General features: G+C 33.1%; 1 protein-coding gene across 3 annotated transcripts; it reads right to left on the reverse strand.

Moving 5' to 3' along the window:
• Nucleotides 1-9,161: 9,161 nt before the first annotated feature.
• LOC118195446 (uncharacterized) lies at nt 9,162-105,605 on the reverse strand. Of its 3 annotated transcripts, none has more exons than XM_085817879.1 (21): nt 105,370-105,605; nt 101,616-101,688; nt 99,774-99,866; nt 99,599-99,663; nt 90,660-90,797; nt 85,852-86,045; nt 82,649-82,873; nt 74,136-74,198; nt 73,960-74,051; nt 72,607-72,751; nt 70,474-71,619; nt 67,089-67,881; nt 63,177-63,367; nt 59,276-59,465; nt 55,889-56,280; nt 48,058-48,267; nt 44,157-44,293; nt 38,868-38,989; nt 36,738-36,797; nt 36,466-36,610; nt 9,162-12,474 (listed from the first exon to the last, which is right to left on the reverse strand). In XM_085817879.1, the coding sequence occupies exons 4-21, from the start codon at nt 99,612-99,614 to the stop codon at nt 11,244-11,246; spliced, it is 5,490 nt and encodes a 1,829-aa protein (XP_085674005.1). In that variant the 5' UTR covers nt 99,615-99,663; nt 99,774-99,866; nt 101,616-101,688; nt 105,370-105,605; the 3' UTR covers nt 9,162-11,243. The 3 variants fall into 3 exon arrangements, with proteins under 3 accessions (XP_085674005.1, XP_085674003.1, XP_085674004.1); XM_085817877.1 differs by having other exon boundaries at nt 9,162-12,477; XM_085817878.1 differs by lacking the exon at nt 105,370-105,605 and adding an exon at nt 104,977-105,321 and having other exon boundaries at nt 9,162-12,477.
• Nucleotides 105,606-144,179: the final 38,574 nt, after the last annotated feature.

The following is a 144,179-nucleotide window of genomic DNA, read 5'->3' on the forward strand; positions in this document are numbered from 1 at the left end:
CATCGCTACCCAAGCTCCAAATCTTTAAGCCCGCAGGATGAAAAATCAGACAATGGCCAAAAGACAAGAGTCGGATAGAATGGTGACTTTTTTATAAGAGGAGGATAATAACCCATCTACTTCAGACGACATTTTAAAGGCAGCAATAAGAAAAGAGATAGATAGCTTTGTGTAATTAATTGTTAAAGCTAATAAAAGTAATCAAGCACACTTATTTGAACTCGTACGTTCTCAAAGAAGCAGAATGTCAGATAATTAACCTTATCATTTCGGAATAACCGTAATGCATTCTTATGTAAACATCCAACGGATTTAGTACTTTTTGAAGTTGATAAGTATTTTCTTAATTTAGAAAAATGGAAAAGATTGCAGAAAATTTTTTCATGTAACAAAATGACATTAACAGAACATAAACTACAAACGGAATTGAGATTCGACGCAAAGTAATAAAATTCAACGATCAGTAGCTGCACGGTAATTACATTGCAGAAATAATGAGAACAAGGGGTCTGTTAGTCAAAGATATAGTACAATTATCACTTCCATATCTATGTGTATAGTCCTATAGTCCTTAGCCTACAGGTTAGGAAAATTAAAGAAACTGTAATTAATGCCTTTTACTTCGTCAGTGCAAGGTAAATGTGATTACTATTCACGCAGACTAACGTATCAATTCATCATGTTAAAGTAACTTACGAATCCCGTTTTTACGTACCTTGGGCAAAATATATTAAGCTAAAATAAAGTAAGGTAATCTCAAAGAAAAGCCATTTGCATTTATAATTATTGAAATATTTTATGTTTACTACAACCCATATCGAAATAAATACACTAAACAGAATAAACAACGAAACTTTTATTTCATTAAATTATAATTGCATTCAAAAATCATAAATTTGGATTATAATTGCATTCAAAAATAAAAGAAACACAAATTTCTCATAGAAATCAATGATTCCTAGTCATCTGAAGAAAATGTAAGAACTTTTATTTGTTATTAATTTTCAAATTAACATTATTTTAAAGTTATTTTATATAATAAATGTTGCAATTAATACAGAATGCATTATTTTACTGAACTGTAATAATATGTTTCATTTGTATGTCATTTAATTGCGACGCGCGTTCTCATGTTAGATAATACATCCTGCGTCCTTCCGGGTTAACTATACACCGCTAAATGTCATTATCAACCTATCCATTTTACTTCTATATGCTAAATATCTTATAACTTGACTTGTACACAGCTAAAATCATGGCTTCCATATGATAAATATCTTGCAACTTAACTATACCAAAGAATGTCTCTAACAATACATATTCTTTGACTATACACCGCTAAAATCATGGCCGATTAGCCGTTGGTGAGCTTGGCGAATAAATACGCATCGGCGCCAACGTATCCGCTGCGGAAGAAAACCCCCGGCTGGGTAAGGACCAACAATGGGCCCGTCAATAGCTCAGTAAAACTCATAATTAAATAAATCACTTTACACAACTCAAAAATGTACTGTATACTAAAATTTATTAATTACACAAAAAGCCGCACAGTTAATGCACATCTCTCGGTAACGTCTCAGAACACACTCAATACAAGTGGCCGCAAGGTGGCGCTATAAACAAACATTAGCGTCATCGTTTTAGAACACAATTATTACACATTTTTCGTCAACACCCTTCAATATACTGGTAACAAAGGAACTACTTTGGTTGACGGTTGCACGGATTTTTGGCGATTTACGTCAGCGCAATTATTGGCGCGATTTTTACAATCTTCAGCCATCTTGAAAAACGCTGTTTTTAGGTATTTTACGCATAGTAAAGTATTTAAAACTTAAAAAATAAATAAATAAATATCGTTAAAAGTAATGGATTAATTTTTTGTTGAAAATGTTTTATAAGATGGCAGGCAAGTGTAAATAAATACATTTACTATGAGTATAAAATACTAAAGTAAGGTTATTATTACTTTCATATAGCAAAGAAGAGAATAAAAACACCGCTATAATAACACTGTGCCAACGTTTAATTAGATTAAAATATTACTGAAACTGAATATCGAATTAAAAACCATCATACCAACATTTAAAAGAATTAGAATACTATTAAATTCAAATACTTTAAAATACGTTATATAGAATATAATTAACATTGAAACATATGTGACAATAATTATCTCAGCAATTTTTGAAAATAGTGTATTAATTATTTTAACAAAAATTAAAATATACAATTATAAAATAAAAGAAAAATATGTACTTACATTTTTTGAGTCATTTAACCTGTTGTTTATTGATAAAGTATCACAAAAAAATCGGAATCATAATTTAGATATCAATGAAAAAAATTTGAAAAATGTAATATCAAGGGCAGGAATAAAAAAAATTAAAAAAAAATTACAAATAGCTAAAGCAATTTAGAGCCAAATTAATGGATCATGAAGATTAAAAATAACAACAACAACAACAAAAAAAAAAAAAAAAAAAAAAAAAATTCCAATAATAGGTATTGTTTTTAAGATTTCGAAGATCTTTTAACCGACCCCTCCCTGAAGTACATGCCAATCATCCCAGTTTATGTCTCGAATAATTTCGAGAAATTTAACATATGGATGCTCATTCAATGCAGAGCAAATTTTCCTAAACAAATACCAGGCTATGTATCCTTCAAAATCTTTTACTCTCTTCTGAAATATGAAATTGGCCCCCTTTACTAGCGTCTACATCCCAAAACGGCAGCCTATGAGAGAGGCGATTCTATTATTTTCATCGGGGAGTAGGGAAGTTAGAATGGTTTTCTGAGGAATGCCAACGGCAGTGCACGATGTTTGCTTACATTAGTAAGTTCAGAAAATTGCAAAGGTGGATTGCCTTAGTTTCTGCAGTTACTTTCAGGGAAATATTAGGCAGATTTTTTGGTTTGCTGATAGAGGGCAAATAGATAATTTACCTTTATAAATCCGCGTTTATCTGTTTAAACTTCAGAAGATTTAAGATGAAGTGAATATATTTAACACAACGGAACGCAAGCTTAAGACTTTTAAATCTTTTAAAAAAACAATACATCGATAATTAAAAATATTATTTATAGTTCATTATTAAAAACATTTTATAAATGCATAGTTATCATGTAATTAACAATTCATCCATGCATTATCTCATTATTTATTATAATTAGAAGAGAAGATATTTTTTACAGTAATGTTTAAAAATTTGCTGTTGTCTTTTAAAAGATTTATAAGTCTTAAGATTGTGTTAAATATATTCGCTTCATCTTAAATCTTCTGAAGTTTAAATAGATAAACGCAGATTATAAAGGTAAATTGTCTATTTGCCCTCTGTCAAGAAACCGAAAAAAACTGCCTATTTCCCTGTAAGTAACCGTAGAAACTAAGGCAATCCACCTTAGAAATTTTTTGAACTTCCTAATGTAAGCAAACATATAGTCAACTGCCGTTGCATTGCTGCGTTTGCCCTCTGTCAAGAAACCGAAAAAAAAACTGCCTATTTCCCTGTAAGTAAGCGTAGAAGCTAAGGCAATCCACCTTAGAAATTTTTTGAACTTCCTAATGTAAGCAAACATATAGTCAACTGCCGTTGCATTCCTCAGGAAACCATTCTAACTCCCCGATGAAAATAATAGAATCGCCTCTCTCATAGGCTGCCGTTTTGGGATGTAGACGCTAGTGGCCCCCTTTCTATATACCTTTCCTTCGCACCTATGCTTGATTTTTCGTCCATCGGTGCAGAAAGACTTAGCGGGTGCAACAAAAGACATCTGTCTGTCTATGTGTTATGATCTAGTAGCCTATAGTGGTGTACCCGATGTAGCGCACTTCTGTTAACTTGGATGAGAATTAGGTCATTTTCGTAACAGGCGAAACTGTTTATTGATGAAATTGAATTATTATTTGATTAAGTGATCTGAATATTAAAAATTAATGGAGGTTTAAATTCATCCTATTACCGCTTTAGAAAAGCGACCGGAATACGATTGAATAACGTCAATGTGTTGAAAAATATGTTTTCTGGCTTAATTCAGTTTATTTAACTTTTTCAAAGTTCTTCATGTAGTTTAAGAAGATCTTTAATTCCAATGAAGAACATAATTGTTTCTACAAAGGATTCAATGTATCTGGCAAGGTAAAATAGAATAAACATCGCTACCCAAGCTCCAAATCTTTAAGCCCGCAGGATGAAAAATCAGACAATGGCCAAAAGACAAGAGTCGGATAGAATGGTGACTTTTTTATAAGAGGAGGATAATAACCCATCTACTTCAGACGACATTTTAAAGGCAGCAATAAGAAAAGAGATAGATAGCTTTGTGTAATTAATTGTTAAAGCTAATAAAAGTAATCAAGCACACTTATTTGAACTCGTACGTTCTCAAAGAAGCAGAATGTCAGATAATTAACCTTATCATTTCGGAATAACCGTAATGCATTCTTATGTAAACATCCAACGGATTTAGTACTTTTTGAAGTTGATAAGTATTTTCTTAATTTAGAAAAATGGAAAAGATTGCAGAAAATTTTTTCATGTAACAAAATGACATTAACAGAACATAAACTACAAACGGAATTGAGATTCGACGCAAAGTAATAAAATTCAACGATCAGTAGCTGCACGGTAATTACATTGCAGAAATAATGAGAACAAGGGGTCTGTTAGTCAAAGATATAGTACAATTATCACTTCCATATCTATGTGTATAGTCCTATAGTCCTTAGCCTACAGGTTAGGAAAATTAAAGAAACTGTAATTAATGCCTTTTACTTCGTCAGTGCAAGGTAAATGTGATTACTATTCACGCAGACTAACGTATCAATTCATCATGTTAAAGTAACTTACGAATCCCGTTTTTACGTACCTTGGGCAAAATATATTAAGCTAAAATAAAGTAAGGTAATCTCAAAGAAAAGCCATTTGCATTTATAATTATTGAAATATTTTATGTTTACTACAACCCATATCGAAATAAATACACTAAACAGAATAAACAACGAAACTTTTATTTCATTAAATTATAATTGCATTCAAAAATCATAAATTTGGATTATAATTGCATTCAAAAATAAAAGAAACACAAATTTCTCATAGAAATCAATGATTCCTAGTCATCTGAAGAAAATGTAAGAACTTTTATTTGTTATTAATTTTCAAATTAACATTATTTTAAAGTTATTTTATATAATAAATGTTGCAATTAATACAGAATGCATTATTTTACTGAACTGTAATAATATGTTTCATTTGTATGTCATTTAATTGCGACGCGCGTTCTCATGTTAGATAATACATCCTGCGTCCTTCCGGGTTAACTATACACCGCTAAATGTCATTATCAACCTATCCATTTTACTTCTATATGCTAAATATCTTATAACTTGACTTGTACACAGCTAAAATCATGGCTTCCATATGATAAATATCTTGCAACTTAACTATACCAAAGAATGTCTCTAACAATACATATTCTTTGACTATACACCGCTAAAATCATGGCCGATTAGCCGTTGGTGAGCTTGGCGAATAAATACGCATCGGCGCCAACGTATCCGCTGCGGAAGAAAACCCCCGGCTGGGTAAGGACCAACAATGGGCCCGTCAATAGCTCAGTAAAACTCATAATTAAATAAATCACTTTACACAACTCAAAAATGTACTGTATACTAAAATTTATTAATTACACAAAAAGCCGCACAGTTAATGCACATCTCTCGGTAACGTCTCAGAACACACTCAATACAAGTGGCCGCAAGGTGGCGCTATAAACAAACATTAGCGTCATCGTTTTAGAACACAATTATTACACATTTTTCGTCAACACCCTTCAATATACTGGTAACAAAGGAACTACTTTGGTTGACGGTTGCACGGATTTTTGGCGATTTACGTCAGCGCAATTATTGGCGCGATTTTTACAATCTTCAGCCATCTTGAAAAACGCTGTTTTTAGGTATTTTACGCATAGTAAAGTATTTAAAACTTAAAAAATAAATAAATAAATATCGTTAAAAGTAATGGATTAATTTTTTGTTGAAAATGTTTTATAAGATGGCAGGCAAGTGTAAATAAATACATTTACTATGAGTATAAAATACTAAAGTAAGGTTATTATTACTTTCATATAGCAAAGAAGAGAATAAAAACACCGCTATAATAACACTGTGCCAACGTTTAATTAGATTAAAATATTACTGAAACTGAATATCGAATTAAAAACCATCATACCAACATTTAAAAGAATTAGAATACTATTAAATTCAAATACTTTAAAATACGTTATATAGAATATAATTAACATTGAAACATATGTGACAATAATTATCTCAGCAATTTTTGAAAATAGTGTATTAATTATTTTAACAAAAATTAAAATATACAATTATAAAATAAAAGAAAAATATGTACTTACATTTTTTGAGTCATTTAACCTGTTGTTTATTGATAAAGTATCACAAAAAAATCGGAATCATAATTTAGATATCAATGAAAAAAATTTGAAAAATGTAATATCAAGGGCAGGAATAAAAAAAATTAAAAAAAAATTACAAATAGCTAAAGCAATTTAGAGCCAAATTAATGGATCATGAAGATTAAAAATAACAACAACAACAAAAAAAAAAAAAAAAAAAAAAAAAAAAAAAAAAAATTCCAATAATAGGTATTGTTTTTAAGATTTCGAAGATCTTTTAACCGACCCCTCCCTGAAGTACATGCCAATCATCCCAGTTTATGTCTCGAATAATTTCGAGAAATTTAACATATGGATGCTCATTCAATGCAGAGCAAATTTTCCTAAACAAATACCAGGCTATGTATCCTTCAAAATCTTTTACTCTCTTCTGAAATATGAAATTGGCCCCCTTTACTAGCGTCTACATCCCAAAACGGCAGCCTATGAGAGAGGCGATTCTATTATTTTCATCGGGGAGTAGGGAAGTTAGAATGGTTTTCTGAGGAATGCCAACGGCAGTGCACGATGTTTGCTTACATTAGTAAGTTCAGAAAATTGCAAAGGTGGATTGCCTTAGTTTCTGCAGTTACTTTCAGGGAAATATTAGGCAGATTTTTTGGTTTGCTGATAGAGGGCAAATAGATAATTTACCTTTATAAATCCGCGTTTATCTGTTTAAACTTCAGAAGATTTAAGATGAAGTGAATATATTTAACACAACGGAACGCAAGCTTAAGACTTTTAAATCTTTTAAAAAAACAATACATCGATAATTAAAAATATTATTTATAGTTCATTATTAAAAACATTTTATAAATGCATAGTTATCATGTAATTAACAATTCATCCATGCATTATCTCATTATTTATTATAATTAGAAGAGAAGATATTTTTTACAGTAATGTTTAAAAATTTGCTGTTGTCTTTTAAAAGATTTATAAGTCTTAAGATTGTGTTAAATATATTCGCTTCATCTTAAATCTTCTGAAGTTTAAATAGATAAACGCAGATTATAAAGGTAAATTGTCTATTTGCCCTCTGTCAAGAAACCGAAAAAAACTGCCTATTTCCCTGTAAGTAACCGTAGAAACTAAGGCAATCCACCTTAGAAATTTTTTGAACTTCCTAATGTAAGCAAACATATAGTCAACTGCCGTTGCATTGCTGCGTTTGCCCTCTGTCAAGAAACCGAAAAAAAACTGCCTATTTCCCTGTAAGTAAGCGTAGAAGCTAAGGCAATCCACCTTAGAAATTTTTTGAACTTCCTAATGTAAGCAAACATATAGTCAACTGCCGTTGCATTCCTCAGGAAACCATTCTAACTCCCCGATGAAAATAATAGAATCGCCTCTCTCATAGGCTGCCGTTTTGGGATGTAGACGCTAGTGGCCCCCTTTCTATATACCTTTCCTTCGCACCTATGCTTGATTTTTCGTCCATCGGTGCAGAAAGACTTAGCGGGTGCAACAAAAGACATCTGTCTGTCTATGTGTTATGATCTAGTAGCCTATAGTGGTGTACCCGATGTAGCGCACTTCTGTTAACTTGGATGAGAATTAGGTCATTTTCGTAACAGGCGAAACTGTTTATTGATGAAATTGAATTATTATTTGATTAAGTGATCTGAATATTAAAAATTAATGGAGGTTTAAATTCATCCTATTACCGCTTTAGAAAAGCGACCGGAATACGATTGAATAACGTCAATGTGTTGAAAAATATGTTTTCTGGCTTAATTCAGTTTATTTAACTTTTTCAAAGTTCTTCATGTAGTTTAAGAAGATCTTTAATTCCAATGAAGAACATAATTGTTTCTACAAAGGATTCAATGTATCTGGCAAGGTAAAATAGAATAAACATCGCTACCCAAGCTCCAAATCTTTAAGCCCGCAGGATGAAAAATCAGACAATGGCCAAAAGACAAGAGTCGGATAGAATGGTGACTTTTTTATAAGAGGAGGATAATAACCCATCTACTTCAGACGACATTTTAAAGGCAGCAATAAGAAAAGAGATAGATAGCTTTGTGTAATTAATTGTTAAAGCTAATAAAAGTAATCAAGCACACTTATTTGAACTCGTACGTTCTCAAAGAAGCAGAATGTCAGATAATTAACCTTATCATTTCGGAATAACCGTAATGCATTCTTATGTAAACATCCAACGGATTTAGTACTTTTTGAAGTTGATAAGTATTTTCTTAATTTAGAAAAATGGAAAAGATTGCAGAAAATTTTTTCATGTAACAAAATGACATTAACAGAACATAAACTACAAACGGAATTGAGATTCGACGCAAAGTAATAAAATTCAACGATCAGTAGCTGCACGGTAATTACATTGCAGAAATAATGAGAACAAGGGGTCTGTTAGTCAAAGATATAGTACAATTATCACTTCCATATCTATGTGTATAGTCCTATAGTCCTTAGCCTACAGGTTAGGAAAATTAAAGAAACTGTAATTAATGCCTTTTACTTCGTCAGTGCAAGGTAAATGTGATTACTATTCACGCAGACTAACGTATCAATTCATCATGTTAAAGTAACTTACGAATCCCGTTTTTACGTACCTTGGGCAAAATATATTAAGCTAAAATAAAGTAAGGTAATCTCAAAGAAAAGCCATTTGCATTTATAATTATTGAAATATTTTATGTTTACTACAACCCATATCGAAATAAATACACTAAACAGAATAAACAACGAAACTTTTATTTCATTATCATATTTTTCACACATCTTTTTAAATACTTTTGATACAATGTATAAAATTAATGACATGCAAATTCATTAACTGCTTTTACATGTAATTTATACAAACTTAACCTGCGTTTACCAATTTGAGAAGCCCATAAAGCATTTGGCAGAGAGTGTGCAGCAATTTTCTGTTTACTGAAGGTAAGCTATATAAATGTAACCACGTTACAATACCTCATGCACCCATGATAAAAATTTGAGTATTTTGGTCGTCATACATAAAAACTTTCGCTATCATAGTAGGTTTGTCCTGTTTCGGTATTGTATCATTTGAATTAATGCAGAGATCATCACGAAGAAAAACTATACATAAAAAATAGGTATTCGTTCGTAAGCATTTTTTGCCTTGTTTTAACCGTACCTTGACAAAGAACCCTAGTCTATTTTATTTTATAAAGAGCTAGATAACTGATCAAAGGTCTGAAAGAATAAAAATAAATAATAAAAAAACCCTATAATTTACTACTTCTAGAGTGCGTTTACGGTTCCAGAATCAAAACGGAAACTGGCGTTAACAACTTACTGAAAGCGACTAATCGATAATTTCCTTTCAAAGCAAAGATGAAATTAGGTATCATTCAAATATCACGCTGTAACCGCCTTTCAAAATGATGACGATTACAACGGGAAAATGGCGCTAGTTAATAGCCATCGTTTTGAAGGAAGTACGTGCTGGTGACTTACAACAGAACGCTCTTATAATTCAAATTGTAATTATTAAATGCATGAGAAATTATCGAAACGAAAATATATGATTTGGCAAATTACTTATCTAATATTTTGACAAACACAGATAACCGCTAACGGACACTAGGCAATAGTCGAACACAAGCACGTTTCTTCGGTCCTGATGATAAAAGTCGGTAAACATTCAACAGTTGTGATTTTACGCGCAAAGGGACGTTTAAAGAAAAAAATCTTTAAAGTGCAGTTAAATTTGAAACTGTATAAAGGCTAAGATACTCTTGTAGTGCCATAATAAAAAATTTATTAAGTTCATCAACACACTTTCAGCTTCAGAATTTATATTGATCAGTTTTCTTCTCTTCTCAGCCCTCTGACCAAAGTATCAGTGATACATTTAGAGCTTCTCTGAAATGGAAGTGTTCATACAGCTGGATCTGATACTCCTATAAAGTAAAATACAATTTTATACGAAACCGGAGTTACCTTAGAACAACAAGCCATTAAAACATTAAAATTTTATTTGCAGTTTTTCCTTATAATGTTACAAAATATTACAGCTAACTCAACACAGTAATGTTATGCAATTTTTTTCAAAGTTCATGTTACAAAATTCCATAATAGAAACAGAACAAAAGGAAAATTAATGATAGTTAAGAAACTGTGACTTTATTTTTCAAGATTTACATGATAAAATTGTATGTACGTTCTCTTATGTATATATACACTATTCACAAAGTACAAAATGTTCAAATTTATGGCAATCAAAAGGATTAGAGAAAATGGTGAACATTACCCTAAAACCTCCCGATTAAGATTAATTAAATGCTGCAAGGTGACAGAAAATTTTAATTTAAACCACATTTTATGTTTGATTAAAAAATAAATAAAAACTTACACTTCTATTACTTAAATTATAATCAGTTTAGATTATTTTGCAGGCAAATAAGAACTTACAATAATTTCAAGGAATCCAATACTACAGAAATATTAGATTTTTAAACAAATAATTAATAAAATGTGTTTATTGCCTTAGGTAATTTTTTTTCCCAAAATATTTTAGCAGGAGACTAGTCCATGAAATTTTTCATAATTCTATATAGCTATTTACATATTTTCTCTACCAAATGCAAATGACAAACTTTAATGAAATCATATATTGCTAAAACATAGATAAATGATACAATTTTATTTTTTCCACTTAATCAGTTTATGAATATATTTGATGGTCTTCCTTAATAAAATACCTGGAGATGAATGGTAGGCGAAATTTCCAGGCTTCAAAAATTCTGTAAGAAAAATCTGATTTTTTTTTTGTATAAAATCAGTTACTTTTACTAATCCTGATTACAGTGAAGAGAGATATCATTTTCAGAAACAATTGCGCCAGCACCCATTTTTTCCTGCACTTGAATGTCATCACCACCTTGTAATAATTCCCCCATAACTTCACCTTCCACAGGCACATGAAGATATCTCTGTTCATTGACCTCACTACTTTCATCAGCAGAAGATGCATCCTCTAAAGCAACTTGAATAGGCTGACCATGAGGACCATCTGATTCCAGAGTTAAACCTGCTGGTAATGACAAAACTGTTGTTCCTCCATCGGTTGAACTGAAAGGAATAAGAAGCACTTGCTTTCCATCCGATGTAGGGACCTTTAAAAGAGTTGCTCCAGCATAGGATGGGTCATCTGAAAGTTCAAGTTCCATACCTTGGCTGTCATCTTGTGGATCTGTAACCATCATCACTACTGTTTGCTCTGACTCTGTTTCATGGTTTCCTTGGTTATCCATTATACCTTCAGTATTCTCAGTTGCATCAGAAGAATGTTCCTTCTTTTCAGGCAAAGACTCAAGCACATTATCATCTGCCATGCTAGCTACAGAAATTATCTGCTGTTCAGGATCTTCAGACTCAGAAAATTCTTGAGAAACAGATTCTAACTCTGAAGACAATTTGCTTTCAGCTTCAGGTATACTTCCCTCCTCTTTGGTCTCTTCAGTTATATTTTCATTCTGTTTCTCACTTTCTAAAAAGTTCTCCTGCAAATCTGTCTGATTATCCATTGATTCTGAATCCTCAAGATTTATAACTTCATTCTTTTCTATTGCTAAGACCATTTCATTTGAAATGTCACCAAACTGAGCTGACGAATCATCATTGCTTTCTTGATTTGATATTGACAACACTCCATCAATGAAGTCTTTCCTTTCGCTATCCATATTAGAAACATCAGATTCTAAATTTAAGTTTTTGTCTGGTACATCGTCACAACTATTTTCAGTAGAAATAGCTACAGGAGATTTTATAGCTTTATCTTGCTCAATTTCTTCAGATTTTTCAAGGCTATCTATTTTGTCTTCACTTTCCTGTAATAGATGAAGATCTCCAGAATTTTCCAAAACATTGTCAAGGATATCACTTGCAGTAATTGGTTTTTCTGTAGCTTCAGTTTGCTTTATAGCTTCATCAATAACAACATGAGTTTCTTTTTCAGATACAGATTCAGATGCATGATGTTCAGGCTGAGAAGGAGTATCTGTTGGAAATTTTGATTCTTCACTTCTGAAAAGAGAGAAGCAATTGCAAATAAAAAAATTTTAAAAGCCAAACAATAAGGATAGAAGTGGACACTGCATAAAGGAGTTTTAACTCCATAAACAAAAAATCATATTATAAGAGGAAGATGAAAAAATTAATTACATTGCTAAATAATATTTAGCTATATAATGCAAAAAATCATCATTCCGATGTAAGCAAAATGAGAATGAATTATATTATTCACTTTTGGAGAAGAATGAAAGCAAAGCATATAAATTTATTATGAAATAATACATTTATGCTTTACTGAATGTATTTCATTATACAAGGTGCTTCCACAAAAGGTATTCAAAATCATCTTCATATAATTTAGTAGTTATTAGGTTTAATGACATTGTTTATGTATTGTTATATAGGGTGCAGCAGAAAAAACACCCTGATTTGGAAGCAACACAGCTACAGTGAGGGGGAATGTACCTTAGAATACTGATTAAAGTGCCATTTTAGAGTAGACTACAACTTGATCAGAACATTCAATGTGATGGTTTGTCGGTAGCAATGCAGTTACCTTTCATATTCTATTCTATTTGCACTCAGTTGACAGCACTCTGTTCTTGATGATTTAAAAAAAAGCTGGCCGTAGAACTTAGAAGGGATACAGCAAAATGAAGTTGCTGCCATTATACCCAAAATGACTCTTACGTTTTCAATAACTATCGAGAAAAGCTAAGACAATGTATAAACAATGAATGCCATCACTTGAGCCTTGTTTTGTTTAAAACAATTGATGTAAAATGGCATTATTTTACTTTAAGAACAAAATGTTTGCATCTGATTTAGTTTGGATTTTATTAGCTTTCTAAACTGGAAAGTTTTTTCTGCTGCACCTTACATTCCCCTCCTTTCTAATAAATCAGCATGATCTGTTTTATCTGGGTGATGCTTAAGACAATACTGCATTCATGTATCTCTTGTACAATACTTAGATAAATTAACTGACTTAATTATACGTAAGTCTATAACAAGCCCGAGATCCCCCCCCCCCATGTATTCTATTTGAACGTCATTTCACACCTAAAAAGCACTGTTCCCTGATCAATGTATTATATATTTTTTAAATTTAAATCATTTAAAAATTCTACTTCCACTGACATCAAAATTATTTGAATACAAAGAAAATAGTAAAATCCAAACATTGTAAAAGCTGCTGAACCTTGAGAACGTTTTATACGTTGAACTTATAACCAAAACATCATATTTTAAGAAATTTTGAGAACACACAGAATACAGACTTGAAATCAACACACCAGCGATAACAATACAAAAACAATAATAAAATTTATAGCTATTGGTATTAAGTACACTTTCAAATAAGACCAAAAATTAACCATCTGAATGGTACGACTGGGTTTAGGCGGTCAAAAAGACCTACGTCATAAGTGTTTTTAGGTAGTAAGTGGAGATGACTTTGAAAATGTTATGACCACCTTTTAAGTGGCCATACAGTTATCTCAATGCCCCACCCCTTACTCCTGGAACTCTGCATATCTCTAAATGACAACACTCAGTAAGCAGTCTAAGACGGTTGCTTTCCTTCATTAACAGATGTAGACATTCTCCAGTAAATGAGTAAAAGAATGTAAGATTTTCCTAATAATGTCTTTAAAGGAATAATATCGTCCTAAAATAGTCTTTAGTTTTTAAACTAAATGTTAAGAAATAAGCAAAATACTTGTGAATTAAATTTAACATATGAAAGTATTTCATTAATTTTATTTCTGATTATACAGATTTTTAATTAAAATCAGCAAGTTCAAAACTTTTAATTACTCATGCAAAACAAAAAATACTGCATTTAATTACATGTAAAAAAATAAAATTACTTAAGCAATTAGTCAGTTAAAAATTAACCATTGATGGTCTAAATAAGTTATAATAAGCATACAGTATTTTTAGGCTTTGATAGTACATACTATCATATACACAAACTACTTTGAAAGAAAATACAATAGTCAATTATTTATTCTTTTTAGAACTATACTCGTTGCTTATTTAGTAATGTAATTTAAGTAGCAAGGCAAAGTTGAGTTAAAATTTCTGCATTTTATTATATAAAATGTTAAAATACCTTACAGCATAACATCCGAGTTTCTGAAATATACAGTGGTGGCCAAAATTGTGGACACTTTTGGAAATTTTATGCTTATAGAAAACGTTACGTTTCACATAATGCAAACTTGTATATATCATTTTAAAGAGAATTTATTACTGAATTAAATACAAAACACAAAATTCAATTATTTGCAATACAAAAAAAGTTAAACAATAACAGTTATCGATATACATTAGATAGTGATGATTGCAGTGAATTATCAGTACTTAGTTGGATACCCTTCATTTTTTATTACAGCTTCACATCGACGTTTCACTGAGCTGACAAGAGTTTTAAGCTCTTCTTTTGTTATTACATGATGCCAGGAAGCAACTATATCTTCAATTAGTTCCCTTTTATTTGATGGGCGCCTCATTCGGACAAGAGTTTTCAAACGGTGCCACAAATTTTTGATAGGATTGAGGTCAGGACTGTTTCCTGGTCATGACAACAATTTAATCCTCTTTGTACGAAACCACTCTTTCGATATTTTGGCCGTGTGGCAAGGAGCACAATCCTGCTAAAAAATAAACGAAGCATTGTTGGGAAAGAGATCCCTGATGGAAGGTAGAAATTTTGGTTCTAGAATAGTGTCAATGTATTTTCTGGCATTCAGTGTCCCATCGATGACATGGAGGCGACCAATACCATCTGCTGACATGCATGACCAAATCATAACACTAACTGGGTTCTTCACAGTTGCTTGAATGCAGTCAGGATGTAGGTCTTCTCCTATTCTACGTCTTACATATTTTCGCCCATCACTACCGAATAACGACATCTTAGTTTCATCACTCCATATAACTTGTGACCACTGATCATCTGTCCAATTAATGTGTTCCTTTGGCCACTGTAGTCCTTTTCTTTCTCTTTTTTTTCGTTGACGAAAATTAAGATAAGGCGTTTTTCGTGGAATTCTACCTCTCAGTCCAACATCTGTTAATGTTCTGCTGATTATTCTTGAACTGACAGAAACACCAGCATCATTCAGATCACTTCTGATGGCTGCTGATGACATTTTTCTATCTTGGAGACATACTCTTTTTACTCTTCTGTCATCAATAGATGTGATGCACCTTTTTCGGCCTTTTCCTTCTTTGTTTTTTATTGAATTTGTCTCCTGATATCGTAAACCAAACTTTCGGATTCCAGATGTAGTCACTGAACCACCCACCTGTCTTGCAATTTCAGCATAGGAAAGACCACTTTCTGGTAACACAATAATATTACATCTCTTTCTAGGTGTCTAATCTACTTTTTTATTTGATGTCATTGCTTCTTGACTAAATATTAAAAATTTTTACAGAAATTCCTACTTGTAATTGCAGTATATAAGAAACAGGACCTCTTTCTACAGAACAAAGCAAAATAATGAATTGTTTCAAGTGTAAACATGATGTCAGCTTCTACTGGCAGTTACTAACATTTGATTGGTTCTCAGAACAAGAACAGTGATTGGCCAGAAAAGCTAGACATTACAAACCATTTCATAACTGTGTTTTTATACTGAAAATAATTGAATTTTGTGTTTTGTATTGAATTCAGTAATAAATTCTCTTTAAAATAATATATACAAGTTTGCATTTTGCGAAACGTAACATTTTCTATAAGCATACAAAGTTCAAAAACATAAAAATTTGCAAAAGTGTCCACAATTTTGGCCACCACTGTAACACATAACTTTCCTAAGAGTTACAGATTTCAGTTTTTAAAAATTAGCAGTAAATAAATAAAATGGGAAGCTATAAGAAAAAAAGTATGACAACTTGCTTTTATTTTTATTCATTTTGTTTGTTTTTGAATATATACTGTTCGGAGGTGACACAGTTGTCGTTGGCAAATCACACATAATGAAGCTGTCTTATTTTTCATTTGAAATGAATAGAATTTTCCTGTAAAACAGTATTAGTCTAAGGCTAAATTACTGCAATTATATTTTAACGTGATTACCACATCAAAGTTTTATTTTAACTTCTTCACCAGTCTGAAATACCTCTTCGAATTAGTAGATGATTTTAATAAAATTTAAATTAGTGCAATTTTTATAAATATTCAGAATAAATGAAAATAATATGAACAAAACAGTTTTATATACACAAATACATTTCTTTTACCACATTATTGTATCTTCAGGCTGCATTATTATATATCCAGTCTTTTATTATTTCTTTATACCACATTATTGTATCTTCAAGCTGCATTATTATATATCCAGTCTTTTACCATTTCTTTACTACATTATTATACCTTCAGTCACCATGCTCTGATTAACCTTTTGAGGCCGGGGCTTTGGTAGCAGTAAAAGCTACCAAAGGACGGGGAATCTTGAACCGAATGCTTTCCCCTCTTTAAGAAATCACTTCCTATTTGCGACAAAGATTCTTGTGTGTAGTTTAATGGATTCTCAGAAGGGTGCATCAATGTTTTCAAAAAGAAGACCCTTGAAAGAGATAAGTAGTTAAAACCCTAGAGATGTCAAATTTGACATTTCACCCCACTTTTCAGCCCGGAAACTGGGGGAAAAAGACATGGCCACTAAAGTGGACAACCTCGTCTTTTCAAAGAGAGGACTCTATGGCCACTATAATGGCCATCCCGTCTTCAAAAGGTTAATAAAGGGTCCTACACCCAAGATTCGTGGGTTTATGCACTAAAACGATTTTGAAAGAGATTAATATTTTTTGCCAAAGTAATAAATCTTTTTACTTAAAACTCTTACATTTGAGACGGCTTTCAAGTATTTTACTATAATTTTATTTTCACATATGTGGAATTTTTCTATTTTTAAATGCACTAATATAAATTAAAGGAATGTACAGTGAAATACGTTTAACGCAAAAACGAAATATCGATTAACACAAAATAATACAGCGGTCCCGAAAAACTGCTATATATTTTCACACATTTTGTTTCTCTTAACACAAAAAGATATACTCTCTGGGAATGAACAAAATACGTAAAACACCGGCCTCGCAGGCGAGATTTAAGAGGGGTGTGAAGTGAAAGAGAGATGGTTTCACATGTTTCATAGAAAGAAGGCTAACTTGGCTTTGAAATATCCTCAGAATAGCCCGTGACACAAGTCAGTTTTGTTTATCTAAGCTACTTTCACCTCCCACCCCTACAAATGCCACACAAACATCTTATCTCTCATCAGTTGGCTTTGGAATTTGGTGACGAGTACATTGCAGTGTGAGTTAAGATCTGTGAGTTTGGTTCATATGTTGTCTCCATTTCTTCATATGTTGCACTACATGTAATTCAGTGACTCCAAGGACGAATGAAAATTCTTTTCGTCATACACGATTTTCAAAAGCATCTGATTCTTTGGCACAAAGAGAAATGGAGAAGGAGGATATTGAAACTGAGCCAGCACTTAATGAAATTTTTTAGAAAGTTTCTGTATTATTGGAGTGTCCTACTGTATTACTGGAAGAACTCGTCGCAGAAGTTGATATTGTGTGTACAGCCCCAATTATGGCAGACAAAGGCATTTTGGAGTTTGTTCAAAGCTCAAAAAATATTGATGCAGATTCCGATGACGAAAATGACATGAATAATTCAGTTCCTGTTCCCACGTCATCCGAAATGAGGAACATCATGAAAAGTATGCGCAGTTATTTAGACGCACATTCCAGTGGAGAAATGAATAACAAAATGGATGACATTGAATAATTGGATGCTAAAAAAGACAATGCAAAGAAAAATATCAGATTATTTTCCAAAAACTCAAAAAATGTTTTGTTTTTCAAGAAACTTTAAAATTTTGTACTAATTTTCATCAAGTTCTTGAGATGTTTTTGTTACATTGATTTTTATTAAATGCATGCAAGATAAAATTATATGAATCAGAATAACTAAAAACATTAATTCTTCCTCTTTATTCTAAAATCGTAATAACTTCTCTGCATTGCGTCATTTCTAGATCACTCTATGGCCCGCGCAACTCCGATGACGTAATAATTAAGAACTGAAACTGTCAAAGGAAGGATATTAAGATAAGTTTTTATGTTTCTGAAATTTTGTTGAGAATTTTGAATACAAATTTTATAATTATTCTAAAAATGAAGTAGGTGTAAAAAAATGAGTGAAATTATTACAGATAAGTAATATGAAATTATGGTAAATGCATGTTAAAATTTATGGGTTATTGTATGTTAAGTATAGTATGATGAGGGTGTACTGGTTCCTTCAACAGAGGCCTGTAATTACCTCTGTACAGTTGTTCCTTTTATCCTCTTCATGCAAGATAATGTTGGAGGCTCTCATTTTATGAATGCATGTAAATTTTTTATATTATTATTATTATTATACTTTTTTATTATGGAATGTATTAATGCAGTTCTCAAAGGCCAGTTACCTTAATGCAAGGAACGGAGGCCTTTTCAAGTAACTGTGTAGGCACCCTGGGCCACCAGTGCAGAGAACACACTGGTTAGCTCAAGAGGACAGCCCTATTGATGGATGTGTTTGTTTAGAAGTATTGCGAGGCTTCCAGTTTGGTAAAATCAGGAATTGCAAATGAAAGATAATAACGGTGAAACCATATTTTCTGAAGCTTACTCGATAGTTTCCTGCAGCCTAAAACCTCAGTGGAAAATTTAATTCAGCTCTTCAAATCATCGTTTTGTGATAAATCCAAGATAATGTGAAAGAAGTGAATCATCAAATTTGTTTTTTCAGTGTGTAAAAAAAATAACAGATCATTCTTCTGCTGTGGTGTTTTGCAAGTGCTTCAAAAAAATAATCACGCGTAGTGTTTACAGATTGAAAGTAATCTCTAATCTCTCGATAAATTGAGAAGTTCGAATGCCTAGTGAAAAGGAAATCATCAGTGAATTACCGTTTAGGAATTAAGCATTACAGCGGGTTCAAGGTCGATCTGAGTTAGTGTTTGCAAGTATGTGCGACAGAAAATTATTTGCACTTCTGCTTTTTCAACAGCTCAAAAATTATTACATTCGTGTGAACCTAGCTCAGGAACTAAATTATTTAATGTGCTGCGAATTCTATAGTTTTTATTTCAATTTTGGTTAAAATTTCTGCAATTTGTTTTCAGAAAATCTGAAATTCTTGTTCATTAATTTTTCATAATTATGTGTAAGCAAATTAAGTAATTAATTTTAAGCTATTTAAATTATGCTGTTAAAATATAATTTATCAGTATAGAAATAAGTATCATAAATATTTATGTGCATTACATTTAATTATAAGTAATGATTGTGTAAAAGTTTATTTTGTGATATTCTGTAATAACAAGAACCTTCCCTGAAGAATTATGATTATGTGAATTCTCAAACAAAAAGACTTTTGGACTGAAATGCTGAAAAATTCAATAGGACTCTAAAAATTAAAAATTTATTAAAAAAAATTGATATTTATAAATTATACTTTACAGGACAAAAATTTTATGATTTATGTTTTTTTTTTTTTTACATTTGCTAGTGCTTTAACTCTTTCTCTTTCAAAAGGCTTCTCTGTCGCTACACCTTTTTCTTTTTGAAGGGGGGAATATGTAAGATAAAATTATATGAATCAGAATAACTAAAAACATTAATTCTTCCTCTTTATTCTAAAATCGTAATAACTTCTCCGCATTGTGTCATTTCTAGATCACTCTATGGCCCGCGCAACTCCGATGACGTAATAATTAAGAACCGAAACTGTCGTTGTAAACCAAAACTTTTCTCTTCGCGTGCTTCCATCTTTCATAACGACGCACTTCAGCTTTTGCCCTCTACTCTGCTAAGATGTAATTTCGCTGGCTTGCTTTCTATCTCAACAATATCAAAAATGTAAATCTTCTGTGGAAAGGCACGACTAGAGTGACTAGTGATTGTGGCCACAAATATCAATTGGAAATAAAAATGGAATTAAAACTGCCTCGACTGCCAAGTTCTTTAGATGTTACCAAGTTTGATTACTAACATACTACGCAATCAAAATCTTCTTCAATATGGGTCTAATCACGCATCTACAGTGTTCCGTCATTTCCTTTGCTTTTATTATTACATGCATATATACATATCTATGTAACCAAATGTACTTAATTTTGTTTTTGTCAAAATAATCTTAATTTTGTTGAATAGAGTACAAAGTCCGAAATAAAGACTCGTTGATTCCAGATAATACATCATCAGTTTAAATATAGTAAGATGGCATGTAGAAATATAAAATTAAAAATATGAAATCGCGCGATTTATGAAATAATGAAGCATTTATGATCTAAAGGGTATCACAAAAAAAAAAAAAAAAAAAAAAAAAAAAAAAAAAAAAAACTTAAAATTTGTTTACCTTATTAAACATTTCTTTCAATGTAAGTTGTTTTAAGTTACTTCGTTTTTTGTGCTAATATTTTCTCTTTAATTCTGTAGACAGACAAAATCTCTTGTTTAGTTACATTGTTGAATTCCTGTAAATGCTGTTTCAAGAATTCCGACTAACTTTTCAATCGAAATTTTCTCGTTTTTAGTAACTTCTTTGTCACTAACTATCGGTAGCAGTATTTTCTGGATCTAGAACCATACTACAGATTTCTCCATTCATTAATTGAATGATGATTGAGAAGCATTGTCATCACAATGAAACACTTCTTTTATATCATCTTCATTTATTACCGCTTCTCCACATTTCTTTACAAAATCTGTTAACTGAAAAATTTCACCCTTGTTTTGCGATATCCAAAAACCTTTAAAATTAGCGGCTGTCATCATCAAATTTAGCTATCCTTGCATAATGAGCTTGGCCAATAATGACAAGTTGTTCCGTTAAATTTTATCTTGCTTTTATAATGCTCTGAGACAATTAAGCCTGAATTGTATTAAGTTATTTATTATACTTAAGTCTATTTCTTGCACATGCTTAAGGCTTATCAGATAAATAAATTCCCACATATACTTAAGCTTTATTGAGGGCCGGCGCTAGATATCTTATCACCTGATGCAGTCTCTGTGGGTCCTGAATTCTGGGACTCAGCGTGGCCATACGAGCCCCGGCGCTGGTTCTGGGTTTATGTGAATTACAAATCAGTTATTCTTAATTCAAAGAGCCCTAAATGTAATTTTTGGGTCTATGAGTAACATCAACAAAATCTATTTTTTGCATATGGAAAGAAAGTTTTCGTAAATTTTTCCTCGTCAACATTTTTTAGCGCATTTAACTTAAATCTGTAATCATCGGCAAGCGTAATGTCAACATAAAAGGCTATCATAGTCCTTTATTATTAAATTACTAACATAAAAAAAATTGTTTAGGCGTCGCTGCATGAGTCATTACTCAAGTTGTCATGTTTTGATAAACATGCAATGATGAGAGGAAAGTATAATAAATAATGATTCCTGGCGTCAGATGAACGATGCATCTATGTGGAATGTTTCAGTTTGAGATGCGTGCCGAGCAAATACGCAGCAACAGTGCCAAATTACTGATCATACGAATTTATGTTAAAATGATTGTTTCCTCAATAACAAGGTATTTTATTTGGTGTTGAGTGAAATTAAGAATTGGGACTGTCCAGATGTTTTATTATGCGCAGATGGGAAAACAAACGCGTATGCATAAAGCCTACGAGAAAAATTTTGTTGGTGGTTTTGAGGTCCAGATTTTAGATCATTCCGGAATTCGGACTTTGTACTGTATATGTTTTCCCAATATCCTTTAACACGAAAAAGTATTTCAGTCCCCTCAGTTTCGTGTTAAACAATTTTCACTGTACTTAGCAACTTTAATCATGCAAAAATGATTTAGGAGTTATTTGTTTTGACATGTTACACAAAAGAAGAAATACTGATTAATTTTTATTAGTTCAAGGCAATTTATAAATTTATTAATAATTAGAAAATAACTAGCTGCAGATTTGTAAAAAAGAATCTGCATATGTAACCCTTCTGTATTTTTACAGTAAATATTTCTCAATAGCCAATGGAGTAGAGACATTCAGTAAAGTAATCACAGGTACATTCTATGTACGATTTGAAAGAACTGCAGCAGTTCAGATTTGTTGCAAAATAGTAATTATACCTATGGGGTGCTACTTTTGTATTTATATTTGATGTTTTGATATTTATTAAAAAATTGAAAAGATAAATAAACTTGCATATTAGATAAAATCATGTTATTAAACTTATTTTCAACTTGTAATATCTGTAGAGGTTTTATTCAAGAATTTTCATTTATATCACTTTTGCTTGAATATTAATTCTGGCTTTATTTAAATTTGCCAGCATTTTTCATCAAGGAATAACATGTTAGTTAATAGCTCACTGTACAGTCGTTCTTTCGTTCTTTCATAGAATTGCTTTTTGCAAACTGAATATAACAAAACACAAAAGAGTTACCTGTGTAAGTAGGAAAGCATCTCTGTGAAGGACTCTCTGAGGAAATCTGCCATTTATTTCAATTGCACTTACAGATATTTTCAAAAACACATACGAAGTTAGCATGGATATATTTAATTTAAAGTGAACAAATGATTTTTTTAAAGAATATAACTTAATTTACGATGTTACTGCTTGCTGTAGTCTTTGATTAATACTGCTTGCTGTAGATTATCCTATATGTAGCTTTCCTGGATTAGTCCACAGTTAATAAGAAAAAGGTTGCTTTCGCACCTAAGGAAAGTGATGCTTTTGTGGAGGACTTTCTAATGCAACTAGCACGTACAGAAGGGGAAAACCATGAAAATGCCCATGCAGCCAGCCTGTTTGCAGGATTCAAACCTCAGACTGAACTACCAGTGTTCAGTGACTTTACCGCTAGGCCACTGGTGGGGCCATCATCATTCTAAAAATGTTCTTCATACGTTAAATTTAATAAATTAGCATTCATGCATATGAAAAGTTTAAAAAAAAACTTACTTTGGATATAATTTACGGAACAAAAAGCAAAGCTAGAAAATATTCAGCATAACAACAGTATACTACATAATCAATGCTAATTATCATGTGTTTAACATTATGGAATTGTATTTTAACTAACAATTTCTCTGCTTATTTTAACAATATGATTAAGACAAACACTTCAAAGCTTTGAGTCTTTACATCTACAACAAGGTAACTTGCTTTCCATTTATAAAAAAAAAAAATTATTTACTTGTTAAACCAGAACAGATTATAAATTTTTGAATTGCTCTACAGCAAATATTATTTTAGTGTGAACAGCTACAATTATGCAAGGATAGAAGAAATGAGCAGATTTAGTAATTTATTAGTTTTGGTGATACCATTCTACAAGGCTAGTACGTAAATATATATTTTTGAGGAGAAAATACATGTTCTTTATAGGGGAACCATAACACATAATAGAAGTTTATTCTTTACTGTTTATGTTTCAGATAACTGATGATGAAGCCTATCTTGAATGAACTTACACCTGGCAAGTAAAGCTTATAACAATAAACATTATCCCTTAAATATATGTTTATTAGAACTTTAAATAAACTGAGAAATTGACATTAATTTCCACTTATATATAAGTCAACTGATTAAGAAATGAGATCTCTTACATCACATCAAGTAGTCTGTGAAGAAAATTGCTTCAACCTACTTTTGACAGCTGAAAGTACCAGAAGCAAATGAATTTAGCTCCAGTTTGTTATTAAACTTCTTCAAGTAATAACATTTATTATGTGTACATTCAATATACAACAGGGCAGGAAAGATTCCTGACAGCAGAAAAAAAACATCCATAATTTCTTTATAATTTACCTAGCTTTATTTGTTTGCTTGCAGCAATCAATCTTTACCCTCCCTTCCTTTGGAAATACAGATACATCTTCTTTACTCATGTTACAGTGCAAAAAAATACAGACAATAACATTCTAAAAGAATTACTCCTTACTCAAACAAAATTAAAGTTATGAAAAATTGACATCTACAAGAGTTGAAAAACGAAATTCGACATATTATTAGTCAGCTAATTATGCATCAAGGCATATACAGTGGCTCCCAAAAGTATTCGTACACTTATGATTTTCATTGAAATAGGGCTCTATCCATTAATTAAAAGTAAACTTTCTAAATGAGATTTTAATAATAAGATCTATAATCTATTCGTAACAAAATTACATGAAATATTTTAAAAATATAGCAAAACTTTATTTTTAAGAAATTAATAATAAAAAAAATGATAAACATTTTATCTCACAAAAGTCTTCATACACTGAAATATTTTGGATAAAATCAAAATTAGAATTATCCTTTGCCACTTTTTTTAATTTTTGCATTGTGGTGGCATTTAAAAAATCGTTTGCTTTAATTTTTTATTGTTTACTTCATAATATTCTATTTATTATTGAAAAATGTGTCGCAGTCGTAAAGAAATTACAAACAGCATTCGAAAATTGATAATTTTTCACCATAGTAGTGGTAAATCAATTCGAAAGTTAATTTATCCCATTCTACAGTGCAGTATGTGATAAAACGCTTTAAAGAAGAAAACTGAATTGAAAACAAGGTAAGAAAATGTAAACCGAGAAAGTTAACTAAACGTAATGAGAGATTTATTATCAGAAAATTTGTGAAAAACCCACGTTTGTTTGTAAAAGTTTCTGCTGAATTTAATGCTAAGTTTTCTACTTCAATTCCACCTGAAACTGTTCAAAACGAGTTCTCAGAGAAGCTGGATTACATAGGCATTCTGCCTGTAAAAAAAAAAAAAAAAAAAAAAAAAAAAAAAAAAAATTGTTAGTGAGAAAAACAGAAAGCTTAGTCTTTCATTCGCAAAATCAATGATAAATACACCCGAAACATACTGGAATAATGTCCTATTTGCTGACGAAAGCAAATTTAACATTTTGGTTCCGATGGTCGAATAACTGTATCTAGAAGAAGCATGACAGCATCAGGACTAGATAATTTGGTATTTATTGATGGCATAATTAATTATTCTCTTTATTTAAATATTTTAAGAGACAGTTTAAAATTATCAGCCCAAAATTTGGGTATTGGAAACAACTTTAATCATGATAACGATTCTAAGTATACGGCTCTCAACATCAGCCTGTAGTGTCTCTAAAAATATCCACAGGTTTTGAAAACACGACTTCAGTCGCCAGATTTAAACGCCATAGAACACATTTGAAAAGAGCTGGATGTTAAAGTACGAAAACACGACATCAAAACGAAAAGCAAACTCAATACAGCCATGATGGAATAATGGATGAACATTGATACAAAAATAATCAAAAATAAATAAACTAGTAAAATCTATTCCCAGATGTTCAAAAGCTGTTGTGGATGCTATACGATATCCTACTAATATTAATTTAACAAAAAATGAAAAATTTACTAACATGTCAAGAACTTTTTTTAAGTGTACGAAGACTTTTGTAAGATAAAATGTTTGTCATTTTTTGATTATTAATTTTTTAAAAATAATGTTTTGCTATATTTTAAAAATATTTCAAGTAATTTTGTTATGAATAGATTATAGATCTTATTAAAATCTCATTCAGAAAGTTTACTTTTAATTAATGGATAGAGTTCTATTTCAATGAAAATCATAAGTGTACGAACACTTTTGGGAGCCACTGTAAATGCAAGTTCATATGCAAAGAATAAGCTGTTACAAAACTGAGAAAAACCTTCTTTTGCTAGAAGCTACCTTAAAAAGAAAGACAAGAAGCTACAGACGAAAAACAAAATATTGTATAAAGTGTAGCACGGTTAAACCATCGGCATTGTTTCATTTCAATGAAATATCAAATGACGGTTAAGAATTTTCCCACATACTTCACTGGATTTATTTTATTACTTTGCATTTACTGCAGAAACATTCAAGCAAGTCAAATTGTCATCAGCGATTTTATCATCTTTACCAACCTCACAAGGGCATCATTGTTTATTTCTTATATTATCCTGAAAGAAACATGTTTTTCTAGAAGAAACTTTGCTTCTTTATAAGCAATTATATAAACATTCACATTAACACTGCTTAAAATCATGTTTTCTAGTTAAATCCACCCTTAATGGCAGGCATTTGCCTATAATGGCATTGGCCACTACTAAGGTCCGAAGTGGTGGACATTTTATTGTGTAGGCATCTAATAGGCAGATACCGCTACCTCCCATAAAGGGAGAGACAATTTTACATCCATACCTTCTTTGGGATTCGAACCTGGGCCCTTTGGTAGTGCAGTCAGGCTCCCCTAACCACTATACCATCTGGGTGGATAGTTAAACTTATCCATACTAGATATATACGCAGTAAACATTTTCTTTATTTGAATTTTTTTGCTGGTCATATGTCCTGCAGGCATGTAGCTTAAATCAATAACAGTTTATCAGAACAAAATAACAAGGCTGAAATCACCAGAACAATACCGGAATTCATTTAAATCATGTACCTGCATTTGGAGCAAAGTGAGAAAATTTCAACTTTGTTCAGTTAACAGAACATTTATGTAGCTGCACAAATTTCTGAAACTCAAAATGAAATTTCAGACAGTACAGTACAGCATACATTTTCATTCATTTTTAAGTACAGAAAGCTGCAAAGACATGTATAAACCATGTGCAAAAAGGGGCCAAGCATATACAAGTTACTTGAAAAAACTGGCTACAAGTTATATTTTACCCTAAGAAATGAATGAACAGTCCATTAGCAGAATATAGGTCTGCAAGTAATATCAAGCATAAAAATCCCCCCCCCAATATTAAATGCTCTAAAGTTTTCCACAGAAATTTAGTCTATGAGGACATACAAAAATATGTGGTTTGGTCCATATTAGAAATCTACACAGATTTTTAATAATTTCAGTTAAAATGATAATACAAAAAGGACACAGTATTATCTTAGTATTAACTAGGATTAATAATGAACATTTATTTATTCAAAATATTAATCAGCATTTGTAGCATGAAGCAAGTTTTATTTACTGATTTCATCTTTCCCCACCAAATGTTTCAGGCAATTTTCTTAAAAGTGCCATACATATCTTTAAACATCATCAAATGAACATCTTTTAGTTCATGAACAACATAAATATTGAGTTTGCTTGCTAATCTCAATTTCTTTAGATAATTATGAATGTCTGAATGATAAGTTTTCAATGTTTCTACAATTTTTCATGTTGTGTACTATAAAATTAGCACAATCAATGTCTCTGTTAATATTCAGTTCAACTATTCATCCTATCCCTAAATCCACAAGTAAGAAATAATGTAAAATATTGTTGATACTGATGTTTTATATAGCAATGCCACAGTAAATTTTATGCAACTTTTCTCAAGCATAGTACATATTCTTTTTATGGAAATAAAACAATAATATATGACAAAAATGCTCTGTTGCATCCTTAATCTTCTTATAAAGTCTCCAAAACTCGATCAAATCTTAATATGGAACGAACCTAGAAATGTCAGCTTGTCAATTGATATAACATATGCATATGCAAATGACAGTAATTTTATTTTACTTATTTTATTTCCAAAAATTAACAAATGCTCTCTGTTGCAAAAACGCATAATGACTTTTCTGAAAACCCCTCAGCTAATGCTTTAGTAATACTAAGATTTTCCATAAAAACAAAATAATTCTGACGGTAATTTTTGCCTACGTTGAAACATGCAACTAACTATATCAAAGAATTATTTTCTGAAGAATCACTTTATCCCATTTGTTCTGTTATAATCCCTATTGATATCTAAAAATGAAGTCTTGTAAAGTTTATTAGCTATTCAACAACAAATACAAGCTGACAGATTAATTAGAAATTCAATATGTATGCATAAAAGACGGAATAAGCATCAGACTAAGTTTCAGCCAAGTTCTCAAAGAAATTCCAATAAATTATACAGACTAAGCTACTTCAATAATGGATGCATGCATTTTTAATAATACAAGCAAATGCTATACCTGTTATCACAATAAATGCCATGATGAAATCATTTAATGTGATGTTTTCATGTAAAACAAAGCTTTTGCCTTTTTAAGTACAAAGAAAGTTTGTGTAGAGTATGGCAGAGAACAAGATAAATTTTATAAAATTGTATATTGCTAACATCAGTATTATACCGTATTTTACTAACTTGATATCGACCCTCAACACATATTTGTATCTGTTTTGCCCATGACAGCATTTATTAAAATATGCCTTATTTTGAAGGCCTTTATTTTTTGGTAAACATGCTATAAATACATTTAAAAAAATTTATGCCAGCAAATGTAACACTCAGCATGTACTCTGAGTGTACCTATAAATAAAAATATATCTGAAAACAAGATCATTTTCCATATGCCTAGTGTGCTGGAGTACATACCATCATAAGACACTGAATTCCATTTGATATACAATACTTACTCAAAACCAACACAACTTATATTTGTAAATAATTGCTTCATTAGCTTACCAGAAAAACCGATAAATTTGCTTATGCATACATATGTTTCATCAAGTTCCCTTAATCTTTGGAGGGGGGAATGCCTACAGAAAAAGAGGGGAAGAAACCGCTTTTCTTATACTAATAATTAGGATTCAGATTTTTTTATTAAGTTTTGTTCAATGCAAGAAAGATGACACTTCCTCTGGTCATACAAGATAGCAAGTTTCTCATTACACTCTACTTCTAGTGAATGCTGCAACTATAATTAATTGAGAAAAGCCAATTAATGTTTTTGAGTACTTTCTTACTTCAAAGTACTTAAACTACTTTTTGATTATGAGCAGATCACACTGATTTTTGCCCAAGGAGATGTATAGCTATATTATCGACAATATTTCACTTTGCAGGACTGCTGCATGCTTGTGATACTGTCTGTATTGCATTACATTTTCAAGCAATAGACTAATTTTTGCAGCTGAACTGTGGGAACCATTCAAAACTCATGAGAAAAATATACATTTCCCAAATATATACTAAAACTTCACCTACAGCACAATTATGTTAGCAAAGCATTACTTGAATAAATACCTCAATCAAAATCAGCATATCTGAACAGTCTGACAATGAAAAATCAACATGCACATTTTAACAGGGTTGCCACTCAAACAGGAGAATGAAATTCCCTGACTTTTCCAGGTATGTTTCGAGAAAATTCCAGTCTATCCGCGTAATGTACGTTGGCTGTGCTAAGAGGTAAATTAATTATGGTATTACTTGTACTGTGTAGCAAATTCACTTTGTTTGATAATTTTGTTTACTTTTCCGTTTAAAAAACTTAATAAAATTTAAGATATATACATTGGATAACAACTGTACGTTTTATTTAATTATTACTCATGATCATCCCCAGTTCAACACGAGGCCAATCCGGTTCTAATAAATCACAACGCAATGCTAAAAGTTAGGTTATATTTTAGGTAAATTTAATTTGTGTGAGGTGTATTCTTAAAAGGCACCTTAACACTTGAAAACACAAATATAATAGGAGTTGTTTTCTCCACTGAAGATTGAGATTAGAATTTGCCCAATCTGGAATAAAATAAGGCTTTTTTTGCAGACATTCTGCAGCTAAACGAAAGAAAGAAATCTATTTAATAATATTTTTTTACTACATTGAGGTATTTTATATTTATTTCGCAGCATACATAAGGAAAAAGTATGTGCATTAAATTTCGTGACGTCATCATACTGCTAGAATTAATTTCAGAATTATGCCAGAGAAAATTTCCTAAAATTTGGAAATATTATTTACTAATGATAAATAAATTTAGAGGGAAGAAGCAACATTAAATGATATGAATAACATAAAAATAAAGATAATTATTTAAAAATTTAATTAGAATAATCAAAGATATTTTAGCGAATATAGTTATATTACATGGTTATCCTAGATGATTGATTACTATTTTTTTATTTTACTCCAAAATGACAAGGTATTTATTAAAAAAAAAAAAAAAAAAAAAAAGATTTTGCGGTAAAATCCTAGTATACGATACGGCCTTCGCATGATTTTGAAAATTGTCGCCAAGAACAAAATGACCCGTTTACTGCTCATCATAATGTCGCCAAATCCCGCTGTACCATACATGGAGATTATTCTTACCAAAGAAAGAACGTCTATGTAAAAAGCGGAGGGAAAATTTGCCAAGGGATTTGATGACGGAACGGCCAGAATTTCCCTCTCCGCGATGTGTACAGGAAATTGAAAAACATATGTTAAGAAAAAACGTTCTTTGACAAAAAAGAAAACTATGAAAATCCGTTTTTAAATTATTGCGAAAAATCCAAGAAGAAACGTTTTATCAAAGAACGTTTTTTCTTGGATTTTTTGCAATAATTTTAAAAACGGATTTTCGTAGATTTTCTCCCCCCTCCCTCAAAATAACTAATCCATGAATTAATTTACTTGCACCAAAAAATATTTTCTTTTCCTTTAGAGTTTAAAGACATTTTAAACAATATTCATTTTATGAACTCTTGATTCTTGATAACTCTTGAAAACGTGACCTTCGAACATCGACACCGGTTTCGAGCTTTGGCGACAGATATATCGCGCATGCACAGCTGTTTCCTGCTATGATGGAATCGAGCCACGTCTGTTGCAGAGATGTTTTCCTTCTTTATAATACATATTTTTTTAACCTTTCTAACCTTCATGGTACCGTATACTAGGATTAAACCTATTTTGTCTTATACAAGAACAGGTACTTTCTTTAGTTCATGCACTGCACATGCGATTCTCGAGGTTACTGGAAACCAAAAGTTGCGGGAAACTTGCTTTGCCTTTCTAAAAAGGCAATCAAATTGGAGCTGCGAAAATTGGCTCTATGCCAGCTGCCCGAATGACACTCACGTGGTACATAATTCGCCAAAAAAGTGATCTCTTCCGACGTCGGCGCAAAACTCGCCTTTTTTGGCGGGATCGTTGTATGAAATTCCCTGACTTTTCCCTGAATTTTTTGGTCAGTTTCTGAATTCCCTGACTTTTTCCAGTTTTCCAGGTAGCGTGGCAACCCTGTTTTAACTTACATCAAACTTACACTTAAAGTTATGAAATAATATATAACTGTAATTTTATGACTTTGTGTTTACTTTAAAACATTAAATCACGTTAAATTGTCATTAGCAAATTAATCACTTTTACCACCCTCACAAAGACATCATTGTAAATTTCTTATATTATCCAGGAAGAAACATGTTTTTCTAGAAGGATCTTTACACTGCTTCTTTATAAACAATGGTATAAACATTCTTATTAACGCAGCTTAAAATTATGCTGTCTACTTAAACTTATCCACACCAGACATATATACAGTAAACATTTTCTTTATTTGAATTTTCTCGCTGGTCAAGAATATGTCCTGCAGGCATGTAACTTTAAGCAATAACAGTTAATCAGAATAAAATAACAATGAATGCTGAAATCACCAAAATAACACCGGAATTGGTCTAGGTCATATGATATCTTCCTGTCCCCCCTACCACTTTCATAAATTTCATAAGGGTCTACCAAGAAACTCTTCTTTCTTACAGCACTTTAATCCTGTGAAATTAAATCTTGCACAGTGCATCAATATGACTGTCCAAGCAAGAAGACATATGCTGGAAACTGTTACTTTGAAAGCAAATTCTTCTTCCTAGAGACTTGCAAAGATTTCAAAGTATTTACATTAGCAATATATGAGTTAAAATTAAATATATGTAGTCAAAGAAAATAAAAATATAGAGAGAAATCCCAAAGAAAAATTTTTCACTTTTTGACATTACTGATTGGTTCCAAAATTGATGCTATTGAAGAGTTTATACAAATCAAAGACGTTCTCAAACTTTTGACAAACGCGTATCATCTAAACAAAAATTTAAAAACTTTAGTACCACCATTACATTTTTCAATTTCTCAGTAGAAATATATATATATATATATATATATATATATTGCCATTTGCACAACCTATTGGCTATTTGTATTATATATGCAGACATAAAAAATATTAATTATAATTGGTTACCATTTTAATTATCAAAATTTAAGTTATAATACTTAAAATAAATAAATTCTAAAATTTAGTGTGAAATTTGGGTGTGTTTAAGAAAGATCAAATTTTTTATATCTGGTCTTATTTCACTTAGTTATAACTGTAAATTAGAATCCACTTTTAATTTTGTTTTGCATTTATTTTATAAATGTAACATGAAAGAAAATCCTTGTTCACCCAAATAAGTTGTGCAAAAAGGCAATATAAATTTAATATATTTATTTGAAATGCCTTTATTACACCCCTCCCGGGTTCAGCCAAAGTTTCTTTTGAAATCACCAAAATAAAACCGGAATTTCTCTAAATCATGTATCTGCATTTGGAGCAAAATGAGAAAAGCTCAACTTTGTTCAGTTAACAGAACATTTATATAGCTGCACAAATTTCTGAAACTCAAAATGAAATATCAGACAGTACAGTACAGCACAACATTTTCATTCATTTTTAAGTACAGAAAGCTGCAAAGACATGGACAAACCATGTGCAAAAAGGGGACAGTTAGAGCTTGATCACAGGAAATTTCTGTCAATTGTTTTCTTACTTTATGAGATAAAATTTCAGGTACATTTGAACAAAATGGATTTCTAATTCAATTTTATTTTTCATAATCTTCAGGAAAATACATATTGAAATTATTTAAATACTTGTATTATTATGCAATTTTCAAGGTTTTTTATCGTTCCATTTATTTTATCTCTAAAAGTAAACAAATTAATAATTTGTTCTTGAAATCCTAAATTTAACTCATTTCACTACTCAAAAATATCAGCTAAACATGCTAAATGCACCAACCATAATTCACTAAATAAATATATTAGCAATTCAAACTTTAAATCACAGAGAAAAATCTGAATTTCTGATTGAAGCTGAAAAAGACAATTTAAAATTTTGCCTCTGGATAACCACCTTACTTCGGGAATGTAATAAAAGCATTTCATGTTCACCGCCTGCCTCTTGGCATAAAATCATTATTATTCTTGAATTTAAAGCTTGGCTTTTAATAATTTTTTGCTGGTTACTAAAGCTTTCACTAATGAAAGATGAATGGAGCAATGAGTAAATTTAGTTTCAGGTGCGACAGGTGCGACTTTATTTCAGAAATCACTCCAGAATGTTTTCCTGTTAAAGCCCAAGCTCTGTCAGTGCATGCAGTAATGCACTTACTCCAAGGAATATCATTCTCAGACATAAAACCGTTAATTGCTTTAAAAATTTCATTTGCAGTTGCTCAATCATGAAGCAATTCACAAAATAAATACTCTTTGGCAATTTGTTTACCTTCTTCGAAATGCATGTAAACTAATAACTGATCAAAGTACTTTCATCCAATTATGATGCGGAATACTAGCTATGTTTTATTTTTTGAATAAATGTCTCTTTTATGGAATTAGGTATTTCATGAATTCGTCAACTTACTATATCATTTGATAATGGAATATTATTAAGTTCATTAGCAGCTTTTCCATTGAATAATATTAAAACAATACGTTTAGGTGCTAGAAATATAAGGTTCTCTCCAATAATGTGAGCCTGATCAGTCTTGGCATTTCTTAAGCTTATTAGGTAACTAGCTAAGCTTTTTTACTTGAAGTAACAAACTTTTTCATTACCTGTTTACTATTTTTTTAACTACAATAATTTCCTCTTAATACATTCTTCAGATTCAAGATGTCTTTTAAGAAACGATGGTTTTGCACTTTGATTGGATAATACTTCAGTGCAAACAACACACTGAGGTTGAGGGTTCATTTCACCTCTATTCCAAGTAAACTCAAATGATAAATAACTTTCGCTGTATTTTCTATAAGAAATCTTTCTTTTCTTTGCAGTATTCTCAGTTCCAGTAAATTGCACTGGATCCATCACCTATGAATCATCACTTTTCCATTTTGAAAATCTACTTTTGTTTTATTATTTTTCACAAATATTTTTAAATGCACAATATATTACGAGTTCTTAAATACAAATGACGATATTCTCAAATTGCGTTGATAAGTAAGGAATACAAAACAACAGCCCCGTTCACATGCAACACTCTTTCGCACAGCTACAGTTTGTATTGGGGAGAAACGAGGATATGAAGCAGTTTCGCCTTCAGGACCAGTTCAGATGCACATCGTCTTCCATCCCTTAAACCATAAGCCACTGTGAGCGATGAATGGTGTCACAAACGCGAATCAGATTGGCAGATTCTAATGTTTACTTACATCTGTCAGTGCATGCAGTTCTATAGCAATAGTAACATTATTTACTATTGCTATAGAACACCATCGGAGTTTGATCCTTTAATTAATTAAAATACACCGAAATTAATTTAAAATGCAATTTATGTACGAGACCAAATGATTAAAAGAAGAAAAGAAACCACATATGGTGCTGAGCGGTTTTAAATAAAATGTTTTGTGGCTGTTAAAATTTCAAACTTTGCTTTTTGAAAAAATGAACAAAACGACAAATTAATAGCATTAATATTATAATTAATTCAAATTGTTTTGACATGCTTTACCAAGATTTTAAATAAAAACTTGTAATTTATGTTTATATTAACTAATTAAATAGCACTAGGTTTTATTTTACATATATATGTAATGAAATTCAGTAATAAATTTTTTAAGAAATTTGAAATGATTTAATTACCATATAGAAAGCTTATATTCTTTAAACTGCATTTTCACAGTTTTTAACACAGTTTAAGGTCTTAAAACTTATATAGATATGGTCTAAATTATTTAATATTTTTACCGCTTAATTAAAATTATATATTTTAGAGAAACAAGAATGGTTTTTGCAAAATACTGAAAAGAAAAATTATTTGAAGTGGAAATGATTTGAATTGAGATCATATTTGTTTCAATGATTTTGCATAAAAATGTGTTTTTATTTTTTTTCTCAGAAACTAATTCATTAATTTCAAAATCAATCCCTAAAGTTATTAAGAACTTTCTAATAAATACAATAAGAAAATATGGGAGAAATCATTGAAAATTGTAACAGAAGAATGACATTTTAATTGTTAAACTTTTCTTCCCAAAATTTTAATTTTAAAAAAATTACTGGCATTTTTTTTTTCCCAGCTTAAAATTAGTTTGTCTCACTAAACAATTTAATAACATTCATAAAAGTAGATGAAAGTTCTTAAATAAAAAAATCATTCAAAAGGCACAGAGTCCCCTTGTTGAGTTGAAGTCGACATGCGCATCTTTAGTTAAATTTCCGTATTTCATACGGTTCTATATAATTTTTTTGGATGATATCGCATCCCCAGATATCAACCAACGTGATTGTTTCGCTGACAATACCGCGAGCTGTCAGTTGCCAGCCAGCCATGTTGTTTGTTAAAATTAAGTAAATCGTGCAGTGCAGTATGAGAAATGTCCCCATTTGCCCTGCTCTTAAGAAGCAGGAATGTTCTACCTCCAATTCGGAGAAGCAGTTAATGCTTGTCGCCGTGGGAATGGGACACGTTGGAAGAAACAGTTTTTGCTACCGGTCGAATCTGCTCTTGTGAACGGGCTAACAAGAAGACAAAATACCTGCTGACAGCAAATTGATGCAAAAAATGATTCTATTTGAAAATAAAGCAATATGAGCCCAGAAATGGTGGCGCATAAAGTGTAGACATGCTAATAAATCGATCAACTCCAAGAGCATTAACGAGATATTATTATCTTTTTAAAGGAACTTATTTTCATTTCCTATTAAATAAAAAACCATTTCTATTACTTCTTTTAAAAACAGCATTTACGACAAATTTTGTTATGTCTATTGCTGAAAGGATATTTGTGAAAACAAAAACGGATTATTATGCTTAAGTTTTTGTGCAGAATCTTTGTTAAAGGTTATATATTTTCCCTGCTACATAAAGATCAGTCTCGCAGTAGTAGATATGTTATGTTTTCTGTTAAGTGGTATGTTACTATTTTACACTAAACAAAATACTTACACAAGGGGTTTTGTGACACTGCAATCATGACCAGCAAATTGATCTTCATCATCAAACCCTTTGTCACAGCCAGCACATATAAGCTGAATCAATTCACCTTCACTGTGTGATTTATTATCAGCAGGCTTATCAATCTCTTTGGATGCTATAATACAAGAAAGGAATGCATGGAGAAAATTTACATTTCAGTATGCATAAAAAGTTATCAGACAATAACATAGTAATAAAGAACATGTATATACTGATAACAGCATAAATTTTTCAAAATTTACCAGCAGCATCAGCCTCATGAGTTCTCATATGAGCTTCTAATAACTTTTGCTTTATAAATCCTAAAAGGGAAAAATTAAATATTATTTTTTTTAAAGGGCGTTTTTATGCTACAAATATTTCACTGCAAAGAAACTTTCAAAACAAATTTTCTGATGAGGATTAGTTTAGAAATTTTTTATTTAATACACACACACATTCAAAAAACATCAATAAGCATAAAATATATTCATTATTTGCTCTTGGTCTACTTGTTCTTAAGCTAGAAAAGCATAGGCCAGAAAAATAAGATTTTCAGGGCATTCACAAACTCATTTTTATTTAGTGCTTTCGAAATTGTAAAGTTTCATTATTATTCTAAAATTAGAAATCTTTCAGGCATCCTCCATTTTACAAAGCACAGTGTTACTGTGAAATTTTTTAAAAGCCGAAGGTGTGAAGCAACTATGTTTACTTTAGATAAATTTTAAAAAACTTCGCTTTTTTATGCTAATACTTTCTTGTTAATTCTCTAGACAGACATAATTTCTTGTTCAGTTACATTGTTGAAGTCGTGTAACTGCTGTGTCGAGAATCTGGATTAACTTGTCGTTTTCAGTAAATTTTCACACTTTCTTTACTATCGGTAACAGTATTTTCTTGATCTAGAACCATACTACAAACTTTGCCATCCTAAATTGATTGATAATTGAGAAGCATTGTCATCATAATTAAAATCTCCTGTATGATCTTCATTTATTACCACTTCTCCACATTTCTTTACAAAATCCTTTAATTGGAAAATTTCACCATTGGTTTGCCATATCCGAAAACCTTTAAAATTCGCAACTATCATCATGAGATTGGCGATTAAAGGCAACTTGTTCCGCTAAATTTTATCTTGCTTCTGTTGTGCTCTAAGACAATTAAGTCTCAATTGTATTGGTTTAGTTATTTATTATACTTATGTCTATTTCTTGAACATGCTTAGGCTTATCTGAGTCCTCATACAAGCCCTGGCGCTGGATCTGGGTTAATGTGAATAACAAATCAGTTATTCTTAATTCAAATAGCACTAAATGTAATCTTTTGACCTATGAGTATCATTAAGAAAATCTATTTTTAGCATAATGGTAATACATTTTTGTTAAATTTTTCCTTGTCAACATTTCTTGGAGCATTTAACTTAAATCTTTAATCATCGCCAAGTGCAATGTCAATATAAAAGGTTACCATACTCTTTATTTTTCAATTACTAACACACACACACACACACAAAAAAAAAAAAAAAAAAAATTATGTTTAGGCATGGCTACATGACTCATTACTCAATTTATCATGTGCTGATAAACATGCAGTGATGAAAACAAAATATAATAAATAATGATTTGCCAGGTCAGCATCAGAAATAGAAAATATTAGTAGGTGTAAAATCAATGATGTATCCATGTAGAATATTTTGGTTTGACATGTAAACCAAGCAGATTCGAACTGGAGCCAAATTCTCGATCATGCAAAATTTGCACTAAAATGATTGTTTTTTCAATAACAAGGTAATTTATTTAGTGTCTTAGGGAAATTACAAATCCGGACTCTCCATGTGTTTTATTATGTGTGGGGGCAGTGAATCAAATGGGGATTGGAGGAATTTGTTAAGCATCCCCCCTCCAATAAAAATAAAATTGTTGGTGGCTTTGAGGTCCGGATTTTAGATCATTCAGGATACTGGACGTCCGGATCTCAGACTTTGTACTGTAATACTAAAGGAAAGAATGATGCATTAAATCTACAGCCCATATAAAGATAACTTTGCTACAAATCAGTTTCACCAAGGAACTGAGGAAATGACACTAAAACTTAATTTCAGACTCGCCTAAACAAATTCCCTTCATTCACACTGCTTGCAGTCTAAATACAGCAATTTGGATGAATCTGTTTTCAGCATTACTGCGATCTGCACTCACACATAAAACTTTGGATTATACAAATAATTCAAATAAAACTGCATAGCATTTAGTTTTCATGAAAGATTAATTTTATTACTTATTATTCAGAGTTTCAGCTTGTTAGGATGCTCTGAACTAAAAGACCTAACAGCTATAAAATAGAACCCAACCATAATACATTTTGAAATAAAAGCCAACAGAATTTACCTTTCTGACAATAAGGACATTTGTGATCATCATCTCCTCGATGTGTTTTAAGGTGATAATAAAGACTGATTTTTGTAACAAGTTGACGAGTGCAACCTTTCCAAGGGCATTGCATTGGTGGACTAAAATAAAAATTTCAAAGCTATTAATTTACATAATAAAAATAATTTGTTTGCATAAGTTAACAAGATTTTGCTTAATAATACATATTTAATACATTCAAATGCACTTGCGTGAATCTTGTATTACTTTTATAAATAACACTACATTTATGTTATGTTAATTTAAGCAGACACTTTCAACAAAAGAACTCATTTAATTATTTAGAAGAACACTGCTACATAACAAGTTATTTTTGCATCCATTCTTGTTTCTAGAATGAAAATGATGAAGTCGGTGTTTTTGCCAAATGTTTTTTAATTTATACATGTTTTGATTGATTTAAATTAATCACGTAATTTTTATACATAATAAAAGGAAGAGTCTTTCTGACTTTTGTTCGTGCTGCACATAAGCTAGACCAAGGGCTAAGTTTGGTACATAAAAGCATCTAGACAAGAACCAGTGCACCTCGAAGAGATTTTTTAAAATTTTATGTTTTTTGATGAAATCAAATCAAATTGATGCTGCTGATATCACTGTTGCCACTCCAAATACTGAGGGTGATAATTTTGTGCAGTCTTTAAATTTAATTTCTCTCTTGGATACTGGATGCTTGTAGAGAGAAGGCAACAATAAGTTGGTTAACTTACTTATTAGGATAACTAATATTTGAATTAAGGGATATTGCTTTTTCCAGTACATTTAAAATCCAGATGAAGTCTGGCCGCTCAATGACTAGTGATAAAATAAAGATAAAAAAAAAGCATACTCTAATTTTGCAAAAAAGCAAAACAGAAATGGTATACAGCATAGTTCATAGAAAAATAAGTTGCACTGCAACTAGAAATATCACATAAAATGTTATTTAAATATTAAGAACTCAGGACTGGGTAAAAAAAAAAAAAAAAAAAAAAAAAAAAAAAAAAAAAAAAAAAAAAAACTACCACCCAGAGTGGCCCTTTTGTCACCTAAGTTGTAACAGTAACCTTTTATTGTGTATAAATGACTAAAATATTATTACAAATTTTGTATAGGGCTCTAACGAAAGTTTCCCGCCACCACAAATATTGCCTGTGCAAACAGTTCACGTTACTATGTTTAATCATATTTTATCAAACGATTTTTTGGCAAGAGACTTGCTTCAGAACACTGTGTAGTGATATTTATAAAAAAATATCGGTATCTTTAAGTACAAGGTGTCTGAAATGAAACTATCAAGAGTACCAGATTAGAAAAATCATTTATTTCCAGTTCTGTTGCAAAAAGTCAGCTACAGAATGTCACCAAATCATGTGTATAGCTTTAGGTACTAATGCTGAATCATATGACATTGTGAAGGTTTGCTACAAGAAGTTCAAAAACAAGAACTATGACATTCAAGAAGCAGTGCGCTCTGGTCGGCCTACTGATGTTGATGAGGCCTGCCTGCAAAACCTCCTGGAAGATCAGTATGCAACTACTCAGAGTTTGCTAAGGAGTTAGATGTTAGTGACATGTCCATTAGCCGTGCTATGCATTGCATAAACTTGACATACAAGTTCAATCGCTAGAGGCCGCATGAGTTGCACAAATAAGGAGAGATGTGTTCAGGCCTGCACTAAATCTACTCAAATATCAATGCAAGGACAAAACTCTGAACTGGATCGTCCCTGTGATGAAAAGTGGATTTACTTCAACAACACAGGCGATAAGGGGGTTGGTCTGCAGCCAGTCAGCACATCAACAGCGTCGTAAAGTGCAATCTTAAAAAAAAAAATCATGCTTTGTATATGGTAGGATTGGCATAGTAGTATCCACAAAGAGTACCTGGAAAAAACCTTGACAGTAAGGTGCACCGCAAGTGAACTCAGTTCCGCACAAAAAGGTACTGACTGTTCCTTCAAGATATTGCAAGACCACATGTGTCTGCATTCACCAGTTAGACTCTGTACAGATTTAAATGGGATCTTTTGCCACACCCACCATACAGCCCTGACATCACTCCTTCGGACTCCACCCTTTTTTCACACCAGCAGCTACATCTTGCTGGTGCTATCTTCCATTCTGCACAGCACATCTGAAATGAGGTTAACTGTTTTTGGACTCACTGCCACTAAGTTTCTGGACTGACTGCTTTGAAAGAACTACTAAAATGTTGGCAGGGTGGATTTGGGTGGTGATTACTACCCGAACCAAAAGTATTGGTTTCATGTGTTTTTGCTAACTTTATTACGAATGCTTTTTTGGTGGTAAACTTTCTTTACAACCAGATATATATGCAAATCATTCGAGTGAGATTATATGTAAATTGTAGTATTTTCTGTATAATGTAACATTAAAGGTGTCAAGAATACAAAAGTGCCAAGCCGGCAATGCTTACGTGACTTATTTTTGTTGCCACACATGGCGAGAAATTGCAAAAATTGGGGAGAATTTTGATCTGATCCCTACATAACTGTACATGCCTTTCAGCGATTTTGAGAAATTGAAGGTATTGGAAATTTCTCAGCAATTAGGCAGAACTATATAGACAGAGCATTAGTTCTCAATTTAATTCAGAATTTAGCTGAGAGTACTGAGAAGTCAGTGAGCAACTTTATGCATTGGGGCTTTTTATTGAGTTCTATGTTTAACATTCTTAGTAGTTTGAAGTGGTAAGTGCTGATTGTGTGCTCTGTCATGCTGAAAACAGCAGTATGACAGAGAAAGTACTTTTGTGAAAAGTTCCAGAACTGTATAGTGTTTCTTTAGAGAAAATAAATTTTATCAAGCTATCATCAGTTCTGTGTGCATTCAAACCATTACTAACCCATTCACGGGGAGTAATATTAAAATAAGTAGAACACAATTATGAATTGTGTATTGACATTGAACATTGTATTGACCCTAAACATTGAAAATACATTTAAAAATATTTATATGAAGGAGGAAAATAAGGATTAGGATTATTCAATTATGGCAAAGCACACGAGGGCTATCTGCCTAAAGGGAGGGAGGAAACTTAAGACAACACATAAGATAGTATTGCAAAGAAATATACTTTGAAAGTAACGCTTGAGTATTATTAAAAAAAAAAAAAACCTGCTGATAACTTTAAATCAGTTTGAAATATATAATTTATAATCTCTTGATGCTGTCATCTCAAGAAAGAATATATACTTGTTAATTATACTGATACTCTCAAAAAGTATTCTTTCTGGTTTCAAGGACTTTTAATGCAATTTTTTCTGGCAGTCACATTGTCACAGTTAGCACCAACAGTTTTATTTGCTATGATTTTAGGAACTGTTGCTTCAGCAGGATCATTGTTAAGCATCATATAACAGCATCAATGTTAAGGTACGAGTTATTCATTCACACAATTTTTTCATGCTACTTTATTTTCTACAAATATTTGGTGAAAACAGAACAGCAGTCCTTAAACAGTTCATCCAGAGCTCTTGTAGGGAAGCATGCCAAAAATTTCATTCCTTTTAATGTAAACACTAGCATACTGTCCTTTATTATTTACCAGAAATGTCTCTGATCTAACTTTATATGTGTGCTTTTGGTTTGCTTGTGTTCCATCTAGTATTTAAAAAACAAAACATAAAAGAACCCTATGCATTTCAGTGAAACTGACCACCTTTGTTTGCAAATGGATAAAATATGTAGATTATAGAAACTAGTTCCTTGGATTCCCAGCTGTCAGCACTAGTCGCAGAATTGGTTTTTTCAGAGTTGTAATTATTCGCCCCTTTTGGCTTCTGCTCAAGCTGTGGATCTAACAGTTTTCATTATTCGCTCTTTTTATCACCCCTGCTCTAGCCGCAAATATTTATAAACATAAATTTATCTATCTAATGTATTTTTTCAAGTTGCAGAACAAAATGTGGACTAAATGAATGAGAGAACCTTGAGGAATATTTGGTATCATTTGGTGAAATTAGATAAAAAGATAATTTCCATTTGGGATCTGCCTCCAAAATTTATTTTTACACTGTGCTTTGTAGTAGCAACAAAATATCAATTATAATAATAAAATAATGTAATCTTTAACAAAAGTGAGTTTAGCTTTCATTATTTTTTTATTTTTAATATTTTTTATTCCAGAATTTTATTGCTGTTCTATGTAGAAAGTTTTTTTTTTATTTATTTATTTATTTTTATGGAAATCTCAAAAGTACAGTTGAAACAAACCAGTCCAGAGAGTGAGTGGTTTGGTTGAGTTGATTCCAGCAATCCCATTCCTTGTTGATTTTTTCTGCTCCCCCCCATCTCTGCACACCACTCTTGATCCATGCTTGTTTCAAGCACATTCATCAAGGTCAGTGCTAGTGAGCGGTGAATCATTAAAAAGAACTAATTCACTTCAGTGAGTAAACAGTTTGCCCATCTCTACTGAGAACTGAAGTTGGCATCTAAAAAGTGACTTAATATAGTATGCACTATGTAGACATGAAACAGAAATTGGTCAGAATCACAAAAATATGATTTAGTAAGAGGAGTGGCCTACTATCCAGGTAAAATGCTAATGAAATCTTTCTGTATAACATGCTAAGTCTAATGGTATGGAAATATACGTCATGTAAAGGAACATGAAGATACAATTCATTTAGAGAACCATGAATTAGAAATAGATAGCATATGGATGCCCTGAGTCTTCATACACAATGAATAACTTAGAATGTTTATGTTACGACAAAATAGCAAACCATATCATTTCAAAAGGAATAACTTGCTTAATTCTCCTTTATTGTTTATGTGTCTAGAATCTCTTCTTGTTGGGCTGCGTTAATGACACAACATTGAGAAATAATCTTAAAACAGTAAAAATGTGAACAGTTCAAAGAAAATTTGAAAATTAACTACACATTTGAAAAATTTATCCACGTAGTTTTTTATAAATCCACTCCCTCCAAAAAAAAAAAAAAAAAAAAAAAAAACTCTACGCTCTTGCATAGCTTTTGAGAATGAAGTTAAAAAATATATTTTTGCACCTATTCACAATTTGCCTTATTTCATGGATTTGTAATGGATTGAATGCCCACAGAACTGACAAAAACATAGACATAAGTATTTTATCGAGAATGATTAAACAGAACTTTCTTACATTTTATAAATGGAAGTGAGTATATAAAATAAATAGAAGGGATTTATATAAAACATAGATTCATGAAGATTTAAACAAGCTGATATTTTTAACGATAATAAAATTTTTGCACTTACTCATGAGCTTCCATGTGAGTTGTAACTTGTTCTTTGTGAAGGAATCGTCGATGACAAATTTCACACTCAAACACTATGCCATGTGTTTTTAAATGGCCCCAGACGCTTTGAGTTGCTTGGAATTTACGACCACAGAACTAATAAAACAAAAGCTATTTACTAAAGCAAACAAAAGCCCCCACACACACACAAAAAAAAGATTTAAATTTATCTGAAGGGGAATTTAAATTGCAAAAGAAACACATTTTATACGCAAACTGGTGAGAACTTTTGAAAATGTTTCTTAAGTAGTACTATGAATATTTTCCAAATGTGATAAATTAATAACATAGTAATTAATATCAAAACTGTGAAAGCATATGAAATCAAAATACTGATTTAAAATTGACCAAACATGTAATCACTAAAACACTTTGCAAAAGTACACATTTAATTAATCTAAAACTAAAATCTTGACTCAAACAAGTAGCAACATTATTTAAACTGACATTATTACAAAAGAAAATTAAAAAAATGGTTAATATTGTTGCGAACGACGCATGCTCCGCTCTTGGGAAACAGATCGAGCCTCCTGACCAACAAGCATAGAAAAAGAAAGTTTTTTTTTTTTTAAAACGGCAACGACGAGGAACAATTGACGTTAAGTAGATTAGAAGTTTTTTTTTTTTTTGTTGTTGTTGCAATGATTGAGATATTATTACTGTTTTGTGTGAAGTGTCAAAAACGTCAAGTAATTCACGCAAAATAGTGTCAATTTTAGATGAGTTTGAAATATAGTCTCCCTAAGCTGCAGACCAGAATCGAAGAACGAGGATCATAATGGCCCTATCACTTCTATGGACGCGCGCGCTTACCCGGGACAATTCCGAGAAACGAGATTCTAGTAGCACGGCTTTAAGCGGCAGGCTTCCGAGAAATGTTTCGTCTAGCTAGGAGGAACGTATCCCAGCTACGAGCAACATTTTAAAACTTTTCCGAAAATGTTCCGGGTGGAGACGTGTTCCTCGAACGTTCAACCAATCAGACGAAAGTTCTGCTTCTGAAGGATCACGGGTAACTTTCAATATGGCGGTGGCTCTCACTGTGATGTCATGGACGGTGGAAATAGAGGCTGATTTAATTATTGCTGTTTTGTTGTAATAATATAACTGCCTGTGTCATTTTTAAAATGTTTATATATTCATTAAATATATAATCGTGGAAATTTAAGAGTTGACAGTATTTTACGACGTTCTTGCAGTTTGGATTTGTTTACAAATTGTTCATCGCCAAAAGTTCGCCAACTTTGTCGTATTTCGTGCTGATCGTGTATTATCACTTATATAATAGAATTTTATTTCTTAAATTTAAGTTGAATAATTTTTTAAAATCCGTTTGTATATGTGCGGCTTTTCTCCTAATTACTTATCTTTTAAATTGTTAATTGCATAATCAGTCACACATTTTAAACAGCATAAAAGATGCATAAAAAAAAGAAAAGCATAGCTTATGTAATAATGAGAATACTCATTAAATGTGTCTATTATTTTCATGTTATTAATGAAATACTTTTTGGATTATAAATACATTAGAAACTATACTTTTATTGTAAATGCTACATATTGAAACATTGGATATTTATGGATTTATTATTATTCATGGTGAAAAACATTTGTATATACATTCATTAATATAAATCTTATTCATTACATTAATACTAATAAATATATATTAACAACTCCTAAACCATTGACCTCTCTACCTGTATGTAAATATGTGACTTATTAAATGTGTATATATATGTATGTATGAATAGAAAAATGATCATTGGGAAAAAGTTTACTTGAAGTTACTTTTAATTCATATAACGATCATGTAATTAGCAGCAACTGTAGTCATCAGTTCTTTGCAAATTATTATGGATATGTAATATTCAGTTGAAAACTAAATGAACAGCATTTGAGTACTAAAGAGTGTACACATTTTGTTATTGGTTTAATTCATAATTATATCATATTTATGATCTACGTAATATAAACATGACTAATAAATAATAAGAAATGTAACAGCTGTGCATTTATAAGATTTGATTACATAAAACAGTGCACAACTGATTATCACCTTCACATCTGTTTACATAATGAATTGTACTTTCCAATTAAGTACACGGGCCTATAAGTGACCGAAGCGTCGTTGAACACTGGTAGTTCTGTCTCAGGTTAGAATGCTGCGAACAAGCTGGCTACATGGGCGTTTTCTTGGTTTTCTAAATTTGTAACTGGTATTCAAGCCGGTTTAAAAAAAATCTTCTACAAAGGGATCCCTCTTGTTGTTATCCCTCGAGGCTTTGCGGTAATCACATAAAACAATCTGAGCCCACCAGCGACAGAGCGGTAAAGTCGCTGAACACTGGTAGTTTGGTCCGAGGTTTGAATCCCGCGAACGGGCTGGCTGCATGGGCGTTTTCGTGGTTTTCCCCAATGTGTAACGTGTGTACGAGCTAGTTCCCCTTAGAAAGTCCTCCACGAAGGCATTCTTTCCCTTAGGAAGATAGCCCTAGTGTGCTTTGCTGTAATCTCAATAAACCAAACCATAAAACAAACTCATGATGTGAACACCTAATTTCTAGAGTTGGTATAATTAATGTGTTTTAGGTATATTACCGAGTGTTCTATGGGACAGTAAACAACTCGCACATATTTGATTGCTCATGTATTCATATGCTTTATTTGATCTTCATTTTGCTGAATAGTATCTGCTGGCTGTGAGGAGGTAAATATCAGCCATATAGATTTTTTTTTTTTTTTTTTGTCTGTTTGTTTGAATGGACAGAACAGTAATTATGAGCCATAAAGTTAGTCAGAAAATGCTTTCACCAGTCACTAGGTGGTCACAAATTTTCCAGTGAGCCATCAAATTTTCATTGAAATGCAGACAACAGAAAATACACATAAGCGATGTGTGATAAATAGACTTATCCAGCACACGTTTTTAAACTATTCTTAGTGTATACAGAATTTGGCTATTACTGATGTAATTGATTGCTATAACCAGAAGTGTGTTTATCTGTTACGTGAAGTGCCAAAGTGGAGATCAAAGTGATTAACTTGATAGCAATCACCTTTCTATTATCTTCCATTACTAACAATAAAGTTTAAAACGAAAAGCATGTGAGCGATACAAAACAACACGAAGAAGAGAATGTCACTTGAAAGGAAACGTCACTTTCACCAATCTGAGCGATAATTGATTCTTGCTTGGCTTTCAGCCTATTTACCAAGTGAAGATGGTAACCCTATTTCGCCAAAGGGCGTTTCTCAGTACTGTTGCTGCAGACGTTTTGTTCTGGCAACAAATATCGTATGTGATAACGCTTTAAAGGTAAGCAACTTCACTATGCTAATCAAGAATTTTGAATTATCTGTTTCCTGAAACAAAAAATATGTTGTTCACATACTAACAGAATATAATTTTCATGCATAATTTTAATATTTAATAATAACTAGTTGGGGGAAGGAATGCCTTCATACTGGATTTTCTAAATTGGCTCATATTATGCATGAAGAATTTAAAATTCTCATATAATTAGCTCATTCAATTACCAAACCCAGAGCAAACTACCACCGTTTCTCAGCTTTAGCATATCAACTCTAGAAATATATAATTAAACCAGAATTTATTTATTTATAAATAATCCATTTTTAGGGAGGAAAGCACCACAGACCTTAAATTATTCATACAAAATAATAATTCATTTAAGAGATAAATAATAATAATAATAAAAATAATAATTCATTTAAGGATCAACAAATAGCCAATATATTGACATAATTTTAAGAAAAATGAGTTTGAAAGTGTAATAAAATAAGTCTATACTAAATAGCAAAAAGATACATTATATTAGATTAAATTTTTACCTTACCTCACATACTGTTGCAATTTCTGGATGCACTTTCTGAATGTGCATTCTTCTAGAATCAGGCTGTAAGAACTGCAAGCCACATTTTTGGCATTTGTAATCATGGTCATCATTTTCCATATGCTGAATAAAATATTGATGCATGCCAAACCAGGTTAGGCAAACTTTGCACTGATGATTTCTTGCTTCAATGCCAGCAGGTCTGCACTTTTCCTAAAATGAGATTTATTTTTTCAATTTCAATTAAATACTTTACAAGGATTCAAAACAGTAAAATTTTTATATTAGACATATAACAGGAACTATTTAATGAGATTCAGTACCATACAATATCAGTAATTATTCCATTGTAACTTAAATCCAATTCAAGAGTCCCCTCTATTTAAAAGTCTTTTTAATATGTATGTTGAAGGAGAAATGTCTAGGATAATTAACATATAAAATGATTTCTCAGAATCCATGCTTCAGATAAAAATCAGTACAATGGTATTTTTATAATTTCAGGTTACTGGTAGAAAATTTGTTTTTCCTATTATTCAATTATAAAATTGTACAATGTATTTTCTTAATCAGCAGACATTGAAAACTTTTTTGCTGCATTTCAAAACACTATCTTGATACTACCTCTCAGAATAAATCTACTAAAATACATACCAAAAAGATTATTATTAACCTTTAATCCCATAAACAACAGAATATCTTCAGCACTATTGCAACCTTCTAGCAATATTCCTTGTCATTTTTTAGGCAATTAAATTAATTAATATTGATAATATTTAAGGATTTGTGGAATGACACACAAAAAGAAACACTAGTGCTTCAGTGCATTATCCAGTGTGCTTTTGTTCTGCATAGGAAATGAATATACACATAAAAGCATTAGCTTTGATATTTATATTGTAAAAAACATACATTTCATATGACAATATATTATTTTGTTCATATAAAATAAACATATTTTATTGCAAACTACAATTGACCAGATTAATTGGAGTATTCATAATGCTCAGATACACAAACTAAATACACTTTTCTATGGAAGGATGAACCATAATTACAATATTCTGGATATTTCGATTATTCTTCAAGGTTATAAGAAGGAACATAAATCAACACATCTTTTAAGTATCAAATATTTTATCACAAATAACACATATTTAACCCTCTAAGCGGCAAGGCCGTATATATAACGCCTAGAATATTTTTTGTGATGTCTGTAAGAACGTATATATACATGCATATTAAAATATGTCAAAGAAATTAAGGCAATGCAGTCAAAAGTCGTTAACCCGGACCTCAAAGCCTTTCGCATGCGCATAGGCTTTTGCTCATGCGTATAATACGTTTACACATGCACGTTTAATGCATAACAGACGGTATAAGCTAAAATTATCTAATTATCTATTTCAGTTAATGTTGCAGTTTGCGTTGTTCCTTAATCTTCTAATTGGATCCAGCTTATTATTTTTTGCAGACTGTTAGAGCAATTTTATAAAAGTAAGCTTGAACTTTTGATTATATCAAATAGAATTTCTGATGCTGGAGCTGCTAAAGGATCTAGAAAGCGAAAGTACGTTTCGATGTCCATCAAACAAAAAGTGGAATTGCTGCAAAAAATGGATAAAGGCATATCTGTCTCGAAATTATGCGAGGAATATGGCATTGGATGACACAAGAAAAAAGAAAAAGGAACTTTTTGTGAAAGCATCTTAAACAACTTACATTGAAAGAAATGTTTAATAAAGTAAACAAATAAATATTAAGCTTTTTTTTTTTTTTTGTAAATTTTGATACCCTTTAGATCATAATTGTTCTTTATTTCATAAATTACAGTTTCATATTTTTAATTTTATAATTTCTGCATGCCATCTTACCACCAGATTTAAACTGATGACTATAATCCGAAATCGCCGAAATTCGCAACGACACGTCAAGCATTGAATTGGAAGTTCATCTGTCAGCATTATCCTTATCTTCAGGGCAGATGTTTTTATTTTATTTGGCTTATAATTCCTTACTAAATGTTGTATTTCATCTCGAAGTACTCCGTCTTTGATTTAAATCAAATTCCTCGTCATTATAATTCGCTTCCGATAGTGAAGAAAGTGTCACAGAGGTCATTGAAAACGAAAAAATTTCAATTGACAAATTAGTCGGTATTCTCGACACAGCAATTATAGGACTTGAACAGCAGAACTTTGTAACTGAACAAGAAATTATGTCTGTTTATAGAATTAAAGAGAAAATATTATCACATAAAACGAAGCAACTTAAACAAATTACATTGAAAGAAATGTTTAATAAAGTAAACAAATAAATATTAAGCTTTTTTTTTTGTAAATTTTAATACCCTTTAGATCATAATTGTTCTTTATTTAATAAATTATGGTTTCATATTTTTAATTTTATAATTTCTGCATGCCATCTTACCACCAGATTTAAACTGATGATCTATAATCCGGAATTGCCGAAGTCCCAACGAGTCCGGATTAAAGACTTTTGACTGTATATCAAAAGAAAACAAATTCAGAAATGAAAGTTTTTACATTAAAATCAAAAAAAAATAATAATAATAATAATAATAATTTGTTCTCATAGCAGTTGTGGGAAATTTGTGCTTTCTTAGTGAAAACCCTGGCCGCTCAGAGGGTTAAGACAACCTTGCAGAGTCTGCTTAGTTAAGAAAGCTCAATACATACTAGCCAACCTACGACACTAAAAAATCAGGAGATTTTTCAATGACAAAAAGATTTTTTAAATAATAGAAATATGTAGAAAGAAAAAATATTTTTTAATAATGAATTTAAATAGTAACTAATTAATATGAATTAATGTAATTCTACACTGTAGAACTGTGTTAAGAACATCAAATGATAGCACAAAGAAGCATACAAAAAAGGAAGAAGCCTAGTCAAGGTTCGAAGACAAAAACATAAATATTCATTCTTCACAAAATAAACTTAACAATAATCGAAAAATGCGTCTTGTATTTATTATTATTATTTTTATTTATTTTTTAAGGAGAGCTTTACACTTACTTATATTTCATAGTATTATTTTGAGAATTTCCAATTAAATTGCTCGCAGGTGCAAAGGTTACTTAATTTTCTCACATCTATTTTTAACAGTGGAAACAATAACTATATCTCCATTTATTACAAGGTATTTTATAACTTTGATCCTTAACCTTTTATCTTTTATCTTAACTTTAGAAGAATTTACTTCTACCTTAAAAAATGTACAAAGTGAGTTCCATTGGTCAAGGATTCTACAGGGTACATAACCACATTTTAGTTAAAAAAAGAAGCACCTTAAGCACTTTTCAAGCACATTTTAAGGAAAAAATAAGCACCTGTCTAATTATGATATACACAACTGCATAACCTTAAAAGAAAAATTAGACTTGTAATTTAAAATATAAGCAATGCAATATTTATTAAGAAAATGAGCATTACCTCAACCATGGAAAACAATTAACTTTTTTTTTTAATTTTAAATGACAGTTCAATTTACAGAATTAGTTTACAATGAGAAGAAAAAAAAACTACTAAACTGTATTACAAGATTTAATGATGAAATTTCAGTTCAAAATATAGAAAATAAATAATAATAAGCCATATCAACTGTATTCGTTTGGCACCTAATAAAAAATACAATTTATTTTTCCACTCATATTAATATTTAAATAATTTAACTTAAATCAAAATTCTGAACAATTTCTCAATCCAGATTGGACCGGGGGGGGGGGGAAATCAGCTGCTTCAATATTAGAGATTTTGCGGAGAAAGTGGAGAACCTCCCAACTGTAAATCCATACTGTATAATGTATTGGGGGGGAAAGAAATTATTTTGACTATTCGATTACCTTCCTTTTATTTAAGCCATTCCAAATATTATTCCCTAGAAAGCTAATCTGTGTAAAAACACACCCATTTTTGGAAGTTTATCTATACTTTAGCAATTACTGCAACTACATTATTATAAATATTCATGCATATACTCATAATATAAGCATAATGATCATAATAAACACGAATATGAACTGACCACGCGGAACAAGAATGCAAATTATTAAAATCTTAATAGAAATTCAAACGTGTGTAGTATTTGGGTGGGAGGAAAAGAATACCGAATGTATCGGAATTTTCTACCATTTTCGCAATTCTTTGACCAAAAGAACGACGTGCACCATAGGTTACAGTAATGCAGAGAAAGGGGGGAAAAGCAATTTCCGGGAGTATGATTCACTATCTGACATTGCATATAAGGAAGAAAAGTTGTTTATTTAGTTTCGGCTTCGGTACGGGAAAAAAATGCACGTTCATTAAAAAAAAGGTCTAAAAGCAAAAATAAGCATTAAAAACAAAAAAATAAGGGCTTTAAAGAAAAAGTAAGCACCTATAAGCACCTTTATATTTCATTTTCAAATATAAGGACTTATAAGCACTTGTTAGGACCGCTACGAACCCTGATTCTAGATAAACATTTCTCTAAAGATAGCAAGCATGCACACACATATTTCAGATTTTTGCTTATTTCAGTATTATGCAGCTGTTAGATTGTTTAAATTTTCCCATAAATCCATTTTGGCAATCTATCCAAGATAATACTAAATATCAACAATGTGTTCAACCACACTGACTACCAAGGAAGCTGACCTTTTTTCACTGCTAAATTTAACAGGTGACAGGTGGATTTTATAATCTGCAAATATGAATTTTTTTTTTCTTTCAGATGCAATATCAGTTTTCAAACCTACAATTCCTAGTGCACTGTCGGCACTAAGTGCTAAGCAATTATTCTGAAGAACTGCACTTTTTTTTTAAAGTTTTAATAATTAACTGTGTTATATATTAAAGCTTGTTGAATCTCATTCTAAAGTGATGAAACAGAAAGTAAACTAGACTCAATTTCTGAAGACTCTGGATTAAAAAAGAAAAAAAAACAACAATCAGCTACAGTTTTGTATCAGTATTATTGCTTCCATCTGTAGACAGGCAGAATGGAAATGTTTTAATGCAATCAATAACTGAAGATTTATTTTTCATACCAATTTCTTCTACATTTACAGCCTTTTTTGTCCTTGCACTTAAGTAATTCTTGCGATTTTACTGGAGAGAAACATTTTGCTAAAAAAGCTGCAGCATAATTTGATTCCTTCAGTGGCTCCAGTAAAAAGTCAGAGAACAGGCATTCTGTTTAAAAAACTTTTTTTTATATTTTGTTCAACAGATCCCCCCCCTACATCTCATGTTATCCTTATGCATATCTTTAAGAGCAACAGCTCTTCCACCCTGCAAAACTGAAAAATCGCAATGATAAACGATACACATAGCAATATTACATTTCCTTGGCAAAATAATATAATGAAAGTCATCTGTTTATGATTTTTTTTTTAAACGTACGATTATTATACATTTTTCACAGACATAACTAAGACAAAAGATTTCAGTTTCTTAAACTGTTTCTGGGAAGCAAGCAAAACCTGAGCTGCCCACTGGCGAAACAAATGAAATAAAGAATCTTGACCTTGTTTTGTGCTCATTGGCTAATATATTGCAGATGACCCGCAGCTGCACTTGATTCTTATTGGAGAACTAGATCATGACGATTTCTGATACGGGTTTAAGACTTTCATACACAAAGCAGAAATGCGTCATGTCTCACTGATGAAACAACACCAGTTTTTTATATGCACTTTAAATCACCAAAATTCGCTTTTTTTTTTTTTTTTTTTGTGAAAATAATGAAGTATTAAGACAAGCTACATAAAATAAGAATAAGAGAAAATTGGGAGAAATATGTTGAAAATTAGTTTTACGGGATTATGGTCGGAAATATGGAGTCTCTCGCCTAAATAAGGAGAGTTGGCAACTCTGTCAATATATGTGATTATCATCAAAACCAATACATGTAGGATCATGTCGAAATAAATATTCACACATGTCAAAAATATTTAAATTCCATTTCTGCTGTTGTTGTCTTGTCCATGTATTTCATGGGAAAATGATCGTCAGAGCCTCAAGGGGGGGTTGGAATTTTATTTCCACCCAAATTTTGAGTGAAAGCATGCCAGAGAGGGGCACAAGGGTCTTTCGGCTTGCCATATATTTAGAATGCCCCTATGCTTCAAAGATGCTATACATTTACAAACACCCATGCCTTCTCCAGGATTAGAACCCAGATCCTTCGGTACCGCATTAGGCTTCTCTAACCACTATACCGTCTTGGCGGCAATACCGTCTTGGCAAATACTATACCGTCTTGGCGGCAGTTCCATTTCTAGTTGAATCATATCAATAGAATGTGCAATAATATAGAGAGAGAATAAACATTAAACGTTTAATGCAAACTTTACCAAAGTACATAGAAAGACATTGCAGATGCTTAGATTATATAACTAAATTAATTTTAATGATATAATCAGAATCCCATCCCCCCAAAAATGAAGATTTTTAATGGTCATTCAACTAAACTAAATCTTCCTAACACAATCAACGAGAGCAGCACACACTATCTTTTGCTGCCAAAATGGTCACCTTAGAAAATTCAGTTGATGTCCGTAGCTAATGTTTTTGTAATATAAACATATATCACATGATGTATGGTATCACTAATGAAGTTAGTTTATGTTCTTAGAAATAATAGTCATTTTCAGAAGTCGGATTTGCAAAATAGGCTAGTCTTTTCTATTAATGTCTGCCCACGTGATAAGATTTGATATTTTACATACTTGTGTCTAGTGATAAGTAGAAAAAATAAAGGGAAGATAAATATGTTAAGAAAAAGATTCTAGTATCAGAAGTAAAACATTCAAATATTATGTTTCCATTGTTCTTTCAGATGTTCTCCAAAAAGTAAGAAATTCATCATAAAATTTCCATAAAATACATCCATTACATGTCAATACCATGGAGAAATTTTTCATTTTGTCACATATTTCTCTAATCTTCCAGAATTGTGGGTCTATAAATCTTGTCTTCAAATCCTTCTAAACTTTCCAAGCTGCAATGTCTAAAATCCTGAAGAAAAATTAGCCCTACCAATTCTGTAACAGCAAAAAGCCAGAAATATTTTTTTGGGGGGAAAGGAGGGGGAAAAGTATAAAATTAATTTTATAGAGAAAACTGATGCATATTCTGAGACAATTACATGGAAAAAACTCTTACTACAAAAAAAGAATAAATTTTTAATTAATTACATAGCTAATTTTGCTTTTGGTAAGAGCTGTTTGGTAAATTGTACTTTATAGCATTATACCTTGTTTATTTTTCAGATTCAAAATAATGTATAATAAGTTGCCAAAATGAAACTTTATGATATGAAAGCGAAAAATAAAAAATGATTTATTTTAATGCTATTTTTTAAATATAATTTCAATATATTACCATTATTTTAATGAAATTCATCAATGTCACGATGATGTTTTAAAAAAATCGTTGAAAAATTCCCAGATCTTGGAATTAAAATTTTTCTACAGAAACTGATCTTAAAATCGCCAAAGTGTTGATTTAGAACGGTTTAATAAAAGAATTCACATCCCCAAAAGCGAAAAGTTGTTTAAGAGCTCATTATAAGAAAAAAAATGAATTTCGAAATGCTTATGTCTCACTTTTTGCTTAAAAACTCGAGTATCCCATCATTTATTATTAGAAATAGAAACAAATTATAACCCATGTACCCATTTTAAGGACTCTTATTAAGGACCGTATGAACCCTGGGGTAATGCAAAATCTGAAGGCTTTCAGATTTTTTTTAAACATTATATGATGCTTATAGAATGATAAAAGTAAACTTGTTTTATACAAACTGTTTGCATCCAATTATTACTTACGTGCATTTTCATATAGTGACTTGCATGTTCAATAGACACATTGTGCTCTTTCAATTCATCTTCAGTATTGAAAGTTTCATCACATATACTACAGTTGTGGGCATGGTCTTGATTATGAACTTTCACATGGTTCTGAAACTCTTTATAATTAGTGTATGTGCTTTCGCAGGATGTTATAGCACAACGGAAGCGTTTCTCAGAAGAGTGCAGATCTTGCATGTGTAAATAATACAAAGGATAACTTTTTATGACACTGTCACAAAGATGACAGTAATGGCCAACTTTTGTTTCCAAACCAAGATCTGCTAATTCTTCTTTACCGGGAATATCCTTCATAACAAGGGTGCTTAAAATTTCTCCATTTTCATCTGAATTTTTAAGAGCATCTGTTTCTGAAATGGAGAAAAAAAATCATATAGCATGATACCTCCTTAATCTGCTCAACTATATGACATGTTTAAAGTAATAAATAATCATGCTCAATCAAATGTCAGACTTACAGACTCAAATCACACACATGCAATATTTACCCATTTAGACAATTAATTCTTCACAAAATTTACATTACAATATACTTACAAAACATTATAACATAATGCAAGACGTCCCATAAATTTATTGAGTTACAGCCCAGCTACTGAACTACTATCACTATTTTTCGTTAACAGGGTGCTAGTTTCATTGCATGAAAGCACCTAAAGTGAAAGCTTACTCAAGTATTATAATTAGCTTAAATCATGAATAGCTAGCTATTAATGAAGTCACAGTGAATAAGTAGAAAGAACGAACATGCCAATAAGTACAGCAGAACTCCAATTATCCAAATCAATCTGGGCCAGACTCCATTCAGATAACTGGATTTTTTAGCAAAGAAAGGGTCTACGTACACTTTGATTATTGCATGCATAGTACGTTCAAAATGGGAGGGACTCTTTTTAAAGAAAAAGAGGTTTTAATTAATTAAAATGAAAAGGCAACACTCTTACATACATGTTATATAGCATACTGTACAGTACTTACAAGTGCTGAAAGTCATCGCTTGCTGAACATCTCAATCAAAGTAAGCTGTTTGATGGACACATTGCCTGCCCTTAAAAATCAGCCATCAAGTGCTTTAAATGATGGACAACCAAGCTTCAAAGCTAGGATCTTAGCTTTTTCATAAAGAATGAAACCCGAAATTAGGTTCCTCGTAGAACGCTGCTGCAAAAACAGCTTGAAAATGACAACTTCTAAATTTTTCTTTGTTGCTACCTTCATTGATTTTCTTGAACTTTCAACTTCGTTTTTAAACAGTGACACGAAGTTTCAAGGTTCGCTCCTTTTAATGTCTGAAGTAGTTGATTATTCAACACTACGTTTCCATGTTAACTTTTTTTTTTTTTTTTTAATTCTGAATTCGGATAATTGGAGTTGTACTGTATCCCACACCTAGATCTTCTCTCTCTTTTTTTAAAGGAAAATATCAAATTTTTGAAAGGCTGCGAGGCAGAGCAAAATGTCGAGATAAACAATAGTGCAGCATTCCAGCCGCCACTAGTTAAGATTTCTACTTAATTGAGTTTGTGTGACACTGTTTTCATTGCAAAATAATGTTTTTGGCAACATTAATTGAAGCATAAAATTTTCAGAAATGACAGCTTTACACCTGCTGCATAACCCGAAATTAATATCATAAAATCATTTTAATTTTTTCTACGTTTTGTATTTAATAAAATAATCATTCCTTTCATGAAACTATACATAGAGTCAGGCTTCACTCAGATGAGAGTTTTATGGCTTAAGATATAGAATTGATTAAGTCTGTTAACACCTGTGTAACAGAGTTTAAACCAAGCAATCAGAGATTTTAAAATTGTGCTTGTGTACATGTGCAGTTTTCTTGAACTTTCAACTTCGTTTTTAAGCAGGGACATGAAGTTTTAAGGTTCGCTCTGAATTAGTATGTGCAGTTTACCCAGCAAAATCATCAACCAAATCACAGTTCACGTTTGCTTTAATGTGACTGGCCAATTCTCATATCAAGTTGATATTAAATCAAAAAGTTAGAACATTTAAGCAAAATTTTTAAAACAGTTTTTATGACACAGCAAGGTCTTGTTGCTATCAACAAAACTCAACTTATACTTAAAAAAAAAAAAAAAAAAAAAAAAAAAAGAAGAGTTCAAAGTATTATGATGTCATTAAGTGTTAGATCTCATGCAAACATCTTTATTTGGCACTACATGTGCCCCATTACTAGAAAAGATCCTCAGTTTCAAATTTTTAGTTTTCCTACCAGTTTTTATGCAGAGCTATTTCCTTGCTATTGCTCAGTTATTACCCTGAGTATAACCATCGTGCACACAGGAAGACAGAAAATTCAACAAAGCTTTATTTGTTCACTACCAGTGGATTACAGCTAAAATTAAAATGTACAAGTTAAGAAATTCAATTAACTAATTGACAATAATATTAAAAAAGTAAGCAACTTGCTAAGTAGTATTATAACTGCCAAAATAAATTTCTCTCAAATAACTTAATATTCAAATAAAATCATTAAACACACTGGAATAGAAAAAAAAGATATCTCCTACAATTACAGACTCAAACTAACTTCCCCAAGGCAACACAGAACCTCTACTAGCCATTATTTCGTTCACCTATTCAGCTCTTAAAACTCTCTTACAACTCTTTCTTACTTTCTGTTTTGACAGAATACACATGATTTCTACTAAAGAAAAAACAGAGCATTGATTAAATTAAGCTTAATTGTGAGTAAAACCCGAAAAATATTTGTCTCATGTGAACAGAATGGATAAGAAAGGTAGGAGGAGGTATTGGTCATTACAGCATTTCACCACCAGCACTTTATGTGGGCTGTTTTACAAAAACAGTTACGCTAAAGCTGTCATATCATCATTGGCATGACAGAAATGGAATCTCATGTGCTTACTTAATTAAAAATTAGTTGTGGAAGTTATAAGAAATGGATTTGATAGGAAATATGCCTTTAACAGGGTGACCACGGTCACCAACTGATGCAAATGTATAGCATGCTATTAATATTTGCTGCAATATAATACAGCTATTAATATTTGTTGTTAATATTATAAAACTGAACTGATTTATGGAATACCTAGTGTGATGATAAAATTACAGATAATTTAAAAAAGACATACACACAAACAAAAGAAGATAATAAGCAGTCAAAATAAGAAACATCAAATGAGAAGAGTTACTGTCGCTTTTGATAAAATCCCATCAAATAAATCTGCAACTTTAGACAGAGCAAATTTTAAATGACAAAAGGAAATTACACAAAATACTTTATCAAAAATGTTGTTAAACAAATATTACTGTATTTTTTATCAAAACTATATTATAAAAAAATTAGTATAATTTTACCTTTGTCTTCAGAGCTTTTAGGAGAATTTTTATCAATCCAGACCATGTGTACATGAAGAAAATGCTTCACCAATGTTTCAGAACATGTAGCTTTCTTATCGCACAAGAAACATTCAAGAAGTTTTATGCTCCCTTCATTGTTTCTAATGATTTCAAAATTTTGAGTATGTTTAGTGTCAACCAAATGTTTCTGTAAATAAAATTCAATCCATAATCAATATGAGAACAGAAAACACTAAGAGTAATTAAAAAGTGGGAAAAGAAAAAAAACATGCAAAGATTTAAAATTAACCATGCAATTTTACACCATACGGCCAGAAAATGGCAAAACTTCCATTTGTAATGAAAAAAATATGTCAAATTGGGGTTGTGGCAATGCCAAAAATATCCAGATGATCATTAATTGATCTAATCTGAAACGATATATGTAAATTTTCTTAAAAAAGTCTGTAGCAGAAGTATATAATACATGAGCTTGGATTTTTTTTTAAAATTATACTAAAGGCATGAGTGTATTATTAAGCATGTATTACTTGTATTGTGCTTTGAAATCACTTAGTTTTCTGTATGTTATATCTCGTTAAAATTAAAAAAATAAGTATTATGTGTGAATAGAATGGCAACATCTCTTAGAACTGGCAATTTTATAGGTAACAAAGAAGATCTGTGCAACATGTTTACATAATGTAATGCAGCAGAACAAGAAAAAAATTAATAGATTAAAATATAAACATTTCTAGTGGCAGTAGGAAATTAATTTAATGCACAAGATCAGCCAAACAGCTGCATTTTTTTTAAAACAAAGAACATTGCCATAAAATACATTTTGATTTGTCAGGTGGTGTTTGATGTGTTAATTCACAAATAGTAGTTAATGGAGTGTTTTATAACAAAAAAGGGGGGAGGAGGACAGTTTTATATCTCCCGTTCTACTCGGCCGATTGACGAAATTCAAACTGCGTTTTTGATGGCGTGCAACTTAGGATATACATTTATAGGTAGCATTATTATAATATAGGTATTCTGACACAAAACCGGACTTTTTTTTCTGAAATGACATGCCAATTTTTTTCCATATTTCGATTCCCCGACTCAAATTATACCTAAATATTAAATTTTGTACAATTTGGTACGAAATTCAAACATTTATTTTGCCACAATTTTTTCGGTTTGTGCCAACAATAATTCACTTGGCAAACTTCTTAATTTATAGCAACCTATTTTCCTTTCCATTTTTCCATTGTACACGAGCAGAAAAAGGTCATCACCCATACTTTCAAATAATTTTAACAAAGTGCATAGACTATATTTGGCGTTATTACCGCTTATAACAACTTCTAAAATGCGCCATTATGCAAATTCATGTATATCTTAGAAGCTTTTTTTGAAAAATTTATAAAAATTACTTAAAAATACAAAATGTAAAAATAAATCATAAAAAAAGAGTGAATTTTATTTAGAATAAACCTAAATTTTAAATAGTGAAAGGAGGAATCAAGTAAGATTAATAATAATAAAAAAAAAAAAAAAATAATAAAAAAAAAGAGAGATATTAACAAATGTATATCAAATTTAATTAACATCGAGAAGCCTAAAGTTTGAGAGCTAATTTTTTTAAAAACTACTCATGTGATTTTTACAAAACTTGGCAGTTTGGCATAATTTAAGTGGCAGAATTTAAATACGAAAAAAAATATATATATGCCATTTCAGAAAAGTCCAATTATGTGTCAAAATACCTATATTAAAACAATACTATATATAAATCCTATATACCTTAAGTCGCACTTTTGAGACATGAAAAACACAAGTTGAATTTCGTCAAACGGTCTAGTAGAACGGGAGATATAGAACTGTCCCCTCTTTTTTGGCACAGTGCATGTGGTGTATACATATCTTTTTTTAATATCGTTATTGCCACTGGTAAAATTCATAAATAATAACTAGCTTTTTAAAGCAATCATTATACAAATAGCAACAATATATGTGTGAAAATAAGAATAAAAGCACATGCTACCAAGACAAAGAAAAAAATAAACTAACAAAAAAAGGTATACAGTCAAAAGTTGTTAATTTGGACACCCATAATCCGTACCTCAAAGCTACAAACTTTCTGCGCATGCATCACATCGACGTGCATAATTTACGGCTTACGGCTGCGCATAACACGTTTATGCAAGCGCGTTTAATGTATAACAAACGGTATACGCTAAAGTTATCTAATTATCTATTTCAGTTAATGTTGCAGATTGCGTTGTTCCTTAATCTTCAAATTGGATCCAGCTTATTTTTTGCAGATTGTTAGAGCAATTTTATAAAAGTAAGCTTGAACTTTCGATTATGTCAAATAGAATTTCCGATGCTGTAGCTCCCAAAGGATCTAAATCTAAAAAGCGAAAGTATGTTTCGCTGTCCATCAAACAAAAAGTGGATAAAGGCATGAAGAAAGTGACAGAGAGGTTAGTGAAAACGAAAATATTTCGATTGACAAGTTAGTCAGTATTCTCGGCACAGCAATTACCGGGACTTGAACAGTGGAACTTTGTAACTGAACAAGAAATTATGTCTGCTTATATAGAATTAAAGGGAAAGTATTAGCACATAAAACAAAGCAACTTAAACAACTTACATTGAAAGAAATGTTTAATAAAGTAAACAAATAAATATTAAGCTTTTTTTTTGTAAATTTTAATACCCTTTAGATCATAATTGTTCTTTATTTCATAAATTACAGTTTCATATTTTTAATTTTATAATTTTTGCATGCCATCTTACCACCAGATTTAAACTGATGATCTATAATCTGGAATCGCCGAAGTTCCGACGAGTCCGGATTAACGACTTTTGACTGTATAAATAAAACAGCTTATTTTTGAACTATTCTCAAAATCTGCATATAATTCTGTTACTTAGAACTCTGGATTTAAAAATTGCATATGGTTTTATTATCACGTATCAGATTATTATTTTTGGAAGTTTTGTTTTGGGGCTGGATCTACTCAAAATATTTTTAAAAAATTTCTTTTATTTCACACTAAAATTGTCTATATTGTTTAAGTCAGAATTTTGCATTTTTGGCACTGCTTACATTGGCCTGTAGAAGCTGAATTGATTAAAAAAAAAATAAATAAAATGTAGTCAAAAGTAATCTGATAAAGACATAGATTACTTTTGACTGCTTTTTAATTTTAAACTTTAATTGGAATCTTTGTAAGTTCATAGAAAGGAAGTTTGAATTTATTTCTTTCGTTACACCAATTACTTAATGACGATGCAGCAAAAGACACAAAAGTTCAGTTTCATTTTTGGCATATCCTGCCTTCATATTTCTTGCAGTTTTTCACTGTGCTTCTGTTTTTTGGTTTTCGCCTGTGGTTTCTTCCAAGTTGATTATAGGATGAATTTTAAATGTACTTTTAATTTAATTTATTTAATAATATATTACTTTATATGAGTCAGCTATTTATTTTTAGCCATAATTTTAATTGTGATGATAAAGTTCTTTTACGGAACAGCAACTTTCACTTCATTTGAAAACTGATCCTTGAAATAGTGTCTGAGAAAACAGCTTTTTTTCTCCTTTACTCTATACAATCAAATTCACGGTCTTATAAGAATTATAATAATAAATATTCAAATAAAAATATAAAATTGGTAACATTTTTGGAATAAGATTCTCCAAGACAGTTTAGACTGCCTTGGGTATTTTGACACATATTAGACTGACTGAATTAAATGTTAATATTCATAAAAAAGTTTGATAGCTGATGATTTCTTTTTAAAAATTTATTTACTTTATTTTAACAGCTTCTTTGAATACTTTCTGGAAGATTGAAAAGTAAACACTGTATAAAATGTACAATTCAAAACCTCAGATACAGGATTTTATCTGAGAGATTACCTTAATTTCTTTTTCCGACAAAAATGTAGCAGCACACTGAGTACATTTATATACACATAATGTCTTTCTCAAAAATGCTGGTTTCATATGTTCTACAGATTTTTTAGATGCACATGCAAACACATGAACAGTGAATTCTTTTGCAGTTCCAATTGGTTGAAGACATTTTGCACAGGACCACATTTCTGGACCTAGACATTACAATAAAGGAAAATGATTAAAGCAATAGAGGATCAGCCCATTCACTATGAAAATTTTCAGCACTTCATACAATAAAAAAGATACAAGTATTTTCCTTTTACGATTTGCACTTACATAAAATTGAATAAATATCAAACTTTCTGCGGTACTACTTTGGTAGACGGTTGCACGGATTTTTGGCGATTTACGTTGGCGCAATTTTTACAATCGTCAGCCATCTTGAAAAACGCTGTTTTTACGCATAGTAAAGTATTCGAAACTTTAAAAAAGTAAATATCGTTAAAAGTAAAGGATTAATTTTTTGTTGAAAATGTCGTTTTTTAAGATGGTAGGCAGGTGTAAATAAATACATTTACGAGGGATATCCCCCAAAAAAGGTCTCCTATATATTTAGATATACAAAGAACCGTTTATTTTCTAATATTACTACATCACTTTAAAGATTGAAGAATGCTTCAACATAATCGCCATTTCGGTCAATGCATTTTTGTAGATGCTGTGGCAGTTTTACAATGCCCATGTCATACCAGCTTGCCACCATGCCCTTCAGGAAGCGTTGAACCTCATCTTTCACCTCATCATCGAAGCAGAACCGCCGTCCAGACAAATGTTCCTTCAACTTAAGGAACAGGTGGAAATCGCTGAGTGCCAAGTCTGGACTGTAGGGTGGGTGTGTGATGATGTTCCAACCAAAATTTTCTCCACACCACTTGCAAACGTTTTTGACATCCATGCACAACTACTTCCGTCAATAGGCGGTGAATTTCAACCGGTTTAACGCCTTTTGCGTTCAAAAATCGAATAACTGCGCGCACATCGCACTTGGCGGTAATGTTTATCGGGAGCTCCATTTCGAATGGCTGCCAAGCCAAGACTGAGCATACGAGCATAGCGTCTGCATACTTATGTGATAGCGGAGAAGGCACCACTCACAACAGTGTTGCCAACAACCATATTAAAACTTTCTCTATGTCCCCAAAAAATAGGAGACCTTTTTTTTGGGGGATTGCCCTCATACTATGAGTATAAACTACTAAAGTAAGGTCATTATTACTTTCATATAACAAATAAAGAGAATAAAAACACTGCTATAAAAACATTATGCCAACGTTTAATTAGATTAAAATATTACTTAAATTGAATATCGAATTAAAAACATTATACCATTATTTAAAAGATTTAAAATATTACTAACTTCAAATACTTTAAAATATGTTATATAGAATATAATTAACATTAAAACATATGTGACAATAATTATCTCAGCAATTTTTTAAAATAGAGTATTAATTTTTTTAACGAAAATTGAAGTATACAATTATAAAATAAAAGAAAAATATGTACTTACATTTTTTTTAGTCATTCAACCTGTCGTTTATTGACAAGTACCACAAAAAAAAATCGGAATCATAATTTAAATATCAATGAAAAAAAATTGAAAAATGTAATATCAAGGGTAGGAATAAAAAAATTTTTTAAAAAATTCATAAATAGATAAAGCAATTTAGAGCCAAATTAATGGATCATAAAGATTAAAAATAATAATAATAAAAAAACTCCAATAATAGGTATTGTTTTTAAGATTTCGAAGATCCTTTAACCGCCCCTCCCTGAAGTACAAAGGACAATTTTTTTATTCGGATACCAATAACAACATTCATCTTTGAAGGAATTCGACGATATGAATTAAATTTTAAAATGGCACGGTAATGCACAAATTTTCAGTAACCAATCAGAGAGCTAATTACAGCTTGTTAATGCACAAATATTCTATAACTAATCAGAGAGCTGATTACATCACTCCTAGAATTAAAATTATTTAGACAACCATACATAATAAAATCATTTTTCAAAAAAAAAAAATGCAAAATTAAATTGTATTTTAATATTTAACAGCCATAAATAATATTTAAAACATTAGATTAAATTTATAGATATTAAAACTAATAACTTATCCAGCAATGGGTTTACCATAAGTCGTATTACTCGCCAAAATCCGTGCAACCGTCTACCAAAGTAGCACCCTTTCTGGAAAGTAATAACTGCAGTTTGCAGCATGCATATTAATTTTATACAGGAGATCTAAAAAATAATTAAATGCAGGATTTTTCATTGTGACAGTATAAAATTTTATACGTCATTGCAACTTTTTTTTTTTTTTCCCATATACAAAGGTAGAATTTTAACTGATAACTGAAAAATAACTAAAAAAATTTCTACCTTACATAATTAAAGAGTTATGTTACACTTTCATTCATTCAAACCTTCTTTTCAAAAATTCAAACAGAATATTCAAATATAATATTTTAAATAATGAGATATCTTTTCTCCCCCTTTTGTAATGCATCTTACTCAGATTAAAAGTTTTCAATAATCAGATCGATGCCAAAATTGCTTTAGACACCTACTGAAGCTGTGAATCTAGGATAGGATAAAAGCATCTCATTCTTTATTTCCAACTACTTTTACTTCTGAAGCATATACTATGCAATAAAACTTTTTACCAATTTGCTGCACTTCCCATTGCGGTACTCATAATACGTAAAATTTTATACATAAAAGATTCAATGTTATTTTCACCTTTGAAAGATTAATTTTTATACAATGATAAAATTTTCAAATAAATACGGATTTTTCACTGAGACACTTTTCATGAGTTAATGTTTTGATTTTATTCATATTTCTAAATAACTAGTCTAATGCAATAAAATTAACCGTGTAAACATTAATAAAACAATCACGTATAATACTAAAAAAGAGATAAAAGCAACCAAGGGGAAAAATACACTTGGCTATTTATGATAAGCTGATACAGTAGGAAATTCTGCTCACACCACAGTAATTCCAGCAGCAATTATAACATAGATATTTCATACCTGAAGATTCAAGCTATTTCCTTATTTTGATAATACAAACTTCTTGAGAGTGTTTATTCTACTCTGTTAGTTTTACTGGCCTCAGGCAGAATTTTGCTGTTGTTGTTATGTTTAATCTCACTTATCTGATCTAATCAGAACAAGTCCATGAATTTTATAATGGCAAAGAGCACAATATTGCATTTTTTGTTGGCATGGGCCTTGAGCACCATAGCGGTGACAGTACAACTCACCTATTTTGCTTTATGAGTCTCCCATCCACTATCAAACTATCAGAGATGACTTTTAGCTTGCCTGTATTTTGAGTGGCCCATGGTGCGAAGAACTATACATTTATACATATACATGCCTTAAATGGGATTCAAACATGGGCCTACTGATAAATCAGTTAGCATCACTACTATATCGTCTTCTTCCTGGTAAAACTGAATTTATGTTAACTCCTTGTATCCATAGTAAACATTATTGCTGCAACTGCTCAATATCCATTAATGATGTTTAATTTCATCGTACAGGAATTGGAATACTTTTGAAAATCTGACAATGTCTCAAGCACGATTTGGGGAGGAGGGATCCAATCATTTAGCAAATCTCACAGACCACAAGTTAACACATACTCTCAGGAAGAAGATACAACATAGTCCTTTACTGGCAAGTTATCACCATTTGACCAAAACTTAAAGAATTCTTTGTGTTAATCAATAAATAATTCTCACTATTACTCCAAATTACACAACAGGATAAAAATGGAAGTAAACAATAAATAATGAAAGAAGTAAATTTTTTTTTAGAATTTTAATAAATTTAAAATTTAAATAATTAAAAAAAGTATTACCTGTTTGAACTGAATGGGCCAATAAAATATGTTGATCTAAATTGTCTTTTCCATTCAAAAATAGTTGGCAAACAGGGCATTTCAGCTTTATTTTACTTCCTTTAATGGCAGCAGCAGTTGGAACAGCTGAAACCTGATTATGCTTCTGTTTCACATGAGCTTTTAAGCGATTTGCTCGCGATGTAATGAAAGTACAATATTTACACACATAAGTTTGCATACGATGCACATTTTTCATGTGAGTATGATGATCTGTAAAATTTTTGGACATCTCTGCACAGATGCTGCAAAAAAGTGATGTGCTTAATTCAGTCACCTGCTGTTCTTGCACAAGCCGGACAGTTTTATTATGTGAAGTTGGATAATGAGAACGAACTTCAGCCAAGTTTTTCAAGGTTATGTCACAAAATCTACAAACTGAATTAAGAGTAGTCTGTTCAGTAACATCAGGCGGCACACACACAAAAACAATATTTTCGCTGAATTCAGCTTTAAATGTCTGTGAAGCTAGTTCATGAACTGTACTATAATGTTTCTCCAGTTCCAAAAGAAAACGAAAAGTATTTTTGGTTGGACAAAGAAGACACTTATGACTTGAATCATTTGGTGAAATAACTTGACGGAATAAAAACATACCAATTAGTTTACTACTGTTCTCAGCTTCAGTCAATGGTAATTCACTTTGAACCAACTGTAATGTGTTTGGAAGTTTTAAAGTTCTGCTATCATCAACTGCATCCACAGTGCAATCCTCTAACGATACTTGAGGCACAGTTTTCTTTGGAGTTGTGGACTAAAATTAGATTTAAAACAACAGCATAAAAAACATCTTCTTGTTATTTTATGAAATTGTACAAAAAATGTAAAAAAAAAAGTTGACAGATGAAAGTAATATTAAAAAATAAAATTTTAAGACCAATATTACTTAGTTGCATTTCATTAATTTAAGATACAAGTGAAAAAGGAATGCACTGTGAATTGTAATACAAAAACAAACAAAACACACACACAGGGAAAAAAGAGAGAGAGAGTGATCTCAATAAAATTTCAAATTATCTTCAATTTATATAAAGGGTATGTAATCCTAATTTTACACATAAAATTAAAGTATAAAATGTAATCTTAAACACAAAACATTCAATATAGAAATTTTTTATCATAAATGCTCAGTAACAAAACATGTTAATATTAAACACATTGGTTGAAATTTCTATATTTTTAGTCAAATGCATTAAGTACTGTAAAAATACACTGCCTAAATACAGTTTATGAACTCTCCACTAAATAAACACTGGATAGGGAGGGAACTTTTACACACATTTGTAATCTTTTGCATAGTAAAACTTTAGACACTTTTTAGAATAAATTAATTATTTAAAATTTAGTGCATTATTTAATATTAAAAACAGTAAGCAATTAACACTATAAATCACTTTTATTTTCATCTCTGACATTTATGATAAACACCTGTAAAGGATATCCACAAACTCCAAATTTATAAAAAATTTTCAAATAAATAAACTTTAAGAAAATGGGGACTACCTATTTTATTTTTTAATCAATGTTGAAAAGATTCCCTTAAATTCTCTGATAACAGCTTCTCAAAGATAAAATATTAATTAATAATAATATCTATTTTACGAGTTCTCACTTTATGCATGAACCTTAAAAATAAATTAATTTGTAAAAGTAAAATATTCTTATACACACAAAACTATACCAATTAGAGTGAATTTCAATTAGATCAATATGTAGTTATTACTATGGCTTCCATTATTTAAATGGTGGCAGGATTATCGATACATCACCAATTCTTGTTGCAAATCAAATGCCTGATATTTCTAACCATGATCATTTGTAGTCTGCTCACCATGAGAAGAGCGAATTAGCTATGTGTTACTGTATTTCTTCCCCCCTCATAAATATTAACAATTCTCTATCACTTCTAATTCAAGGGCAGGAGGAAACTGTGTTCTCTACATCTAATCCAACAACTAAATAAGTAAAAAGGTAGAGAACCTAAGAACGTTATGGAATACATGAAAATCTCTTCATATGGCAAAACAAAGCCAGTAGAATTCTTCTAAAACACAGGATATTTGGGAGATAAATTTGTGAACTTTCTCATTCAGGTTCTGAACAGAAAGCTGAATCATAGCAAAAACAAGAGGGATCAAAAATTTATTCAGACAGTTTGTGTGGGTATAAAACAGATGAATTAAAAAAGCAGGCTAGAGTAATTTTACTGGGAACTATAAATTTCATTTTGTTGATCCAACAACTGCTCATGCATAAAATATTGAGATTTTGGGGTTCACTAAATGGTTGTATAAAAAAAAAGAGGGAGTTACTGCTTACCATCAACAACAATCTTAGCTCGTGGAGTTTGTGTGGCAGAAGTCTTTGAGATGAGAAAATACTTTTCATGCTATATTACAAGCAAATTCAGAAATATGGCAGCAAAAATACACATGAACCTGGTTATAATCTCCACATTTAAAAAATAGAGGTCATGATAAAAAGAAGCAATGATCAATCAAATAAAATAATTTAACACTTGCTGACTGATCACCTATTAATTGGCTTTTTATTGGCAACATCTACCAACCGATAGCCTAGTAATCAGTTTTTTATCGCCAACACCTACCGATTATTATTGCCTATTAACCATTTTTTTTCTCGCCAATGGCTATTGACCAATGGCCTACTAATTGGCTTTTTTAAGCCACCGCCTACCGACCGATAGCCTATTCATCGCTTATTCCTTGAGGCTAGCTAAAAATAGCCTATCAATCGGTAGCCAATTGCCATCTGCTATATCATGTGTATTTTATTAGTAGTATTGAGGTACATTGGCTCACTTGCGTTAAGTGCACTGCTTCGAAAACTCCCACATTTTCACACCTTTTTAAAAAATTTACCTTTCACAATGAGCGAAAAAAATGGTACTGGAGAGTTTTATTAAGACGATTTATCAGATTGTCCTGACAGTTATTCAGAACAGGAAGAATCTGTGGCTGAGCGGCCGGTCGGACGTGTGTATGCTGTTGAACTGCTAGCGGTCGATAAAGTGTTAAAATTAATATTAAAAATCTCAAATAGTTTCATATTAACCTTCAATATAATAATTTCACTTACCGCAGCAGAATACTGGTTTGGATATCGCCATCAATTACCTCAATCATTTTCAATAATGCTTTTTTACATATTGCATTCATATAAATAATATATTTAATATATAACATATTTAAACAATAATTAAATTCACTTATTATTTATTATATATTTTAACGTATTTTGTTATAATGCATATTTTGCATAAGATACACAGATACTAAAATATTTTTTTTTAAAGTTGAAAAGTCAGCAAACACTGCAAACTTACCATAGTTTTAGCAGCTGGTTTTGGTTTCTCCTTTGGAGATTTCTTTGGAACTGCTTCAGGAGTAGTTTTAGACTGATTAGTATCATTTTTTGCAGTGCTGACTTCAACCATACTGCCATCAGGCATGACAACAAATACTCTCTCATTTGTGGCTTCTGAATCTTTACCACCAGTTGCTAAGGGTTTATTAGCAGCTGTGCCATTTGAAATGCCTGAAGCAACTTCATCAATAGTATTGATCTGATTAACAGGTACCTGGTTAGGTACTTTTGGTTTTAAGGGACGCACGAAATTCTTTCTGGCTCCCACTTTTGGAACAGAATCTGGAAGTTTTGGCTGCGCCGGTTTCTTTTCATTTTCACTCTTTTTCATACTCTGACGCAAACTTTCCCGTAATTCTGCCAATGTTTTCGAATCACCTCCACTAAACGAGTCATCAAGATCATCAAAAGATATATAATCTTCTTGATTTTTTTCCTGATTTATCAAATTTTCAATCTTTTCTTGATATGTCACTCTTTTCTTTTTGTCATATGCAATCTCAACCGGTTTTGCTACTTTTTGATTTACTTGTTTACTAGCCAATAAACTTTTCCCAGGTGTCAGAGTTTTTGGAGAATGCTTTTCTGTATCACTGATCTTGGCTTGTTTTTGCAATGAAATATTTTTAGATTTTGTTTCTACTGTCTTCATTTTCTTGTCTTTTTCCTTCAATTTAGAGACACGTCGTTTGACAATATCATCAAAAACAAGAGACTGAATACTTTCTTCATCTTCAGGTACAGGTACACCGAGATCAACAACAGGATTAAGATCACAATCTTTCAAAAATTTTATATCCTTTGCTTCGCCTTTCACTCTTATGAATTTTCCTTTCTCTTTAGGATCAGGAATTTCAATGATAACCTTCTTCTTTACTGGTTCAGGAGATGGTGATTTCGACCTAGATTCAGATTCTGATGCCACAATGCTAACGGGTAAATGAACAACTTCTGGACTCGGACGTCTTCCTTTTAGACACACAGTCTTAATGAAGTCCATAGCAGCCTTTTTACTCGATCGTCCTCGTTTTGCATCTAATGCAGTGGCTGGAGAAAACATCCTAGATGCACGACTTTCATCTTGACTTGAATCATCACTTGATTCCTACAATAGACAAGGACAAAAATCATAACTATTATGTAATTATAATGATATATAATATTCCTGTAAAGCTATAAAATTTAAAAAATTCAAATTCAATAACACATTTATAACAGTTTAATGCGCTTCACTTCATTCCTCTTGGGTGGGGGAATTGCAATATTAAAATTACTTTTCCTTTTATTAAAAACACGTACACATCATTTATAAGCATAATCACATATTCAAGAAATTATAATAACTTTTTATGTGGGTTCTAAGAAGCTTAAAAATTTTTATGAAATGAAAATGCTATACCATTTAATCATAATCCTACAACCATTCTTTAAATTTTAGTTATTTTTTGTAGCAAAAATTATTTAATAACAATATTGATAATAAAATTATTATTGTTATGGGATGATGGTAGTGGGGATTCTTATGATTACTGGGATGGTGAGTCATATTTTTATGAAAGTTTTAAGTTTTTAGAATTTACTACTTTCAGTTGAAGATATGAAAGCAGATCCTATTGATATTATGTATTTAAAGCCTTATCCTCAAATTTTGTCCATCTCTCCATCATTTTGTTCATGATGGCATGTTCATTCTTGTGATTTTTGATTTATTTTATTTTAAAGAGATAAAATTTAGTAAAATAGCACATCTTCTTTTTTGTTTTTGAAATATAAAGAAATGATCTGCTATGTCCTTCCAAAATATGTAACAATTCTCTAAAATGAATGCAAGTTTGCCAAACCTTAGGTATATTGAGTTCTTTTCTACACAACATTATATAATAAAATATACAATATCTAGAACTCTGAACATTTCACTGTTTTCCTTACAAAACTAGTTTAATGTCATCAGGCAAGTTCAGAAAATAGATAAACAATTTTTTTAAATGCACAATTTTTGCACATAAGTGAAGTATTTTAAAATCCAAAGGGAAAATTACACAAAGCATAGAGCATTTGCCATTAAACGAAATTTAAGGAAAATGCTACTTACAGTGTAATAAAACTTTTTTCTCTTTCTTACAGTTGGAACTATTTGCTGTGGTCGCTTAGATACAAGCTGATTATGACGCTTTTCAAATTCTGCAAGCAAAGCTGGACTTAAAATATTTTCTTTTGGCTCCCATGTGTTTTCAGAGCTATTGTAAATTATCAGAAATTCATTTATTAAATTAATATAAACTGTAATTATACATTTAATATAAACTATAACTTAAAACATTTAATTACAACATTATCTTTCTTAAATGCTTTTAACAAAAGATAATCTATTCAGAATTTAAATACTTCGACCATATATGGAATAAAATGCAAATAATTTGTCACAACAAATAAATGGGCTGAATATATTGTATTTTCAAAGATTTCCCATGAAAACTTAAAATCAAGATAAAGATGACAAAATATATGCCAGCCAGAATCATGGTATACAAAAATTAAATGTAATCATATATTCAGATATATTGGGTCAATCCATAATTTCGTGCACATTTTTTGGTAAATTTTTAAATAATATAAAAAAACACAATTTAACATTTTAATCAATTATAGATTTTCCTCCATTATCTACAATGTCTCGCCATCTTACAGGCAGCTTTTTTATGCCATTGCTGTAGAAAGACTCTGGTTTTGATGCAAAAAAACTTGAAAGTTCACTGTGTACATCCTGTTTAGAATTTAATTTTTTCACCAGTAAAAAAAATTGTAAGGCACAAAATAAGTGAAAATCACTTCGGGCAATATCTGGGGAGTAAGCAGTTAAATTCATTAATTTTTTGCAGCTTTTTTCAAGCCGTATGCGGTCTAGCATTATCATGATGAAAAAACACTTTCTTGATATTCACCAATCGTGAGCGTTTTTTGATCAATTCTGAGTTAAGACAGCAAAGTTTTCACTATAAACTTCTGAATTAATCGTTTGATTTGTTTCTAACAGTTCAAAATATTACACCATAACACATCCCACCAAACACTTAAAAATCACACCACACTAACTTTAAATTATTTAAACCATTTCTGTGCAGTCCTTACACTAATAGTGTATTCACCATGTACACTATTAATTTTTATCGCTGCAAACCTGGCAGATTCACCACACGAAAATAAAAAATGTAGCACAGCATGTTTGTACTGATTATCCATATTCATTTTCTATGTATACTAAAATGCATTTGATATTTACAAAAGTTGGTGATGAACTGAATAATAAGTCAAACAATGACAAGTTTCAACAGGTTCAAATTTGTATTGCTTTAGTAAATGCATCATAGTGAATTCAACACATACTCTTAATGCACACGAACTTATGGACTAACCTAATATAATGAGCATTTTTAACATACTTTACCTAGGATAACCTTTCCACTTGATCAAGTACTCAAAACGACCATGTCGAAAACGTTTAGCAAGAATTTTTTCCACTTTAAAAATTTCTTCATCCTAATCATAAAGAAAATATGATTGTGATATCAGCAATTTGCATTTCATTTTAAGAATAAGAGTAATAATTTATAAATAGCTTACCGCTTCAGCTGTACATTCTCTTAACATACATACATCATCAATATCAGGATCTTCCAATTTCCTCTTTTTTGAAAAGATGAGAGTGGAAATCAAATTAAAAATTACAAAATAATGTAATAATAATAAAATACACAATCTTACAATATTAATCATCTATTTAAAACAAAGCATTTTTCTTGAATTCTGAATAACTTTTTGGGGAGAGGAATAGATTTGTGAAAAGCATTTTAAATTCAACTCAATTTTTAACTACTCTTGATATTTATGCATAAAACAAACATGTTACTTGAACCAAAAATAATAATAATAAACTCACCCACTAATTTAAAAAATGGACAGCAAAATCAGGCAAATGAAAAATTTTGATGAGAATATTTTACATCACATGCACAGAATACATCACAGCATAAGTAAAATAATATAGACTACTAAATACAGTATAAAGCCTGAGATCCTGACTCGCCAGGATTTTGGCGACTATGGATATTAGATCATTAGTTAATATCTAGTATGATGACATCTAGAAATTATATGATTAAAAATATAAAATACAGTACAAAGTCCGTAATCTGGACGTCCATTATCCGGAATTATCTATAATCCGGACCTCAAAGACACAAACTTACGCATGCGTATAAAGCGTTTATATATGCGCTCTTCCGATAGTGAAGAAAGTGACAGGGAGGTTATTGAAAACGAAAAAATTTTGATTGACAACTTAGTCGATATTCTCGACACATCAATTACAGGATTTGAACAGTGGAATTTGTAACAGAACAAGAAATTACGTCTGTTTATAGAAGAAAGAATTAAAGAGAAAGTATTAGCATAAAAAACAAAGCAACTTAAACAACTTACATTGAAAGAAATGCTTAATAAAGTAGACAAATTTTTTTTTTTTTTTAAATTTTGATACTCTTTAGATCATAACTGCTCTTTATTTCATAAATTACGGTTTCATATTTTTATAATTTCTGCATGCCATCTTACCAGATTTAAATTGATGATCCATAATCCGGAAAAACCCCTAATCCAGAAACCCCCAAGTCCCGACGAGTTCGGATTACGGCTTTGTACTGTAGTGGTTTATAAAATAATGAAGCATTTATGACACACAAGTTACTTAATTTGCTTTGTTTTTGTGCTAATATGTTCTCTTTTACTAATTCCTTATAAAATAATGCTCTGTTCAGTTCCGCTGTTCAAGTGTTGCAACTGCCGCATCAAGAATTTCTGCTAAATAATTAAACGAAAATTTTTCATGCTCAACAACTTCTCTGTCACTTTCTTCACTAAAGGGATTGTTATTTTCTGGAGTTAGAACAAACAATACTACAGATTTCAATGTTAATTAATTGGTGACTGGAGCATTGTGATTGCAAACAACTTTTGTTATAGCATCTTTATTTATTACCACTCCTCCACATTTCTTCAATTAGGAAATTTCGCTTTTTGTTTGTAATATTTGAACACTTCCAACTTCATGGCAATTATCATAAAGCTTAGCTAGCATTCGCTATACACTATTGGATATGTATCATGCGACTGGCAACTTCACCTAAATTTTATCTTCTTTCTATCATACATACACTAATGAAGTCTGAACTATATTAGATATTATATTTATGCCTATTTTCCACATATGCTTAAGGCTTAGTTCAATTCCAAATAAATAAATTCCAACACTAATTAAGACTTATCCGGGCTGCAGCTAGACATTTCATGGCTAGTGTACTTCTACAGGTCCAAAATTCTGCTGCCAAGTGCCTCCCTAAATTCTAAATATTATGCCACTCCCACATTTTGCATCCCAGTGCCTTCCATAAATCCTCAAGATTTGGCCACCTCTTAATTTTTTTGCTGCTTAGTGCTTCTGTAAATTCTAAAAGTTTTGTTTCTTCTAAATTCTGGTGCCCAGTGTAGTCACATCAGCTCAGACACTGGTTCTGGACTTATTTGAATAATAAATCAATTATTCTCAGCGTAAAGTACACTAAATGTAATATTTTGGCCTAAGAATATCAGCTATTAAATCTATGCTGAGCATATGTCAGTGCTAAACTGAAATTAAGAATCGGGATCCCTCCACAAATTTTAGCATGAAAAATTCACAAGCATAAAGGATTTTTTTTTTTTTTTTAAAGGAAGTTTTTGGTGATCTACAGGTCAATTTTAGATCTTTCCAGATATGGGTATTGGTGTGTGGATTTCGGACTTTGTACAGTATAATAATTATAAAATTAGTTAGATCTATGCAAATTTCAGTCTTTCATACATAGTCAATTGTATCTACATTGCATATTCTAACTATGTTCCTTTCTTTATAATTTTGAACAGAAATAGTAAAAGCAGGAAACTAAAATGAATTTATGATGAAATACACCCACATAAATTATTATTATTTTTAAATAGGAATAGCAAAAGCGTTCTAAAAACTTGCTTCTTTAAATACAACATACCATCACACAACACTTTTTTGTAACTGCATTCACTGGAAGATTTAAAATAAAACTTTTCAAGTTCCTTACTTTTAAAAAGGCAACATTTAGTTGGCATTCATAATACACTATCCGGTAACAAAAAATAAGATAAATAATTTTTATACTTGCTGTTAAGTTAGACACCTATTGAATAGGGAGAAAACCTCTCACTTGAGCATCTGGATTCGGCTAAGCAACATGCCAGAGCATGTATTAGATCTGAATTTAGTTAATTACTGTCAATAAATAAGTTAGTTCTTTTGCTATACAGTCCACTCATTAGTTTAGAACAAAGTACATGGTCAGCAAAGCCGGAGAAAAGAACAAAATGCTGGCATTATATAGAAATAAAACTTTGTTAAAAGCGAAACTAACTAGATTAAAAAATGTAGTGGAGGAATATGATGATAGTTCGAATAAGAATGAAATTCAGTATATATCCCTTCAAACTATTCAAATGGATATTAGAAACTTAAGGAATAGATATTTCGAAAGCGTTGATGAAAAAGATGTCACAGCGATTGATGAAGAAATCGCCGAAATGTAAGAAAGAACTGAAGTTCTAGAGGTAAGAATTATGGAAATTCTATCATCTATTGCTCATTCTGAACATGAAAATGACTGTAAGAAATTTGACCCTAAAGTATGTTTGCCAGAATTACCAATTCCTAAATTTTCTGGTAAATATACCGAATGGAATAATTTTAAGCTTTAATTCGAAAACATCATAGCAAATAACATTCAATTGACAGAAGTTCAGAAACTCTACTATTTAAAGGCTGCATTAACTGATGAAGCAAAAAATCTTGAAACTGTTGATGATACTTTCAATTCTCTATTTAAAGCTCTTCAAGATAGGTATGAAAATAAAAGAATATTAATTGAGACGCATATACGTACTTTAACATTCGAATCGTCTAAACGAATAAGGTATGTAATAGATAATGTTACTAAAAACGTTACGGCTTTGAATGTTTTAAAGTATGAAAAAAAATAATTTATCAGATATCCTGTTATTAAATATCGTAGTTCAGAAACTACATTTTGAAACGCGCACACAATTTGAACTAAGCATTAATGCTAGGGAAGTTCCTACGTTTGATGAATTAATTTCGTTTTTAGAGAAAAGATGTCAAATATTGGATAACATTAACAGTAATGCTAATAAAGTGAAATATCCGTTAGAAAAAAAGTTTGAAATCAAAGGCTCTGATGGTAAAAACCAATAGTGTTTCGATTTGTGTTATATGTAAAAATAATAATCATCCACTGCATAAATGTGATTCATTTTTGAAATTAAATCCAAATCAAAGATATGAAATAGTTAAAACCCATAAACTGTATCTAAATTGTTTCAGTAATGAACATTTAATCGCAAAATGCAATTCTAAGTTCAGATGTTCGGAATGCCATAAAAAACACCATTCATTAATACATCGCCTGCTCAGAAATGGGTTATCGAACATAAGTTAGACAAAACAAAAACGGAAGCAGCAAGTGACGAAATCATAAACAAGAACGCAGATGTCTCTAATAAAAATCAATCAAGTTATCTTTTGACACGCAGAAAAAAGGTCTTATTGGCGACTGCAATAATATATGTTTGCAATTCAGGAGGAAAAAGAATCCCAGTTCGCGCTTTGAGTGAAGAAGAAAAATACTGTGAAGAACATTTCAAGCGTACACACTATAGATAAAATAATGGAAGATACGCAGTTGAGTTACCCATAAGGGAAGGTGAAGAATTAGGAGAATCGAAACCCACGCTGACAATTTTGGCTGCAGTCTCCACTTCATTGCTGAACGTGGCCAACCAACAGGATACCGTATGCCTTGAGGGTGCTTTGTTCATGTACACCAACACCACGCGGTGATGGATCTTACTACCCTGTATCCCTTCGTTCCATACGAACCACGCGGTTCAACACTGACCGTGATAATCACCTTCCATCATTGCTGTCCACAATCTTAATGACGATGGCGGAAGGGACAGGCACTGACTTACACCGTTTGCTTGCGGCCAGATCCATCTATGCATTCTGAGTAGCTCATGCCCCCTTGTGTCTATTTTCCTTTTGCACAGAGTAATAGCTTTGCTGTGAGAACCGTTGTGTCAATTATTTCTATACAAACCACGCAATTTTGTTTCTAGAGAAAAGATGTCAATTATTGGATAACATTGACTGTAATACTAATAAAGTGAAATATCCATTAGAAAAAAGTTCAAAATCAAAGGCTCTGACGGTTAAAACCGATAGTGTTTTGACTTGTATGATATGTAAAAATAATAATCATTCACTTCATAACATGATTCATTTTTAAAATTAAATCCAATTCAAAGATATGAAATAGTTAAAAACTATAAATTTTGTTTAAACTGTCTCAGTTGGGAACATTTAATAGCAAAATGTAATTCTAAGTTCAGATGTTCTGAATGTCAAAAAAACACCATTCATCAATCTATCGCCTGCTCAGAAATGACCTTATTGATCAACAGTTAGATAAAACAAAAACGGAAGCAATCAATGACAAAATTATAAAAAAGAATGCAGATGGCTCTAATAAAAATCAATCAAGTTGTCTTTTGACAGGAGAAAAAATGTGCTATTAGCGACTGCAATAGCATATGTTTGTAATTCAAAGGGAAAAAGAATTCCAGTTCCCGCAATACTTAATAATGGCAGTATGAGTTGTTTGCTATGTGAAGGAGTTGCCAATTTGCTAAATATAAAGAAAGAATTTATGCATCTGTATCCGGAATAAATGAGAACGTTATAAATATTAATTACGAACTAGATGTACAGATTTTGAATAAGGATTTAACGTACTTACCTACTTAAGTTAACTACTTGGTTATTTCTAAAATAGCCAATGTAATACCATCAATGACTTTACATGTGCAGTCATTAAATATTCCCATTGATACTGAATTTGAGTATCTGTAATTTGGAACAACTAACAAAATAGATACTAGGGGCCAAATTGTTCTTTGAGATTTTAAAACAAAGAAAATTTCAAGTAGAAAAACAACCATTGATATTCTAAGAAACAGTTTTTGGGTATATCACATCTGGTACATGCAAGAGTAACTCAGAAGTAAATTATTGTGGCTTAGTTCTGAATAGTGAAGAAAGGGTTGACGAAATTTTGCAAAGATTTTGGGAAGTTGAATCCATTGAAAATATAAAGGATGTTTTGAGAGAAAAAGAAATATACTGTGAAGAACATTTCAAGCATATTCACGATAGACAATTGATGGAAGATATGTAGTTCAGTTACCCCTTAAGAAGATGTAGAATTAGGAGAATCAAAAACGCTGGCTGAGAAAAGATTGCATCAAGTGTGGAATTGACTAGAAAGCGATTCGAATATGAAAACATTATATAAGAATTTTATCAAGGAATATAAGGATCTAAATCACATGGAAGAAGTTCAAGAAATTGAAACATTGACTTGCAATTATCTTAGTCATCATGGAGTTTATCGACCAGAGAAAACCTCCACCAAGCTTCGCGTTGCGTTTAATGCATCAGCGGCTACTAGCAATGGAAAATCACTTAATCGAATATTAATGAAAAAGCGAATACCTCAAGAAGATTTATTTTCTGTTATTATTAGATTTCGAAAGTACAACTATGCATTAGGAGCTGATGTTCAGAAGATGTACAGACAAATACTTCTTGAACCATCTCAACGAAACCTGCAGTTGATCTTGTGGAAAGAATCAGTTGGTAGTCCTGTGCAGACTTATCGTCTAAGGACTGTAACATATGGAACAGCAAGTGCACCATTCCTCGCAACAAGGGTGTTGAAGCAGTTAGCAATGGATGAAGCAACTGACTTTGCTTATGCCTCAAGAGCCATATTGAAGGACTGTTACGTGGGCGACATTATCACTGGAGCTAATATGCTGCAAGCCAAGGAGTTGCAGACACAGTTAACCTGGCTTCTAGAATGTGGTGGAATGCAGTTACACAAATGGTGTTCAAATAATCCAGAATTATTGAAGAATAAAGAAAGTGCTACTCAGGATTACTCCTTTCAAGTTACGGATAAGCCTCAGATTACAAAGGCCTTTGGAATGTCATGGAATATGTCTACAGACTGTTTTTCTTACGATTTAAAGATACCAGACTTTGAAGAAACAGGAACGAAAAGAGATGTCTTATCAACAATAGGTCGCCTCTTTGAACCGTTAGGTTTAATTGGACATGTTACGACAAAAGGTAAAATATTTCTACAAAAACTTTGGCTTCTAAAATTAAATTAGAATACACCTCTTCCTAAAAATTACTTTGAAGAATGGAAGGCATTTCTGCATAGTCTCAAAATAGTCAACGAGTATCGCATCCCTACATTTGTTCTATCCAACGGATTATAACAAATAGAAATTATAGGATTCTGTAATGCTAGTCAGAAAGCCTATTGTGATACTTTGTGGTGCAGTTCTGTTGGTAAAACTAATGAAAAGAATATTAGAGGCCAACTGCCTATAGTGAAGGTGTATTATTTCGCTGATTCGTCAATAGTGTTAGCATGGATTAAGAAGGAACCTTATCAACTAAAGACATTTGTTGCTAATAGAGTATCTGTTATTCGCAGCATGACTGCTGTTCATGAGTGGTACCATGTCAGCACTCACAATAATCCAACTGATTTGATATCACGTGGAGCTGAACCTAAAGATCTTCTTCATAATGATTTATGGTGGTACGGACCAACTTTCTTGACTACGGAGAGGTTTTTTACTAATCCTTGTGAAGTAATTTCATCTGATATGGATGATGTGGAATATGTTAAAGATCTCAAACTTAAGGATAATGACTTAGTTAATTTAAATGTGAACTCTAATTCCCTTATTTTAGATCATATTCTTAACATTAGTAATAACTATATTCATATTATTCTTGTGTTAAGTTTTGTTTGTAGATTTATAACCAATTGTAAGGGAAAAAAATTAATAGGTTCTCTAACAGTTAAAGAATTGGATGACGCTAAGAAAATCAAGATCAGGTATGTACAGTTACAGCAATTTAGCAAGGATATTCTATCCTTAAAAAATAAGAATTGTGTTTCTTCCAAAAGTAAGTTAAAATTTTTATGTCCATTTTTAGATAATGGTTCTCTTCTGAGAATAGGAGGCAGACTTGCCAATAGTAATCTTAATTACAACCAAAAGTTTCCTTATGTAATACCAAAAGATCATGTATTTACTAGACTAATTTTTCAGTATTACCATGTTAAATATTTACATCTTGGCGCTCAAGCACTATTGCATCAGGTTCGTAGAAAATTTTGAGTTATTAATGGTCGAGATATAGCTCGAAAGGTTGTACATAAATGTGTAACATGTTTTAAGGTTAAACCAATTGTATGTGAACAACTTATGGGAAATTTACCTGGTGAAAGAGTTAACCCAGGGTTTGTATTTAATACGTGTGGACTCGATTTTTCTGGTCCATTCCTCATTAAGTATAAAAATCAGAGAAAGGATAATTATGCAAAAGTGTACGTTGCTATATTCATATGTTTAGCTACTAAAGCCGTACACTTAGAGGTAGTAACTGATTTAATCACAGATTCATTACTTGCTACTATTAAAAGATTTGTTGCTAGACGTGGAAAATGTAATACCATAATGTCAGATAACGGTACTAATATAACCACATTAGTGCAAAATCAGAACTGAAAAAATTGCATAGTTTAGTCCTTAAATCTAATTCTGACATAGTAGATTTCTTAACATCTGAAGGTATAAATAAATTGGAAACTAATTCCACCTAGAGCACCAAATTTCGATGGTTTATGGGAAGCAGGTATTAAGTTATTTAAATATCATCTTCAGCGTACAATCGGCAGTTATAAATTAACTTTAGAAGAATTTTGAACTGTTGTCACACAGATTGAAGGTATCCTTAGTTTAAAATAAGATCTTTCTAATGGTATTTTTATTAAGTTTCAATCCACTGATAAAGAGGAAGAGGGGAAAGTCTTTAAAATCACATTACTCAAATAAAATAATCTATTACTTACAAGACACACTTCACATTCCATGCAATCTTCCACACGTGAACAACCAGCACATCTTCCACATTGTGTTTCTGCTCTCATGTGTACAGAATCCTCACTGTCTGAGGATTCTTCTACATGTTCAAAAGAACCTTCATCATCAGACTGATATTGCGCAACAGGTTTTCTCTTGGCATGCATGAGCTGTCGTCGCTTCTGCTCTTTTAACTGTTCCTGCATGATACGTTTCTGTAATAAAGAAAATTAAACATGTGAATTCAAAGCAAAATAACTACAAAATAGAAATAAAAAAATAGCATTCCCTACTCTTCTCATTCTGTTTCACTGCCTAGAAGCAATTCCTATACCAATATATTTCCCTAGTTCCTACTTCAAGAACTTTCTATACTATTTACAGCATTATTTAAGACCTGCAGCACTAAACTAAATGTCATAAAAATAATCAAGAACCAAAAAAATATTGTTAGTATCATGTTTACAAACATCATTACATGGTTCTTGAAGCAGATGCTTAAAACAGTTCAATTCATTATAACATTAAAATAGTACAGCTTGCACAAGATTTAATTTTATGCTGATATTACCTCTATGCTTTTTCTCCCATTACAAGCAGTGCAATATACTATCTGTAGATATTTATATTACAATATTCTAGCTAAATTTATCTCTTCATAAATAATTCAGGTTTATTTTACGATAGTAGGGAACCATATACTCTACTTCAGTGATTCTCAAACGGTGGTATGTGTACTACTGGTGGTACAGAAGAAAAAATAAGTGGTACACAAAGAAACAAAGAATTTTTAACAATTAAATTTTAAAAAAATCTCCTGAAGAAAAAGAACAACTGATAAATATTTCCTATCATTGAACTGTAACTGAAGATTTTAAAAATTGCATACTTGATAACTTTTGGTTGAACCGAAAAAAATCATTTGAAAGCACTACAAATAAAGCTATCAAATTTTATAGCCCTTTTGCAGAACCTATTTGTGTGAACAAGGCTTTTCTTACATGTTATATTTGAAAAATACAGAACAAAATTAAAAGTGGATCCTAATTTAAAGTTAAGTGAAATTAGGACCAGCCATAAAGAAATTGATCTTTCTTAAACAGGCCCAAATTTCACACTAAAGTTTAAAACTAAAGTATTATAACTTAATCTTGGTAATTTAAATGGTAACCAATTTTAATCTAATATTCTTAATGTGTGCATATTTAATACAAATAGCCAATAGTTTGTGCAAATGGCAATATATATATATATATATATATTACTATTTATATTGAGAAATTGAAAATTGGTGGTATTTAAGTTTTTCAATTTTTGTTTAGATGGTACGTGTTAGTCAAAAAGTTGAGAACTACTGCTCTACTTATATATTTTATACACCAAAAACATACCAGAGTGTTATGTTCACCTCTTTGTGGAATAGGTTGGAAATCGAAACTTTACAAATAAATATCATAAATATTTTACTTTTGCTCACCCGTACAAACTGGAAACACAACTCACTTTTATCTTCAGACCACAATTACAATAAAAATTATCGCATGTTGCCACATCTCTGAAACACAATCACAGAAAACTTCATTCATTTAAAAGTAGAAATAAATTATTTTTAGCTTTATACGAATAGCAGGAGCGTGCTCTTTTGGCGAGCAATGGTTGGCATAAGACCGAGTTTTTATACTTCTACATCACATGGTTCTACTAACTGGATAAATCTCAAAAAGATTTTGCGGTATGGTCCATAAAAATCATATAAATATTATTGGAACCCACATGCTTAAATTTATTTTCTATCAAAATATAAAAAATATCACAAACCTCAAGAATGGTACTAGTTACTCATAGCAATTGCTCTTTTATGCTTTAATATGCATTATTTATTAACTGCTTGAAATGCTATCAGCAATTAATTATTGCCTGTTAGTTTTAAAACATTTATTTTCTTTGATCACTTATATCCATTACTGTCATTATGGAAATATTTATTTTTTATTCAAATAAAATTCCCAATTATTTCGATAATTTACCTCAATTTCATGACCTAATTGAAAGGTGCTATACCCTACTTTTCTCATGGAACAGACGCAAATAAGACAAAACTTTTGAATAATCATCACAAAAGAAAAATTCTTTAAAATGGCCAAAAATCATAAGAAAAATTAGCGACCCTACAAATATTTTACAAAAATACTGTAGTGATGAACATCTCAAGTTATAACTAGAAATTTTTTTGTTGCAATAGAATGCAATGCACCATGAGATATAAAAGCTGACTGGAAATTAGTTCCCCCTCTAAATAAATAATAATAAAAACCTCCATAATATGCCAGATCTATTTAATCAAATAGGCAGTCTCCTGGACACGGATGTGTGAACTTCTCTTAATTTCCTAAAAGAATGATTCTGAGATTTAAAAATACAAAAGAAATAAGATACTACTTATAACTCCTCCCCCCCCAAAAAAAAACTAGTAGCATGTTTATTCCCAGCATGCCTATACTCAAGTTCACTGAGGTTAAGATCGATTCCAAGACTTTCTAATTAGATTTTTGCCTGTTATTATTATTGGTCATACTTCATTTTGGAAATCAAGTACATAAAGGTACATAGTAGCCAAATCTGAAGTTAAAAAAAGGGGGAAGGGGGAGACAAAAGTCCCGAGAAACCGGGAGGTGACCACACTGCATGGCAATGTGATTTCAAGAGATTGCCAAAAGGATTTAATTCCCACCATAATGCATTATTTCAGTTACTGAACTATTTATTAAATGAGTCCAATGCAAAATATGCTAGTATTTAAGTGTTGTTCTTTAACAAATGCCTCAAGAGAAATTGGCTATTCAGATTCATTTTATAGTTTGATAGGTGAAAAGACACAATGTTGACAACAGCAAAGTCAGAACATAAAAATTAAAACCTGGCAGATATTAAATTATTACATAACAGCAATCTTCATATAGAAGAAAAATAACATAAATGTGATTTGAGCATTTTTGATTTTACTTGTAATATTTTGTGATTTGATCTAAGATGTCTTTAAATGCTTTCTAGCAACAAAAAATAAATAACTCTAGCCTCATACAGAAAATTTACATTTTAAATGCACGGACAGAACTATGTTGAGTTGTTAAACAAAATGAGATCCTCATTTGTATACAACAGTATATATATAATAATTTAAAAACTGTAATACCTTCCATAGATATCCTGTTACACCTTTTAATTTTGGTGTATCTCTCTCCATTAAAAGAACTTTAGATTTCTTTGAAGGTGGTGGTTTAGAGGTAGGAGTTTTCCTTTTAAGAGACTGAGGTGGCTTCTTTTTCATTTTTTCTGTTTCTTTACTAAATTTATTTGTACCCTTTATTTCAACAGATGCCTTCTTAGCTAAAATAAAGATATTCTGAATAATTTTTCTGGCATATAAAAAATATCACAAAATACTATTTCTTTAATAACTGCAGTCCCTTCCGACTCAAAATATAAAGCTGAACATTTTTAATGCTACATAATTTCTGCTTCACTAACAACAACATTCAAAGGATAATGTTGAATTAATATTTTAATACTTCATGAAGGATGACAATATTAACACTTTATTTCAATTTTGTACAATTCATTATTTTCATATCAACTGCTTGCAATAGTGCCCAACAGTTTTTTAATAAAGTAAAATTTCAATGTAATTTTCCGAGTTTTAATTTTTGAAGAATTTTCCTAATTTATGTTTTTCTTTAGGACACAAACATTCATATATACTTTATGTAATTGTTTTAATTCTCAGTGGCATGGTGTGCTCTATCTAGGCTCACCTAAAAATTTCCCTCTCACACAGCACAAACCAGCCTATATATTTTAGTCATGCTTAGTTTTTTAGAAAATCTTTTTTTTTTAAATATATATATATATATAAAAGGAATTGTTTGAAAAGAAATTTCTATGTTATTTTCTTGGCTATATGGTAATTTAGTTTTAAATTTTTACTTTGAAATCTTGCCTAAAATCAAACTGCGAACATCACGTGTGCACCTGTTCGCAGTTTGATCTCAGTGATTCGCAGATCACTGAGACACTAGGACCAGCCCAACATCTGTATTTTTGCTTCACTGCAGCCCTCTGGTGGGCTCATTCATAATAGAAAGGTGCGGCTCCACATCTGTGTTTCATTTCCCGTTTCTCTTTCTTTCTTTTTTTTGGAAGGGACGTCTGGTTATCAGCTAAGAAATTGTGAGGGTGATTTTTCTGAAGGTCAAACCTGTTTGGTTTTTCACTAGAGCAGTTATATTTTTCTCTTTCACTTTCATTCAAAGAAGTTTCATTAGCACTACGTTCTTAGTTTTGAGTTGTAGACGTTTATGTAATTTTACTTTAGTTTAAATTTTCTAATTGTAGATATAACATTAGTAAACTTTTTCTGATTTTGATTTATTTTGCAAATGGATCGAAGAGGGCTGACCATTTCTGAATCACTGAAAGTGCTATATGAGTTGCCTTCAGATAGTGAATGTACGGATCCTGGTACATGTGCAAAACATGCAATGTTGGGTTATGTTTTTTCAAAGGTGGTGTCATTTTCTTCAAAAGGTACCACAATGACAGGGGGGAAGATGAAAGTGTAGATATGAAATATAAATAGCATATACCCAAGTTACTTTCCCTCCCTTATATGCATGTGATCATTATATTACTAAGAAGAGTTTCTTTTTGGAGGGTAAAGTAGCAGGCCAGAGTGATCCGATAGCACACCCTGAGTAATGCTAAATCTGCTACTGTATTCAGAATCTAATATTGTTTAATTGTATGCAAAATCTTTTACTCTATTATGCGCTTCCCAGAAATACTCACATCAGCACTCTTTTCGAAGCTCTATTAATTCAGTGGGCAAACTCCGAGCACACCCCGGTTAAGTGCTATCTTTACAAAATTTTACCTGCGTACTCCTATAGGCCTGATTAGCCTGCCTACCATTTTCTTTTGTCGAAATTCCAACTTCCAACTTCCAAAGGTAGTGTGCTGGAAAGGGTTAAGGGAATATTTTTAAAAAGAATGTAATATAACAAATGTGGAAAACATTTTCCAAAACAAATTTAAAAGCGAAAGATAACCACAGCTCTAAAATGGGCCAAATAACTGATACATTTAGAAAAGCAGATTTGCAGCTTGGTCGTTCATGAAAATTAACAGAGACAGCCTTTCGTTATCACCTAAGAAAAAGCTGAAGAAACAAAGTTTTCTGAAAATATTTTGAAAAGTGAATTACCAGTTTTTGATTTAAAGAGAAAGTATTTACAAGGTAATTACAAAAGCAGTATACATTTTATATATAAAATTATTAGTAACACATAAATTTCAGCTCATAACAGTCAAAAACTAAACAAAATGGGTAAGGATAGAATAAATGTTAGCTAAATAGCTTCATAAACAAAGCGAAGAAATTTTTGCAGAAACTACAGTTTTAACACAACAGCAATAAATTTGAGATGTTTCCAGAAAATATACACATACATTAATTAGATGCTTTGAAATACAGTGGATGGACAAAAATATGGAAACACCTTGTGAAATGCATGTTTGAAAAGAAAGATTGATTTTAATGAAATATGTAGGTGGCGCTAGCGTTTTTGACTACTGACGCCACCTATACAACTTCGTAAATGTGCTAAACAGTTCAGTTGTTGTCGGAGTACTGTTATGTGAGGTTGTCATTGCATTATGTCAGAGTTAACAGACTTCGAACATGGGCAAATTGTTGGAGCACGTATGGTAGGTGCTTCTGTAAGCAAGGTAGCCGAGGTGTTTAGTGTTTCAAGAGGTATTGTATCGAAGATTTATTCCACATATTTGAAAAGCGGAAAAACATCATCTGCTAAATCACAGCGCGGACGAAAGTGTGTCCTGAGTGATTGTGACAGACGATTATTAAGGGCAATTGTGACGAAAAATAAGACCACAGTTGCAAAAGTTACTGCTGAAATGAATGTTGTGTTACCGAACCCTGTGAGCACCAAAACAATTAGAAGGGAGCTTCATAAACAGGGAATTGCTGGCCGTGCTGCAACTGAGAAGCCACTCATCAGTGATGCTAATGCCCGTAACAGGAAAAGGTGGTGTTTAAGTCATAAAGCCTGGACTATAGAGCAGTGGAAGCGAGTAATATGGTCTGACGAGTCTTCTTTCACATTGTTTCCCACTTCTGGCCGTAAGCAAGGTAGCCGAGGTGTTTAGTGTTTCAAGAGGTACTGTATCGAAGATTTATTCCGCATATTTGAAAAGCGGAAAAACATCATCTGCTAAATCACAGCGCGGACGAAAGTGTGTCCTGAGTGATCGTGACAGACGATTATTAAGGGCAATTGTGACGAAAAATAAGACCACAGTTGCAAAAGTTACTGCTGAAATGAATGTTGTGTTACCGAACCCTGTGAGCACCAAAACAATTAGAAGGGAGCTTCATAAACAGGGAATTGCTGGCCGTGCTGCAACTGAGAAGCCACTCATCAGTGATGCTAATGCCCGTAACAGGAAAAGGTGGTGTTTAAGTCATAAAGCCTGGACTATAGAGCAGTGGAAGCGAGTAATATGGTCTGACGAGTCTTCTTTCACATTGTTTCCCACTTCTGGCCGTAAGCAAGGTAGCCGAGGTGTTTAGTGTTTCAAGAGGTACTGTATCGAAGATTTATTCCGCATATTTGAAAAGCGGAAAAACATCATCTGCTAAATCACAGCGCGGACGAAAGTGTGTCCTGAGTGATCGTGACAGACGATTATTAAGGGCAATTGTGACGAAAAATAAGACCACAGCTGCAAAAGTTACTGCTGAAATGAATGTTGTGTTACCGAACTCTGTGAGCACCAAAACAATTAGAAGGGAGCTTCATAAATAGGGAATTGCTGGCCATGCTGCAACTGAGAAGCCACTCATCAGTGATGCTAATGCCCGTAACAGGAAAAGGTGGTGTTTAAGTCATAAAGCCTGGACTATAGAGCAGTGGAAGCGAGTAATATGGTCTGACGAGTCTTCTTTCACATAGTTTCCCACTTCTGGCCGAGTTTACGTCTGGAGAACGCCATCTCAAGCCTTAATACAGACTGCTTGTTGCCAAGAGTGAAACATGGCGGGGGTTCTGTTATGGTTTGGGCAGCCATATCGTGGTTCTCTGCTAGCCCCATGATAACTGTGTCAGGGCACATGACTTCCAAGACTTATGTGAACATTTTGGTCGATCAAGTTCATCCCATGGTACAAACTTTGTTCTCCGATGGTGATGGTATCTTCCAAGACGACAAAGCCCCTGTTCACACAGCTCTCATTGTCCAGGACTGGTTTTCTGAGCACGAGGATGAGTTGTCCCATCTCCCCTGGCCACCACAGTCACCAGACCTGAATATTATCGAACCTTTGTGGTCTACATTGGAACGGAAAGTGCATTCTCGTTATCCACCGCCAACATCGTTATCTGAACTTGCCACCGTTTTGCAGGAAGAATGGTATAATATTCCCTTGGCAAACATACAGGAACTGTATTTATCCATTCCCAGAAGACTGCAAGCTGTTTTGGATGCCAACGGGTTTCCTATACCATATTAAGCAAAGAAACATGTTTTTTTAAAGGTGTTTCCATATTTTTGTCCATCCCCTGTAAGTCATAATGAAATGGAATCACGTCTAGTGAAATTGTTAAAGGAACAAATTTTAAACGAAATGAAATTAATGATGAAAAACTGAGGACAGCTATCACTAGAATGGAAGACAGACCATCTGAACAAATCTACTCATAAATTCCCATTAATAAAAATTTTTAAATCATATTAATTTTTTGGAGCAGCAGATGGCCTAAAATTAATAAAATTAAACTTAATTTCTACCATTTCTTGGTTTTCACATACACACACAGATCACACACACAAATTATGGGGTGGGGGAACCTTTTAATAATAATAATAAAAAAGAGCATTATTTATTGCCAATGTAAACAAATTACCACATAAATTTCAATATACCTATTTTTTTGTTCTTTTTGTTATCTTTCAGTCCACTGTCATCAAGTTCGTCTTTAGGTGCACAATTTGACATTTTATGCTTGATGAATACTTCTAACTGGTGAAAAACTTCTCCACATTTTCCACACTCTAAGCTATCTGTAGCACAAATATATTTAAGGTTTTAATCCAAGTCAAGCATTTAAACTAAGAATAAATTACAAGTTGCATATGAAATCCATGAACATGTAACTAAAATCTCTAGCAATGCACTAAGAAATATAGTCTATAAATGATGATTACGATTTCATGACAAAACTAGACAACCTTTTAAACCAGAATGATGTAATCACAAACCAGCAAATCAATCTATTACAAAGATTTAAATAAAGTACTTTAATTTTTTTATGCAGAACATGTAACTTATTTGTTAATTTTCTCCCCTTTACTACTGCCATGGCTTTAAACACTTCTTAGAACTTAAAATTCTTGGCTGCACCTCCTATTTAGAACTGCTGAATGAAAAATTTACATATGCCACTGGCAATTGTTTTGATTAAGCTATATTGAAGGGTGCCTCTTGGATTATAGCGGAGTTGTTGTTTTATTTATCAGCAAGTTGTTGTTTCATTAAATGGTAACCTGAGTAGATGAATGTTATGGAACCCCTTTTATGACGCAACTGGTTGTGTGATTGTGGTGAATTTGACTGATGGAAGAATATTTGTAAGGGCCTGAATTACCTCAAGTATCATGAAATGGTTGCTGCTGGTAAAATGGGTGTTTGGTGGTATAGAACGAGAGGTGTTTTTTTTCTGAAGTGGTTGAGCACAGAAGAAAGGAAACTTTGCTGGATGTAATTCAACAGAATTATAAGTGTCCTGTTTGTATGAAGGAAATGCATATGATCGAACATATAGATTGTTCAGATGGCTTTGAATGGGTTTGTTGCAAGAAAGAATCAAATGCTCATCATATACATCGTTCCATTAGAAAGGAAACATGGTTAGAGGAAAGGTTTTGAATGCTGTTAAGGAATTTTGTATGCTACGGACTAAAGACATAGAAATTTCTAAATACAGTAAGTGGATATTTCATTTGTGTAGTGCTTAGATGGTATAAGATGAATTTCCTTTTTTGTTACTTTTTTGTTTGATTTAAAATATAGTTTATTGAGATTACATGTTTTTTGTTTGGTTCTAGTATAGAATTGGGTGCTCCTTTGGGACTTTTTAAGTGAAAATAGATCCATGTGTGCATGGACAAAGGTAATGTGCAATGCCCAGTTTGTGCAATTCTCTGATTTTTTTTTAAGTGTTGATCTGTACAGAGTTTGTGCAATTCTCTGACTTGTTAGTTTGGCTTTGCATAGCGGCAATTTTTGGTGCGTAAATCGGCACTACACAAAGCCAAAATAACAAGTCAAAGTACTGCACAATCTTGGTGTCCAAGTACCGCCAATCAAAACCTGTAAATGTATTTTTACCGTTGTTTTTAGGTTAAATCTGATTGTAATTTGGATTTCTAATGAAAAATACACAAACTACTAAATGAACAATTACGATGGTAACAATAATTATAATAAAATAAAGGCTTTAACTGGTGGTAATATTTGGTAATAACGAAAGTTTTCCGCCAAAAAAGGTCTCAGTAAAATTAAGGGAGGGGAACCGAAAACAGTATCTTTAGTGGGAAGTAGAATTCACCACCTAAATCCATGATTTTTTTTGTGAACATTTTGGTAGTTTTTTAAAGCCTTCACAGAAAACTGGTGGCAGTGGAAGCAAACACATATCAACCTCATTTCAGATATCCTGCATAGAATGGAAGATAGCACCAGTAAGATGTAGCTGCAGGGGAGAAAAAAGTAGAAGTCTAAAAGAGTATGCCGGGGCTATATGGGGCAAAAGATCACAATCGAGTCCAGCCAGTGAATGCAAACACATGTGGCCTTGCATTATTATCTTGATAGAATATTACCTTTTTGCAGCGGAACTCAGTTCGACGTTTTTCCTTGATAGCATCTTTATCTTGTTGTATACCTTACTGTCGAAGGTTTGTCCAGGTACTCTTTTGTGGATAATATGACAGCAATCTCACCAGATACAAAGTATGATCTTTTTGTTAGTCAAACTGCACTTTGTGATGCTGCCAATGGGCTCAAAAGGCCCAGAACAAACACCTTTTTGGCTTGTGTTGTTGAGGCTTGTTGCCTTCGAAGAGAATTATTTGTATCAATCAAGAAATTCACATTTTATCTTATTCATACAATCGAGGAGATTTCTAGAATGCAATTTTGGCATCAATTTTTACTGAAAGGAAACTGCATTAATTCTGTCAGGATGAGCCACTAGACTGAAAAGTCATATTAATGCAAGTTCACCATAATAATGTCCCTACAATAGTAAGTAAAAAATTATGTGTTCATTTAATTCAAACTACAATATAATATAAAAATAAATTTAAACAAGAGATAATAGAAATTTTTAAAAATTAATATTAATGCTAATGTTATGTAAAACCTCTAAATTATTATTGAAAGAGGCATTTTTGAAGCAAGATACCATGTTAACATTAATTGGAAGACGATGATGATTGTAATGGTGCGGCAGAATGAAAATTCCTTTGGAGACTCAAATACAAGGAAAATACACAAAATCTAACAGATAAATGGCAGTGTGTATACGCAACCATATAAACAACGAGAACAAATGTGCTATGCAACTGTGTCAGAATCCAAATTTGTTTATATCCATTCAGTCATTATTTTTCAGATTATTAAATTTTATTATAAATTATCTTTAGAGCCTTATGAACTTGATCATGAGTGCAAAATGGCGTAAGCATGCTTCAGCTTTGCTGCACATTTATTACATATTTCAGGTCACTATTGTATTTAAGGACAGTAAAAAATTTTTTTATTCAAAATTAAAAGTTGAGCAAAATCAAATTTATCAGAATGCAACTAGAAATAAGTACTTTTCCGTTATGCACCTGTCACACTTTTGCGCGCTGTGAAAGAGAAGTCAACGCATATCACCATCAAGAAGCACGTGTGCATATGTGTAACTGAGAATAATTAAACACACATATTATAAAAGTACTGTTAAAATGTGTGCAGGTACATAATGGTTACATACCAAACAAAATTTTAAATTATAAATTGTGGAACTAATAGCACTTATGTCATTTTGTTTTTAAAAGTATACATTCCCTGCTAGTCTATAATAAATAACAACTTTTAGGATAATTGACTAGGAAAGGGGGCGGGACTTTTCATTCAATAGTAATACAGACATTTAAAAAAAAGCATAGCATAATTACAAGTTGTTTAACCTCAAGAATTCACTGAAATTGCAAAACTTAAGCACAGTATAAAAGGAGGGAAGATGGCCTCCAAAGAAGACTAATTTGTAATAATACAGGGTTCATAGCCACATTTTAGTTAAAAAAATAAGCATCTATAAGCACTTTTCAAGCAAATTTTAAGAAAAAAAAAATAATAATAAAAAATAATAAGCACCTGTCTAATTACATTATACACAACTGCATAACCTTAAAAATTAGACTTGTAATTTAAAATATGATAAATGCAGTATTTATTAAGAGAGAATAAGCATTACTTCAACCATGAAAAATATTTTTTTTTTTTTTTTTTAAATTTCAAATAACAGTTCAATTTACAGAACTAGTTTAGAATGCTAGGAAAAAAAAAAAAAAAAACTATGCAGAACTATATTACAAGATTTAATGATGAAATTTCAGTTCAAAATAGAGAAAATAAATAATAATAAGGCATATTTGTTGTACTCACTTGGAACCTAATAATAAATACAATTTATTTTTCCACACATATTGATATTTAAATAATTTAAATCTAAATTCTGAATATTTTCTAAATTTTCATTGTATATCAGTTTTCCCTTAACAGATACTGCAAGCAAAGTAATTTAAGTAAAAAAGAGGAACATTTCTGAAATCAGAAGACAGAAATTTGCTTCATGCAGTCATCCAAATGCTTAACTAACCCGCATAGTTGGAAATTGGCCAATATTCGGACAGTCGAGCGTAACTTGAAAAAGAGGAGGGGGGTAGACTGTAGCCGCTCTGTAAATTTTTCCGCTAAATAAATGCTTTTGACATTTCGATACGAGCATCATATAAAAATAAACCAATGGAATTGAAAAATATTCTGTTTAGCAAGCAGAGTAAAACTCTTTTAAGTGTTCATAAACAAATCTCGGACAAAACATCAAAATTAATTATCTCTGCAAAATATCACGTTATTGCGCAATACATGCGCCATAAGCATATTTCACAAGTGGACATCAGTGTAGCCACAGAGGGGTTTCGAAAATGGACCAATGAGCTGCTATTGCTCTTGTGAGGCTAAATCTTCGTGCAAATGATCGTATGGTGTTTACGTTTTAATTTGTATTTGTCTCGCAATTATAAATATATGGTGTAATAGTAGAAAATCTCGCAGTGCTTTCGTCTTCTGAGTTTGATTAATCGTTGACATTTCACTTTCGAGATTTTTATCACGCATTAATATTAGGATTGATGTTCACAGCATATTATGTGGATTAAGAGAATTCAAGTGTATATTTTTTTTAATTGAACTGAGAATGACTGAAAGTGTTGCTATGAATCTAGTGTTTTCTTATTTCAGTGCTTGTATTCTTTTGATTTTTAAAGTGTAAGATTCAGAATACATATGATTTGATTATATCCATTGTTAACATTAAAAATTATATGTGAATAAATTGAATATACTCGTTGTGAATACAATAAATTCACTCTGTTTGATGAGTATTTCTTGTGTAGGCAGTATATTTAAGACTGAGCATTTATTAAATGTGAAATTTAATGCACTAAATGTATACGAAAGTAAATTAGTAAAGTTCACTTTAAATAAAATTCTGCATTGGTTATTATTATAGAACATCTTTATCATATAGACTGCAATAAAAAGTGCTAACTTCTATCTACATATATATTTGGTGTAAATATTTTTCTCATATGCATAGTTTATGTAAAGATTGCATTTTTATGTTTATTACATATTTCTTTCATCATCTTATTTACCACTCATTAAGTAATATTTCACCAGCGGTGTTTGTGGGACCCCAAAAAATCCCCTGAAACTTTTACGGACTTACTACCAACATTTTGGAGTTTCGAGAAGGGGGAAGAGAAATGAAAAATTACAATTATGAAATATTGAATAACCTAATTATAAAAGTTCAATGAATTACTTTTTTTTGCAAAATTAATAACCAAAAATTTTCAAACATATAAACTACTACATTTTATGTACATATTTTTAATTACCTGAATTAATTCTTTAAAAAAGAATTATCTAATTTCTGCTGCTTTTTTTAATTTTCTGATGTTTGTGGGCTTGTCTTTCTTTTGTGGTGAACTTCATAATTGCAGGAAGGTTGACTTTTATTTTCCTCATTTACAGTTGAAGAAATTTCCTCGAGAACTGCACATGCAGAGGTAGAAGCAGTTTGCTTTTCTGCTAATGTAGAAAGTTTTTCAGAGACTTTTATACGTGACTCATCTGAAATACATGTTTTTAAGTCTTCTTGATGTGTTTTCCAACTTCTGTTCATATTCAGTAAGAGATCTTTGTGAATTGGATCAGTCACTGGATTTTTTGAACCATATTTTTCACATGAGGTTTCTTTAGAAGCCATTAAATCATATTTAATAGTCTGCACTGCATCTAGGGATCAATCTCAAGAGAGGTTCTATAGTCAGTGACAAGTGTATCCATTAAGTTGAATGCACTTTCCACTAATGGGCCATGGAAGCAGCTAAGGCAGGCTTTGACCAATTTAGCCAATGTAGGATACTTATAATCATTTGTGAAATCATCTTTTAAATTAAAAACTTTAGACCAATATTTATCAATTGTACACTTGACTTGATTTCCACTTTCATCAGATGTGTAGAGCATTTCTTTGGTGATATCAATATCACTCTGGTATAACCTTATTTCAGCTTCTACTTTTGACTTTTCATTATCACTAAAAATATGGGACATAAAAGATGATAATTTTTCAAAAGTTAATATTGTACTGGTTTTACCTCTTAGCTCTGGATCTAATGCTGTAAAACTAATTAGATATGAATTTTTAAGGGGTAATTTCTGTTTCATATGCTGTGCTGTATTAGTATAAGCTTTCATCAGAGAAATTTGGAATTTTTTTGCTATTGGATGATTTTTTGATAATTTCTTCAGGAGAGTGGAAGCTTCTGCACCAGTAAATATTACTTTGCTAGGTAGATGGAATTCTGGATTTGTGACATCAACCTTTAATAAATCATTATAAGATGTGCACTCTATATTTTCTGGCTTCATAAAAAAAAAAAGAGAAAATTTTTGCCATCAATTTATAAATACTGGAATGTATTAAATGAAGCATTGGTTTTTTTTTTTTTTTTTTTTTTTGTTTTGTTTCAAATAATTTAATATATGTGTTGAACTCTGGTAATACTGCTGAATATAATGCCATATGCAATAAAGTTTTCTTTTGCATAACAAATAACCCATTTAGTAGTTGTTGGGAATGCAAGCAAGAATACACCCCTTCAACAATTTTTTTCTGAGCTGCAGAAATATTTCTTTTATTGTATACAGTTTCAACATAAGAAAAATAATCCCCTTTATCAGTTTTATCCAAGTAGTGAAAATAAAATGCAATAAGAACATCCCACAGATCTTTGATTCTTTCTAAAATACATAAAATGTACACCCACCTATGGTCTGGTCTCTTCAAGGGCTTAAGTTTTTTAATGGCAAGGGATTCACAGATTTTGAAAAAATTTTCTCTTTTACTGCAGCTTTTCATATCAAAATAGATGTCATCAAACAAATCTTCTGAGTATCTATCAAAACATGAAGGATTTTTTTTTTTTTTTTTTTTTTTTTGCACAGTTATTAGCTGTGTGACATGTGTCACCATCAATATCTAATAAGTGGGGTGCTTTGTTTCATGGTAGTCTGGTTTCAACATCCTTTTTTTTTTCCACGCATGGTGTTACATGAGTCCATTAATACACTAATTAAGTTTGCCCATGGAATATTATTATCTTCAATAGTATTAACAACTGCTTTAAAAACAGCTTCTGAATTGCAAGATTCCATCTTTAGAGATGCAAAATGATGAACTACAACTTCATTTTGATTGTTGTCATAAAACTGCACCAATATTGCCAGTATACTTTTTTGAGCATTGCTAGTACTTTCATCCAAATTTAGAGAAAATGGAGTCTCCTTTAAAGTTTTAATGATATTTTCCTTAATAGTTTTTGCGAGCCCATATTTCATCTTATAACATGCAGTAGTCCTGGACATTTCCAACGAGTTTAGTGCCGTCTGATCGCGGCTCAACTGTTAGCAGAGTTTAATTAAATTGGGAGCTACATTGAAAGTATTTGGGGAGGAAAAGAATGCGTAATGTACTGGAATTTTCTACTGCTTTCGCATTTCTTTGACCAATAGAACGACGGGCACCTGTCTGTACTATTCGTGCACACCAGAGGTTATGTTAATGCAGAGAAAGGGGAAAAGCTATTTCCGGGAGTATGATTCACCATCTGACATTCCATATTAGAAAGAGTTGTTTATTTAGTTTCGGCTTTGGTAACAGGAAAAATAGCACGTTCATTACAAAAAAAAAAAAAAAAAGCACTAAAAGCAAAAAAAATAAGCACTAAAAACAAAAAAATAAGGGCTTTAAAGAAAAAGTAAGCACCTATAAGGGCCTTATATTTTATTTTCAAATATAAGCACTTATAAGGACCTCTACGAACCCTGTAATAAGCATTTACTCAAAGAACTTGATCTGCAATGAAATATAACAATTAATTCTATTTCATGTTATGTTTTACTAATATAGAGATATTAATAATAATTTCAATAACATTTTAACTTTCAGCAATAAAAGTTTGCTACATAAATATTAACACAAACAACTTGACAGATGTCAGCAATATGTGAGAATATACCACTGACAGCCATGTGTATAAAATTCTTCAAACTTTAACGAGCATTTTGGTTCAAACTGTCACAGTATAACACTAACAACTATTAACATACCAATTCATTAAACTTTTATGTGCCCATACTGTCAGAATATACTATTTACAGCTACATGAATAATAATTCTTCAAGCTTTAACAAGCAGTTTTGCCATTTTTTTTTTTTTTACACATTTCTTTTTGTTTGTTCATTTGTTCCAAATTCCAACAAATTTTATACACAAATAGTCCTAGTTTTTTTTTTTTTTTTTTCTTTTTAATTATAAAATATGAACTTGTGGATCTGCCAGCAATGGAAGAAATTCCGGAAAAACGTATGCAAGAATATGGTATTCAGCTGCAAAGTTACTAGATGGAACAATTCCTTGAATATATTCTGAAGATGAAGATGATTGTAATGAAACAAAATAAATAAAATCTATTCATAAATAGATTTACTGTTTGATCATTGGAGATAAATTAATAAATAAAGTGTCAAACATGTGTATGGAAAAGATAGTTTTAAGTTATATTTCCTTCTTTTATTAAAAAAATACCCAAAATGAATTAAGTCAACTGCACAAATATGTAAATAAAAAATTTCAATTACTAAAATTATTTTTAATATGGATTAACAAGTTTAATTTCTAAATTTAAAGCAGCAAACATTTTAACAGAATTTGATAAAAGTTTTATAATTATTATTTAAATTGAAAATGAATGCACACACACACAAACACACAGAACAGATAAAATTTTGGTACATTAAAATAAAAAACTATTAGTGATTTGCTTTCTAAGTATGGCATAAAATTATGAGAGTGTTAAAAGACTATGTAGGAAATACCACCTTTCCCTCTTTAAATAAACAACAACAACCCAAAAAATTGCATGTAATAATACATTATAGTACATAATAAACATACCTATAATCTTCGCCATGTTGAAAAAATAGATGAACTTCACAACTGCACTTAGAAACAATACAAACCTATTTAATACATACATAAAGCTTAGAATTAAACAACAGGGACAAATTTTTTTTAATGTTGTTTAGAAAGTTATATTACCTTAAGAAAATTTAAATAACATGATACTTACGCAACAATTAAAGCAGGTTATTGTCTACCATCATAAGGAAGAAGTGTGCATTTTCTGAATTGTGTGCTGAATAACAAAAATTCTCTGCATAACCTTAAATAAATAGCCATTAATTGTATTTTTTTAATAATAATAAAAAATCTACAGTGATCATACACTATTATTCATATCAATCACAGATAATTACAAAGATAAGATAGTATAACATAATTAAATTTCAAATTTCATTCACCAGGATACTCTAAAACACTTTCTTTTCTTAAACAACTTAAACTTTTTCCATTCATGATCCCTTTTTATCATCCAAGTTTAAATATAATTCATTTACATAATTTTTGATTATTTTCTTGATCACAGATATTAAATACAAAATAAAGAAACAAAAATTTATTTTCCCATCAGTAATTTATCTCTTTGATAAGCAATATATACATAAAAAGATGTAATTCTACGTTTTTCTCAGGTACACAAAAATTAATGAAAGAAAAACACATTTTAATGAGACAACTCCAGTTCAATGCATAAAAAATTAAATCTTGTTGCAATCTTTGACAGCAGCAGGGCAAAAAGCATCTTCAGTGTTTTCAATACTGAGCAAAATTTGAACTTAATAAGCATTAAAAATGAAAATGTCATTTCACATAAGTATGTGACGCTTGAATAGAAGAACCTTTCATGCTATTTAAAAAATTACAGGAAATGACACTTCCTTACTACAGCAACCCACAAAATTGAATCGATAATTAACTGCGATGTAACATGCAGCAAGGTAAAAGAACATGTGGCAAAATGTATGTGAGATATCTCAGTCAATTAGCGATTCAATCTTGGGGTCACTATAATAAAGATATACCTGGGAAATTTAGTTCTAACTCCGATTTACAATTCAGTCAAGAAAACTGGATATTATGGTCCAATTTGGCGCATTTTCAAAAACTTGCCAAGTTGGTTGCTTTCGCACATTTTAGAAAATTGCTAACTCATCATATTGCCATATTAGATGTTTGCAAATTTGAATTAATTCTATAAATATGCAAAAGAAATAGATCATTTAAACATGCAAAAATATCTAAACAACCTGTAAACATGCAAAAATACCTAAAACAGGACTTCAAGTAAAACAACAAAAAAGGGAGAAGTGCAAAATCACCCACTGTTTGGCGCGTTTTTAAGAATTGCACATATACTTGGTATCCATGTGCACATTGACCTATTTTCTCTTTAAAAAAAATCCCAGAATTGCACAAAAATAGTAATGTGCACTCCCCATATACACATCGACTTATTTTCACTTAAAAAGTCAAAGAAAATTAACAAAAATCCAATTGTTCTTACTCTTGTAAAAAGCGCCCAACAAAAAAGCGGGCAATTCTGCACTTTAATTACAGTATTTGAACTACATATTTTACAGGATCAACAATATTTAAAGTTTTCATAATATCATATACCATTTTTAAGACAGTAGCAAAATGGAGTAAATCGTTTTATCATGAAATTTAAGAAATTGTGATAAGCAGTAAATGAGCAATAAATGATCGGAAAGCATCGATTCGTATTTAAGCCAAGAGGTTATCAGATTTGGCGCAATTTTGCTTCACTTGCTGACTGGACTATAATCTTCTAATAAAATTAGTAAAAAACAGGGGAAATATGCGAGTAAAGATAGCAACTATGTTTTATGCCTAACTAAATTATTTAACATTAAAGAAAATAACTTTATACAGTAATTAATTTATATAAGGTTAATCTGACTTTTTTGCCCTCATTTTTCAAATTTCATGTATATTATTGTTGGCAAATAATAAAACTTACACATATAATAAAAATTCTGAGACAGCTTACATTTTAATCCAGTGGTTACTTGCACAAATTTCTTATCTTGAAAGACAAATTTTCAAACTGCCAGATGGATTACCTAAATTGATTAAAACAGAATTAATATATCAGCATTTAAATCACATTTTAATACAAATATATGAGATACTACGTGAAAACAGAGGATAAGTACTTAATGCCTTATTTTTAATATTTAACAGTATCATAATGACTGATGACTATTAAACTTCTTTGATAAACTGCAGTAATTTTTCTTGACAAAAAATGCTCCTTATTTTATAGCATGACAAGGAACATGTCACTTTTTAACACATTATTTACAATGATGCCCATTGTACTCGATTATTATCTATATTTGGTACAGCTTGTGTATAGGACCCCATTGGCGACTTTTGGCTTTGCGCACTTTTTGGACGGTTATTTTTCTGGTAACCCAGCAAATTCTAGAATATTCCACTTCAGCAATTCTGTCACATTCCCGCGTGTTTTAAACTGGAAAGTGACATTTTCTTTGAAGGAGCAAAATATTGTTGCATTGAACAAATTTCTCGAAATTGTAAGGGACATAAACTGGGCAGAGTATAGGATTTCTTTGTAAATTTATCATGATTTTGTAAACTTTACTAACTTTCCAGCATTTCTTTTATTTTTAATTTAAACATGTATTCTGAACTCCTGGTTTCAGTTTTATAACTTGCTTCAGTTTTATCACTTGCACTTTCAATATTGCTGCTTACAATATGCCTCCATGTACTTGTGTATTTTCAAACTTTTCTTTACTTTTAATTTAAAGATGCATTCTTAACTCCTATTTTTAATTTAAACATGTATTTTGAGCTCCTATTTTCAATTTTACAGCTTGTAATTTGTATTTTCAGTATGACTGCTAAAAATATGCCGTTATTTATTTATTTTCAGTTTCACTGTTTAAATATATATTCTAAATTTGTATTTAAAATTTTTCTTGTTAAAATGTGCATTCTAACATCTATTTTCAATATTACTACTTAAAATGTGCCCCTACTTACTTATGTACCTTCAAATTTGCTGTTTAAACATATATTCTAAAAATTTTTCTGGTTAAAACGTGCTTTCTAACTTGTGTTTTCAATTTTAACGGCTTTTCCATGGCTTGACGACATTTTGGGTCTCCAAGCCAAAAAATCGCCAATGGGGTCCTATACTCAAGCTGTTCCCTATATTTATTCCATATGCTGTATAAATACCGAACTGAATACTAATTTTTTCCTTTTTATAAAAGGCTAATCTTTGGAAAATCTAACAGGTAGTTTTGGCGACATTTTGGTAAGTCGATAAAGGTTACTACTAGCTAGGTCTTTAGCAGTGTACATGGATAAAGTCAAGAGTGTGCGCAATGACATTTTTGTGCAATTCTGGGATGTTATTTTAAGTGAAAATAGGTCGACATGCACATGGATACCGTGTATGTGCAATTCTTAAAAACACGGCAAGCAGTTTGCAATTCTGCACTTTCTCCCAATTTCGCACCTAATCTTCGTCATGATTAAGCACTTCTGTTCCATAAGCGTAATTCAGCTCTAGCAGATTGTTGGAAAAAAATGTTGAGATGAAAAAAAAAAAAAAAATGCCTTTACTTTGTGAAAACAAAATGGCATCCAAATAAAAACTAGCAGGTTGCTGCAGCAGGGTTGGTCGCCAAAAAATCGCCAAGTTACCATAATCCAAAGATTAACCCTATAAAGAATTATATATATTGGCTCACAGTCACATAGGAAAATCTATTAAATTAATCAGCCAATTTCTTTGTATTTAAATCCACACTGAATTGCAAGCAGCTTTAGCTACTCGGCCACTGGTGGCCGTTAATAACAGAAGTTTGGTATGTTTTCTATCCCACTTCGTCGATCATTACTTATATAATTTTACATCACAAAATAAAAATTATGGAATTTATGACTATCCATATATCCCACGAAAAGTTGCCAACTCATATTAACTTTGTGATTTGGCAAAAAAACATTTGTTTGACTATCACTGCTACTTATAGATATTGTTCTGTTCATAAATAATAATAAAATGCATTTTTGAAGAAACTAAGAAATTTTAGAAAAATACAAAATTCTGTGGCCCATACTTGCATTTTTACAGGCACTGAATACTGTTCAGCAAATTGACCCACACAAGTTTGTATATGTGTATACTAGAAAATATGTCATTTCACCACATGTTGAAATGGGGGAGGTAAAGATGGCAACTTAAAAAAAATTTACAGTTTAATGACTGCAATTTAATAAGCAGATAATGTGAAATGAATGAAATTTAAGAACACAAAGTTGACTTACAGTACACTCCATTCATAACAGTTTACTTTCTGCTCAGCAAGCACTGATTCATAAACTTTTTTTTCTCTACATCCTTATCACAATATGTCATCCTCTCAACAAAAAATTTGAATATGACAAATTACGATTGGAGTTTTTAATAAAATGATTAAACACCAAACAGCCTCTGATTAAACGACAAAATAGCATGTTCCCACTAAAGCAGGATACACAGTGAGCACAAAAATGGGTTAAAAAACCTTAATATTACAACATTCAATTAGTACAATCAATAGAAAGTAAACTATAATAGACGTCTTCCAGGTTCGAATCATAAATAAGGCATGGAAATTTCTTAGTGTATAACATTTTTAAAGCAGGATATCACTGTCTCCCCTTGCAAAAATTTTAGAAAAGAATGAAGGGTGGGAGACTCTTGAATTCATAATGTTATCTATAAGGTGCCAAGGCCTAAGGCAACCTCAATCATAATACTTGCACTTTTCGCTGCAAAAAAATTCATGGACTTGATCTGGTTACTGTTAGACATGTAGACAAGTTCTAACTTCAATGACACAAACAATTCAACAAATCAGCATACTAGCTATATTATCATTAGTCAGCAGATCTTTAGTGAATTTATTACCACATTTTCGGTGACTCCTCGTTACAGCAGCCATATGATTGAGCTTTGTTGATATTTGAAATCTGCGTATCACAGTTTCAGTGACAAAACATGGTGGCTGCTCATAAAAAGTACTGCACATTTTAATACGTAACTTTATTGAATAAATGAGCACATTATATAAAAAAATTTTAATTAAAAAAATCCAAGAAAATGAAGGTTATTTTTAAATATGGCATCCACATTTATTACATAATATGCCCGATAATGAAGCCAACATATAAGAATATTTTTCACAAGAAATGCATTCCTCGTCACATTTTACACAAATTTCGTATTTTTTGTTAAAAATTTGAAATACATGAGGCTTAGCTGTTAAACAATATTCAACTATACACAAAATTTCAGGCATGTACTTTACATAACGCTAAAAACTTACAAACTAATACAGATCAAGGAAGTAAAACGGCACACGACCAATGTTTACGAGTTGATGCCGGCTTCTTCAAAAAATATTTGCTCCCCTTCTTTTAATGAATATACATGAGGTACGGAAAGAAAATTTGGAAGCTATAAATTATTTCAAACTACAATCTGATTTCTTTCAGCGATGTTCATTCGCTTAAATACAACTTCATATACGATAAATTAATATAAATAAAAGACAAGTTAAAAGTTGACAACATAAGTGACAATCAGGCATACACGCTAGAAATTTCACTCAACAGAATATATTACATAGACTAAAGTAACATGTTAACAAGTTTAAAGATACATGTGCACAAAATAGAAATCAAATAACTACACATAACTATGTACAAATGTAAACCACCTTTAGGCTTAAACAAAGCATCATGGGTAGTACCATATACCATAACTTCAGAAGGAATCGGAGGCTTTTCTGTGCCACACTAACAAATTAAAAACTGAATCTGTTGATAAAACTGATGCCCTATAAACCGATGTAGAGTTAGCGTAAATTATTGTTTAAATTTCACCAAAATGTCGACGACATTAAGTTCAACTTTCCAGTAACGCAAATCCCGCTTTTACATCGATTAAAATCCATTCCTCATCGTAAATTATCGATATTATTCAAAATCAGGAACTTTTAGAAAGACCTGTTGCCAAATTACAAAATTAAAAGATGAAAGAGTAACTCTGAACTTTTTCAAAAAATGGAATTCTAATCTTGGCCTCACCTACAAAAAAGAAAAAAAAAAAAAAAAAAAAAAAATTACCGTCATATTTTATAAAGCTTTGCATAAAAACTTAAGCAAGGCTTAACTTATTATTTCTAGTTTCACAAGCATTTTTATATGTAAAAATGGCCGATACTATTTGCAGCGGTACAAACCGCTGGTGCGAATACCATCATTATATAACTGAGCGACCGAGCTCGGTCCTATATACCTAGGTCTAGAGGAGCCTTATGCCTGGGCCGAAGGCCCTACCCCTGATCGAAGAAGAAGTTGTGCTTTTCTTATTCATGTTAAAAGTAAACAGAAAACAGATAAAAGATACAGAATCATGATCCAAAAGGTATAGAATCGGGATAATTTGTATTAAACTGGGTAAGTATTAACAAAATGAGCTCCGTCCAAGTTCTGTAGACAGTTACAAGCTAATGACAGAAAATGCTGCAAAGGAAATACATAAACATATACATAGATACTGTAAGTACGAGTCTGTTGGTGAGAGGATATAAATTCAAGAATATTGGAAATGTATTTAAATATATACAAGTAACACTCTGATATGAGCAAGCAATAATTTACAATGTACAATAGAAAATATTTAAATAAGTGGTGAGATACATATAAATATTGGCAAAGGCACACGGACACTCGGGCAGTGCTGTATGTTCCCACTGGATGTCCCACTAGTAGTGCAAAAACGTGTTTCCCAAATTTTGCGCCATAGCATTCAATCAACTGCAAAAGCGTCTCTGCGCAAATAGTCGGACGTTTATCATCTTCACTAAGGTCGGATCAAGGTTTCTAAAATATCCTAATTTTAGAAGTATTTTACTGATCTTGGGTCGGATAGTGGACACTGCCTCAGTCGTATATTCTGAGAATGTGGGAGATGTATATGTAAATGTCTGTAAGGATCCAAGGTCCGTAGAAAGAACAGGTTAGCTCACTTTGGGTAAACAAACGAAAATGCGTTCTCGCTGTCTATTGGCTGTGACGTCACTGAAGTTTTCTCTCCTTAGATCAACATAGATTTTTGCATTGATTTAAGCTGAATGTAAACTTTTGCGCGACTGTGGAAACTCGTTCGGTTCTTTTTTTTTTTTTTTTTTCTCAAATATAACTAAATTTATGTAGTATAATGGTTGGTAAGCACTGCGCGATTGCATTATGCACCAATAATGCAGGCAAAATAAAATATAATCAGCAAAATGTATTATTTCATAGGTATAGAAACTTATAGTGTTTCTTGATTTGATGCAAGTTATTTTGAATTTTCGGGTTACTTAAATTAATTTATTCATTAATATATAGAGAAACTTCTATGCATTTTATTAGGTGTATTTAAATGCCAACGGTTTTGAATATTGTTGTGAATTGTGACAGATGCATATAAATATGCTTAAATAGTTTTAAATTATGTGTATGTGGCTCACTGCATTAACTAACTCGTGTTACACATGGAAAAATGGCCATGCAACCAGCCTTTTCTCCAGGAATTGAAGTCAAACCGCCAGTGTTCAGCTGATGGGCCTTGTCAATTACTTAGAATTTGAGCCTATTGTACTGATAATATGGTACATGCCAGAAATACAATATCATTAATACACGGGATACATGTAAGCAATAAGAAGGTCTAACAACACCGCAGAATACAGAAAGCAACATATTAGAAGTCCACAATTCATTTGGCGAGCAAATTAAGTTGTATTATTATACTTAAGGCTATCAGTTCTGGATAATTTAGTTACAGTAATTTTGCAAAGATAGTAAAGCAGTTCCTTCAGCAATATTAACTTTCTAATTTTTAAGGTTTTTTTATTTCATATTATTTGGAAACGGGGTAATACATAGCATGCATTTAAATGCAATCAAAATTTAGGAAATGTATGATTTAAGAATATAGAAACGTTTAAAACAAATATGCTAAAATTCTCGTAAAATATAAAATTTCATTTTCTATCTGTACTTATAATTTGTTATGATTTGTATTATGAATGAATAATATAACTTAAGCAAATATTTTATTTATTATAGTTTTAAGATTTGCATTCCATTACTATACAGTGCACCATGATATATTTCATACAAAATTTCATTTATAAAATTAAGATCCATATTTATTAAGATTTTGCAGAATGTAGCGTTTAAAATTTAGTACCAATTTTGACTTTTGCATTTAATTATATAAATTAACCTACAGAATTATATTTTGCTAGTATCTACGAATGTAATCATTATGTCTGTGGGGATATTGTACACAGGTCATCATATTAAATAAACATCCACCCTTTTTCCATGTGTTCACAGAAAGTACGATGACAGTCAAATGACGTTAAGATAAACTGCATAATGTTTTTATGAGTGCATTTATCTGTGTATTGTAAGGATCTTAAGTTTTACTAACGTTTATTTTATTTTAAATCTTTACTATCACTTCTTATTTTCTACTTCCGGCCAGAATTATAAGCGTTAAGGTTTTTATGCAAAGTTTGTCTGGCGAACGCCAAGTATTTAAGTTGTGGCTTTTTGCCAAGCGAGAGAGAGGAAGCAGTGAGTCGAAGCGGGCCGCTTACCTTAGAAGTTACGCAGTTGCTTGTTGCCTTCCAGGCCAGAGGTTTTAATCCTCTTGATAAATTTAAACGTATTGTAGTTGTTGTGAAATGAACTGAAGTAATAACCGGCGCGAGGCGCTGCTGCTTGTGACGTCAGCCTGCGTGCTGAGTGTTTTCGAATGTTTTACGTGTGGACGAACGAAAGCTGAGCTCGGAAGAGTGATACTGTTTTGATGGAAATAAAGAATGATTTATTAAGAATTTTTTTGTCTTTATTCATAATGCACCCAGCCTCGGGTAGAGGCAGGCCCGCAACTGAACGAACTGTTTTAAATATATTTGATTTATATATTTTCTGTGTTCTTCGTAACATAGTGGTACCCTCGGCGGGACCGGGTGCTTTGAATTAGAATTTTCCGATTGAACTTTTGATATTGAATTTCGATTTTGAATATACTTTGAAGATGGATTTGATCGCTTTAAAGGCTCAAAGAAAAGGACTTAGAATTGCGTTTTCGCAAACCTCAAGGAAAACCGAAAGTGAATTAACTAAAGAAGTAAGAGATTTGAAAATACTTTCGATTTTGAAGTGTCAACTTTGTGATAAATTCCAGAGACTTGACGTATGCCAGAGTGCTATATCGCAGCAAATTCTGCAGACTGAAGATGGAGAAAAATTATTTAGTGATGATTTTCAAGAAGCGGAGAATTATCGAGATAAGTTTTTAGAACAGTGTGCTCAAATAGATGCGGAAATACAAGCCTCTTCTCCTTCAAATAATTCCGAATCTAGGAAATTTAAATTGCCTAAAATTGAGCTTAAAAAATTCAGTGGTGAAGCTAAAGATTACCTGACTTTTTGGAGTCAGTTCCAGAAAATCCACGATGACAAAAGTATCGCCGATGAAGATAAAATGCAGTATTTATTGCAGGCCATGGAACCCAAATCGAAAGCAGAACGCCTAGTCCTTAGCTTCCCGGCAACGGCAGCTAATTATCCTAAAGCCATCGAACAACTAAAAGAGCGCTTTGGACGCGAAGATTTACTTGTGCAAATCTATGTGAGAGACTTGTTAAGCCTAGTGATGAAGAACGCTGTAACCGGAAGAGCAAAAACGGATCTACCCTCCCTGTATGATGAACTAGAAGGAAAATTGCGAGCGTTGGAAAGTTTGGGAAGAACCCAAGAAAAATATGGGGATTTTTTGACCCCCTTAGTGGAAAGTTGCTTACCAGAAGAAGTACTGATGGCATGGGAAAGAAGCAGAAATCACGACTCCATTGAAACTAAAGGGAATCGATCTTTGAAATATTTAATGAATTTCTTAAAACAGGAAGTTAAGGGGGAAGAGATGGTTCTCCTCGCAAGAACTGGTTTCGCTTCCCAACAGAACCATCGAAAGAAAGATTATAACCACGAACAGGTAAAGCAAAATGATCCCGTAACAGCATCAGCTCTAGTAAGTCTTGAGAATTCAGGTAAGAGTGTTCCGAACTGTAATTTTTGTGAAAAGAAACATTTTAGTGAAAAATGTTACTCTGCAAAAAAAATGACTTTAGCTGAAAAACAACAATTGTTGTTGAAAAAAGGTGCTTGTTTTTCTTGTCTGAAAAGAGCGAGTCATATTAGTAAATTTTGTCCTTTCAAAGGTAAGTTAAGTTGTTCTATTTGCAAAAGTTGTAATCATTTTGATGTAATGTGTAATCAAAAGCTAAAAAATAATGATCAGATAAATGTTTCAAAAGAGAGTTCTCTTTCTAACTGTAGCAGAAGCGAAACTGTATTTTTGCAAACGCTTTGCGTTCGAATTCGGTGTCAAGGTCGCGAGAAAATTATTCGCTGCATAATTGATAGTGGAAGCCAAAGTAGCTACGTTAGTGAAAATATGATGAGTCAGCTTAAAGCATCTCCACTTCGGGAGGAGACAGTTATACATGCACTGTTTGGGGGGGACGAAACGAAACCTAAACAACATGAAGTGTTTTCGGTCGAGGTCAGCAATTTAAAAGGAACATTCGCATGTAGTTTTGAGGCATTATCGGAAAAAAAGATTTGCGGTTTTATTCCTAAGGTTAAGGATAAAGAGATTTTGAATGAATTAAAAGAAAAAGAAATCGAATTTTCGGATCCATTGCGAAAGGAAATTGAAATTAACCTTTTAATCGGAGCAGATGTTATAGGAAAGTTATTGACGGGAAATTCTATTGAATTACAGTCCGGGGTAACGGCTGTCGAAACGAAACTTGGGTGGACGGTATTTGGCAAACGAAATTCGGGTGAAAAGGATAATATTTTGAAAACATTTTCAATGCATGTCAGGAGAATTCCTCTGAATGAGTTATGGGAACTTGAAAAAATAGGAATATGCGCTCCAAACGAAACTGTTAAAATGAATGAAAGTTTTAATTTATCTGAATTTGAGAACAAAATGAAAATTCTTCCAAATGGAAGATATGAAGTAGAACTTCCGTGGAAATGTGATACGACACATTTAACCGATAATAAAGAATTATCCTGGAAAAGGTATCAAAAGATGATCTATAAACTCAGATGTAGTAAATTTTTCGATGATTATCAAAATGTGTTCAAAGAATGGGAAAGGTTGAATATTATTGAACGCGTACCAGAAAACGAATTGAATAATGAATGTCATTATTTGCCGCATAGGCCTGTAATCAAATTAGGAAGTGAAACCACGAAAATTCGTCCTGTTTTTGACGCTTCTGCATCTGAGAAAGGGAGACTCTCTTTGAACGAATGTCTGTGTAAAGGAATAAATCTTATTGAATTAATACCTGATATTATAGATCGTTTTAGAATGTATCCGATTGGTATTAGTGCCGATATTGAAAAGGCTTTTTTAATGTTATCCGTCGCATCTAAAGATAGAGATTTTCTCAGATTTTTTTTCCCATGCAATGAAGAGAAATTAATTTATAGGCATTGCAGAGTTGTGTTTGGAGTTTCTTCGAGCCCCTACTTGTTGAACGCATCTATAATGCATCTATTAGAAAACTGTCCACGTCAATATAGTGAAGTTGCTCAAAAATTGAAATCGTCATTTTATGTGGATAATTGTTTATCTAGTGTTTTTAGTATTGATGAACAGTTTATGTTTATTGAACATTCCAAATTAATCATGTCAAATGGATGTTTTAACTTGCGCGGTTTTGAAAGCAATGTGGCTGGTACAAATGTTGACAAACATTCAGGGGATACTTCCGTTTTGGGGGTAATTTGGAATTTGGATAATGATACGCTGAGGTGCTGCACAGACACAGATACATTGACCTGTGATACAAAAATCACAAAGAGGACAATTTTGGCAATTGTGCAGACAATTTTTGATCCTATTGGTTTAATAACGCCAACTACATTGCTTCCAAAACTGTTGTTGCAAAAATTGTGGAAAGTGAAAATTGCATGGGATGATGAATTGTCTCCGAATGATGTAAATATATTTTTGAACTGGTTTAAAGAACTTAATGTTTTGAAAGATGTTACTTTGCCTCGATACTTGTTTATCAATGACACGTCTGAACTACATGTATTTGTGGATGCTTGCAAGGGGGCGTATGCAGCGTGCGTCTTTGTTCGATCAATATTTAATTCTGAAGTAAAAATAAATCTCGTACGGGCGAAGTCTAGAGTATCGCCTTTGAAATCTTTAAGCATTCCTCGCTTAGAATTAATGGCCTGTTGTATAGGTTCTAGACTTGCAAATTCTATTATCAAAGCTCTCAGTTTGCCCGATTTAAAAGTTACCTTCTGGTCTGATTCAACCACTGCCCTTTGGTGGATAACAGAGCAAGGAAATTGGTCCGTTTTCGTCGAAAATAGGGTTAAAGAGATTCGAGAGTTGACGCGAGGTCATTCATGGAGACATATCCCAGGGAAACTAAATATTGCCGACTTGTTGTCGCGCGGATGTTTTGCGAAGCAAATGCTTCGGTCTAGATGGTGGGAAGGCCCCTTGTGGTTACGAGAAAGCCCTGAAAACTGGCCCACTGGTGAGATTATTTATTTGCATGAAGAAGTAGAATTGGAGAGGAAAAAGATAAAAAGAGTGAATATTGATCTATCAAAAGACGCACCCCCTTGGCATCGAATCAGTGTATCCAATTATGATAAAATGATTAGAGTATTTGCATGGATATTTAGATTTGTAAATAATTGTAAAGGTGGTTCTGAAAAGAATGGAAAGATTGAACTTTCACAGTATGAAATTGAAAATTCTGAGAAAAATTTAATTCGTTTGGTTCAAAATTATTATCTGACTGATAAGAAATCTTATAATTTTATTGAAACGCTCATTGATGATGATGGTATTCTAAGAGTTAAAACGAGAATACTAAATAGAGATGACTATGAATCTTTTCTGTATCCAATACTGTTACCAGAAAAATGTGATTTTACTAAGTTATTAATCAGAAATGTGCATAATAAGAACTGTCATGCTGGTCTTCAGATGATGCAATGCATATTACGAGAAAGATTTTGGATAGTCAGAGCTAGAAAGGCCATTAAAAATGTCCTCTTTAACTGTATCGTTTGTAAAAGATTTAAAACTAAGGCCATGTCAAGCGAACCGACACCTCTGCCGCCAGACCGAGTTACGGATTGTGCGCCATTTGAAATCATAGGGATTGATTTGGCCGGACCGCTGTTTTTAAAAAATGGAGGAAAGGTGTGGATCGCGCTGTTCACCTGCGCTGTGTACCGTGCCATTCACCTTGAACTCGTAAATTCTCTTTCTACTGATGCGTTTCTCCTGGCGCTTCGACGATTTGTTGCTAGGCGCGGACGCCCTAGAATAATCTATAGTGATAACGGGACAAATTTTCGGGGTGCGTCTAATGATTTATCAAAACTAAATTGGACTAAAGTAGTAAAGGAAACGGGAACTGAAAGTATAATCTGGAAATTTATTCCACCTACTGCAGCTTGGTGGGGTGGCTGGTGGGAGAGGTTGGTTCGTACAGTAAAAGAATTGTTAAAACGTACTTTAGGTAAAACAGTGTTATCATCTGAAGAACTTTGTACTATTATTTGTGATTGTGAAACTATAATTAATTCTAGACCCTTAACTTATGTTTCTGAAGATCCGCAAGAATTAGTACCTCTGACACCCGCCATGTTTCTTATCGAGAACAGAAATTCCAATGTTGAAGATCTTGATGAATTAAATTCGTCAAGTCTTAATAAGAGATTAAAGTATAGAACTAAATTGTTAAATGATCTGAGACAACGATTTAGAAAAGAATACCTTAGTCAACTGGTTCAAAAGCATAATGAAAAGCGATCTCGGGAACCTGTTGTAGGAGAAATAGTACTGATGGGGGATGATAACAGAAAACGTTTATTTTGGCCTTTAGCCCGAATTACAGAATTGATCCCTGGACGTGATGGAAAGATTCGTACGGTTAAACTTAAGACCCGGCATGGAATAGTTATACGACCAATACAACGCATCTTTCCTCTGGAGATACAGTCCAATGATAGAAACATAATTCCTGATAAGAAACTGGGTGCAGAGGAATCTAATTCTAGTGCTGGGTGTACGTTAAAAAAGAGTATTGCACCTGATAAAATGGTGATGCAACAATATTCCTCCTCTGGACGACTTGTAAAAGTTCCAAAAAGACTTGATCTTTTAAATAATGTTTGTTATGAGTTTGAGACTCAACCTGAGTCTCAAGGGGGGGGAGGATGTTGTGAAATGAACTGAAGTAATAACCGGCGCGAGGCGCTGCTGCTTGTGACGTCAGCCTGCGTGCTGAGTGTTTTCGAATGTTTTACGTGTGGACGAACGAAAGCTGAGCTCGGAAGAGTGATACTGTTTTGATGGAAATAAAGAATGATTTATTAAGAATTTTTTTGTCTTTATTCATAATGCACCCAGCCTCGGGTAGAGGCAGGCCCGCAACTGAACGAACTGTTTTAAATATATTTGATTTATATATTTTCTGTGTTCTTCGTAACAGTAGTGTTCACAGTTCTCTGTACTACATACGCTTCCTGTTATTATAAGGCCAATCTTCCACATTTATTATTCTAAAGTTAAATTAGAGTTTAGTTTTATTTTTACGTTTTGACCCCAAGTAGCGGGTCGGTGTATTCCGAAGTACGGAAGTCATTGTAAATAGAGAAAAATAAAGGGTTTTGTATGCCCTTCTTGTGTATCCTGTTTACTTCTCACAGTTTTGAACATAGCTTTAGTAAGCTCTCTGTTCCGAGTCAGGTCCTTGCATGTTCCCGAAGAAGGTTAGAAGGAACATTGACCCTGATAGTGGCGCCCAACGAAGAAGAATAATTATGGCCGAGTTTCAAGAAGAACCTGTGCTGCCTGCAGAAACGGCTCAGAATCCAGAAATGCCAGCTGCCGCTCTGGAATGATTTGGTTACATCGTCCAGACTATGCGCGCTTCGATGAAACCAGAAGCAACATTTAATGGAAACTCACCGGTAACCAGTTTTTTGGAAAAATTGGATGACCACTTCATGCTCTACCCCGTGCACGAGTTTCAAAAAGTTACCTTAGCTACCAGCGCTTTGAGGGGCCAAGCGCTTAACTGGTTCAAATGTATAGGCAGAAGTCTCTTGGGTCAAGCAGGAAGTCCCACCTATACTTACGAAAATTTCAAGACTGCCCTACTAAAAGCCTTCCCTGTTGTAACGGATCGTGCGAAATTAGAAACGGAACTTTTCAGTATATATCAACAAAGAATCGAAAACCTCTCAAGCTTTATTTTAAGAAAAATTCACGTCTTCAAACTCTTGTATGGAAACCGTCCGGATCCTGAAATAATTCAAGTGATTTTGCCGAGGTTACTGCCCCAAGTGCAAGACTTTATTGAATTAAGAAATCCGACTACACTGGAAAAGTTATTTGAGCTAGCAATCCAGTTTGAAAGTAGAAGAACGGCGGACGTCGAAAGAAGACGCCAATATCAACAGCGAAACCAATTTGGTAGGCCAAGACTACAGCAAACTCAAGCACACGGCTACGGAGGCAAAGCGAATCAGTGGGCAAGGAAATCCGAGCATTCAAAAACAGCCGGCGAACGTCGACAGTTCAATAGCAACCCAGGAAAAAAGTATCAAGGCCAGGGGAAAAAGAAGGAAAGCACGGAAATGAAAAATAATTTAAACTAAAATGGATTTCTGCTGACGGGAGGGTGCGGAAATCCGAAGGCAAAGAAAACCGCTCTTCCTACAAGTTAAATACAGTAATGGTGAAAAATTTGACTCTTCCGAAGATTGAAGTGTTGGTGAATAATATCCCAGCCACCGCACTCCTGGATACAGGCGCACAGTGTTCCTGTGTGGCAGAAGATTTTTTTAGGAAGTATTTTCGTAAATACCGCATATATAATTCGGATAATACGACAGTGTTAGCGGCGCAAGGAGAACTATGTAAGTGTATAGGTAAAGTACCGCTATATGTCCGTATCAAGGACGAACAAGTAAAGGTGATGTTTTTTATAGTAAAGAATCTGCAAGCACATTTAATCTTAGGAATAGATTTTCTTTCAGACGCACAAGCAACACTGGATTTTAATGAAGCGTCCCTTAAGCTGACAATGAAACCAGTTCGGGCAGAAAAGCCTGAACCGCCGATGTTAAAACTTGACCATCTCCCTAATGACGAGCAAGGAAGAATCCGACAAGTGGTAAGTGAAATTGCTTCGTTATTTAGTGATATTCCAGGATTTACACAGGTTACTAACCATAGTATTGACACCGGAGATGCAATGCCAGTTCGTCAAAAACCATACCGGTATAATAAGAATAAGGAAAAAATTATAGAATGGCATATTACCGATATGCTACGTAAAAAGATCATAACGCCCATCTCAAGTAGTTATGCTAGCCCGGTGGTTTTATGTAAGAAAAATAATGACTATCCTTTTACGCATCCAAAAAGGTGGAGATTCGCTATTGATTACCGTAAATTAAACTCCATAACTAAATATCCGGTACATCCGTTACCGATCATTGAAGAAATTCTAAGGAACATAAAATCAACCAAATTTATGACGACTTTAGACTTAACGACTGGTTATTTTCAAATAGGGGTTAGGCCTGAGGACGTGCCTAAGACTGCTTTTATAACCAAGTCTGGCACTTATGCATTTTTGCGTATGCCGTTTGGCCTTTCAGGGGCCCCGGCAACATTTCAGCGATGGATGGACATTGTGTTAAGACCTGTTCTTGGAAAGTCCACATTTATCTATTTAGACGATATCATTATTACTAGTGATAATCTCGACCAACATGTACAGGATTTAAGACAGGTGTTTTCTTTATTAAATGAGGCCGGTCTAAAAGTTGATGTCGAAAAGTGCAAATTTGCAGACCCTGAATTAAAATATTTAGGTTACAAAATATCTCAAAAAGGAATCGAGACAGACGAATCAAAAATAATTGCTGTACAAAAGTATCCGACTCCAAACACGGCAAAGAAGCTCTCTTATTTTTTAGGACTTTGTTCATATTATAGATCCTTTATAAAAGATTTTGCGGCTATCGCTGAGCCATTGTTAAAATTAAAAAGGAAAAAGGCAAGATTCTCGTGGACGGCCGAAGCCAATAGTGCTTTCGAAAAATTAAAACAAGCATTAACGCAAGCCCCTGTGTTGAAATTTCCTGAAAAGGATGAGAATTTAGAAATTTCAGCGGATGCTTCGGATTATGCGGTGGGAGCGGTACTTTCGCAAAATCAGCAGCCCGTGGCATTTTTTAGCCGAACTTTAAATCAAACACAAAGAAACTATTCCGCGACCAAGAGAGAGGCACTTGCAGTTCTGTTAGCAGTGCAAAAGTTCCGAGTCTATTTTGGAAAGGCGCCGATAACAGTGTATTCTGATCATGCGGCGGTAACTAGATTGTACTCAGGGAAAAACTTATCCCCATGGTTAATAAGATGGGCACTCAAGCTGCAAGAATATAATCTGGTAATCAAGCATACCCCCGGAAAGGAAAATATCATAGCAGATGCCCTATCAAGAATTAAAATAGACGAACAAGGTAATACCGTAAAGGTGGCAATGCTTACAGCATGTACAATAAATTCCCGAGAAACTGTAATAACCGAACTGGGTAAGGATCCTGAGTTTGGAAGCATTTATGAGTATTTGAAGGATCCTGAATGAAGGATCCTATCGTGGCGATAAGAAATAGGGCGGCCCATTACGAACTAATAGATGGTCTATTATTTTATACAAAAACTACGAATTCCAACAACGAATTTTGACCTGTTATCCCAGCTAGTCTTAGATTAAATATCCTGCAGGAGCTCCATGACAGCCCTTTAGCTTCTCATGCTGGTATTCGAAAAACTATCCAACGCGTACGCGAGGCAGTCTACTTTCCTGAACTGCAAAAGTTAACAAGGGCGTATGTCCAGTCCTGCCCAACATGTCAAGCAGTTAATTATATTAATTTCCGCCCGGCCGGGTTTCTAAATAGTATTAAATCCGAATTTCCAAATGAAATAATTGGCATCGATTTATTGGGCCCTTTCCCAAAAAGTCAGTTAAATAAAAGTCGCTATCTCCTTGTTATGGTTGATCATTTTAGTAAATGGACCGAAATTGTTCCCTTAAAACGAGCCTCCGCGAAATTAGTTACTGATTCTATTTTAAATAAGTATATTTTAAAATACGGGGCGCCCCTAAAAGTTATATCGGATAATGGTCCTCAATTTGTAAGTAATATATTTGAAGACATGTGCCAAAAACTGGGCATACGTCATTTAAAAATGGTCCCGTATCGGCCGCAATCAAATATAGCCGAACGGGTCAATAGAAATATAGTGAAAATTATCCGTAGTTATGTTAAAAATTTTCATAAAAGCTGGGCTAACTATGTCAATGAATTTGCTTTCGCCCTTAGGATCGCAAAACATGATACAACGGGCAAAACTCCTGCTGAGTTATTTCTAGGCAGAAAGATTATAACGCCGTTAGATAAGTTATTTTATGTGCAACAAAGAGCCCCAGAATTTAAAATGGGTGATATAGAAAAACTAATTAAGGAAGCAAAGAAGAATACGGAAGTAGCACAAAGAAAACAGAAGCTCTATTATGATTTGAAACGACGGGGAGTAACTTATAAAGTAGGGGATGAAGTTTTAAAAATTAAGCATTCACTTTCTTCAGCAACAGAAGATAAAACTGCCAAATTTTTTCCACGATTTGAAGGACCATATGTTATAGAAAAAATAACTCACGCTGTAGCAGTGTTAAAAGCCAGAAATGGTGAAACCTGCTCCGCAAACATTGATCAAATCAAACCCTACTTCGATCGTAATAAAATGCAAATATTTTCAGATCTTTTGCAGGATCCGGCACGGCAGACACCGCAGGCACAAGCTCTAGAGGTGGAAAAACGACAAGTACAAGGGCAAGCCACTAAGAGGCAGGAGCAAGTGAAAAGAAAATTTCCCCGCGGAAAAATTGAAGGTAGCAAGAAAAAGAAGCCGTTCCACCGTCCAGAAAAGAGAGTTCACGAACACTCCCAGAATGAAGAAGGGAGAAGGACGACGTATGTGAAGAGAACCAGGAGAAATGACGGCAACTATAACCCGGCTCTAAAACGGAAGATCTACTCATCCGACAGGACTCTCCGCAGTAAATGTCGCCGAACTGCGGAAGGGCCATCAGCGGCGGAGGAAAAGTTGCAAGGAAAATTTGAACGGCCAGCAACGAGGTCCAAGCAGGCACACGAATGAAGTTTCCCGGTTCCGCCAAGACCAGCTGCCATCAAACGGCCAAGACCACAAGCAGAGGAGAAAAAGAAGGTATTCAAGGGTGACCGAACTGGTGAAAAAAGGAAGCTTCCAGAGGAAGGCACTGAAGGGCGAGCCCGTACAAGAAGGAGGATAAATCACACAATTATCTGCAATACCTTTAAAGACTGGGCCCAGAAAAGGATGTCCGAATATCACAAAGATAAGTAAAATTTTATGTTACTTTGCAAACATTAAGTTAATCTTTCATTCTTACTGCAAGTGGCAGATTTCAAGAAGTTTTACCTCATGCGGGGTCTACCTTTATCGCCAAAAGGGCGAGAAATGAGTTCTTACCGATTTTGGTATTATGTTTTTCAATTACTCGCGCGTAAAATTAAAAATTGATGTATAATAGCGTTGTGTAAAGACTTAAATATTGTAAAAAGTTATTGTATAAATTTTATTTAAAACATTCTAGCAAGAAAGAAGTTTTAGTCTGAAAGACTTTTTGAAGTGTATTATTTCAATGTAGAAAGAATTGGCACTTGCTTTGAAAAGAATAGAAGTTAACAATGTACTACTAATGTATGTTTTCAAATGTGTAAAATTAACGGCAGGTTGATATGTTCTTATATACAATGTGAACTGTTATTTTAAATGTTAATGAATACCGTGATATGGTAAAAGTGAATGTTAAAATTTTTTTTTATTCGTGTGACTGTAAAAAGACTAAAGCATGGCGAATATGTGTTAAAGGTTGAATGATGTAGTTAGGCACTCTGACGCTACACTTTAGAGTTAGCAACTTTTAGAATAGTACCTCAGGGTTTAGAGTTGAAATTAGGGTGTGTTAAGAGGTCTTGTTATGTTGAATTTTAACACGTTAGTGTTTTGATTGTAGGAGGAAGTGTGGAACACGTAGACAGAAACACATTCGTGTTTGGTGTTCTTTTACAACACATGTCAGAGAGCACGGGGAGAGATAATTAAAATAGTCATGAATGAAATAAGAATGTTAAGAGAAGTATAATTATATATGTTACTTGCCATTTCATTGTGTAACATTTCATTAAACTAGTTTTCCTTCCAGATCTCTGGAAGGAACCAGAATTGAATAAAAGCTCATGTTTAGATGCAGTACAGATGAAAAATTATTGTGTATCCTGGGAGCTGCTATTGTAAAAAAACAAATTTCTTTCTTTTAAATTTCTAGTTTCTAGCGAAAAAGATTTGTAAAAGATTGGCCTCGCGTTAGATTCTAGAGCTAAAAGTTTTCAACAAGGTCGTTTTAGACCTCAGTTTCAAACTAATTAACTCTGGCGGGAAGTATGTAAGGATCTTAAGTTTTACTAACGTTTATTTTATTTTAAATCTTTACTACCACTTCTTATTTTCTACTTCCGGCCAGAATTATAAGCGTTAAGGTTTTTATGCAAAGTTTGTCTGGCGAACGCCAAGTATTTAAGTTGTGGCTTTTTGCCAAGCGAGAGGAAGCAGTGAGTCGAAGCGGGCCGCTTACCTTAGAAGTTACGCAGTTGCTTGTTGCCTTCCAGGCCAGAGGTTTTAATCCTCTTGATAAATTTAAACGTATTGTAGTGTTCACAGTTCTCTGTACAGTCGGTCACAAAAGTATTCGAACACCGTTACCCTATCAGAAAATGACAAGATGGCGTTTTTTTTTCTCTTTCTCTCTGTGTGTCGTGTTATTCCATTCTAGGTTTTCTTCTCCCCATCTTGGAAAAAACTGGAAAAAATTGGTTACGATCTCTTTTTGAATTGGGAAGCCATTTTGGGAAAAAGCAGACGACCCTATCTTGGAGAATGGAAATGAACGCCTCTCCCTCTCTCTTTGAAATGGGAAGCCATTTTGGGACCCTCTATTCTTGGGGAGGGAGAAAACTGAAGTCTGCATTTCGCTGTCTCTGAATGCGGAAAGCCCTTTTGGGAAAAGCGGACCCTCTTCTTCTGATCTTGGAGAACTGGAAATGAACGCTCTACACGATCTCTCTTTGAATTCAGAAGGTATTTTGGGACCTTCTAATGTTGGAAAACTGAAATGAACGCTCTACACCTTCTCTCTCTCTCTCTCTCTTTCTCTGAAATGGGTAGCCATTTGAAAACTCCCTAACTTTGGAAAAAAACAGAAATGAACGCTCTACACCATCTCTCTTTGAAAATGGGGGGGTGTCATTTTGAGACCTCCCTCCCCTAAACTTGAAAAAAAAACTGAAATGAATGCTCTACACTTTCTCTCTTTGGACATGGGTAACCCTTTGGGGACCCTCTCCTCTTGGTAGAAAAAAAAAGAACTGAAGTGAAGGCTCTACACAATCTCTCTTGGAATGGGATCCATATTTCGGGAAACGTGGATCACCTCATGCTGGAAAACTGAAGTGAACCACCAAGATTGGACTCTATATAATATTTTTTTTAATTGACATCATGACCCTCCTCCCATTTGTTATTAAAAAAATTGTTTTTTTTTGTTTTGGTTTTTATCCCATTTCCGATGTGATTTCAGAAATGCAATTCCATAACAGTTCAATTTCATTTGAGGTTAAATGATCTAAACAGTCTTTGACCCACCCATCCGTATGATTATTTTCTTCTCCTTCCTGTTGCACCAAATTTTGTATGTCCATATAATCATTCCATACGGGAAGGGCTGGATCCTCACAAGGCTGTCTTGAAACACTTGGAGTCCCTTTGGGATGAGTGGAGGGATCTAGGATGTCTGGACCCGGCTGCGATTCTACCTCCATGATTTCTGGACCCGTTGGAACTTGTTTACCCGGCTGAAATTCTACCTCCATGATTTCTGGACCCGTTGGAACTTGTGAACCCGGCTGTGATTCTGCCTCCATGATTTCTGGACCTGTTGGAAATTGTGGACCCGGCTGACATTCTACCTCTACGATGTCGGGAGTTTTTGAAGCTTGTGGACCCGTCTGACATTCTACCTCTACGATGTCGGGACAGGTTGGAGGAGAAGAAGAAGAAGAAGAGGATACTGGAAGAGGTTCTGTCTGTGAGGAGTCCAAAAGAGGTTGCCTGTTTGAACAAGTCGGGGAAGAAAAAGAAGAAGAAGCTACTGGATTCTGAAGCGGATCTTGCACGCCAGGTAGGTTCCGGTAAGTCGACCGTTTTTTAAGAGGTAATTTTTTTTCTTCCTCCTCATCTTCAATTGTGATGACTTCAATTTCATTCCGTTGCCGGGTCGATTTTGTTTCGGGCCATGACGACGGTTTGGTCCAGCTCCTCTTATCATCTAAGGAAGGGACGGGTAAAGGTGGCGGAGGGTTTTCTTCTTCTTTTCTTGAAACATCATCGGCGATTGGAAAGAAATCTTCTCTTTCAATTGTTTCCAAAGCGAGTACGAGCACCGATCGACGAGAAAGAGACTCTTCTGGGTTGTGACGATGAGATATTGCGTTTTCGGGGGAACGACATAGTTTTGAAAAGGTCTTAGAATATATTTCTTATATTTCATCCTGTCGCTGACTTTAAAACTTCTTTCCTTCAGATTGGGGGACGATGATTCGTAATAGGCGAGAGGAGCGGCTGTGGTTTGAACAATATGAACTTCGTCCTCAGCCGTCGTTCTCACTCCAAACGTAAAATATCGTTTCGTGAGAAAAATATTCTTCCACCGAAAACTCGTGCGCGGATCTGTATATCGCCGGTCTGTTTGAATGGGCCGTCTCAAAGCTCGATCCATCCGATTCCAAGAGAAGGGAGATTCCTCTTTCGTTTGTTGCGATTCGAATAAATTTCTGTATTCTGAACGAGCAGGTTGGAGCATTCGACATCTTGGTTGAAAGAAACGATCGCTTGATGAGGTGGTAAATGCAGAATAAATGTCGCACAATGACACGCCAAAAAAATTTTCAAGTTGGAGATTTGCTTTAGCGTCTTCAAATCCTCCCCGTTCGAAATCCGTTGAGTTAGAAAAACGTCTAATAGCGACATGGCTCCCAATGGAAAAGAAATGATCTCGCCCAGTACTCTCGTCTTTTTATATATCTATATAGACACACACAGACACACACAGAGGCTCTATGACGTCAGTTTTATTTGTTTTTTTTTGTTTCTCTCTCTCTTCTTTCCAAGAAATCTTATCTCCATGACCTCTTTTTCTTTTCTTAAAAAGATGAATGTGTGTGGGAATGAGGAAATGAAAGTAATAATTTAATAAACAAAAAATTATCCAACCATGACCTTCTTTTTTTTCAAAGTCACCCTTTCCAATCCAAGGACGTCCAGAGATAGAGGAAGCAGGGAGAGAGGAGGAGGAGGGAAGGGAAGGTCACACTCTCTTTCTCTCTATAAATAAAAGGGGAGAGCCCCAAAGTCGTATTTTTGTCCAAGTGGATCATGAGGAGGCATCCCCAGCTCACTACGTGTATTCCTTTCAAATATAAATATGTTGATCTTTCCTTTTATATCATCCAAGGAGTCGTTTACCTGAAAGCCTCCGATTTTTCAAAATGTGCGGGTTATTATACCGTGGGGAGTTATCAAAAGATGCGGGACGAATTTTTGTCCGACGAAAACGTGTTGATGGCTCGTGACATTCCACCTTTGGATGCACAAATTTTGTTAATGAAACGAGCCAAATATTTTTACACGTCCCACTTTCTAACCGTCTCGCAAATGAATAGGATTATGGATCGTCTTGAGAAGACAAAAGGGATTCTCGTTCATTTTAGTGAATGGTTGCATAAATGTTTGCACGAACCTCTCTCGATCGAGAAGACTGGGAAGAATACCTATTATATTCTTCTCGAGGACTCTCCTCCTTCGTCTCATCATAGAGAGGCCACGACTTTTGAAAAAATCCTCGAGCAAGAAAAAATAGAATGGTGGAACAACTACCCCATCCCTCTCCCCGAGCATCAAGAGGAGCCTGTTCAGAAGAAAAAGAAAAAACCTTTCCAAAACCCTATCCTCATCCTCCTCGATAATGATGGGGATGAGGAGAAGCCTGTTCAGATTCCTCTCAGTTTGTCAAAACCCGTCGAGGATGAAAAACCTCTCCCTTCCTCAAAACCCCTTGAGGAAGAGAGACCCCTCGAGAAGGAGAAATCTCTCCCATTGTGAAACCTCCTCGAAGATGAAAAACCTCTCCATTTATCAAGACCCCTCGAGAAGGAGGGACCTCTTCCTTTATCAAACCCCCTCGAAGATGAAAAACCTCTCCATTTATCAAGACCCCTCGAAACTGAGGGACCTCTCGATTTGTCAAAACCCCTCGAGGATAAGGGAACCAAAACTTCTCTCTCTTTCGAAGAGGAGGGACCTCTCAATTTGTCAAGACCCCTCAAGAATAAGGGAACCGAAAATCCTCTCCCTTTCTCAAGACTTCTCGAGGAGGAGGAGAGACCGCTCCATGTCTCAAGACAGGACCCTCCTCTATCTCTTGAGGATCCGAGGGAAACGATTCCTATTGAAAAACCATCTATCGACGATCCCCAGAAAAGGTCTTCGGAGGAGATTAGACTTCCATGTAGAAAACGAATCTGCCACAATCATAATAATAATAATAATAATAATAATAATAATAATATACCCCGTTCTCAACAACAGAATCCTACAACATTTGCAGATAAATGCATTCAAACCAATCCCTTTATAGTAACCCTTTTGATTGGAGAACCCGTGCATTAGCCTCGAAAAATAAAATGAGATTCTAGACTGTTTCTATGACCAGAATGTTAAGCCAATAGATAGGTCTAGCTCAGAATTTTTCTATTTAAAAGAAAATAAATAAATAATCCAAAGACTATTCGTAAATATAAATGGTAAAGTCTTGAGTCGGCTGGAAAAAAATTTTCAGAGCTGAGAAAAATTCTACAACTCAAAAAAAAAAAAAAAAAAAAAAAAAAAACTTTTGTTAATTTTTATCATGTTTTAGACATGATAAAAATTAACGACCCCCTTCCCTTTTCGTCTGGGAATGTTGTCTCACTGTTTTGAAAAACAAATCGTGATTCATTCATGGATTGATTGCCATTAGAGAAAGGATGAGTCATGGTCTATTTTTAGAAAGGGTGAGACATCCTTCCCAGACAAAAAGGGAGGGTCATTAATTTTTATCATGTCTAAGACATGATAAAAATTAACCAAAAGTTTTTTTTTTTTTTTCATTAGAGAATTTTTATCTCACCTCTGAGAAATTTTTTTTCTCCCAGCCGATTCGAGACTTTACCATTTGTTTTTAAGAATGATTTCTCCCTGATCTATTATTTCAAAATTCCAAGTTTCGCTTCAGAACCATCTGTGCTGTTGAAGAAGTAACGTGATATATGTATTTTTTTTAATGAGTTCTGTCAAGATTGAATTGTGCAGGATCGACCTTGCGAATTTCTTCTCTGTGTCTTTAAATAATAATGATACCGAACTGCTTTTTGTAGAGCGCAATGGAAAAAACCTTTTGTATGGTTAGGACAATTCATGTGTTCGATCCCATTGTATTTGAGAATCTCTTGCGTCGATCCCGAAATGCAATAAATGGATCTTTGCAACCATTTCTCTAAAAACCGCCGTTTCATTTCTCCTCGCACCCAAATCATGGAAAAAGGTTCCGTCAACATCGTTAACACCCATGGAAAATAACTGTACGGAATTTCTCCTTCGTACCACGACAAGCCGTGATAATAATCACTCGCCCACACAGCGGTTCGTTTTTCTTTCTCGGTGAGCATTTGCCATGGAAACGGGGGTTTAAAAACAAATACCCCTCGAGAAGTACCGTCCAATGTGACGTAAGCCAATTCTTTCACAATAAAGGCTCCTTGAGAATCGTAGAAACCTTCAAAGTCGAGCACGAGTTCCATGTTTTTTATTTCTTTTTCTTTCCAAGGTGACCTTTATTATTATGATGATGGATGTGTATTGAGATACGCACGATATTATTCAAAAAACAAATATATATACGAATGTGACCTTTCCCAGAATTCATACGACATGTCACGTGCAACCTTCTCTCTCTCTATATATAAAAGAGGAGACGGCGAGAGAACGCTATCCATTTTTTCCTTCAGGACACACAGCGAGAGAGAGAGAGAATTTTGTTTTCTTTTTTTCCTCAATTGAAGAAGATGGACTTTTTGAGTGCCAAACCTCTCAAAGATTCCTACATTGTTCTGGACATGGAATACTTTCACTGTTATGATCCAAAGACGGGAGATATATGTTTCATCTTGAAAGAACTGGGCTACATCACTTGCGATTTAACCTTATGCGGATCCCTGATTTTTCTCCCTCCTGTCCATTACGATGACTTATCGTCCCGCAATCAAGCTGTGGTCAACCAGACTACAAATAACCGACACGGCCTTCAATGGACCGAGGGTCGTCTTTCCTACGAGCATCTTCCTACGATCCTGAAAATACTGACCGAAAATGTGGAGGTGATCTACGTCAATGGATACGATAAAGCCGAATTTTTCAGCAAGCTCTGCCAGCGATCCGTTTACGAGTTTTACATCCCAGGGAAAACCGAGTGGCGGAACAAGTCGAAATGCACGCGACACCAATATTTCCAAAAGATGATTCATTGTGCCGAGAACAAGGTGAGAAATTTTCGATACCATTTGATGGAGGGTAGTTACGATTTCCGGAAATTACATTGTTACCCCTTCGAGAGCAAAGCTGTCGAAGACGAAGAGGAAGCGGAAGAATCTCCCCAGGAGAACTCGTGCGACGATGAGGAGGAGGAGGAGGAGGAGGATGAACTTTCTAATAATAATAATAAATGTCTAAGTTGGGATGCTTTAGAGACCCAAGAATATTGGTCTCAACCCTTATCTCATCTAGACCTGAAAGAGGATCCTCAAGTGTACTCTTTGTGGTCCTCTTCTAAAATTTGGTCTTGGAGAGAACCCTTGAATGTTCATGAATGAAATGGTATGTAAATCACTAGAGAAAAAAAATAGAAAAAAAAAGTTCCTTTTTTTTGTAATATGTTGATTTCTTTCCAATCCCATTTCTTTTCTATAACTCCAGCCCAATCGACGAGAAGAAGACGAATTTTCCAAGTTACACAAGACGAATCTTCCAAGTTACACAAGACGTAGAAAGATTTCACAAGGATTTATAAATCACACGCTCCCACATGATATATGTATAGAGAGAAAAAGACCCTCTGTTCTCTAGCCAATACGTCAAGACTTCCCTAAACTAAGAGAGATCATGAGTACCGAGGAAACCTTAGCAGAGCAAGTGGAAAAACTTTCAAAGAGATTAGAAGAGTTAAGACGGGATAGATTTACAGTTCCGCCGACTAAAGAGGAAACTATCATCGATTTCAACAAACCGCTGTACTTTCATCCCCTACCCCAAAGAATGAGACGAGTGGACTCGCCGTTGAACAGTTCCAATGAGAAACAAAATGTCACTTATTTGAATAGTCAATTTCAACACATGAATATTTCATAAGTATTTTATTCCCTAAAGCGTAGGGAGATCAGATCAGTAGTTTTTCCCTTTTCATCGTCGAAAAAGATTGGGAGGAAAAATCTTTCTCAGCTCTCTCAGAAAAATTTTTCAGCCTTAAAAAAAAAAAAAAAACTTTTTGTTAATTTTTATCATGTCTTAGACATGATAAAAATTAACTCTACCCCCCCCTTTTGTCTGGGAATGTTGTCTCACACTTTCTAAAAATAGACCATCACTCCTCCTTTCCTAAAGAATAGAATTCCAAGAATGGGATCTGGTCTATTTTTAGAAACGGTGAGACCCTATTCCCAGACAAAAGGCGGGTAGAGTTAATTTTTATCATGTCTAAAGTTCAGGGTCCATCCATCTTCTTATGTGAAACGGTGACCCTGACAAGATCGAGATAAACAAGTCTTGTGAGTTGTTTTGTAATCTTGACGCGATCCAAGAAAGACTTTTTATTATTTTTTTTTTTTTTTGAAATAGGCCGGGGGTGGGGAGAGAAAATGTTCTCACGACCCTCAGATATCTTTTCATAAATATATTTTTTATCAAAGTGTTTCTTTCATTCCGATCCTTTTAAGAGGTTGGAATGACCCTGACATTTAGATGGGGTCGCGATCCCGACAGATGTCGCGCGAGTATAAAAGTGTGTATCCTTCGCGAGATTTCTTCAGAGAACAGAAGAAGACGTGAACTGAGCTGGTAAGTCCCTTTGGTCCTATGAATATGGTTTAATCATAACTTCATTTAAAAAGACCTTTGAAACTTTGAAACTTCTTAACCCTTTGAAAAGAAAAATGTCTCTTTCAAGACGACGACTCTAAAACGTTTTATTATTTCTTTTTCCCTTTCTAGATCTTCCCTGTTATACATATATACCTTTTCGATTCTCTTTTTTGCTCCTGTTTGTGAAAGACATCACCGTATTCATCGCCATGGCGTGTTCAGAAAACTTTATCGTGCTCGATCTAGAGGGTTTCCAGTCCTACAACCACAAGATGGCTGAATTTACCTACGTTTTAAAAGAATTGGGCTATGCGACAAAAGATTTTTTGACCGTGGGATCGTTGACGTTTGCTCCTCCTCACCCCTTCCACCAACTGAGTGAAAAAAACCAAAAGACAAATGCCTGGCTGACGAGAAACCGGCACGGACTTCGTTGGAACGAGGGTCATATTCCCTACAACCATTTAGGACGCATTCTCCAATCGCTCACTCACAGCTTCTCCACGATTTATGTGGTGGGATGCCAGAAAGCTAAATTCTTTGCTAAAGCCTTGGATTATCAAAAACCCGTGACGGAAATTTATGTGCCAGATGGAATCATTTGGAAGTATCGGGAAAAATGTGCCCGACATCATCAAAGGATGAAATATTTCCATTGTGCCGAAAACAAAGTGCGCAACTATCGATGGCATATTACGGAAGGAGATTTTCATATCAATCACGTCTATCCAGACGGAACGGAGAAAGAGGAGAGGATTCAGGAGGAAGCGTACGATAACCTCATCCAGAAAAGGGATAATCTGTCCTGTTTCCAAGTGATGGAACATACGGATGAGCATACGCCTTTAAACTTGATGGGCTCTTCTACTTCGTCAACTTCCTCCAATAACTCGAGGAAGACGGAGGGTTGGGGAGACATACCTGAAAATATTCCCCATTACGATCCAGCAGCCTGTTGGGACGAACCTTCCAAAGAATCTCATGAGATCCCCAAAATATCTTCAGAGGATCCAAAGACAAAATCCACTGAGTGTTGGGACAATGAACGGACGACTCATGATCCAAAATCCACTAAGACTATGTCCACTGAGTGTTGGGACAATGAACAGACGACTCATGCTCCAAAATCTATTGAGACTATGTCCACTGAATGTTGGGACAATGAACGGACGACCCATGCTCCAAAATCGACTGAGACTATGTCCACTGAGTGTTGGGACGATGAAACCGAAAAGACGACAGAGAATTGGGATGACCGTTCTCGAAAGTATTTGAATTGATATATACATAAACTCAGGAGAAAAAAAAATAAAGAAAAGATTTTTAGAAATAAGTAGGGAAAGGTTCTCCGCTTTCCCTATATTTATGGAAATGGACTGAGAAGAGAGAGAGAGAGACGAATCAGGAGACCAAAAAAATGGGTCTTGGAAGGAATGAGTGCAAATGCATTCGATTCCTTCCGAGACCCATTTTTTTGGGTCCCTCTCTCATCCAATCTTGGAAAAGAACTTTGTCCTATTTTTCTAGGTCCATTCAAAAAGAAATGAATCTATCCATAAATTTCCTTAAAAGAAAAAAAAAAAACAAAAAGATCCATTACCTCTTGACGGTCCAAAGTCGAGAATCTTGGAAAAAGTTATCCACTCTCTCCATCCAGTCAAGCTTCTCTGTAGAAAATCTAGTAGGTGCATCTGCATTCTCGAACACACGGCAGTTATTGGACGCGAAACGTCGAATGCTGAAATAGTTAACAGTGAGCCCATTCTTAAAGAAACGGGGATGTTTTATTCATCCAGTCGAGTGCGGAAAAATTTCTGAGAGCCGGAGAAAAATTTCTCTGGCTGAAAAAAAAAAAAAAAAAAAAAAAAATAGCCCCCCCTTTTAGTCTGAAAATTGATGTCTTCAATTTTTCAAAAATTGAAGACATCAATTTTCAAATTTTCAGACTAAAAAGGGGGGTAATTTATTTTTCAGAAACTTTTCCCAGCCGACTCGATGTGAATAAAACTTTACTGTTTGTTAAGAATGTTATTTAATGGATCGATTTCAACCTATCGAGTTTCGCTTGAGTTCCGCCCGTGCTGTGGGCCCACCTGGATACAAGTTTTCCCCTTTTGGAATAGAATAAAACTTTACTGTTTTTTAAGAATGTTATTTAATGGATCGATTTCAACCTATCGAGTTTCGCTTGAGTTTTAGATGTGAATAAAACTTTACTGTTTTTTAAGAATGTCATTTAATGAATCGATTTCAACCTATCGAGTTTCGCTTGAGTTCCGGCCGTGCTGTGGGCAAACCTGGATACAAGTTTTTCCCCTTTTGGAATAGAATTTCCGTCAAAGTAGGCTACTTTTCCTCTTTTTGCATTTTTCATGTCATTTCATTTGTATTACAATATACTGAAAACGGGCGTTCGAACTGATTTCTAGGTTATTTCTATACAAATGGAGCTCGATCCAAGAAAGAAATGATGTCTTTTTTTTTATTTTGTGAACTGCCAATTTGTATTGGAATATACTGAAAACGGGTGTTTGAGTCGATTTTCAGTATATTTCAATACAAATAGAGCTCGATCCAAGAAAAAAATGATGTCTTTTTTTTTATTTTGAGGACTGCCAATTTGTATTGGAATATACTGAAAACGGGTGTTTGAGTCGGTTTTCAGTATATTTCAATACAAATAGAGCTCGATCCAAGAAAGAAATGATGTCTTTTTTTTATTTTGTGGACTGCCAATTTGTATTGGAATATACTGAAAACGGGTGTTTGAGTCGGTTTTCAGTATATTTCAATACAAGTGGAGCTCGATCCAAGAAAAAAATGATGTCTTTTTTTTATTTTGTGGACTGCCAATTTAGTATTGGAATATACTGAAAACGGGCGTTCACGTCGGTTTTCAGTATATTTCAATACAAATGGAGCTCGATCCAAGAATGAAATGATGTCTTTTTTTATTTTGTGGACAACCAATTTTGTATTGGAATATACTGAAAAGGGGCATTCACGTCGGTTTTCAGTATATTTCAATACAAATGGAGCTGGATCCAAGAAAAAAATGATGTCTTTTTTTTATGTTGTGGACAGCCAATTTTGTATTGGAATATACTGAAAACGGGCATTCACGTCGGTTTTCAGTATATTTCAATACAAATGGAGCTGGATCCAAGAAAAAAATGATGTCTTTTTTTTATATTGTGGACAGCCAATTTTGTATTGGCATATACTGAAAACGGGCGTTCATGTTGGTTTTCAATATATTACAATACAAGTGGAGCTGGATCCAAGAAAAAAATGATGTCTTTTTTTTATTTTGTGGACAGCCAATTTTGTATTGGAATATACTGAAAACGGGCGTTCACTTTGGTTTTCAGTATATTCCAATACAAATGGAGCTGGATCCAAGAAAAAAATGATGTCTTTTTTTTATATTGTGGACTGCCCTATTTTGTATTGGAATATACTGAAAACGGGCGTTCACGTCGGGTTTCAGTATATTACAATACAAGTGGAGCTCGATCCAAGAAAAAAATGATGTCTTTTTTTTATTTTGTGGACAGCCAATTTTGTATTGGAATATACTGAAAACGGGCGTTCACGTCGGTTTTCAATATATTACAATACAAGTGGAGCTCGATCCAAGAAAAAAATGTTGTCTTTTTTTTATGTTGTGGACTGCCCTATTTTGTATTAGAATATACTGAAAACGGGCGTTCACGTTGGTTTTCAGTATATTCTAGTACAAGTGGAGCTCCATCCATAAAAAAAATGATGTCTTTTTTTTATGTTGTGGATTTATGTGTGGCAAAATATTTTCAGAGCTCAGAAAAAAATTCTGAGATGTAAAAAAAAAAAAAAAAAAAAACTTTTTGTTAATTTTTATCATGTCTTCTAGACATGATAAAAATTAACTCACCCCCCTTTTGTCTGGGTATGTTGTCTTACCGTTTCTAAAAATAGACCAGAACCCAGTCTTTTCTTGGATTCTATTTTTAAAAGGATGAGTCATGGTCTATTTTTAGAAAGTGGGAGACAACATTCCCAGACAAAAAGGGGGGGGGGTGAGTTAAATTTTATCATGTCTAGAAGACATGATAAAAATTAACAGAAAGTTTTTTTTTTTTTTTTTTCATTTCAGAAATTTTTTCTGAGCTCTGAGAAATTTTTCCTAGCCGATCTCATTTCGTTTTTCGACTTTCACTTTCAACTCTTCACTTTTCTAGAAAAGCATTCCACGTTTCTGTTCAGAACAGTGTCTCTCTCTACCCAAATCTGAAACCCTAGTCACGAGAGAATATGAGACTAGAAAAATAGTTTAGCTTATTGATCTAAAAAATGTCCCATGCTAGAACTCAGAATTATAATCAGAGCGGGGCTTTCCAGTATCCACTTCCAAGATTTTAGATTTGTCATGGGTGACATGTTCCCAAATTCATAAATTCTTCAATTATAGTCCCTTCTTTGACAAATGGCTAAGAAATTCTTGAAGAATATCATGATAAAGATTTAGCTATCTATATATAACATTATGTTTTCTTTTCAAAAAAAAATCCATTCTGGATCGAAATGGACTTTACGCACAATTTATCGTATCCCCACGTTTCCAAGATTGGTTTGAAGAAGTGATAAAAAAAATGGGTCTGGAAGGAAAAGGGTGCATTTCGAGAAAAGAAAAGAGGACCCTCTTTTTCTCGCAATGCACCCGTTTCCTTCCAGACCCATTTCTTTTGCCTCCTCAGAACTCTCTTTCTTTTCTCCTCCCTCTCTCTCTTAAGAGGAATTGAAAGAAAGAGGCTAGATGGAAAAGTTTCTTTTTTTTTCTTTCGAGAAGATAAAAAAAAATTTGGAGGAGGAGCAAATTTTTTTTGGGTGGTGGTGGTTGTTTTTTTTTAGAAGGTGATAACTTTAGTGACATTTAAAGAGACCACCAGAGGATCCGTTTGAGTCTCGACGACCTTTTCTTGACGGGGGTCTGTCTGGCAATAAGCGCTGGCATATTGTTTAGGGTAAGTAGAAGAATCCGTCATGCCTGGATGAGGCGGTATGTAGCGCACTCCCAGATTAAAGAGGGTGATGAAGGGAAATTTCTCCCCCGGATAGAGCAGTCGGTAAATGGGTTGATTGGGTACAACTCGAACCAGCGGCTGAGTTAAAATGCTATACACCCAGGCCAGAAGCTGATTATTTTTAGGATTATTTTCGGCCAGATGTAACATTTCTTCGCTGGAGAGGACATATCCTTCTTGAGAACTGCCGAGACTCTCAAGATCTTTTATTTTCCTGAAGACGTGGTGTTCGTCGAAAAACACGGAGAGAATGTCCCAGGTTCTTTTACTGGAAGTATGAATCAGAGGCAAAATGTCCGTAGCGTTCCAAAACAATCTTCCGTCATCTACATAACAGCGAATGCTCACAAACTCATTATATAAGACGCGGATCATCATCTTGAGTAGAAATATGGATACGCACAGCAGTCTCTCTCTCTGGGAAATAGAGTCTGTCTTCCACTCGCCTCTCTATATATAAGAGAAGACCACGTGATGGGCGACGTGACGGTTGACTTCTAGAAAAAAAATCAACTTTGTCTATCTCTCTCTCTCTATGACCTTCTATTTTTTTCCTAAAGGACACCCCGTCACCTTTTCAAAGGTCATGGGATTGAGAGGAACGAAAGAAAAAAAACAACCATCCTTTGTATACTACATATGACCTTCTCCTAGAGACCCCTGTCATTTTCTTCTCGAGAGCTACGTGATGAAAGCTTTTTTTTATTCTAAAGTTTATCAACTTTGTAGACACATGACCCCGTCACCTTCTCAAAGGCCATGTCGTATGGAATGGGACCCTTTTGGTTTTTTCTTTTGAGAAAATAAAAAATAAAACAACTCTATAATCATCTCTCTCTGACCTTCACAAACACTCATGTTTTATCATTTTTTTTTATTTTAGAATTCATCAACCTTGTTCCTCCTCCCCTCTCCCTCTCTCTCTCTGAGGAGTCTATATAAACGGATCGCCAGCGAGCTCTTGTTCATATCAGACGAGTGTTTCGCCTTGAGAACGGAAAAAAAAATACAAAAGCCATGCTGCTCAAACTGGAATATAACGATGACTATTACGTGCACGCGTATGTGGATCTAGGATTCCTGTACTGGAATGCCAAAGATATCTTGACTCTCTTGCCTACGAACGTCTCGCATACGACGAGTGTTCTCCAAGTCTTTTTTCCTAATCGACACCATTTTCTTCGACTAGGCGATTTGGACAACTACTCCAAAGAATGGGGTCAACCGAACCAGATTGTCCTCACTTCGAATGAAGCGGCCTTCGTCGCTTCGAAATCCCTGTATAACAAGTCGCTCTTCCCTTGGATGTGTAAAATATTCATGAGACCTCTGACGAAAATTGAGGAGGACGTGGAAACGTATATCACCCTCCGAGAGACTGTGCAAGACGAACAAGAAAGGAAAAAGAGTCCTCTCTTTTTCATCACTCAATTCGGGATCCATCATCTCCCCAAAATCATCCAGAGACATCAAGACTTCGTTGAAAAGTATCAGAAAGAGGATGATGGTGATGATGATGATGATGATGCGATATGGTCTCCAGTCGCTTAAAGAAGGGGAAACGTTCTCCGCTTTCCCTATTCCATAGACTGGAGAGTTGAATCAGGAGACCAAAAACATGGGTCTTGGAAGGAATGAGTGCATTTCAAAATGCATTCGATTCCTTCCGAGACCCATTTTTTGGGCCACTTTCTCCTCCAATATTGGGAGAGAGAGAGAGAAAAGAAATTTATCATCTCCTGTCCACCCAAAAAAGAAACTATGTATTTTTGTTTTTCTGGATGCGGCCGAATTTGTAGAGGAATCGTCCAGAAACCGGCCCTCAAGCCCATTTTCAGACTATTTCTATACATATTCGGTCATCAAGATGGTCCGGGGACGACTTTGTTTGGACATCATCTCTACATAGATGGTGAAATTTGTATAGCCATTTCTAAAGAATCTCAGAGAAAACTAAAAGCGAGATTGCAAAAAAAGAAATAGCCTCCAGTGAACAACACAATTCCAACGACAGTGGATAGGAAAAGTGAAGAGTTGAAAGTGAAAGTCGAAAAACGAAATGACATCGGCTAGGAAAAATTTCTCAGAGCTCAGAAAAAAATTCTGAGATGTAAAAAAAAAAAAAAAAAAAAAAAAAAAAAAACATTTTTTGTTAATTTTTATTGTCTTCTAGACATGATAAAAATTAACTCACCCCCCTTTTGTCTGGGAATGTTGTCTCCCACTTTCTAAAAATAGACCATGACTCATCCTTTTAAAGAATAGAATTCCAAGAAAAGACTGGGTTCTGGTCTATTTTTACAAACGGTGAGACAACATACCCAGACAAAACGGGGATGAGTTAATTTTTATCATGTCTAGAAGACATGATAAAAATTAACAAAAAGTTTTTTGTCCATTCAAAAAGACATTCTTTTTGTTTCTGAATGCAACCGAATGTATATAGGAATATACTAGAAAGCGCCCTCCCCTCCAAGCCCATTTTAAGTATATCTCTATACAAATTCGGTATAAAATTGTCCGGGGACGACTTTGTACGGAGACGACTCTGTCCGGGGACGACTCTGTTTGGACTTAACCATGACGTCATTTTAATATAGTGGAATGTGTGTAGAAATAGTCGGAAAAAGGACTCGAACGCCCGTTTTCAGTATATTCCAATACAAAATTGATTGTCCACAACATAAAAAAAGACATCATTTTTTTCTTGGATAGAGCTCCATTTGTATTTGAATATACTGAAAACCGACTCGAACGCCCGTTTTCAGTATATTCCAATACAAAATAGGGCAGTCCACAACATAAAAAAAAGACATCATTTTTTTCTTGGATGGAGCTCCACTTGTATTAGAATATACTGAAAACCAACGTGAACGCCCGTTTTCAGTATATTCTAATACAAAATAGGGCAGTCCACAACATAAAAAAAAGACATCATTTTTTCCTTGGATGGAGCTCCATTTGTATTGAAATATACTGAAAAACGACGTGAACGCCCGTTTTCAGTATATTCCAATACAAAATTGGCAGTCCACAAAATAAAAAAAAAAAATCATTTTTTCCTTGGATGGAGCTCCATTTGTATTGAAATATACTGAAAAACGACGTGAACGCCCGTTTTCAGTATATTCTAATACAAAATTGGCAGTCCACAAAATAAAAAAAAAATCATTTTTTTCTTGGATCGAGCTCCACTTGTATTGTAATATATTGAAAACCGACGTGAACGCCCGTTTTCAGTATATTCCAATACAAAATTGGCTGTCCACAAAATAAAAAAAAAACATCATTTTTTTTCTTGGATCGAGCTCCATTTGTATTGGAATATACTGAAAACCGACTCGAACGCCCGTTTTCAGTATATTCCAATACAAAATAGGGCAGTCCACAAAATAAAAAAAGACATCATTTTTTTCTTGGATGGAGCTCCATTTGTATTGAAATATACTGAAAACCGACGTGAACGCCCGTTTTCAGTATATTCCAATACAAAATTGGCTGTCCACAAAATAAAAAAAAGACATCATTTTTTTCTTGGATGGAGCTCCACTTGTATTGTAATATACTGAAAACCGACGTGAACGCCCGTTTTCAGTATATTCCAATACAAAATAGGGCAGTCCACAACATAAAAAAAAGACATCATTTTTTTCTTGGATCCAGCTCCATTTGTATTGGAATATACTGAAAACGAACGTGAACGCTCGTTTTCAGTATATTCCAATACAAAATTGGCTGTCCACAACATAAAAAAAAGACATCATTTTTTTCTTGGATCCAGCTCCACTTGTATTGTAATATACTGAAAACCAACGTGAACGCCCGTTTTCAGTATATTCCAATACAAAATTGGCTGTCCACAACATAAAAAAAAAGACATTTTTTTCTTGGATCCAGCTCCATTTGTATTGAAATATACTGAAAACCGACGTGAATGCCCGTTTTCAGTATATTCCTATACAAAATTGGCTGTCCACAACATAAAAAAAAGACATCATTTTTTTCTTGGATCCAGCTCCATTTGTATTGAAACATACTGAAAACCGACGTGAATGCCCGTTTTCAGTATATTCCAATACAAAATTGGTTGTCCACAAAATAAAAAAAAAGACATCATTTCATTCTTGGATCGAGCTCCACTTGTATTGAAATATACTGAAAACCGACTCAAACACCCGTTTTCAGTATATTCCAATACAAATTGGCAGTCCTCAAAATAAAAAAAAAGACATAATTTTTTTCTTGGATCGAGCTCTATTTGTATTGAAATATACTGAAAACCGACTCAAACACCCGTTTTCAGTATATTCCAATACAAATTGGCAGTCCACAAAATAAAAAAAAGGACATCATTTCTTTCTTGGATCGAGCTCTATTTGTATTGAAATATACTGAAAATCGACTCAAACACCCGTTTTCAGTATATTCCAATACAAATTGGCAGTTCACAATATAAAAAAAAAGACATCATTTCTTTCTTGGATCGAGCTCCATTTTTATAGAAATAGCCTAGAAATCAGTTCGAACGCCCGTTTTCAGTATATTGTAATACAAATGAAATGACATGAAAAATGCAAAAAGAGGAAAAGTAGCCTACCTTGACGGAAATTCTATTCCAAAAGGGGAAAACTTGTATCCACGTTTGCCCACAGCACGGCCGGAACTCAAGCGAAACTCGATAGGTTGAAATCGATCCATTAAATAACATTCTTAAAAAACAGTAAAGTTTTATTCACATCTAAAACTCAAGCGAAACTCGATAGGTTGAAATCGATCCATTAAATAACATTCTTAAAAAACAGTAAAGTTTTATTCTATTCCAAAAGGGGAAAACTTGTATCCAGGTGGGCCCACAGCACGGGCGGAACTTAAGCGAAACTCGATCGGTTGAAATCGATCCATTAAATAACATTCTTAACAAACAGTAAAGTTTTATTCACATCGAGTCGGCTGGGAAAAGTTTCTGAAAAATAAATTACCCCCCTTTTTAGTCTGAAAATTTGAAAATTGATGTCTTCAATTTTTGAAAAATTGAAGACATCAATTTTCAGACTAAAAGGGAGGGGGTATTTTTTTTTTTTTTTTCAGCCAGAGAAATTTTTCTCCGGCTCTCAGAAATTTTTCCGCACTCGACTGGATGAATAAAACATCTCCGTTTCTTTAAGAATGGGCTCACTGTTAACTATTTCAGCATTCGACGTTTCGCGTCCAATAATAACTGCCGGGTGTTCGAGAATGCAGATGCACCTACTAGATTTTCTACAGAGAAGCTTGACTGGATGGAGAGAGTGGATAACTTTTTCCAAGATTCTCGACTTTGGACCGTCAAGAGGTAATGGATCTTTTTGTTTTTTTTTTCTTTTAAGAAAATTTATGGATAGATTCATTTCTTTTTGAATGGACCTAGAAAAATAGGACAAAGTTCTTTTTCAAGATTGGATGAGAGAGGGACCCAAAAAAAAAATGGGTCTCGGAAGGAATCGAATGCATTTGCACTCATTCCTTCCAAGACCCATTTTTTTGGTCTCCTGATTCGTCTCTCTCTCTCTCTTCTCAGTCCATTTCCATAAATATAGGGAAAGCGGAGAACCTTTCCCTACTTATTTCTAAAAATCTTTTCTTTATTTTTTTTTCTCCTGAGTTTATGTATATATCAATTCAAATACTTTCGAGAACGGTCATCCCAATTTTCTGTCGTCTTTTCGGTTTCATCGTCCCAACACTCAGTGGACATAGTCTCAGTCGATTTTGGAGCATGGGTCGTCCGTTCATTGTCCCAACATTCAGTGGACATAGTCTCAATAGATTTTGGAGCATGAGTCGTCTGTTCATTGTCCCAACACTCAGTGGACATAGTCTTAGTGGATTTTGGATCATGAGTCGTCCGTTCATTGTCCCAACACTCAGTGGATTTTGTCTTTGGATCCTCTGAAGATATTTTGGGGGTCTCATGAGATTCTTTGGAAGGTTCGTCCCAACAGGCTGCTGGATCGTAATGGGGAATATTTTCAGGTATGTCTCCCCAACCCTCCGTCTTCCTCGAGTTATTGGAGGAAGTTGACGAAGTAGAAGAGCCCATCAAGTTTAAAGGCGTATGCTCATCCGTATGTTCCATCACTTGGAAACAGGACAGATTATCCCTTTTCTGGATGAGGTTATCGTACGCTTTTGGGGACGGATCCTTCTCTAACTGATCGTAGGCCTTATCAAAAGCTTGCAGAGGATTGTCTGCTTCCTCCTGAATCCTGTCCTCTTTCTCCGTTCCGTCTGGATAGACGTGATTGATATGAAAATCTCCTTCCGTAATATGCCATCGATAGTTGCGCACTTTGTTTTCGGCACAATGGAAATATTTCATCCTTTGATGATGTCGGGCACATTTTTCCCGATACTTCCAAATGATTCCATCTGGCACATAAATTTCCGTCACGGGTTTTTGATAATCCAAGGCTTTAGCAAAGAATTTAGCTTTCTGGCATCCCACCACATAAATCGTGGAGAAGCTGTGAGTGAGCGATTGGAGAATGCGTCCTAAATGGTTGTAGGGAATATGACCCTCGTTCCAACGAAGTCCGTGCCGGTTTCTCGTCAGCCAGGCATTTGTCTTTTGGTTTTTTTCACTCAGTTGGTGGAAGGGGTGAGGAGGAGCAAACGTCAACGATCCCACGGTCAAAAAATCTTTTGTCGCATAGCCCAATTCTTTTAAAACGTAGGTAAATTCAGCCTTCTTGTGGTTGTAGGACTGGAAACCCTCTAGATCGAGCACGATAAAGTTTTCTGAACACGCCATGGCGATGAATACGGTGATGTCTTCCACAAACAGGAGCAAAAAAGAGAATCGAAAAGGTATATATGTATAACAGGGAAGATCTAGAAAGGGAAAAAGAAATAATAAAACGTTTTAGAGTCGTCGTCTTGAAAGAGACATTTTTCTTTTCAAAGGGTTAAGAAGTTTCAAAGTTTCAAAGGTCTTTTTAAATGAAGTTATGATTAAACCATATTCATAGGACCAAAGGGACTTACCAGCTCAGTTCACGTCTTCTTCTGTTCTCTGAAGAAATCTCGCGAAGGATACACACTTTTATACTCGCGCGACATCTGTCGGGATCGCGACCCCATCTAAATGTCAGGGTCATTCCAACCTCTTAAAAGGATCGGAATGAGATTCTTTGGAAGGTTCGTCCCAACAGGCTGCTGGATCGTAATGGGGAATATTTTCAGGTATGTCTCCCCAACCCTCCGCCTTCCTCGAGTTATTGGAGGAAGTTGACGAAGTAGAAGAGCCCATCAAGTTTAAAGGCGTATGCTCATCCGTATGTTCCATCACTTGGAAACAGGACAGATTATCCCTTTTCTGGATGAGGTTATCGTACGCTTTTGGGGATTTTGATAAAAAATCGCTTTTGAGGCTTTGATAAAAAATATATTTATGAAAAGATATCTGAGGGTCGTGAGAACATTTTCTCTCCCCACCCCCGGCCTATTTCAAAAAAAAAAAAATAATAAAAAGTCTTTCTTGGATCGCGTCAAGATTACAAAACAACTCACAAGACTTGTTTATCTCGATCTTGTCAGGGTCACCGTTTCACATAAGAAGATGGATGGACCCTGAACTTTAGACATGATAAAAATTAACTCTACCCGCCTTTTGTCTGGGAATAGGGTCTCACCGTTTCTAAAAATAGACCAGATCCCATTCTTGGAATTCTATTCTTTAGGAAAGGAGGAGTGATGGTCTATTTTTAGAAAGTGTGAGACAACATTCCCAGACAAAAGGGGGGGGTAGAGTTAATTTTTATCATGTCTAAGACATGATAAAAATTAACAAAAAGTTTTTTTTTTTTTTTTTTTAAGGCTGAAAAATTTTTCTGAGAGAGCTGAGAAAGATTTTTCCTCCCAATCTTTTTCGACGATGAAAAGGGAAAAACTACTGATCTGATCTCCCTACGCTTTAGGGAATAAAATACTTATGAAATATTCATGTGTTGAAATTGACTATTCAAATAAGTGACATTTTGTTTCTCATTGGAACTGTTCAACGGCGAGTCCACTCGTCTCATTCTTTGGGGTAGGGGATGAAAGTACAGCGGTTTGTTGAAATCGATGATAGTTTCCTCTTTAGTCGGCGGAACTGTAAATCTATCCCGTCTTAACTCTTTTAATCTCTTTGAAAGTTTTTCCACTTGCTCTGCTAAGGTTTCCTCGGTACTCATGATCTCTCTTAGTTTAGGGAAGTCTTGACGTATTGGCTAGAGAACAGAGGGTCTTTTTCTCTCTATACATATATCATGTGGGAGCGTGTGATTTATAAATCCTTGTGAAATCTTTCTACGTCTTGTGTAACTTGGAAGATTCGTCTTGTGTAACTTGGAAAATTCGTCTTCTTCTCGTCGATTGGGCTGGAGTTATAGAAAAGAAATGGGATTGGAAAGAAATCAACATATTACAAAAAAAGGAACTTTTTTTTCTATTTTTTTTTCTCTAGGGATTTACATACCATTTCATTCATGAACATTCAAGGGTTCTCTCCAAGACCAAAGTTTAGAAGAGGACCACAAAGAGTACACTTGAGGATCCTCTTTCAGGTCTAGGTGAGATAAGGGTTGAGACCAATATTCTTGGGTCTCTAAAGCATCCCAACTTAGACATTTATTATTATTATTAGAAAGTTCATCCTCCTCCTCCTCCTCCTCCTCATCGTCGCACGAGTTCTCCTGGGGAGATTCTTCCGCCTCCTCTTCGTCTTCGACAGTTTTGCTCTCGGAGGGGTAACAATGTAATTTCCGGAAAACGTAACTACCCTCCATCAAATGGTATCGAAAATTTCTCACCTTGTTCTAGGCACAATGAATAATCTTTTGGAAATATTGGTGTCGCGTGCAATTCGACTTGTTCCGCCACTCGGTTTTCCCTGGGATGTAAAACTCGTGAACGGATCGCTGGCAGAACTTGCTGAAAAATTCGGCTTTATCTTATCCATTGACGTAGATCACCTCCACATTTTCGGTCAGTATTTTCAGGATCGTAGGAAGATGCTCGTAGGAAAGACGACCCTCGGTCCATTGAAGGCCGTGTCGGTTATTTGTAGTCTGGTTGACCACAGCTTGATTGCGGGACGATAAGTCATCGTAATGGACAGGAGGGAGAAAAATCAGGGATCCGCATAAGGTTAAATCGCAAGTGATGTAGCCCAGTTCTTTCAAGATGAAACATATATCTCCCGTCTTTGGATCATAACAGTGAAAGTATTCCATGTCCAGAACAATGTAGGAATCTTTGAGAGGTTTGGGACTCAAAAAGTCCATCTTCTTCAATTGAGGAAAAAAAGAAAACAAAATTCTCTCTCTCTCTCGCTGTGTGTCCTGAAGGAAAAAATGGATAGCGTTCTCTCGCCGTCTCCTCTTTTATATATATATAGAGAGAAGGTTGCACGTGACAGGTCGTATGAATTCTGGGAAAGGTCACATTCGTATATATATTTTTTTTTTGAATAATATCGTGCGTATCTCAATACACATCCATCATCATAATAATAAAGGTCACCTTGGAAAGAAAAAGAAATAAAAAACATGGAACTCGTGCTCGACTTTGAAGGTTTCTACGATTCTCAAGGAGCCTTTATTGTGAAAGAATTGGCTTACGTCACATTGGACGGTACTTCTCGAGGGGTATTTGTTTTTAAACCCCCGTTTCCATGGCAAATGCTCACCGAGAAAGAAAAACGAACCGCTGTGTGGGCGAGTGATTATTATCACGGCTTGTCGTGGTACGAAGGAGAAATTCCGTACAGTTATTTTCCATGGGTGTTAACGATGTTGACGGAACCTTTTTCCATGATTTGGGTGCGAGGAGAAATGAAACGGCGGTTTTTAGAGAAATGGTTGCAAAGATCCATTTATTGCATTTCGGGATCGACGCAAGAGATTCTCAAATACAATGGGATCGAACACATGAATTGTCCTAAAATACAAAAGGTTTTTTCCATTGCGCTCTACAAAAAGCAGTTCGGTATCATTATTATTTAAAGACACAGAGAAGAAATTCGCAAGGTCGATCCTGCACAATTCAATCTTGACAGAACTCATTAAAAAAAATACATATATCACGTTACTTCTTCAACAGCACAGATGGTTCTGAAGCGAAACTTGGAATTTTGAAATAATAGATCAGGGAGAAATCATTCTTAAAAACAAATGGTAAAGTCTCGAATCGGCTGGGAGAAAAAAAATTTCTCAGAGGTGAGATAAAAATTCTCTAATGAAAAAAAAAAAAAAAAAAAAACTTTTGGTTAATTTTTATCATGTCTTAGACATGATAAAAATTAATGACCCTCCCTTTTTGTCTGGGAAGGATGTCTCACCCTTTCTAAAAATAGACCATGACTCATCCTTTCTCTAATGGCAATCATTCCATGAATGAATCACGATTTGTTTTTCAAAAGAGTGAGACAACATTCCCAGACGAAAAGGGAAGGGGGTCGTTAATTTTTATCATGTCTAAGACATGATAAAAATTAACAAAAATTTTTTTTTTTCTTTTTTTTTTTTTTTTTTTTTTTTTTTTTGAGTTGTAGAATTTTTCTCAGCTCTGAAAATTTTTTTCCAGCCGACTCAAGACTTTACCATTTATATTTACGAATAGTCTTTGGATTATTTATTTATTTTCTTTTAAAAAGAAAAATTCTGAGCTAGACCTATCTATTGGCTTAACATTCTGGTCATAGAAACAGTCTAGAATCTCATTTTATTTTTCGAGGCTAATGCACGGGTTCTCCAATCAAAAGGGTTACTATAAAGGGATTGGTATGAATGCATTTATCTGCAAATGTTGTAGGATTCTGTTGTTGAGAAGGGGGTATATTATTATTATTATTATTATTATTATTATTATTATTATGATTGTGGCAGATTCGTTTTCTACATGG

This window comes from Stegodyphus dumicola, chromosome 1, assembly GCF_044657685.1.
Source record: "Stegodyphus dumicola isolate Sdum_Otavi_A_Nest chromosome 1, ASM4465768v1".
In the NCBI taxonomy this organism is placed as follows: Eukaryota; Metazoa; Arthropoda; class Arachnida; order Araneae; family Eresidae; genus Stegodyphus; species Stegodyphus dumicola.

Excerpts from the sequence above, each read along its gene's own strand:
- LOC118195446 (XM_085817877.1), bottom strand. Across the intron at positions 48,268-55,888 it reads GTCACTATATGAAAATGCAC|GAAAAGTGCAGACCTGCTGG; the intron begins GTAAGTAATAAT and ends ATCTCATTTTAG. Across the intron at positions 12,478-36,465 it reads AGTGTCACAAAACCCCTTGT|AAGTGAAGAATCAAAATTTC; the intron begins GTAAGTATTTTG and ends CTCTCTTTTCAG.